This window comes from Saccostrea cucullata, unplaced genomic scaffold (assembly GCF_032062105.1).
Source record: "Saccostrea cucullata isolate Sc308-1 unplaced genomic scaffold, CSIRO_AGI_Scuc_v1 ctg1048, whole genome shotgun sequence".
In the NCBI taxonomy this organism is placed as follows: Eukaryota; Metazoa; Mollusca; class Bivalvia; order Ostreida; family Ostreidae; genus Saccostrea; species Saccostrea cuccullata.
Window position 1 is genome coordinate 1 of NW_026920292.1, and position 144179 is coordinate 144179.

At 32.6% G+C, this 144179-nt stretch overlaps 9 protein-coding genes and 3 long non-coding RNA genes across 15 annotated transcripts in view; 6 read left to right on the top strand and 6 right to left on the bottom strand.

The window, feature by feature from the left end:
* Positions 1-2399: 2399 nt before the first annotated feature.
* On the top strand, positions 2400-5591 carry LOC134246322 (potassium voltage-gated channel subfamily C member 3-like; the record flags this gene model as incomplete). The annotated part of the gene is made up of 2 exons (XM_062728643.1): positions 2400-2903; positions 4666-5591. Coding segments are annotated over 2 exons (1359 nt in total), but the record flags the coding sequence as incomplete, so codon positions are not given.
* A 3653-nt stretch (positions 5592-9244) lies between these two features.
* On the top strand, positions 9245-10654 carry LOC134246330 (potassium voltage-gated channel subfamily C member 3-like). Its single transcript, XM_062728657.1, has 2 exons — positions 9245-9703; positions 9845-10654. Exons 1-2 carry the CDS (start codon positions 9308-9310, stop codon positions 10652-10654), a joined length of 1206 nt encoding a protein of 401 aa, XP_062584641.1. The 5' UTR covers positions 9245-9307.
* A 250-nt stretch (positions 10655-10904) lies between these two features.
* LOC134246360 (low-density lipoprotein receptor-related protein 4-like) lies at positions 10905-29125 on the bottom strand. The gene is made up of 19 exons (XM_062728717.1): positions 28729-29125; positions 26470-26935; positions 22354-22609; positions 21968-22115; positions 21653-21763; positions 21188-21436; positions 20011-20155; positions 18626-18766; positions 17967-18072; positions 16932-17079; positions 16123-16242; positions 15773-16003; positions 15489-15672; positions 15282-15409; positions 14970-15126; positions 14092-14204; positions 13780-13902; positions 12235-12451; positions 10905-11497 (listed from the first exon to the last, which is right to left on the bottom strand). Exons 1-19 carry the CDS (start codon positions 28820-28822, stop codon positions 11380-11382), a joined length of 3255 nt encoding a protein of 1084 aa, XP_062584701.1. The 5' UTR covers positions 28823-29125; the 3' UTR covers positions 10905-11379.
* A 10288-nt stretch (positions 29126-39413) lies between these two features.
* LOC134246376 (sushi, von Willebrand factor type A, EGF and pentraxin domain-containing protein 1-like) lies at positions 39414-49663 on the bottom strand. 2 transcript variants are annotated; one of them, XM_062728750.1, is made up of 9 exons: positions 49642-49663; positions 48449-48546; positions 46056-46186; positions 45629-45881; positions 45257-45430; positions 44570-44683; positions 42908-43153; positions 40134-40331; positions 39414-39665 (listed from the first exon to the last, which is right to left on the bottom strand). In XM_062728750.1, exons 2-9 carry the CDS (start codon positions 48519-48521, stop codon positions 39487-39489), a joined length of 1368 nt encoding a protein of 455 aa, XP_062584734.1. In that variant the 5' UTR covers positions 48522-48546; positions 49642-49663; the 3' UTR covers positions 39414-39486. The 2 variants fall into 2 exon arrangements, with proteins under 2 accessions (XP_062584734.1, XP_062584726.1); XM_062728742.1 differs by having other exon boundaries at positions 45629-46186.
* Positions 49664-49803: 140 nt separating this feature from the next.
* On the top strand, positions 49804-81374 carry LOC134246408 (sushi, von Willebrand factor type A, EGF and pentraxin domain-containing protein 1-like). The gene is made up of 26 exons (XM_062728775.1): positions 49804-49870; positions 49961-49988; positions 50100-50229; positions 50555-50685; positions 50790-50966; positions 51400-51585; positions 52162-52416; positions 52527-52724; positions 73126-73341; positions 73666-73847; positions 73992-74262; positions 75035-75196; positions 75304-75465; positions 75784-75976; positions 76067-76197; positions 76309-76482; positions 76569-76799; positions 76901-77071; positions 77563-77701; positions 77790-77833; positions 78227-78508; positions 78619-78801; positions 79007-79162; positions 79901-79936; positions 80689-80791; positions 80899-81374. The coding sequence occupies exons 1-26, from the start codon at positions 49805-49807 to the stop codon at positions 81023-81025; spliced, it is 4134 nt and encodes a 1377-aa protein (XP_062584759.1). The 5' UTR covers position 49804; the 3' UTR covers positions 81026-81374.
* A 1713-nt stretch (positions 81375-83087) lies between these two features.
* LOC134246390 (matrilin-2-like) lies at positions 83088-91184 on the bottom strand. 2 transcript variants are annotated; one of them, XM_062728763.1, is made up of 9 exons: positions 90849-91184; positions 89977-90031; positions 87912-88059; positions 86149-86703; positions 85790-85963; positions 85339-85452; positions 84889-85134; positions 84415-84612; positions 83088-83704 (listed from the first exon to the last, which is right to left on the bottom strand). In XM_062728763.1, the coding sequence occupies exons 3-9, from the start codon at positions 87961-87963 to the stop codon at positions 83523-83525; spliced, it is 1521 nt and encodes a 506-aa protein (XP_062584747.1). In that variant the 5' UTR covers positions 87964-88059; positions 89977-90031; positions 90849-91184; the 3' UTR covers positions 83088-83522. The 2 variants fall into 2 exon arrangements, with proteins under 2 accessions (XP_062584747.1, XP_062584741.1); XM_062728757.1 differs by lacking the exon at positions 89977-90031 and having other exon boundaries at positions 90849-91183.
* A 1119-nt stretch (positions 91185-92303) lies between these two features.
* On the bottom strand, positions 92304-106135 carry LOC134246367 (sushi, von Willebrand factor type A, EGF and pentraxin domain-containing protein 1-like). Its single transcript, XM_062728729.1, has 8 exons — positions 106011-106135; positions 102306-102452; positions 101467-102021; positions 99636-99809; positions 98547-98660; positions 98086-98331; positions 94892-95086; positions 92304-93620 (listed from the first exon to the last, which is right to left on the bottom strand). The coding sequence occupies exons 2-8, from the start codon at positions 102370-102372 to the stop codon at positions 93415-93417; spliced, it is 1557 nt and encodes a 518-aa protein (XP_062584713.1). The 5' UTR covers positions 102373-102452; positions 106011-106135; the 3' UTR covers positions 92304-93414.
* On the top strand, positions 106119-106658 carry LOC134246418 (uncharacterized). The gene is made up of 3 exons (XR_009987628.1): positions 106119-106257; positions 106346-106376; positions 106528-106658. It is a non-coding gene; the product is annotated as an uncharacterized LOC134246418 (long non-coding RNA).
* Positions 106659-106862: 204 nt separating this feature from the next.
* LOC134246351 (sushi, von Willebrand factor type A, EGF and pentraxin domain-containing protein 1-like) lies at positions 106863-125091 on the top strand. Its single transcript, XM_062728705.1, has 22 exons — positions 106863-106981; positions 107081-107260; positions 114010-114192; positions 114371-114625; positions 115521-115718; positions 117436-117639; positions 118661-118842; positions 119018-119291; positions 119556-119717; positions 119793-119954; positions 120401-120596; positions 120688-120812; positions 121143-121307; positions 121550-121780; positions 122178-122348; positions 122502-122708; positions 123074-123349; positions 123522-123704; positions 123791-123946; positions 124064-124090; positions 124531-124630; positions 124742-125091. Exons 1-22 carry the CDS (start codon positions 106948-106950, stop codon positions 124875-124877), a joined length of 3807 nt encoding a protein of 1268 aa, XP_062584689.1. The 5' UTR covers positions 106863-106947; the 3' UTR covers positions 124878-125091.
* Positions 109587-111667, top strand: LOC134246423 (uncharacterized). Its single transcript, XR_009987629.1, has 3 exons — positions 109587-109666; positions 110650-110727; positions 111628-111667. It is a non-coding gene; the product is annotated as an uncharacterized LOC134246423 (long non-coding RNA).
* Positions 125092-126350: 1259 nt separating the features above from the next.
* Positions 126351-144179, bottom strand: part of LOC134246331 (sushi, von Willebrand factor type A, EGF and pentraxin domain-containing protein 1-like) — a 21199-nt gene continuing 3370 nt past the window's right edge. The window contains exons 5-6 of the mRNA XM_062728674.1: positions 127757-127954; positions 126351-127329 (exon numbers count right to left, since the gene is read on the bottom strand). Coding sequence (XP_062584658.1) covers positions 127124-127329; positions 127757-127954 — 404 coding nt within the window. The 3' untranslated portion in view covers positions 126351-127123. The remainder of the gene's footprint in view (positions 127330-127756; positions 127955-144179) is intronic.
* LOC134246430 (uncharacterized) lies at positions 134341-137044 on the bottom strand. 2 transcript variants are annotated; one of them, XR_009987631.1, is made up of 3 exons: positions 136957-137044; positions 135717-135887; positions 134341-134363 (listed from the first exon to the last, which is right to left on the bottom strand). It is a non-coding gene; the product is annotated as an uncharacterized LOC134246430 (long non-coding RNA). The 2 variants fall into 2 exon arrangements; XR_009987630.1 differs by lacking the exon at positions 136957-137044 and adding an exon at positions 136560-136593.

Below are 144179 nucleotides of genomic sequence, written 5' to 3' on the forward strand. Positions count from 1 at the left end.
TTTAAAGACATTTCCTTTACCGGTATATTTATGTGTAGGCATTTAGCTCCCTTTGTTGTCTGTGCCACCCATCGGGTCATGTTTTGAACAAACTCAAATATACCCGAGGATACTTCTATATTTTAAAATATGACTAATAACACGGATAATGGATTAGCTGTTCTTGAGTTGAATGTTTTAGATATAATTTCTTTATATTCCTATTGTAAAATTAGATACCCTGTACAAATAATTAATACCCTCTTTGTCATTCGTAAACGCATCGATTCTATCTCTCATGGCTGGTTTACAATTTATTGGAAAAAAGAAAAACCCTAAAGATTGATGTAGACCTCTAATCGTATCAATTTTTCATGCGTTTTCCAAAGACTTGTTAAAAACAATTCACGAACATAGCTATCAATGACACTGTGTCAATGGATAGAAGTGAAGCATTACCATTAAAATACTTTAGTAGTTTCTCTTTGCTGACCTAGCTACAATTGACCATTTTTATGTAATACAAACAAGAAAGCGTTATGTATAATTTGATTTTCCTACGTTGCCGTTTACATGCACATCAAATTTAACTGTCTACAGCCGTCTGCATTAATTTCTTTGACAAACCTTTTTCTGCCCCATATCAAAGAAATGTTCACAAACCTTTGTCAAGTCTTCACACAACGCACGTCAAATATTACTGCACTACATGATACTATATAGTATACGATACCTATTATCACTCTCTCTCTCTCTCTCTCTCTCTCTCTCTCTCTCTCTCTCTCTCTCTGTCCTGTCAATAAAAGATTCTCAGCTTAACAAAATAAAATAATAATTAAAAAAGCTTAGTCTTTCATACGGAAGCGTATTAGTGCCACTTGCACACTTTACTTTTTTTTAATTTCGACACTTTAATCTGTAAATTTTACACTTTAATCTGTAAATTTTACACTTTAATCTGTAAATTTTTCACTTTAAAGTGTAAATTTTACAGATTAAAGTGTAAAATTTACAGACTAAAGTGTAAAATTTACAGATTAAAGTGTAAATTTTACACATTAATTTGTAAAATTTACACTTTAATCTGTAAATTTTACACTTTAATCTGTAAATTTTACACTTTAATCTGTAAAATTTACACTTTAATCTGTAAATTTTACACTTTAAAGTGTAAATTTTACACATTAATCTGTAAAATTTACACTTTAATCTGTAAATTATACACTTTAATCTGTAAATTTTACACTTTAATCTGTAAAATTTACATTTTATTTGTTTATTCACATTTAGCATCTTCACACATCCTCAGTAACACATTTGTAAGCAATAAAATGTTAGTTTAAACAAATTTTCTGAATTTACAGGATTTATAGATTATATCACAATTGTGTCATCCATATATATTATTCATGTGAAAAAAGTCTAACAGGCCCTGGAATCTATATTGGGGGGAGGGGGGGGTCCTTAAGCACCTGTGATCGGGAATATGTGTATGTATGTTTGATATGCCCTTCACATTATATTCAAAGAAAAATTTTATTTTAATATAAAACATCAGGATTAAATTTTATCATACACGAAACATGGTCTGTTGGCCTAAAAATGTGTTACTGAGGATGTGTGAAGATGCTAAATTGATTTTGTGAATAAACAAATAAAGTGTAAATTTTACAGATTAAAGTGTAAATTTTACAGAGAAAGTGTAAATTTTACACATTAATCTGTAAAATTTACACTTTAAAGTGTAAAATTTACACTTTAAAGTGTAAAATTTACAGATTAAAGTGTAAAATATTACAGATTAAAGTGTAAAATTTACACTTTAAAGTGTTAATTTTAAGTCCTAAAATTTACAGTGTCAGAAGTGTAAAATTTACACTTTAAAGTGTTAATTTTACAGATTAATTGTAAAATTTACATGGTTAATGTGTAAAATTTACAGTGAAGTGTAAAATTTACACTTAAAGGATAAAATTTACAGATTAATGTGTAAAATTTACAGATTAAAGTGTAAATTTTACAGATTTATGTGTAAAATTTACAGATTAATGTGTAAAATTTACAGAATAAAGTGTAAAATTTACAGATTAAAGTGTAAAATTTACAGATTAAAGTGTAAATTTTACAGATTAATGTGTAAAATTTACATTTTAAAGTGTAAAATTTACACTTTAAAGTGCAGAAATTAAAAAAAAGTGAAGTGTCCAAGTGGCACTAATGCGCTTCCGTACTTTCAAGCTGATTAACCCCATATGTATTGTGCTGGCGTTACGTGGATTTGGAACTAGGGCAAAGTATTGTGGCATTTTACCCGTCAATATCAATCAAGTTAAACAATACAACACATGGTACATAGCGGAAACCACTAGGGTGTATCATCTATCATGTCTCCTTTCTGCGAGGATTCAGATTATTGACAGAGCGATTTGTTGTCATATCTAGGACTTGATATAGTGCACGGAGTATTTCTTCATTTAATCATGATTGAAATAAACTTAAGAGGTACAAAGTTTTCGACCTCTTCTTCTTCTGTGCAGAACATCCTGGAAAAATTGTCAATGTGTGGCCGAGCCGAGATTTTAGCGGACGGAAGTTACTATTTGGACCGAAATCCTTTGATATTCCATCACATCCTGGATTTCTATACGGAAGGCGAATTTCATCTTCCTAGGAATATTTGTCCTCTCCAGGCCCGGAAGGAAATGGAATTCTGGGTGATTCCGTTCAGTGAGATACCCGTATGTTGCTACGAGACACTGTATGACGATAAGGAAGCTGAATACAAAGCGATAGGTCTGCTGGAAAATGAAGTACGACACCAGATGGACGATTACAATGTGATAAAATCAAAATCCCCCAAGTCCAGTGTCAGAGACAAACTTCTTTATGCGCTCAATTTTCCATTACAATCATTGCTAGGAAAGGTAAACAACACTAAATCCTGAATTGGTGTCAATTTTAAAAATTGTTTACCTTTTCTTTCATTATTTGACAGTATTAAATCTCGAAATATAATGCTGACAAAAAGTATATGATCTATAATTTGAAAAATGTTTAACGTTTTTTATAACTAAATTTAGAGATTTAAAAACTATTCACTCAATTACATTTTTTGTAATACATATGTATACATATAACTTTTAACTTTGCATTCCTAGTATTGGCAATAGTGTGTATTTTACTAATTATTGAATTAGAAATTCAGATACTGAGTAAACGACAATTACAATAATTAGTAAACAACAATAGTATTGAATTGAGTTCTTAGTTACCTCTTTTTCACGTGACAAAAACTTAAACAAATCTCAAAATTGATTTCAAGCACAACTTCGTGAATATTATTTAAGTTTTTATATTGGATATCTGTACACTCTAATAAGTAGACGGTCTCGTCAAATGCAATGTTGATAAAGATTGATCGGGTGTGTTCTTATTTGGGTGCATATCATTACCGCTACATTTTCGAAATTTCCATTACCGCTACATTGTCATTACCGCTACAAAAAACGTTACATTACCGCTGCATTTAAAAGTATACTTTACCGCCACATTGCCTCTTTTGTAAGCCAGCCACTAATGATCTTACAGTGCAAAATATACATGTACATTCACTAGACCTGTTTCCCATACTCTCCATGGGGACGTGAAAGAAGGAGCAGGATGGATTTTTATTTAATTTAGAATTATTTTGTGCAAAAAACAACACTTTAGAAAATTTTAAAACCAAGCACTGTTCATAGATAAAACAGTCTTCAGACTGTCTTTACACAACTGGGAAAGAATGCCATTTGCCTGACGTATTGCTGTTTTTCTGCTAGTTGCGAATTGGCTTGAGACAGAACTGTAGCTCTCTGCAGTTGAATAAATTCGGATATCTGTCCGAATTTTCTTAGCAGAGAGCTACTATGTTCTGTCGCTAGATTGTAGCCTCACCTTGAATCAAAAATTAGCAGAGGGATCTAAGAGAAAATGAATTTCTTCTGCAAAAGGATTCTTGAATTCAACAAAATGTTTCCGCCCTTGTACATGTATTGGGGCAGACAATCCTTTATAACCTGTGTTGCTTCCCATAACACTTCATGGAACGATCCATTAAAAATTTGGGGAAATGTTGACAACACTAGTATAATACAATTTAGAGACTGGGAAAAACATTTTAACTTTTCTGTGTGAAACATTCTCCTGAAGTACATCATGTATAATGTTAAACTATTTTTTTCTATGAATAAATAGAGAAAAGGCCAATAGAAACTTTCAGAAACTGCTGTCGTTTTCTTGAATTGCCCGCGTGGCGCAGTGGTTAGAGCGGCTGCTCTTATGTCACGAAGTAGGGAGTTGTGTCCTTCCGCTGCGGATTCGAATCCCACCGCTGGACATGGAGACCGGCCCTTCGGATGAGACCGAGGTCCCGTGTCGCAGTAGGTGAAGACACGAAAAAGATCCCTCACTGATCGAGTGCCGAGTATAGGTCAAAATTTGTAGCTCTCCACCGGCAAGTGTTGGCCTCTCTATATGAGTGAATAATTATTGAGAGGGACGTTAAACAACATATACAATCAATCAATCAGTCAATCAATCGTTTTCTTGATTAACTTTATTCTTTATAAGTACAAATGCTAAATAAAATAGAGCATTTTTGCAAATTTAAATCAATTTAAAGATACAATCTGTACCGTGTCGTTGTAGATTTGGCTGTTTGTCGTTGCTATAGTTACTGCTGCTTCTATAGCGGTTTTCCTGTTGGAGAGTTCGGCTTACTTCCGGGTCCAGAGAATGGGTCAGCCGACCAACAAGACCATTCAACTAGCTGGCAACAACCAAAAGTTTTACAAGCTCCTAGTTACAAAGACCGCCAAAGAAATGGCTTTTGCAGAAATATTTTCCAATACTGTACTCACGTTTGATCTTATTCTGAGATTCATTATTAGTCCAATGAAAAAACAGTTCTGCAAAAGGCCTCAAAATATTTTGGAGCTATTGACTGAGCTAGTCATATTTACCTTCGTAGCTCTAGAATACCTGGTTGATTATGAAAAGTATATTAACAATTTTTCCTATGTATTCTCAACACTTATGCAAATCTTCTATTCTCTTCGTGTATTTCGCATTTTCCGAATCATCGAATCTTGTTCCGAGATGAAAATGCTTAAGTTATCTCTTCAAAAAAGTCTAAATGAATTTTGTCTGTTTGTCACAGTTCTGATAACATTCGCGTTTATTTTCGGGTCCTGGATGTTCTGGGCGGAGTTTTATAATCCAGAAACTTTCCCCAACATATTTTTTGGCATCTGGTGGGTAATCGTTACTATGACGACGGTTGGATATGGCGACTTCTTTCCGAAAACAACAGCCGGGTATTTTGTAGGCGTGTTAACGTCTATCTTTGGTTTGATACTGTTAGCCATGCCAATAGCAACGATTGCATCAAATTTTAGCAAGATTTACGATTGCTATAACTTTAGAAAGACTCATATAAAAACCAAGCAAGTAAAGCATTCCAAACAAATATCAAAAGAACCAACGGAAACGCGCGCCTTGTAGCATGAATTACGACTGAATGTTTATAGTTAATTGTACATGTACTTGTATTTTATAGTTACTGACGGTTTTCTTCTTGTCCATGTCAGTAATTGTTGAATTCAGGGAGGTACAGGGTATCTCAATTATTCAGAATCTAATTGTTTTTTCTGTTGATAGTATTAGTTAATTCGTCTTAAGTTAAAAAAGTTCGCATTTATTATTTATAATGTTTATATTTTAAAGATATCGATAAGAATGCTCTTTTTTAGACTTTTTTTTTTTTTTTTTTTTTTTATAACCAATCCTTTGAATTCTGGAACATTTACAGGAATAAACATAGGCGTCGGAAGCAAAATGAAAGTGGGGGGGGGGCTAATTGAAAGGGGGGCTAAACCAACAACAAAAGGTAAACCGAAATTTCCAGTGCCTATATTTTGTAAACATTCCGACGCCTATGATAAAACAAAAGGAAAAGGCTCAAAATATTACTTTTTCGACAATAAATTCATGGTCATCTAATTAGAAATGGATACAATCATGTTGAAATATTTGTCTCGAATTACGACAAAGTAACAAGTAATACTTGGAAGACATACTTAAAATTATTACTGTAAAAAAATGCAGGAAGGAAAAATTGAATTTAACTTAATTTTAATTGAATAAAATCAAATTCACAAAAGTCGATAATTTTGACTATTTCAGAGTTAATCGTCCGGTAAGGTTGGGAACAAAAATCCCCCCCCCTCCCCTTGCGCTCGGTGATTTAATGCTGAAGAGAAATACTTATTTTAGTCTCGGGGAAACTATTTGCAGCTTTCAATGCCAGAATTTCTATCCAGGCACATTCTGACATAGACACAGATATTCGATTTTTTTTTAATTAGGGGTAGCATTTGACGCCATGATAGATTGCTTGGAGTCAAAATTATTTAGAAATTTTGCAATTCAATATACTTATCGACCCAGTTATCAGCTTATTGTTTAGTCTGCATTTTTCTAGATATCAATCGATTGGCTAATTCTTTCGTGTATCCATCTATATTTTGAATTATAAATGTTCAGTCTGTGTAATTTAAATGTTACTATCCAGAAAAGATGGAATAATAATGTTAAAGGGTTGAATTATATTTATCGTTTCCTTTAATCTTCAGTTTATTATTAAAATCCTTTAACATCGCCTCTCCATCAACATTTTTACAAATCTTTCTCAAGCAGAATGATGAACCTGGATTTATCTGACATATTTATAAGGTCATTCCACAGGTGCCGTTAACATACTTTTTCTGATTTTACTTAATTACTGAATAAAAACAAAAACAAGGGAACCAAAATCGTCAAACTGCCAACGTCATCGAACTGAACTGGATACGAGGACAACACATGATTTGTTGGACCTGAAGATGAAAATGTTATCCGAGGAAACAGGTCAAGGGCAACAATCAGATCCAATAGATCATAATTATGTTGCCCACATCCCAGTTTTACCCTTTTTCTCAAGTTTTAATCAATACGTGCTTAATAATCAATAACTTTATTTGGACTTAATCAATATAAAAACGATAAGCAGAACAAGAAAAAAAAATATATAATCACATTACAAAAGCTCTTCATCACAAAATATACTTCTCCTGACTAGGTATTTCAAAATTCAAGTAGGTTCCAAAAGACTGTTGTGAAGGATGTCGAAATGAGACTTCTTTAAACCGAAATTCCAAAACCAAAAAGGACTGTTTCGAACTGTTTAGAGGGTAAAGTATCAGGAATAGAAGTAAATTATATGATTTATTATAGGATTCTAAAAAAAAAAGGGAAAGCATAAAATACCAGTGTATACAGGAAATGAGCGACAAAAAATTCGGCGGCGTAAATCGAACGTTTCAACATTGCTTGGATCTGTAGCTCTCATCTTTATCTGTCCAAATTTTCTCAAGCAGGGAGCTACAGTTCTGCAATACTTGACATCGCAATCAACTTAACTTAGCGGAAATCTTTTGCGATGGAGGTACATGTAGGAAACGTCAGTTTTACGAGGGGGGGTGCTATTGAAAAGAATGCAAGACCAATCGTTGTAGAATTAAGAAGGACAGATAGCTAAAAAAAATCCTGGTGGAATACCTTGCTAAACAATCGCTGAGGCAATCTAATCGATTTTCAAGAGAAGCTAATCCTAAGTTGTTACATTTTTAATGATATTTTTACTAAGCGGACTCTTCTCATTAAATTTTCATTGAAAATCGTCACATTTTAAAGCTGATAATTTTCTTAAAATTTCCTTACTTGACATCTACTTTTTGGAGTTTAATCCTTGGCAATATATTGTACTTTCGGCATACAATTTTTCGAATTATTCGATTGTCACTACTGGAGACAATGTCGTGTGCCCACAGGCACTTGTTTCGTATACGGGGTACCCCCTACCTATATTAACCACGTGGTAAATATAGGTAGGGGATACTCCGTATACGAAACAAGTGCCTGTGCGTGTGCCCCAGAAAAGTTGCGAGATTTAGAGCTTTCTCGACTCCTCCGCAAAAGAGCGGCAGTAAGTTACATGTAGAAAACTGCGAGGTACTCGCGATATTACGCAATTTTAGACCGATGTAAATAATAAACATCTCTTGTGTTAGACGTTTTATTTGTAATAAATTTATAACAAGACATAAATTCATTAGTTCATAATTTTAAGATTGTAAATATTTCCCCGACCCCCATATATTTCTGGCATGTGTGACCAAGGAAATTAAGTGTTTAAGAAAAATTATGTGTTAATCTCAAGTTGGACAATGATCAAAGCGCCTCCGACCAGAGTAAACTTAATAGGTGTCAATGACTTCCGAGTTAAAGACTTGAATAAACATGTATCTCCTGGACAATACAAATAATTGATAAATTGATTGATAAATAACTCTATTGTAAATTGTAATTTTCTGTTTTGTACATTTTATACAGTTATCGACTGGCTTTCGCTAAGACAACCACGTTGGACAGCGCTCTCGTCCGCTATATGGCGGAGCCTGTCCCTTTTGTTAATAAATCTGTTATAACATATTTGGAGTTCCGTCTTATACATCAGTATAATGGATGCAAAATTCAGACGGTATATACATGAATATTTAAAAGGGGTCGCTGAAAGATGAAATTTCACTACTTTGCGCTATCAGATGGCGGGTAAGGGGTACTAACTCCGAGCCAAAATACCGTACTAGTACGTCATATGAGCACCATCTATCAATAATTTCAGAAATTGTCCACCCAATATTGTCCACCAATTATGGACCATATCCCTGACCTAATTATAAAATCTCTGTGTCATGTTGACTGGTTTCATATCAGAATCTGACAATTATATCTATCTTTGGTCCAATGAAATAATACACTGGATCATTTAAAAATGATAGAAAAAATGAGAACGCACTTAAATATTGGCCATCTGCCACCCGCCAGTCAATATTTTTCTCTTTGAGTTTAATGATAGGTTAATTCTTTTATTTTATTCTCCGAGTGATAATGCCATTAACAAATCAAACAAAGAATAAATCCTATTTCAGTGAATCAACCCGTTATGACAATTCAGCTACAGTGTGCAATTTCTGTTGCTGCAGAAAAATCATTTCAATCCCCAGTGATAACGGTATTATTTATGTTCTCCAGTGTAATTTAACTAATTTTACAAGTTCACTGAAGCTAGTTTTTTGCACACACTTCTAAATTTATGAAGACCATATCACACATATTAAAGAGTGAATCATTCGAAATAAACTTGAGGGGGACTAAATTCCTCTCCACGTCCCCCTTTGTCAGGGACTTGATGCATGCTCTCGTTAAGGGTGACCAGGCAACTACTTACCCCAGTGGGGGATTTTATGTTGATAGAAACCCAATGATTTTTCATCACATTTTGGATTACCATTCTGGAGGCGAATTTCATCTTCCAAAGAATATATGTCCACTTCAAGCACGCAAAGAGATAGAGTTTTGGAGAATACCTTCCAAAGACATCCACAATTGCTGTTTTGAAGTTCTTTACAATGAAAACAATTATCAGTATACATGCATTGAGAATTTAGAGAGCGATCTGAAAGTACAGAAAAATCAATCTGTGTCGCCCTTGTTTGGGGAGAAAAAAGTCAGAAATTGTTTAGGAAGACTCCGATATAAACTGTTGGAAGCTTATTTGCATCCACTTACTACATGGACGGGAAGGGTAAGACTGTACTATTATGCCTTACTAGTAATGAAAATGTATGTGTAGGTAATTTGTCTGCCATAAGCTGATTTGTAATAGAATCAAATGCATTTATGATATGTATTACTCAGTAATATATAAGACTGTTCATTTTTTTAGGTGTGGCTTTTTATCTCGGCCTTGGTTACAATTACGTCTGTCGTTGTGTACTTGCTAAACAGTGATCCAAAATTCCGTATCCCACGAGAGGGACTTTCGCTTCTCCCATACAATTTAACTTACGACATGATCATAGAAAACGAAAAATTACTTTTCTTTATAACTACTACACGTGAGCATGTTAAGAGTGTTTTGGAATTTTTAACAAACACTTTCCTCCTGCTTGAGCTGTTGGTGCTATTCATTATAACTCATCATAAAAGAAGATTTTTACTCAGCCTTCAAAACCTTTTAAATTTTGTTACGGGATTGGCAGTATATGTGGCTATGTATATCGACATCTACTCAATATACGAATTGGGAAATGAACATTTCGATAACTTTATGATTGCACTTGGAGTATTTCAAAGTTTGAGAGTGATTCGTTTCCTGCGATTGGTAGAGTCCACACCGGAAATGAAGATACTAAAACTCTCTCTACACGAGAGTTGGCGAGAGTTCGTTCTGCTTTTAATGGTATTGACGGCCTTCTCTCTCATCTTCGGGTCGATCATGTTTTGGATGGAGCTAGATAATCCCGACACGTTTCCCTCCATCTTTATCAGTATCTGGTGGGCTATAATAACCATGACCACTGTTGGGTACGGCGATTTTTACCCCAAGACGCCCGAGGGATACTGTGTCGCCATAGTTGCCGCAATTTTTGGGCTGTTACTTTTGGCAATGCCTATTACGATATTAGCCTCAAACTTCAATTCCTTTTATAACTGCTACAAATACAGAAAAAGACACGTCGAACTTTCAAAATAGGAAAGAAAATAGGATCATATACTAGTATATACTTAGATGCGCATGGGTTCTATAGATTAAACAACACTATATACATTCCATTTTCCCTCAGTATTCTCACAACGTATAACATGATTTTTCAGTTAACATGCATTTGATTTTCTCCAGATAAAAAAAAATTAAAATCGAAAAAAGTTCAGATTCATTTTCACATCTTTCGTGGGGAGTATCCACTGATATTGAAGTAATGAATAATAATAATGCCAATGTCTTAAATAGGTTACAATTTCATTTTATTTTGTATATAGAAAAAGCTTGTTGATGATGAAAATGGGTGAACAATGATATATTAAATCATGGAACATATGTCTGAATTATTTTAGTGGTATTTAACATTTGTAATGTGTACATGGACAAATAAGAAACAAGTTTCTTCCTGAACGTAAATACAAGTTATATTAGCAACAAAGACATGCAACTTTGTAAAACTCTTCTGTACTCAACAATCAATCACTAGCTTACAGTCACGTGAGTTTACTAATTAGCAAAACATGTATTACTAAGCAGTGAAATATCTCTCATAATGTTCCGTATGAAGAAAAACATGATAAAATGATAACTGTACACAGTGCCTCTCAGTCGCTACAGCTTAAATGTGACTACTCATTCATCTGTAGTTCACTTGTAGAATCGTGACGTAACTTGCAGATAACGATTACGATCAGTTGATGACGATTTGACTACTTTCACGAATTGTTCTTTGAGCCATAGTTTTCTTCCACGAAACCGACATTGCCTACTCCTCTATCATTGGCAAATTTAACAGTAGGCGTGTCTATTTGTTCTTGGTATGACAGACTTTTCCTGAAGGTAAACATCTCATATTTTGGTCGTTTGTAAACATAATCATAATATACTCCTAATACAACAAAACATTTCAAGATCATTCTCCATATTTTTTTTTTTTTGAACATATAAACATTATTAATTGTATGCCTGTATATTCGTACTAAACAATTTCCTTTATCAAATACAAAATTTTAATTGCTTTTAAATTAAAATTATATACAATTATGAACTCTTGGTGTTGAATATGGTTTGTTATTCACCATAAAAAATATCAAAATTGATCAAAGCGAAACAACCCATATTCAACACTAAAAGAGTCCCTAACTGTGTAACGTTAAACCTGGGTTGTATCAAAGTTGACATCAAAGTTCAAATGATTGGCGATAATATAAGAATGGTTAGAGACAAAGGGGTCAGTCTTAGTTCTTGTTAACCTCAAACCCCCACAAAAAACATACAAAATTGCAGTATGTGTAATAATTTTCATAGAAGCTTTCTACATATGAGCTTGCATTTATTTAGCAAAACGAAAAAAATTCTACGAGTTCCCTTATTTTCCAAAAATTATTGATATACGAGGAATTGTCATGTGCTCATTTTATGAATTTCTTTATATTCAATGACTAATAAACATTATTTAGCAAGTTGTATAATATTGTAGGAACTGCATAAGCGAGCTATAATGTCATTATTTATATCAATGTCTTTTATTGGATTCTTTTTAAATGAGCATGCGCACTAGATTTACTTACCTTCGTTTAACAAATATGAATACAGCGACACCTAGTATGATACAGAGAAGGATAACTCCCCCTAGGACAGCCCCCGCAATGACGGGTGTGTTGTCAGCGCCACCCTCGCTTCTTACAGCCTCAGGGCTTTCAACAGTTGATCCTTGTTGATTTAAATCATTTTTAGCATCAAGAGAGCTTAATTTTCGTAGGTAAGATAGCGGTTTCCTTTTTGAACCTAAAAATACATGTATTGCATTTCTCAGTTACATGGAACAGCTGTTTAAACTGTACAAATTAAAAAGATATGAACTTATGATTAAGGACTTACAATTCTTATAAGGTATTTTCATTTTTTAGCTCTACTGGTCAGAGACCAGAAGAGCTTATGCGATAGTAATGCGTCCGGCGTCCGTCCGTCCGTCTGTCTGTCTGTCTGTCTGTCTGTCCGTCTGTCTGTAAACAATTTTTCAAAACGCTACTCCTCCTACAATTTTAGTCTGAATTGAATATTACTTGGCACACAAATAGACTACACTAAGATACATAGAATAGTGCATCGGTTTTTGATTTCGATGAACGGTGTTGTCATGGTTACTAAAAATAGAATTTTCTGTAAAATTCCTTTAAAACGCTACTCTTTCTACAGTTTTGGTCTGATTTAAATATAACTTGGCACACATGTAGACTACACTAAGATACATAAAATAGTGCATCGGTTTTTGATTTCAATGAACGGTGTTGCCATGGTTACTAAAAATAGAAATTTCTGTGAAATTCCTTTAAAACGCTACTCCTTCTACAGTTTTGGTCTGATTTCAATATAACTTGGCACACAAGTAGACTACACTAAGATACATAGAATAGTGCATCGGTTTTAGATTTTGATGAACGGTGTTGCCATGGTTACTAAAAATAGAATTTTCTGTAAAATTCCTTTAAAACGCTACTCTTTCTACAGTTTTGGTCTGATTTCAATATAACTTGGCACACAAGTAGACTACACTAAGATACATAGAATAGTGCATCGGTTTTTGATTTCGATGAACGGTGTTGCCATGGTTACTAAAAATAGAATTTTCTGTAAAATTCCTTTAAAACGCTACTCCTTCTACAGTTTTGGTCTGATTTCAATTTAACTTGGCACACAAGTAGACTACATTAAGATACATAGAATAGTGCATCGGTTTTAGATTTCGATGAACGATGTTGCCATGGTTACTAAAAATAGAATTTTCTGTGAAATTCCTTTAAAATGCTATTCCTTCTACAGTTTTGGTCTGATTTCAATATAACTTGGCACACAAGTAGACTACACTAAGATACATAGAATAGTGCATCGGTTTTAGATTTCGATGAACGGTGTCGCCATGGTTACTAAAAATAGAATTTTCTGTGAAATTCCTTTAAAACGCTACTCCTTCTACAGTTTTAGTTTGATTTCAAAATAAGTTGGCACACAAGTAGATTACACAAAGATACATAAAATAGTGCAATGGTTTTTGATAAGTACAAACCAGTAGAGCTACAGTCTTGACAGAGACTTCTGGTTTTATATTTACATACCGGTCGCACATGTGTGTTTGTCCGTCATTTCAATTCCATCTGCGCACGCACACACATAGCCAGTGGGTGTTGGAATGCACAAAGAACTACAGTTTCCGTTATTTTTTATGCAATTTTCGTTCACTATTGAAAAAAAAAATAATTTTAATTACTAGAAAGAGAGTGCATGCAAGTAAAGTGATTTAATAATACAGATTTATATTATTGATGTCATATTATCAATCTAACTACAAGTATATAACTTCTTCTTGGGGGGGGGGGGGGTTATTGGGAGTGGGTTAGGAATTAGGAGTTAGTGGTTCCACTTGTTACCTGGTTGCACGTCTCCCGGATGTATGTCCACGGACTCAAGTCTTCCGTACTCGTATGAGTCAGTCATCCAATGAACCTTATAACTCGAGTTCTTGTTTACTTTTGTCACCCTCCTGTATAGAAAGAGTTAAACTGATAATATCAATGAACATTATATAAATGGTGCCTGTTTTGGAGGGTAACAGTTGAAATTGACACCCCAAGGAAAACCATTGTCAACCATTGTCATTGTCGTTGACAATGGTTTTCCGAGTGGTGTCAATTCCAACTGTTATCCATCAAAACAGGCACCATTTATTTTATTATACTGAATGTCTTCTTGATTTAGGATTTCAGAAAAAAAAAATCGTCGATCGTCTTTACATTCATGTTTAGAAAGCTTTCAAACTCCACGCTACTTCGAAAAAGATTTACTGACCTTTTTACTGTTTATTTGATACTCTAAGAGTCCTTTATCATCTAAAGTTTCGTTATTTCTGCACTCGCAAACATGTTTCGTCTGTCGTTTGTTGTTTTCAAGTAAGCTACATCGGACGCAAGCTTTTATTGACATCAAGTTTACTCCCGTTCTTTCAAACGCACAACTGACGTTTTAAGAATTCTACGGTGAACCGTACGCGCATAACTTCCACGCATGTGACATTACCGTTGTGTTACCCGTTGTCACGTGTGTTGCTAAGGCTGAGGGTAATAGAACGGATTGTTAACTGCGTCTAAACCAATTAGATTTTAGTATTTAACATGAAAGTATAATAAATAATATTGCTCCAATGTTACATTATTAAATTTTTAATTTTCAAGCATATTATGTTTGTATTTGTTTTTTGTACATATACGAGTATTGAAGTATTGATTTGGTCTGATAACATGCCACTTACTGTCGGTTTATAGCCGTGTAGTATATATAATTCCCAGAAACAACCAGGTTAGCTAAATGTGCTTGCTCATCTGTTAATAGTACTTTTCTGTTTTCGCCATTGAAATCACAATATTCTATTTTATCTTTGACACCATCCGTCCAATACAGACGTTTTGCTGAAAAAAGTACAAGCACAAAGGATCAGAATTGTTTGAAACTTGTTTTTTTTTTCTAATCCCTTTCTGTTAAGATGAGGCAATGAGAGTGAAGTCTGAATAAAGACACTTTAATAACTTTGTATATAATCATCCTAGAAGTGGTTAAAACTTACACGTGTAGTCGATGGCTAACCCGTTCACCTGCCGGATTCCAGTAGCTACGATCGCCCTCTTGAAGGAACCGTCCATGGAGGCACGACCTATATATGGTACATCGCCAGTGTCGGTGTAGAATAAGTACCTAAAACACAAATCACTCATTGTGAAAAGACGTAATTATAAAGATGCTGCATGAATGAAATTGTTAGAACAGAACTGACCCCTCTGAAGGATAAAGAACGACTTCGTAGGCGGCTGCTAGGTCGGTGATGATTCGGCGGTCATGTCCGGTGTAAGGATCCACGATCCCAATAAAGGAGGCACTGGTCAGACCAGCCAGAACAGCCGCATAATATAAAAGGTCGGTGGAATAATCCAGGGCGATCCCAAAAGGAGTGAAGGAACCTACAATATGGAGGAAAGCATGCCTGTAACAGGTGCAAAGAACGGGAAAAGAAAATCCCAGATTATTTTTATCATCTCTGGTTTTTGTCTTAAATTTTACCTAAATTTAAAATAGTCGTGATGTTCTTGCCATCCAATGTCATCTTTTTAATCTGACGACTTCTGAAATCTGACCAATAGATGTCGGAAGTCACGTGATGAACAATGGCGCGCGCTGGTGAGTAATCTTCCTGGACATCTAAAGCGGACACCATGGCTGACTGGGTGGAAATCTGATAAATCTTCTTGTGAGTGAAGTCCACAGTAAGTATGAAATTTTTCTTCAAGGTAGCTGAAATGCAGTTTTAACATGGACTTACAAAGGCACTGATCCTAACAACACACACACAGATAGAGGAAGAAGGGGAGGGAGAGATAATGTGAGGGAGAGAGAGTTCTGAGAATAATTACCACTTGAGCAGTTGACCCCATTGAGTTCCAGTCGATAGCCAAAAGCACAAATACACTTCCTGAATGTTCCCTTTGGTACACAGATATGTTCACAACCTCCATTATTTAGTTCACATGGTCCTGGTGGGAGAACAAAGAAAATCATATCAAAATGCTTCTTTTTTATGTTTTATTTAGAGGACTTTTTAATTATTGTTCATATATATATATATCAAATATATTATTTTCTACTTTTTTTAAATTGTGATTTTTTTTATATACGTAAGTTCTACAGTTACATTTTTATTTACTTTTTTTAATGAAATTGAGTATAATGATTATTTAACTTTACATGCATAACTGCTTTTTCAATTTTTTTAATAATGTAAATTTGTATCAGACTTCAAGGTTATTTGATAAAATATTTTACACTTGGTGATCTTTTTTTTCACCTAGAGTACTATTACGTTTTAAAATATAACAAATAGAAAATATGTTTAAGTAAAGGTGTTGTTGTTTCTAATTAAAATTCATTCAAATATAAATCACCTTTTAAAAAACTGCTGTTAAACTGTCATGAATATTTTCACATCCGAATTTGGTCAGTATAAATGTGACACCAGTTATGATAAAACCAAACATAAGTGACATTAATTAAGAAATTTTATTCCTTACGCATTGTAAAGACAAATAGTTTAAATTTTAATGTATTTTAAAAGACCAACCAAGAAAATAAATAAAAACGCCATTCAAATGTCACCCCATATCCAATTAAATAATTGCGCACTGGCTAACATAACCATAACAGGTAAAGTTCTAGCTATCTTCACCTTTTTCTTTCTTCTGCAGTCCTGGATCATATAAAGCCATTCCTGTCAGTTTACCGAATCCGTCCAGCTCTACTGTTAGTTCTATTTGGCGAGATGCCAAAGAGGCAGAATGAAGTTCATTTTCACTGGTTGTGGACAAAATGTAATCCTGAATAGATCATTGAAAATTACACGTTATATCATGAAGATATATTAAAACAATTCTTTATTTCAAATACTTTGGATTGTTATAATTGGTTACTTATAATTTTAAGGTACTTCTTTCCGTGTGCTATGTACGTTGGGACAAATTTTCTCAATTTTTGTCTCAATATATGCAATATATTTAAACAGTATGGAGATACCCGAACAGTATACAATTTGTAAGGTTAAAAGGGCCATTATACAATACAGGTTTTAGAGCACAGCAAACACGGACTTCTAAAGCATTAGGGATGGGATCAGATGCCATTAAAGAGAAAAAATCCCCTGTCGACTGGTCACAACCGCTGTGTTCTCCTTGCAATGATCGGGAATTCATAACGAAAAAATCTGTCGTGCAAATAATGCCTTTACATATTAAAACAGTTTGAAAAACGTCAGTCAGCATCTGACATACATGTCATGATTAATTGCATTTACTGACAAAGTCATTGTATCGACCTTAGAACTTACAAAATGATGTCTTTTAACCACTCTCCTTTTTGTCCAAATGCTAAACAGATGTGTTAGACTCTTGAGATATATTTTTTATTTAAATCAGACCGGGATATACCGTATCGACATAAGAATTGTTCATTGACAATTACTGGTCGATATATCTACATGTCGAGTTGAAGATCACAGCAAGTGTTATCTTTTTTTCACGTATACGTTTGTGAGGTTTGGCGTTCTAAGAAATTCACGTAAATAAAACCAAAAATTGTAATTCCGCGGAATTAAATAATTGTATCTTTGAAAAAAGGAATGTTTGCAATATACTTATCATTATATTTTTAAAATTTACCATTTAAGGTTTCCTGGGTTTTTTTTATATTATTTTTTTTATGTGCTTACTTTATAGACCACCAGCTCTTTGTCGTACTTGACAGAGAAATATGTCTGCTCGTCTGATCCATCATATTTGACGCTCTTTAATTTTCCATTGTCGATCCAAAATAGTCTGTTTCAACAACAAAAATATTCAAAATATATCATTATTTGTGAAAAAATATTGTTACTGCATGCACCTGAATTGATAAATAAAAAAAAAACACTTGTCAGAACTTTATTTTTGAAATATCATTTAAATGATTCACAGGATCAGTTATGTTGAATTGCTTTGAAGAAATTGGAAGTCGTAAATCAAAATGTTTCCATTTATTCTAAATACATTCTGATGTTTGAATCGCATAATTAAAATTTCATGCATTGTGTTTGCTATAGCACACAATTCAGGTCATTAAATTTTGAAGCCAAAAATAGATACATGAAAAATTAGAGTAAGGATAACACTTAAAACATATTTTCTAATATCTCTAAATTTCTTACAATTTTTAGTGTTTCCTATTATTTAGAAATAAGTATCTTGGAGAGGTTTATTTTTTCTTTTTATTTAACAATTTACATAATGAACCTTTTAAGGAAGAAAAAATTGTATTTGTAAGTTAAAAAATGTTTCATTTTCTTTGTATAAAAATTGTACATAATATTTCGTTACTGTTCTCATAACATACCTACTAGAATCGACATTATAGAACAGCCCCGTTAGTTCGCTGTTTCCTTTACTGGTATATATAGTGGTCATATTGCTGCCGTCAAAGGAAGAGGACATGATTCTGTCTCCAACGGTCGACGAACTGATCCAAAACAGCATCCTGTAGAGAAGTACAATAATCAGTAGTAATACAAGGTTAACAAATAGTAGACAAACTCATCCAGAGCATTCCATAGAATAGAAGGGTACAATATAATAGTCTGTAGTAATAATTGTAAACAAACAGTAGACAGAACATCTTATAGAGATATACAAGTGTCTTTCGTAAAAAATAAAACAACAAAAAATCGACACAAAAGCTTAAGGAGGACAATATCTTATAGAGAAGTAAAACAATACTTTTATTGGAGTCAAATAATAGATAAACCTTTCCAGTAAATTTTACAAACAATGATCAGTAATACTTGGTAGACGAACTGATGTAGAACAACAACAACTTATGGAGAGAAACGATGAATAAGATTAACACACAGTAAACAAACTAACGCTGAACAGAATTCTATGGAGAAAAAACCATTCTGTCAAGATTTAACTGTTCAATTACGCTGAATAAACAAATCTTTTGGAGAAATACAGCATAAACTTTGAAACAAATCTTAGTTACATCGTACTAAACACTACTGTTAAGATTCCAAAATAAAAATCCCCTCTCCTTTCCTGACATATCACTGTCTCTCCATGAATTTCTCCAAGTCTTTTTCCCTGACTACCCTGTCCAATCCGTGAGGTCCCCTGACAATCTCTGTCTACCTCTTGATGCTCCTGACTTTGTCCCTGACCAACCTATCCAACCCATGACGTCCTCTGACTTTGTCCTCGACTACCAGGTGTATAATACTCCCTGATGCCCCCTGACTATCCTGTTTACTCCCCGACGTCCCCGGAGTTTGTCCCTGACGTTCCTGTTTACTCCCTGACATTCCCTGAAAATTCATGTGAACTCTCTGTTAAGTTCGCCCATACTGACTACTCTGTCTACGACTCTTAAGTCAAAAACTTAGCAAGCTTTATGTTACGAGCCCCAGGTGTATAATACTCCCTGATGGACTACCCTGTCCTCTGACATTCGGAGTTTGTCCCTGACTATCCCGGCCAATTCCTGGCGTCCTATCCTGACATTCCCTGACAATTCATGTTAACTCCCTGAAGTCCCATGACTAATCCCCTGACCACCCTGTCTTCCTCTTCCCCTGACATTTCTCTTGACCAGATATATTCAGTTTGCAGTCAACAAAGCAGGAATATTATAGCAAAGAAGTCCAGTACACATGACCGTATTAACAATATACATGTAGTGATAATAGGATTATTATAAGAATAGAGGAACATGTAAAAACTACTCACTGATGATAGGGACACACAGTGAGGTAGGACGGATTCTCGATTTCATCAATAACTTTGGTAGCAATGTCTCCTCCAATGGAATACATGCTGATTCCCTTAGGGTCACTCCAGTATATATTGTTCTCAATCCAATCAAATGCAAGACCTTAAATTAAAAAGTGTGTAAGTTATCAAACTCAATACCTGAAACATTGATTCATGAGTTTCATCTTTCCTGGCCCAGCGGTTCTGGAGAAGAAGATTTTTTAAAAATGCCATTAATTTTCAACAAATTCAACCAAACTTGAATTCCCATCACCCAAGGATACTTTGTGACAAGTTTGGTTAAAATTGGCCCAGTGGTTCTTGAGAAGAAGATGAAAATGTGAAAAGTTTACGACGACGACGACAACGCCAACGACAACAACGACAGACGACGGACAAATTTTGATCAGAAAAGCTCACTTGAGCCTTCGGCTCAGGTGAGCTAAAAAGTGTGTAAGTTATCAAACTCAATACCTGAAACATTATGTTGCTATTTGACATTAGAAATAGTTGTCTATATCTATCCAAGGTTTATAGTTGTACAAAAGCAAGATGTAGATTTTATTTACAAGACAATTAGTAGTGATATTATGCTGATTCTTATCTCCATATATGTCATTCGAGAAAAGAGGAAGAGAAATTTTGAGACATGTCTTCAAGATAATGAGACTTGTATTTAAAAATTAAAAGAAATTAACTACAAGAAACTTGTAGAAATTTATTTTGAACAAAAGATAAAGAAACTTTATTTTCAAAATGTAAACACTTGATAGACAGGTTTTGATTTTATTTTTGCAAAGTGTATAGATTTATTTCTGAACACAAAATGTTGAGACTTTATTCAAAAGAGAAACGTTAATTCAAAGAAAGATACAAACACTAGTACTCTATTCGAAAGTCCAGATAAAGAAACGGTATACATATATACTAAAACACATTTTTATTTCCTTATGAAATACTGTTTACTTTATATTCATACGTATTGAAAATGACCAATACCTCATTTCAGTGCTAATAACCAATGACATTTCATTCAGTGTTATATCTATGCACTAAGAAATACGACGAAGGGGGAAAAGTGGACAAACTGCACTACGTTATGCATTATTATGATTTAGTTTTCTGGTCTCTGTACATAATTCTTAAAATATACCTGAAATTTTTCCAACACGTGTCAGTGATGTTGTTAGATTTGTGGCAAAGTCAAAGAAGTATAAGAACCCGCTGTCTGTGAAATAAAGCCGGTCGTGTACAGCGGAAGCAGCAAGGAGTCTGACGGACTCTGTTCTGATTGGCAGACAGATCGGTTCATGTAACAGACTCGTGATCACTCGCACATCCAGCATACAGATGTCTGTTTTGTTTGCAATGAATAAGCCCTTAGAGAAGAGGTGATGGTCAACTGTAAAATGTTAAAAGTAACATGTGATGATCAACTTTTATCCAATAGTTTTTTTAATGTTAAATATATTGTAAGGCTTACGGTTACATGTACAATAATTACGACAATCTAACCATAGCTTAATAAAGATAAATTAAGTAACATATTGTACAGTGCCTCTTAAAATAGTCTAAATGTATTTTTAAAATATAAATTGTATCGCATTCGGTTCGTTACCTATACACATGGATTGGTCAGAAGCTAGTTGATATCCAGACTTGCACATACATTTCCCTCCGTTAGGTGTGTTAACACAGAAGTGTTGGCATTTCATGTTTTTACAGCTATCTAGAAACACACACAAAAGTGTATGGAGTTACATGTTTAAGAGAGAGATTTTGAATTATATATTGTATATGTAGAAAATGGAAAGTTCAAGGTCATCGAGGAATCGGTATTGCCGATTATTAAGTAGAGCAAAAAGTAACACTTTTTTTGCGTTTTTTTTTTTTAAATAGTAATTTGCAATTTGTAATACTTTCAGATACATACGGTCGATAATTTTCTGTGTTGTTTTGTCATATACACTGATGGCCCATGGCGTTCTGGACCGGAAGTAACGCATCCATTTATTATCTCCGGTTGTTTTATCCAGACACGTGACTAAGTATGAATGATACTCGGTCACACAGACCAGTTCCTGAAGAGTGACATATTTCAGTCATTGACTATTTATTGCGGTTGATTAAAACACATCAAAGTGAATTTTATGTAATTTATAGAAAATCAGAGCATTGACTCTTTGGAAAAATAAGATTTGAGGATTTTTTTTCTATTTTTTTTTTTAATGATGAAGTTTAATTTTTTTTTTATTATTGATTACTGGATTTATAAAGGACCATAAACGTCAAATATTATACAGCTTTTACAACATTTACCTTGTATACAGTAATGCCACTCATTGTGATGCTGGTGAACTTTGACCTCCGTACGACCTTCCGGTTTTTGCCGTCATAGTCGCACTTTTCTACCGTGTTCCTCTGAATGTCGATCCAGTATATTGTTTTACTGTCGGTGTCTACTGCCATATCTGGCACCCACACAGCTCCCGTTACTATAGTTTCACGTTCTTCTCCTGCTAAAGTTGCACGTTCAATTTTTCCTGTTTCATCATGTTCCGACCAAAACAAATACCTTGAATTACAAAAAAAAATATATCTTCAAGTATGTGCTATTGATATTTATCTTTCGCCCCTGACATTAACATACACTATATTTTCCTCTCTTTATTCAGCTTTACCAAAATAATTTTATGTATTTTACGGGAAAAAATTGCGGTTTTCTTAGTTTCCTTATTTATTCCAAGTTTCCAGTTTGCCATAGATGAGCTTGTTTGTTCTGTCAAAGAAGCTTAAGAAACTTGTGCTATTCCTATATTTAAGTAAAGCTACACTTTTCAGCGTGCTGATATGGTTGAATTTAGGAATAAAAATGCAGAATAAAATGAATTTTAAAACTCTTCTAAAGCTGAACACGACTCGTAAATAGGCATACACCATCTTCGATATCATTATCTACGGTACATCAACACCAGGGTATACTCTTTACATTCGTTACTCCTGACTGCTTTGTTGTCACGGATATCGACATGGAATGTCGACCCGAGTTCGTGCTGATTAACTTGCATTACCTCTGTTTACATTTAAGGATGGCGTTTACTCAGGTTTCAGAAAAGGCCAAGGAAATTTTATAAAGTATATTATGTTGAATCAAAAATTGTTCTAAATGGATAAAATAATCAAGTTTTAATATCTTGTTATTCGAAGAAAATAAACAGGAACAAAAATCAATGTATGGTAATGCAGAGAAAATTCGAACTAAACTTTTATTTTTAATTTTTGTCAAAATTTATGTATTCTTATAATTAATTGTAAAGGTTACATGTATTTTTAACATCACTTTGCAAAAAGTTATGTGTTAAAGCTCATAAATTACTTCAAATAATTGAATGCTATTGCATGAATAAAGAAATTCAAAAATATGAACAAAAACCATTCCAGACAATATATATCAATAATTTGATCATTGACCCCATATAATATTATTGTCATGAGAATAAAGGCAACAAAAGTAATCAGAGGCTATGAATAATTTTGAGTTCTTATAATTCAGATTTTTTAAATATTCGATTAAAAATGGGGGAAACATATAAAATGACAGAGGAAATTCAGACTGGAATAAATTACAGTATCAAGTTTATGACCCAAACTCTAATTGTTTCTTCATATGAAGCAACACTGTTCCATTGCTTTAATATTTCATTATTTAAAGAGTTGTGGTGCTTGCAATATTTTGTAAGTAAAGAAAAAATTGGTCATAGTTTGAAAAATTGAGGTATTTTCCAAGAAATACTCAGGGGCCATTAGCATGAAAAGTAGGTCATTGACCTAGTTATTTGAAATTGAAATTTAACACAAGAATCATAGGTGCATAGGTGTGGAATAGGCGGTTTTTTCGTTCTTATCAGTGGAATTTTTAGTCATCTGAGTAAAGGTATATCTTAATTGTAGTAACGCATATTTTTGTTTTTGTATACTGCACTGACCTGTGCAACTGTTGTAAGTGTCTTTGGTTTCTTACTTTCCTTATTAGAATAAGTACACAGTTATTTTTTTTTTTGTCGCTACTAAGTATTGTATAGCATACGTCCATTTACACTGGTGGCAATTCATTGGACTGAACAGTGACTAAGTGACAGTCTCTATTTATAGGGGCCTGCAGATGTAACTAGAGCTGGAACAAATATGGCGGACAAATTCTTATACGAATCGTGATCAGCTTTAATTAACCTAGCTTTGTTTAAGTGATGAAGTATTTTAATCCAATTAATTATTTACGTTTTCAGACTAAAACTATTTGTCTAATAATGTCACAAGTTTTAACATTGCTAACAATGCACGTCTTTCGTTTACGGCAACATTTATGAATTACAGAGAAGGGTAGGGATGTGACTGGATACAGATAGCAGTTGGGTCTTCTTTGAAATTCTTGCGTGCTTTCCCATTTAGGTTAGTTAAGTTTCGTTGAAGATGTGTCCTAGAGCTCAGAAGATGTTGCGCTGCAGTGATGCCATAAGAAAACTGTCTAATTAAAAAGATCTTGTTGTTGGTTTTTATTAGAGTAGGAACGATTGGCATATTATTTGGTGTACAAACATGATTATACAACCTAATTATATGCTAGATTAAATTTTATAACCATACCAAAATGTTGTATAAAGGAGAAAAATAATTTAAAACTTGAAAAATCGTTACTTCCCTTTGCATATATGGACTAAAACTGCACACATCGACGTAAGAATTCTTAATACATACAATATTGTTTTGCTCTCGATTTTCTGAAAATAATGTTTGACGAAGAAATGTCTACGTATTGTTTGAATGGTCCCCGTATGATTGGCTTATTGAGTCCTTTAGTTTATGCCTTAGGCGACACAGAATACAAAATAATATCTACATACAATGTATTACATTAGCGGAAAATTAGAAAAGGATACAAACAAATAAAATTGTAGCTATTTTGATCATTCATAAAAACTCAATTGCTAAAACTTTTCTCTTGTTAGTTTCTTTTTATTATGGCCGGAAAGACTGGAATCGATGCTAACACGTACTATCCCTGTTAAAAGTATAGTTATGTTGTTGGAGAGGTCCCTGAGGGCCGAAGGTGAAGGATGACCAGCGGTACATGGGTCAGTGTGGTACTAATCATGTCGGGATTGGCATTCGGAATTACAAGAACCAAAGGAGCGCTGATATGGCTAACAGCGTTGTTCATATTCAAGAATTATTAATTATTTTAAACATGTTTATGAAACACAAACAGTTCAATAGATAATTTCATAACGACAAATGCATTTTGGGGATTTTAAAATGGAAAAACCTGCATTGAAAATGAAAAAATGATCAATAGCGATAAATTTAACAAGATTGATAGCTACAGTCATATTTTCCGTTTACATTTAAATATGCGACTAAAATTGCAAAACGATCAGCACTTCTAGATTGACAAATTTACTCAAAGACACTTTTCAATCATTGTGATATGTATTTATGCATTTCGAAGTCTTCTTTTCTCCTCCTAAAATGTTAATGCACCACAGGGCGTGTTATCGAGTTGTCATCCAGTTAGTCGGCCAGCGAAAGGAAATAGGTTTATGTTTATTCTATTTAATGTTTATGTTTTTATTATTCATAATTATTTCTTTAATGTCCGCATTAATGGGATAAGACAAGGTGAACAGTTATTTGTGCGACTGTTACTATGTTGTTGTATGACCGCGCAACTTACATTATCATTAAAATGTCTGATCTTCTTATACTTCTCAATACTATTCTTTATTGCTTAATTCAATGACAGAAAAAGTTCTTTGATTTACTAATTAGGCAGTCGACCTGTTTGATTTTTTTTACACCTTGGCCGTTCATATTTCTATAGACATAAATTTAATACATTCAATTCACGTTGTGTATAAAATGTGTGGCTTATTTCAGGAAATGTCTGAATGTCTATTTTAAAATCGTAAATTCCTTCAAGTTATAAAGTGTTCAAACCTTTATGCTACAAAGAATATTCAAAGTGTATCAAAGTAGAACTAGCTTTGTGATAAAATGCATTTGAATCAAATGTGATGATGTTTTGAAATAACGAAAACCTTCTAAAATTAACTTTTTCTTAATTTTGAAGCAAGACAAAACAATTTTCTTTAAAAAAGGACCTAAGTCTAATATATTTCTTCATGTTTTGTCAAGGGGATAATGGAGGTTTTTATAAATTTAAACTACAGAAGGGACATATTTAAAACTAGCTGTTCATGTATTGGTACTGTCTCAGACACGCTAGTACAAAAGTTAATAGTGAATGATTCATTTATGATTTCAATGTTATATCAAAGACTGCCAGATCAATTAAACCTTTTGGCATTTTATACATATATATGGTAATATCTGGACTTTTAGATGCCTTTTCTTGACCTTTGTTTGACTTATACCTACCCTACCAAGGGGTCCACGGCGATGGCAAGGGGCTTAGAGAGTCCTCTCTCAACCAAGACCCTAAACATGGAGGGATCAGAATCGTTTGTAGACTGGACCGCGATCCAGTTGTAATATTCGTCTGTCCAGTAGATGTTCTTTGTCAGCCAATCATAGGCAAGTTTAGTGGAAGTTTTGGAGATGCCTTCATGTAAAAGTGTAATTGATTGGGAGGAATCGTTAAGCCAGACATTGAAGTTATTCATCTTGTACAAACTCCGAGTGTTGCCATCTAAGAGGTAGATTTTTCCATCGTTAGCATCCGTTGCTATGCTTACTATTTCTGTAGTTTGGTGAAAATTAAAGTTCCTGACTGGGAAAATGGATGAGGTTTTAAATGCGTCTATGCTGCCCGGTAAAGTAGTAAGTGACCCGGATGAAAACAGATTAGGAAGTTGTGATATGATCAACCCATTGTCTATTGCATCTAAGACAAAAGAGAAGAAATGAATTGAAAATACAATAATCATTTATAATATATAAAATGTATGAATTTAAATTATTGAATTGGATTGAATAGCAGACAAAAATACCTCTAGATGATCATTCTCTCCATAGGTCAAGGTACAATTACATGTACAATCGTATTTGAATTATAAAAAAAACTATTACAAAATTAAATGCTAAAATAAAACAAGAATCAAACAGACGAAAAAGGACAAAAACATAAGAATATCATAAGTTGAGGCAGAGAGAAGTCTTCATCAAGTTTCATTATACATGTGTGATCTATGCAATAGATTAGAATAAAGTTATTACTAGAAGACCAGGTACTCGTTTAATAAAATGGGTATCATTGAACAATTAGAATAATCAATATTTCAATTTTGTACACGCAATCCATCTCTCTTCGTTAACATTAAAATTTTACTGACAATACTCATTGATCTATATAAATCAGCTGATTTATTTTTAGTCAAATCAGCAGGTATGATAAAGTGTTATATTTTCCGTTTGTTACCTTATTAAACAAATAAATTTTATAACATTCAAAACAAAATTTTATAACATTCAAAACATATATTTGTTCATAATATTTTTATAAATGACCCCTAAATTAGCTCTCAGAATGCAGATTTTTGCTACGTTTATGTGAACATTTCCCGGGGAGTATGTTCTTGGACCCCATTGCATATTCACACCCAGTGCTGATATCGAAGATTTCTTCTTCTTTTCCTCCTTCACATGAAAGGTTAGTCAAATAAAATATATGAAGAAATCCCTAATTCTAACACGGAAAACGCCTCTAACTGATTCAGAATTATCTTGGCAAGTGAATATTTAAAAGTCGTGGCATTGCCCCCTCATTTAGAGTTTTGAGTTAATTATAAATGAAAACGTTCCCAAGGTCTCATATTTAAATTGGGTTTGTTTGCAGGCACTGCCAACATGCTTCTTGCAATGACGTTATTCGGTGGCAATAAGTTTGCACCTCTGAAATCTAATCTCATGCATGGGACCATCACTTAATCTTCTAGGGATATGATTTACTGGTTTGTTGCTAATGTCAATTTTATTTGTCTTTCATTTCCTCGTGGTTAGACTTAATTAGGAACTGAATTCATTTTTTTGACGTGTATATTTATTTCTATTCAAAACCTTGCATAAAGAGCCTTTGAAGATTTGAATAAATCGTAATTGATGAGAGGATATCGGAGACTTCATCGATCATTCTAACATCTCTCCCTTGAGAAAATTAAATTATTTGCAGATTCAAGAATTCTCAAAATTAGTGTATGAGATATGTTAGTTCTTTTATCATGTTTATTCTTACAGACATTTCTTTTTAATGATTATCTATACACTAAAAAGTTATAAATTTGAATTTAAAATCAGTTATAATTTAACTCTTATCTACCTAAATGAACAAACAATATTTAAACTGCAAAAGGGCACTAACATTTTACTTGTGCTCAATGATTTTTTTTTCTGTGTTCTGTCTTACTTAATGATTGTAAGAATATTAATAATTGTAATAGACATATCTTGGCACCGTACTTTCTATAATTCACTATATACTATCATATAGAATATGTAAATTAAGACACATTAGCATGAACTTTGGAAATGTAATGATAAATTCAAGATTTACAATAATTTATTTTTTTCTGAACTGAAATAGAAACAGTCTCTTTTAATACGTGTCAAATCCTTTATTAAATACAAATTGTAATCATCATGACCTGTTAGGATGAGGAAAAAATTTAATGTGCAACTTACCTTCGGATTTGGTAAAATGTACACAAGTATATATCCAAATTAAAAGAAATGTCACAAAACTATATTTTTCATTCAATATTAAAAGAAAAGTCATATTGATATCAACCAGCTGTTTACAAAGCACAGACTTATTTAATTACGGCGAAAAGAACAAATGTCATTCCATGTACCAATTAACGGCGGTAAAGATCGCGTTATAATTATTGTTAAACTTACATCGAAATCACATTTGTACGCTTGACTGAATACAAACGACACCGGAATATGACTGTCATAATTCTTATTTTCAGGTGAAAGTCGTAATCGCAGCCTGAAACACCGACGCAGACCTCTATTTATTTCGTAATTGTATATGAAAGAAATAATTATTTTATGTGCATATATATGCATTAATAGAAAGAATGTGTTTGCATATTATATCTACACATAGAATGACGTGTTTTATTTTCTATTCTTAGATGATAGATTTCAACAAAAAAATCTGATATTTGAACAAAAAATAAAATTAATATGATCAGATTCCTTTATCTAGAAAGTAAACAGGTGTGCATGGTCTATTTCAGATTCAGGAATATCTAATGTTCAATAAAATTCTGATTTGATAAAAAAATAGAATTTTATTTATTTCCTTTGCTTCACTTACATGTACATGTATTTTCGTTAGTTATTATGTATTTAGTAATCTATTATATTGTCTTCGTTTGAAAGCATGTAAATTGAACATAATCATTTTGCATTTGTGCGAAAGTTATAAACTGACTCTGAGACATACATATGAAATAAAAGAAATGAATGATGACTTTAGATAGTTACCCCATATTGTATAATCATGTCTCAAAGATCAAGGTCATTGAGTTCCGGAATTAAAAGAAATGACATTTTAGTTAAAACGGAAAAGAGGCAATAAGATTTCAGTCATTTTTTACATTTTCTTGAACGTTCCGGGAAAAAAATCATCGGTCTTTACATGACCTTCTCGTAACTACTCAAATACAATCATTTAAAAAGAGTGAAATACGGAATAAAGTAATTGTTTATTTTGATGTTAAATTCCCTGACAAAAATCAGTAAGCTTCCTCAGTTTTGCTTAATATCGGTCAAAGATTTTTTTTCCCAAAACTTGTTCGGATTAATTTTTGTCTTTCTAGCAAACTGTTGAAGAAATAGATAACAGAGAATATAACAAATTAAAACTGTTGCTTCAAATTAATATGATACATATATAAGAGAAATAAATAATTTTTTCCCAAATCGTTATTTTTTAGAACATTTGCCGTTGTATACATGTACATAATTGTAAATTTCGTTGTTGCATAAATGACATTTAGTACAACACATTTGGGAAAAACCCAAACAAAATACCAAATCGATATCAATCAAATGCTATCATATTCATCAAATGTACAGAAACTTTACCTTAAAATTACCATCACGGGTTATTTTGCAATTGCGGATGGTTCATTATTTAAGACTTAAAGTGTTTTAAAATAAATTAGGGAATAACTATCTTCTAATTTGGTATTTGCGACCGTTAATGCTGATTTAACGGTCGCATAGTTTTACCGGCGACGCGTAAGCGGAGCCGGTAAAACGGATGTTTGCGACCGTTAAATCAGCATCAATGGTCGCAAATACCAAATTAGAAGATTAGTTATTCCCATTCTAATGCAATCCACGCATTTTGTTTGTTGTTTACCTCTTATTTTGTTGAATTTTGTTATATGAAATACGTCATGGAGCATTGTATTTTTGCGTCGCTCTATTATGACGTCACAATAAAAAAGCTTTCACGCTCGTTAATGCTCATTTTACTGCTTCAAACATCAGTGCTTTAGCCAATCAGAACGTGTTTTACAAAAGAATAGCATTAGAATTTAGAGTATCCTGCATAAAATGCGTATATACATGTACATTTTACGCCAATCGTTGTCAAGAAACATTTTTACATTTTAAACAATTGTTTCATGTACTGCATGGTCTCCTTCCCTGAAGTTTTCCAATTTTCTCAGATTTGTTGTCTCTAATTCTCTACACTGCAGATACCGGAATAAGCAAAAAATTAAAAAAAAAAAACAAACTCATGTCCCTCATACTTCTGGATCCATTCAATGTTTTGGGCACAGCAGAGAAAAATAATTCTTCCTAAAGATCCCCGAAAACCCTGTGGAGTGGACATGGCAGACCACAGGAGAATGGCGTCAAACGTGAGTTCTGTATTTGAATGTCATCCTTTAACGCTTTGGATAGTAAAACTTACTCAAACTTACACAAAAAATTGCGAAGGTTACAAGTATTTTATTTCTATTCAGGTATTGATATCAGTGTGTATTTTTGGTCCTGTAGGATGTTAATGAATTAAAGATAAATTATTTTATACTCTTTAAGATTTTGCCAAAAATCAAGATGTTCAAAATTTATTTTTACACATTATGTGAGGTATTAAGTTAAAAAATTTACAGTGTAAACAATAAAATTGATTAACAGATAGAAAGTTTAATATCAATACAACGTTTTTAAATATATATACACACACACACATATATATATATATATATATATATATATATATACACACACACACACACATATATATATATATATATATATATATATAAAGCACATTTTTACAACAACTCTTAAACTAACATGACTGCCCTAAGTGAAGAAATATTAATATAGAAAGCACAAAGAAATTCACTTTTACATGGATACCCACTTCCGCCCCAGCCCGGGGTTGAACTCTCGACCTTCGGAATCTGTCTCCTAGCAGTGCAGGAACAGCGCGCTAGACCGCTCGGCTATCTAGGCAAGTCAAAAAACTTGCTTTCGATGCCGATGGAATTCTCGCGGCGCTGTCCTACACTACACGGTCATTGAGAATAGAAGTGGGATACAGTTATTTTGACATTAGTTTTAACAGAGGATTGTTACCAATACATGTTGTAATGAAATTAATTATTATTTATAAAGCACATTTTTACAACAACTCTTAAACTAACATAACTGCCCTAAGTGAAGAAATATTAATATAGAAAGCACAAAGAAATTCACTTTTACATGGATACCCACTTCCGCCCCAGCCCGGGGTTGAACTCTCGACCTTCGGAATCTGTCTCCTAGCAGTGCAGGAACAGCGCGCTAGACCGCTCGGCTATCTAAGCAAGTCAAAAAACTTGCTTTCGATGCCGATGTATATATATATATATATATATATATATATATATATATATATATAGAGAGAGAGAGAGAGAGAGAGAGAGAGAGAGAGAGAGAGAGAGAGAGAGAGAGAGAGAGAGAAAATATATATTGAAAACAAGATGTGTTTGTGACACGCTATGCGCCCGGCGGCAACAAAGTTAAAAAAACTATTTTTAACAGAAAATTCAAATTTAAGGTCACAAGGTCATTGACCTTGTAGTCATTCGAAAGAACTTCATTAGTGGAGTAGGCTTACCAAATATGAAATCTCTATCTCTCATGGTTCAATAGTTATGGTGAAAGTTCGAAAAAGATATTTTTAGCATATAGGTCACAGTCAAGATCAGAAGGTCATTGATCCTGATGTCATTTGCAAGAACTTCATTGGTAGTGTATGCATACCAAATATGAAGTCTCTATCTCTCATGGTTCAAAAGCTATGGTTCAGGTTAAAGTTGACAACACACAGACAGACAGACAGGACAAAAACAATATACGCCTCGGATCTATCGAGGCATATATTGCATACTGCAGAATGCATATCTCTCTTTAAAAATGCACAAGTTTAATGCTGTACTTATAGTAAAAATCATCATTGTAGAAATTATATATGTTCATCAATAAAAGCTTAGTTCGACGTGAATGGTCGTTATTGAAACTAGCATGATATGTATAAAGACAAGATCCCTATAAAATCCGCCATTTGCATACTTGTACTTTTGGTTTCTTTTATGGACAAAATAAACAAGGAAAACAACTTTCCCGAGGCTATCGAAGTCCAACTTGCCCTTCATTTATAAACATACTTTGTTTTTGCAATGATGACTTTGAATAAAAGTTCGGATGTACATAGGTGTATTTTGTAAAAGTATATGCATTTTTAAGGTAATTTTTCTCTATAAATATTCATTTTTTTAAGTATTCATTATGAAGTGATACTTTCTATAATATACTTATAAATACACTGTAAAAGTTTAAACTATATAAACCAAATAGTTTTTGGAGATAAAAATAATTTTGGGCATGCTGACCTTTGAAAAAACCTTAAACATCTCTTTTCTTCCTCTCTTGGTAAAACTAAAACGGTATATCAATTTAATACCCAAAGCTTCTTTTCTAAGTCAGGAATTCTTGAAAACCACATACAGAACATGTACATGCATCAGGTTAAAATATGTTTTTATATTCCAAACATTCAATACCGTATTGAATTATCATACATACGATATATAACGTATAAATATTCATATCTGCAAATTACGATACGCAGTGGGTTCCACTTAATGTTCTTACAATCCTCCTCCTTTACATTTCACTAAAATATTAACAATAGCGAATGGGAAACTTCAGAAGTACTGTGCGACAAATATACTCGAGAAGTGGTGTAAATCAGATGTATTTTACTTGAAAAGGACGTTAATGGTAATGTAACAACCAATCTCTATGATATACGTGATGACTCTAACTTTTCTATCGTCAACTTCCCTTATGCAGCAATATACCTTCATCACCTGCTTACGGAGTTTATATATCTCAATTGAATCGATACACAAGAGCATTCTCTACGTATGAACAATTTCTAAAACGGGATAAATTATTGACAAACAAGTTGATGAAATAATATCAACAGTCTCGTTTAAAATAATAATTTCGTAAGTTCTATGGTCAATACAATGACCTTGTCAGCAAATACAGTTTATTTAGTCAAATGCTGACTGACATTTTCCAAACTAATTTTTAGTCCATTATTTTCACACTGAATATTGAGAACGGGTTTTTTCCGTTATTACCCGATCATGACAAGGAGCACACGACAGGTGTGAGAGGTCGACAGGGGATGCTCACTACTCTATGGCACATGATTCCACCTCTAATATTTTCGAGGCCTGTATTTGCTCTGCTCCTATTTTGTATTGTTTTATGGACTTCGATATTGAATTCTACTCGTCACCTCCATATCCTTCATGTGGGTGCTTATAAACTCCAAGGAACGTTTAGAAAATTTAAGATCACAAAATTTTACTTTAATCATTTACATATCAACATATTCTTACATTGTCATTAGTCATATCCCAAATTTTGTTAAACTTTTTCCTGATTGACAATATCTGACTAGTAATGAGAAATCAGTTCTTCCAAAATCCTGTTGGAATTACATTGATACATATACCAATTGCGCTCCGTTGTTAGCAGACCTATTTCTTTATTCCTATGAAGCAAAATTTTTTTGAAAAAGACACGAGAATAAAAGAAAACTAGTGCTAATTGTAACGGGGACCGTTACAGATGTTCCCCAAACGCTCCCCAACTCCCTTTTGGTGCCATATTCCCTGTAAGCTTCATTAAATAAGACAAACTCTATGCACTTGAGACTTTACAACGTTTACCCAGAAGTGTACCAAGTTCATTCAAATTTTAGCGTTGCACACGTGCGCATGTGAATGCATGAGCGTACTGACCATATCATCATGTCTACACAATCTACATATTTCAATATACTGAATGTTAAAGTATTTAATCCAAAAGTATTAAAAAAATACGCTCATTCAAGTGTATTTTTGATTTTGCTCATTTCACGTGCACGCACAAGCATACATGTGCATGGTGACCATACCTTCTTGTAGAAGTCCATTACATCTATCTATGTTCTAAATCCCACCCCGTTTGGTTGAAAACCAAGGGAGTTATAGCTGTTTAAAGTTTTAGCCAATCAGATTGCAGCGCACGTACACCCGCGTGTATGCATGTGCATGATGACCATACTTCCTTGTAGTAGTCCATTATATCTATCTATGTTCCAAATCCCATCCTATTTGGTTGAAAACCAAGGGAGTTATAGCTATTTAAATTTTCAGCCAATCAGAAAGCAGCACACGTGCGTGCACGTGTTTTCATGATAATTGCTATATATCACGTTGTAGGCTATCCTAATGCATGGCGATGTTCAAAATTTCAAAGGATTTCGTCAAAAAACAAGAAAGATATTGAGACTTTAGTTTCAGCCAATCAGAGCGAAGTGCACGTGCATGCGCGTGAGATCTTGCTATTTTGACCATGTCATATTGTCTGTGCTACTAAAATATTCTTATATTATAAGTTTGAAAGCATTTCATCAAAAATTTAAAAAGTTACTCCTATATCAATTAAATCGGTCATTTCACGTGTTGCACGTGCACGCTCTTGCAAGCACGTGCGCGCAAAATGACCTTCGTTCCGCAAATCTACATAACATGCCTACTGACCCTAAAAAGGTTTTACCTAAGTCAGATGTGTAGTTTACAAGATCACTCCCGGACAAAAAAGTACCCAGGAAGAAGAAGAAAAATAATAATAACTAGAAAAGAAACTCGTTGCGAGCAACGAGAGGTCTTCCGTCTGATTCTAAAAAAAAAAAAACGCAAAATCGAGCTGAAAAAAGTGATCAAACTTTTTATGGAAACAAAGGGGATTATACCCGAATCGCCAGCGTGAAAATCAAATGCGCTTACTATTACGCTTTTGGGACCACAGCTCTGAATGTATTTGAATATATTTCTGCAACAGAACATCTGTCTTAGAATACTTAATGAAAGGCGAATCACTATTCGTAATTTTGCGTCAAATGCCACGAGTAAATCTTCGCCCCTGTTCTTTAGAATGTTCCATTAAATAGATGTGATAGCTTCAATGGAAAGAAAAAAAGAACGTTCTTATAGCTTAAATATCAAGGTGAAGAAAGTATATTTAACACATTTTACAAATTTCATATTGTATATAAGCAAGTAACACTAAAGCAATGAAACAGTTATTGAATTTAACTTTCTTAAAATTTCCTGTTTATCCCCTAAGTGAACTATCCCGAATAGTTAAGCTTTCATGAAAAGGTTGAAATGTTTTGCCGAAAAACATGTGTCGCCCGAAGACAGTCAAGGAATCGGATACCATTTATGCTCAATAACTTGAATCAGATCTTTGAGACAAGAATGTTAATATAAACTCCATTTAGCGATCTTTTAAAAAAAAGCTATCCTATTTTGTCCTTTCTATTATTTTAATGTGATACAAGTGTGCATTGGAAAAACAGATTGTAATTTCTATATTTACTATATTCATTGATATTGTTTCTAGAAAAACTATTACTTATAACTATGATTTAAGATCTGTTTTCACGTGTTGCAAATCAGAAGGTATTACAATCAGTCTTTTCTTTTCCTACTTTGAGAAACAGCCAAATCCAATTATAGATGACGTTTAAGAAGAACATATAGTTTGACACAGAATTGCAACGTAACTTCGACGTGACAATCCAAGTATTCCTTTACATTTTATTTTTCCTTGTGTTACTTTCGTTCAAGCAAACGCTCGGCTGACTCCGTAAACCCCTATTGCGAAATGTCGGAGTTGACAGGGACAGCCGCCATCTTGGATTCGCTTCAGATTTTTAAATGCTAATATCTAGTGTTTCGATTTATCAATATTCAAACAAATTATATAGTGAGCATTATAAGAAAGGTTTCTATTAACATACAAAAAATAAATGAAAAATATTGAAAAACGAAAAAAGTAGAAAATATGATTTTTTAAATTTGTTTCTCGTAACGACCGGAAGTATTGACGACGCACGAAAAGGTAATTCTGCAAACCAGAAAGTCACGAACTATCGTCTCCAATAAGTCTCCAGTTCATATCTTTAGTCATTTTCGATAAAAAGGGGCGACAAAATTGCATTTTAAAATCAGGAAATTGTCCATAACTTGGCACCGGACGCGAATTTTTCAAAAATCGGAATTTTATATAAAATTCATATAATGACGCATTATTCCTGAAAATTTCATTGAAAACGGCTGAATAGTTCTCGAGAAATCGCCTGCACAAAATTTTGGTAAAAAAAAAGAATAATAAGAAACAGTAGAATCACTATAAGGTCTTCCGTGAAGACGGAAGACCTTAATAATAAGAAACAGAGTAAAAACAATATGTTCCCCAACTTCGTTTGGGGAACATAACTACCGCTGTGACCTTCATTGATTCATTGATGGCGTATAAGCAACTATTATAGCATTAGCAATAAACAGTACAATAGTTACTCCCATTCATATGTCTACTCGATATATCCAGGGAAGCTTCAAATAAAAGATACCACAGAGTCTGATATATCTGTTTCATATTTGGATATTTTACTTGAAAAAGACGTTTATGGATATAACTACAAAGTTATATGAGAAGTGTGACGACTTTAACTTTTCAGTCGATAAATTCTCTTACTTACGTAGCAATATACCCAATCACGAAAAAAGAAAGCAAACACTGTGATGCATGTGTCGTGATGTAATCATGTTCAACTTTTGATAAAAAATTAATAAAAGATACAAGTATGTGTACCTGTATAAATGTATATTCAAACGATTGAATACGTTCCTTGATTGTTGAATGGAAGTTAACGTTGAAGCTATTGCCAAAATGAATTACCAACCCCCGTAGGCAGGTTATGCATTTTTTCTGCAATAGCTGGAACATTAGTCGCTTATTAACAAACAACGAAAGACATTATTTTTATATTCATATATATTCATGAAATATATGGAGATAACGAACAGTAATCAAGCTCAAAAGTCCACAAAACAATACAAAATAGGAACAGAGCAAACACTGACCTCCAAAACATCAGGTGCCATGGAGGAGTGAGCAAGTTTATAAGTGAAAAAAATAAAGTGAAAGTAGGAACGTAAGCCGTTTCTTTATTGATATGTGTAATCATTGTATGTTTTATTGATGGGAAAGCTGCTGCCTGAGAAATTTGTAGACACAAGTATTTTGCAACTAGAAGTTTACTCAGTAATTATTAGTCTCCTCGTTTTTCATATAAGATAATGGAGGAAATGGTTATTTTACGTAAATAGTGAATATTGATTATTTTACCTAAATCGTAAATTATGATTTGGAACAACTATAAAATTGAAATTAATATTGGAAATATATATTGGAACTTATATCCTTAGCTTTTTTTAGGTATGTGTGTGTGTGTTTTTTTTTAGATCAATTATTAATTGAAAACCGATAGTATACATGTATATGATTTCAAAAATATCTTTAATTTAATAAAGCTAAAATGCATATGCTATAAATTAATCATTATAATTCAGTTTATAATAATAATTTTTATTTGTCAAATATTTCCACGGCTGTTTTTGTAGAAAAATAAAATAATAAAAAAAATGTTAAGTTCATTTTCATGATTATGTTGTTGACAGATATGTTTTTTTTTTCAGTATTAAGGATGTATTCGCTTTAACAAAAGAATTGACCTATAGGAGAGAACAATTTCCCGGAAAAAACGACATTTAAAAATCAGTCTTTATTTGTTTTTTTCTACCGTATATATGTCTAAATTTTTCAAATTTGTATTTGATACATCAAATCTATTATTTACAACTTTACAATAAACCTCCAAAGTTGACCGAAACACCATTTTGTCCAATAAAGCATTGATTTTTGCATGAATTTTGGCCTTGAAGTCCTTCAGGGCAGGCCTGCCCCTAAATAAAATTGTGATATTTTGATAGGTTAAGATGTAAGGAATAAATTAAGATAAGATTTTTTTAGGGGCACCCCTGCCCTGGGGTCGAAATTCACAAAAAAACCTACAAAAAATAAGGAAACCTGATTTTCATCACCTGCTTGAAATTTATGCCACTTATAAATATAGTCAGACTAGCTCAGTTGATATAAGCGATGACTTTTGCACCATGAATATTTTCTTTTTAATGTCGGGGGTTCGAATCCACCTGGTACAACACTTTTAAACTTTTAAATTTCGCCTTTTCAAAGACTATTTAGATTTTTTATATAGATTTGTGTATTTTTCCTTCAATTATCTATCCTTTATGCATGCCCATTCTTGATATATAAGAAACACTAAAGAGATATCAAATCGTAACAATGAACAATCCAATGCACAGTTCTCAGTCAGGCGGAACGAACCTCAGTATAAGCTCACTTTCTTCGAGGACAAGAATAATTCACTCTGTGTTACTCAATACAGGTATTCTTGGTAGCATTGAGCTGCAATGAATTTCAATTGTATATATTCCTTATATAAATTAAATCACATTGATTTTGGCTACATATTTCAGTAAAAGCATTCCCTTGGATTTCATTTAGGCTTATATAATTTGTACACATTAATGACATGTTTCATTATATCCACGGATAAATAGCCTAGACATAAAGAACAGAATTTCAGAGACAGTAGACACTACCTTTATGAACCACGAGAAGTAAAGACAAATATCAGTTAGTACATATGGAGATAACAAACTCAGAAAATCAATGAAAAGGTTCCTCCTGCCTCTACTAACTGAAATAAAAATTCAGGAAAAACAAATTATTATATGTATTTAGCCTAATGTCATTAATCGGTACGGAAATCGACAAGCTTTGTGTAGAGAAAAAAACCAAGCCCGGTCCTATAGGTCAGATCCTTATTTATAATGAAGTGATCCTTTCAAATGACGAATCAAATTATACCGAAATTATAGAAATATTACATGATTTTTTCAAATGCAAATAATTAGAAATTCATCAGCACTGAACATCAACATTTTCCATTTTACAAAGGTCACCATAATTGTTGCAGAGAAATTTAAAATTTGAGTTCTTCAGAATCCAATGGTACCCTTTCTTCATTCTGACTTTGTCGTTTCGGTCACAATTTTTGAAGTAGTATGGTCTATCATTTGTTGATGGTAGTACTTGGGATACTGTAAAAATTAATTTAAAAACCTTGAATGACTAATTAAAATATATGTGGTTAAAACTATTATTTAACGTATTAACATATGATTTCTTCTAAAAAGTTTATTTTAAATATGTGATTTTCATAAGAATTTTTTTTGAAAATTTCTTGTTCCGCACATATTGATTTCTTTAAATCAATTTTTCAGAATCGAACTTTTATTTACCAGTATTATGATTGCTCACATAAAAATATCACAGTTTTTGCTACATTGTCGATGAACATAATTGATGTTCCTAAAAAACTTTTTTACACTTTTTTTCTTACTTTTCTACACTTTTTATTATTAATATTTATACAGATTTTATGCCATTTATTTTTAAGAAAAAATACATTCGATCATCTCAAAATTTATTCTTTATACGTGAATGTGCATATACACTATTTTCTTTAATAAATAATGAACACAAAACTTGTACAAATCTTTTCTTACATTCACAAGAAGGAAGGTTTCCTGTCGGCAGCCATTGTCCACTTCCGCCACAAATGTATCTCGTGCGGAAGTCATGACCAGAAGTGAGTATAGTACCAGTTTGACAGAAAATGACACAGAACTGAGTGAATTCTCTTTTCCATCCATTGCAAACGAGAGCACCATTTCTCGGAATAGTTACGTTTGGGCATGGGTTAGCTAAATTGTACAGTAAGAAAATACCTGATAGGGATTAAAATATCAAATTAACAAAAAAAATAATTTCAAACTGAGCAAAAACACGAGTCTCTTGAGAAATTAGAGGCGAAATAACCTGCCTAAAAATGTTAGCATCCTATGTCGACCGGTTACATTTGCCAAGATCCGTATGCATTGATTAGATCGACGAAGAAATCAATAGTTAATTTATGTGAAAAATGTACTGACCTTACAAATGGTATAAAGCGTGTCATACAAAATGCGAACCAAGTAAATGTTGAGTTTTGAAGGATAAATCAGCCCTGTTTTTAAAGTAAAACTCCAATGAAAGAAGATGGGGGAACAAGGCGGGCAGAATGCCTATAGCGTCAGATTTTAAGAAATCATATGCAATTTGTGAACTGAGTATTTAAATTAACTTCTAATTATTGAAATTTTTGAAAATATGAGAAAAAACTTTCTGAGAGAAAAAAAAATCTCGTATTTTTTTTTTTTTTGTCTTTTATAAAAATATTATATGGTATTCATGGGATTCGAACCCTAGCAATAAAAATCCGACATATCAGTATCATACTGCTTTGCGACTAACGCGTGAAACACTATCACCCCTACTAATGTTATTGTGATTTAAATTCAAGACACGTGGTTTAGGTTGATCTATTCAAAGGTTATAGGGTAGAACCGGTTTTATAAATAAAAGTGGCAGTAAACATGATATTGCTATAGCGTGTTTCTTTAGATAACATGTCCTGTAATAAATGTTTCCAGACCTTTCTGAAAGACTTTCACGATTTTCAACAGAAAAAAAGGTTGGCTAAAGGAGGGGGTGTTAAAATAACAATTTATCTTATACTTTTCGGCGAAAATTAGAGCTCTCTAGTGACCGATTCGCTGGTAAAAAGTGTGCATTATCATCCACACTGACAAACCTTTGTTTGCCTTATATGGCTATTGTTATAAATGCGCACAAGGGATCTTACTACGAGCAACTGACCAATCGTTGAATGGATATCGCAGCGTTTACGCCAAATACATGTTTACATTTTACTTCGAACACGTAGTTCAGGTCAATCTACGATCATGTTAATGGACTGCAAAATAAAGAAAATGTTCTTATGAACAAAATACAAAGATAGGAAACTATGAAAGATGTTGATGAATGGAAAAAAATGTTTTATAAAATGTAGTATATATATGGTTTGTGTCTAGGAAAAAGAGCAGCATCTCTTATGCATTTAAATGGACAAAACTTTATTTACTTTCGTGACCACGTGTTTGGCCAGGGAATTCACTGGCAATTGTATTCACCGATAGTACAACAAAGGAATTAATACAGACGCAAATTGCTTTTGCAGTATGACTTTCAGAAACCTAGACTTCCGCCGTTTACTTAACAAATGAATTGTTTGTCATTATGAGCATGAAAATACTATTTTTAAAAATGCCTTTCATTTACCATAAGATTTTCCTTTTTATCAAGCGTGAAATTCCTGTAGTATTCGTAGTAACCCATAATGCAATACTCATTCAGCTGATTGGTCAGTTAAAATCATACTGGTGCCACATTTGCTAATCTGACGCCAAAAAATATAGTCCCGGTTCCCATGCAAAATATTTGTCCAATAAGAAATTTTAATTCATGACTGCAGAAAATTGTATTATAGAGAATAATTATATATTTAAGTTTGAATGAATGTAAAAGAGATCGATTGATTGAAGTACATTTCTACAGACATTATCAGCTGATTCTAGGGTGGTGAAAACTGAAACGCAACATAACTTTTCTGTTTACCATGCCTCCACGTGCTAGTCACTTCCTAGCCACATTTCCGTGAATAATTTACCCTATCTCGCTGAAGTCTCGCTAACTCTCGCCAGAGCCACTACCAGAGCTACTCTGAACTCATCGGGTTTTATAATTTGCAGAACACCGAAAAATAAAGGGTTCCGAACACATTAGTAGGGGTGACTATAATGCTACATCACTCATGGTAATTTTGGGCATTTAAATCATGTTTGTGATATGACCGGCGACTTAATGGACTTCAAGTATTTCTCAGAAAGATGCGAATGTTGTGTCATAAAAGTATACTTTTAGGGTATAGTGAGTCTTCGCTCCATGTTTTTGTAAGCCAAAAAATGTATTTTATTGCAAACTTTTAGGATCATCTTTCAAAAAAATGGAGCGAAGACCCACCCATATTAAAAAAAATTGTTAAAGTATGAGAAAATGATCGTTTTTGTTCTTTTTTATTAGTGTGTATAATCTTTTTCAAAGGCAAATATTTTTAGTCTTTGTGAGATTTTACATAATGTATACTTTGATATTAGATGAAATATCAAATAAAATTTGGATTTAATTGAGATTAATTTTTTCACTTCTTATCTGTCGCACTATAGGTACTTCGCCCGCCTTATCCCCCCCCCCCCCATCTTCTTTTGCTTTGAAATATGGACTGTATTTGAATAAGATTTTCTGTTAAATTTCTTTGTTCAGTACATGCAAAGTTGACATAATTATGTGGAATTCTAGCAAGCAAATCATGACATTTTCTTGATTCAATATTCACACTTACGTCGAACTGTTATGTTGAAGGTACAATTTGCTCTGAGACCGTTGGAGGGTTTAAAGGCGTGATAGCGAGCAACATAGTCTCCCCAGAGAAAGGTTGATCCGTGATCCGGGTAGTTTGTGGTAACAATAACTGTGTTATTAAATGGATCGTAGAAGTGTGGCGCCTTCCAGAAAACATCTACATGTCGCGATGGGGACGTGTGTCGTATCTCCGCGGGACAGTTCTGGACTAATGGTGGCTGGATATCTGATATGACATAGAACAAAATTATAGTGGATTATCATTGCATTGTGATACTTAAATGAATGTGGAATTTCACTTTTTATAAAGTTGGAAGATGCATAGCAATTCGATATTCTATGAAATCGTTTGTTTAGTAATTTGTATGGTTTTACCTTATGTCAATTTGTAAAATGAGAATTTAATAATGATAAAATTCTAATAATATGTGGATCTTTGTTAAGCGATATATATTTTTTTAAAAATGCCGAGAAATGTCCTGAGAAATTCTTATCAATATTTACTAATATATCAAAACACTTGTATTAGACAACAAGAGGCCCATGGGCCACATCGCTCACCTGAGCACTAAGGGTAGGAAAAAGTAGAAAATGGCTTTTTATTGTAAAGTTTAAATCCAAAAGTAGTCCCATGACCAATCATGGATTTGCTATTTTTTAGAAAATGATTTTTAAAGAATTTTCCTATATATATCTTTAAAAACTTTGGTCGGCCATTTTGGCCACGCCCTACCCCTGGGGGTCATGATTTGAACAAATTTGAATCTACACTACTTGAGCATGCTTCCATATAAATATGATGAATTATGGCTTTGTCGTTCTTGAGAAGAAGATGTTTAAAGAATTTTCCTATATATTTCTATGTAAAACTTTGGTCGGTCATCTTGGCCCCGCCCTACCCCGGGGGGTCATGATTTGAACAAACTTGAAACTACACTACCTGAGCATGCTTCCATATATATATGATGAATCATGGCTTTGTCATTCTTGAGAAGAAGATTTTTAAAGAATGTTCCTATATATTTCTGTGTAAAACTTTGGTCGGCCATTTTGGCCCCGCCCTACCCCCGAGGGTCATGATTTGAAGAAACTTGAATCTACACTACCTGAGCATGCTTCCATATCAATATAATGAATTACGGCTTTGTCATTCTTGAGAAGAAGATTTTTAAAGAATTTTTTTAATATATTTCTATGTAAAACTTTGGTCTACAAACTTGAATCTACACTACCTGAGAATGTTTCCCCATAAGTTTCATCTTTCCTGGCACAGTGGTTCTTGAGAAGAAGATTTTTAAAATATGCCACCAAATTTTCATTAATTCCCAATTATCTCCCCTTGAATGAAGGCGTGGCCCTTCATTTGAACAAACTTGAATCCCCTTTACCCAAGGATACTTTGTGGCAAGTTTGGTTGAAACTGGCCCAGCGGTTCTTGAGAAGAAGTCGAAAATGTGAAAAGTTTACAGACAGACAGACGGACGCCGGACAAAATGTGATCAGAAAAGCTCACTTGAGCTTTCAGCTCAGGTGAGCTAAAAACGAGAAATTCACGTCATTTTTGCGTTTAAATCTTATTTGTATGCACTGTTTGACAAAAGTAACTCTTCCTCTAGCTTCATTTATCACAATCTGCACAAACCTTCTTCACAATGAACACCCGAGTAGCCACTGGGACAATCACAGGTGTACTTATTCTCTCCATTTGTACATGTAGCTCCATTCTGACAAGGATTACTCCCGCATGTGTTGAAAACTGTCAGGAAAATTAATTAGTGAAAAAATCTGTCATTTAGAAGATCGTTTAATCAATGAAAAATAAGACAATATATTGCGATCGATCTGATGTATCTTATCATTTTTTTTTATTAAGTGCCAAAATATAGACCCCTGAAAACAAGAGATGTGCTTAAGAGAAGTAAGCGACTGAAACAAATTCGAAGTAGTAATCAAGATCTAAATATCCCTTCGTTTCTCTGAGTACACATTGTAAAGACTTTGGCTACTTTACTTTGTTCTCTCCAGTTTTCAGTAGGATATTTAACCTGAAGGGTATTGATACCAAGCCAGAAGGAATTACTGCAAATCACCTTTTATTCGATAGAACTTTATGTTCGCGTATTAGTCGAGATAGTATGCTTGCGAAAATATCATTTTCGCTTATATAAGTATTCTCAAGGGTCATAAAAAGCAGCATCCTCAATTAGTAAAAATGTTGTCTCACTAAAGAAAGAGTAAATAACTTTCTCCAAAAAATAAGGTGTCGAGAGAATTTAGTTATCTACAGTAGTCAACTAACAATATACCAGTCTTTTTATTTAACACTTACATATACATGTTGGAAGGCTTCCAGACCAGGTTTTGTTACTTAAGCAGGTCCTCTGGCTATCGCCTATGAGTTTATATTCCTCATTGCAGCTATAGTTAACAGTTTTTCCTTGGAAAAATTCACTCCCATTCAGATATCCATTATATAGCGTTCCAGGATGTCCACAAGACATAACTTTTAAAACAATTTTAAAACACCATCATTTTTTCTCTAAATTTATTGCATAGTGAAGTACATGTTTTATATACCTTTTTATATTAGGAATAGTTATTGCGGAATAATAATTTAAAAGTGTTTTGAAAGAAAAGCTTTGAAAAAATAAATGATAAAAAAAAATATAACAAGCTTGCAGCTAAGTAGAACATCTTTTACCTTCACAAGCGGTTTCCGAAAGTTTTTCCCGCATACTGTCTAAAGCATCAAAAGTCGACACATCAAATACATAACTCTTGTTTGATGCCATTCCCTCGAGTTCGGATTTGTCCGTTCCACTTCCGACACCAACAGAGAAGATGAAAACGCTTTCATTACGTAAAAGTTCGGCTTCCGACAATGTTGCAAACTTGTCGTTTGACTGACCGTCAGTTATAATGACCGCGATTTTTGGAACATCTGGTCTGCTGTACTGTGAAGAAAAGCTGGTTATTCGAGCATACTTAATCGCTGCTGCTGTGTTTGTACCTCCTCCAGTGTAAACGATATTTGAAATTCTGGACTTCAGATTGGCTTCATCAATATAATCCGTTAGCTGAAATGTTTCTTGAACAGAAGAACTGTATGTTATGGATCCAATTCTGACCTTTTCATAACCTATTTGAAATCCATCAACCATTGCCTTGAAAAACTCTTTCATTTTCTCGAAATTTGCTCTTTGAACGCTTCCACTCGCATCCAAAATAAAGATAATATCGGCTGCAGTGTCTCCACAATCTATTATTAAAAATAATTACAAAACTTTCATGGGAAAAATATTAATATTCTCTGAATATTTCTTTTGTTTCTCAAGTAAACCATTGCCGTTTATCAGTCAGTAAACATCAATCAGCATTTCACCTTTACAAATTTATTAAACAGTGGCTTTCCATGAATAATCAATTGATTTAATAATCCAATAAATAATACAATATTTCATCTACAAAATCCTACTTTAAACGATTTCTGTACTAACAACCAAAAGAAAATTTCTAAACTTATAGTTATTCACATGATATCACACTTTCCTTTATATCTCTTTGGAAATAATGACTTAACATTTACCGAGTTAAAATACTGAAGCTTTCTTATTTTTCTGAGTACTCATTATCACAAAAAAAATCCATACAAACAAGGAAACAAAGTGGGTTCCATTTAATTAAGGAATAACTGTTTTATTTTTCAATTTCATGATGCGATCAATCGATTGGCTTGCGTGATAATTTGCATAAACGCCTTCAGCGTTTACGCATAAAATTATTGATGAACCAATACATTGATGGGAAAATAAAGTACATTTACTATTTGTAATTCTATCTCGGACAAAGACTTTGGAAATGTAAATATTGTTTAACCAATCCTCTTTCTTTACTCCTCACTAAGATATTAGCAGTAGTAAAGGAGAAACTTTAAGAGTACTTTACAGCAATATATTCAAGGTATGGTGTAAATCATATGTGTATACTTAAAAGAAATTTTTTGACAATTTAAAGAGTGTAACAAAATCAACAGCTTAAAAACCTATGACTTTTCAACATTATACACAATCACTCTCCACGAAAAATTAAAGTCCATTCTTTTTGATAGTCAGTATTTGACTCAATGATCAATTGTATTTGCTGACCAGGTCATTGTATCGAACATAAAACTTACGAATGATGACTTAAAACGAGATTGCTGATGTTTTGCGTTTCTGATTGACAATATCTAAGTGGTTTTAGAGACCAGGTCTTGCAACAATTTATTGGAATTCCCATGGGTGCCAGTTGCACATAAAGTAGAATTTGTCCAACATTGTACGTACGCGTAAAAGAAAAAAAACACTTTCTGTGGCCTTGAACTCGACATTGAGATATATTGACGACGTATTGTCAATTAAAAATGGTAATTTACATTCCTATGTCGTCAGGATATATGCTCGTGAGCTTGAAATAAAAGATACCACTGAGTCCAACACATTTGTTTCATATTTGGATATTTTACTAGAAAAAGACGTTAATGGTGATCTAACAACCAAGCCCTATTACAAACGTAATGACTTTAACTTTTCTATCGTCAACTTTCCTTACTTATGCAGCAATATACCTTCAACACCTGCATACGGACTTTATATATCTCAGTCGATTCGATACACAAGAGGTGTTTTTACGTATGTACAGTTTTCAAAAAAGGTAAATCATTGACAAATTGATGAAACAAGAATATCAGCAGTCTCGTTTAAAGTCATCATTTCGTAAGTTTTCTATGGTCGATCAATGATCTTGTCAGCAAAACTATTTTATCATTGAGTCAAATGCTATCTGACGTTTTTCATTGTACTTGTTAGTCCATTATTTACATACTGAACTGACGACGGTATTTTTTCCTCGTTACTTTCCGATCATGACAAGGAGCATACACGGCGGATGTAACCGGTCGGCTGGGGATGCTCTCTCCTCCTGGCACCTGCTCCCACCTCTAATGTTTAGAGATCCGTATTTGCTCTGTTCCTATTTTGTTTTGTTTTATGGACTTTTGATCTTGAATACTGTTCGATATCTCCATAAGTTTTATTACATCCAACCCTCACGATAATAAAAATACTTCTTCAATAAAACTGTACTCGGATTTTTCACAACACGCGATTGTTTATCACTTGTCTAAGAATCACTGTAACTATACTCATAAGTCCTCTGAAATTAATATTAAAAGGATGTTCGAGTTCTTTATCGTCAACATTTTTGTAGTTTTCGGAAACAACAATATAATAGATTTACTATTGAAATACAGTTTTGATTTTATAGCTATTAAAATTATTTTGATTGTGATGAGGTTGATGCCATTGGGAATGGTGATAATTTATTGAGAGTGATTTGGTTCCTGCCTGCATAATCTGATGCAAAATCTTCTCCTGCGTTTGTATTTAATTTTTAATTGATGACAGTTCTGGTTTTAAAAAAATAGAGATCACGACTTACATAAACAAAGACAAAAGAAGAAGACACAAAAATTATTACATACCAGCTTCAATTTCCGTTAAAGGACACAGGAAAAAGATGGCTAATAGTGGTAAAACTGCAGTTTGCATAGCCATACCTGTTTTCTGGAACTTTCAATTTCTATAAAAACACAAAAATATTTATCCACAGAAAATTTATTGGATTGTTAAATCTCATAGGGAACTGGTACAAAATATGTATGTGCTGATACATCTCCTTAACCACCAATATTTGAAAGGATAATCTCTACCTAGCAACTGTTTTTTCTATTTTTATTATATTCTTTTCTAACAATATAATCCAGCTAACATCCGAAACTGCTACTTGTGTATTAAGACGTGTTACATTAAAGATATCAAAAAAGAAGAGGCATTTGTGAAACACTGATGTCCTCGTATAGCAGCTCATGAGAAAGGTTTGATTTTTTCAAATCCGAGTCAAACTTTAAGGTCAAGCGATTAAAAAAACTAAGTTACGCAATTAAAGGTATTGTCACAAAAACGTAAAATATGAAAACCTTAGCTTCACCCTTAACTTCACCCAATCAAAGTATGGATAAAGTGATGGTTTTTGGCTAACAGTCAAGAGGGTAAACAGACAGAACGACCATTACAAAAATTACAAAAGCTGTATGCTCCAGAATCATCTTAAATTATGAGGGGTACAAACAAGTTCTGATGCAAAATATCATGCAGTTCAATGAGTTACAACAGTTGGTTTTTACTACTGATTTCACTGTATTAAAATAGAACATGTCGAGTCCTAAAATATAAATTAGGAGAATATACTTATCTGCTTATTTTTATTATAGAGCAGAGGTTGATCAAAATGTTTGCAAACTAATTCCAGCAAAAATTAATGTTCGTTATCTCTAGATGTTTCATTGAACAGTAACGTAGAAATCTATTACTCAACACACGAATTTGTTGAAATTGCTGTTTATTCAAGTTTGATTGGATTTCAGGTTAGTATGTAGAAAACCTAAATTTTGACTAGATCACGGGTGGAGACTAAGTAAAAATTACATGAATTAGTAAAATGTACCAGTTTAAACTTACAAATATGTTTCTTACAAGTTTGGTAATTATCACAATTGCAAAATTGCAATGAAATATGCATTTGTATTTAATTTTCTTATCTTAAAATCTTATTTACTTTTATATGGTTATAATATCGGTTTTACTCAATATTCTATTCCACTTAATACAGACTTACCTGTATTTGATGAGAGAATGTCGCCGGACAACAATGATATAATAAAACGTTCATATATATTGCCATTATATTGGCATTTTACCAAAAGCTGCGGCAAATATCTTCCGTTTTTTTCTCTATAAAAGTTATTTCTTCTTTAAAATGTGTTATTAAGACATCCATGATGGGTCTTCGATATTTATTCTTATGCGGATTCTACATTTCTCAATATCTTTATGCTCATGGAAAAGTGAGTAATCTATCAATTATTTTATGAAAGTGGATATTAAATCATAATAAACATCACATATTTTTTATATCAATTTTTTTTTATTTTTAGGATGACTGTTTGTTCTGTTCCCAATCAGGTTTGCTTTTTAAAAATTTTCGTGCAATTTTCATATTCATCACTTTATTTAAGTTTAATTATATTTAGGATATAAATATATCAATTTTGACCTATTTTTTTCTATTTGAAGTTGACACAACTCGTCCAAGATTCATCAATTGCCCTAACGATATACTTGTGACAGCTGACGGGGGAACGCGGACAAAGTCTGTTAACTGGACAGAGCCACAGGCAATAGATGCCAGAGGCGGATCTGTAATGTAAGTATTCTTTCTTCAAAAATTTTACCTTCTAAAATGTTGATAAATAAAACCTAAATAAGATTGAAAACATTTTCTTCGTAAACTCTGGAATTAGTTATTTTGGTGAGGATTCAATTTTTGTTGTTTACGTAATGAAAAATAACCCCTAGATTTTATGACCTAAACATATTGTAATATAATATCAATAATTTACCATATTCCTAAAATATCAAAATGCATTCCTCTAAACATGTAATGATAACACCATCAAAACAAGTACTTTTACAACATTATAATGTTCGAAACACATCAATATCTAACCCTTTGTCTTTCGGTTCATTAGTGTAAATAGAGTGAAGGAAATATCGACCCAGCAACCAGGGGACACCTTCCGGGGCAAGACTTTAATAAGTTACACAGCCCGGGACGATATAGGAAATATGGCAACGTGCTCCTTTACCATTACAGTAGCAGGTATTATAAAAAATGTCAACATCCCAAACAGTGAATACATGTAAGATAAAGATAAGTTGAGACCGATTTTCATCTAAATTTTATCTTCAGAACATCTTTTTTAGTGTCCCAATGCTCATTCCCTGAAATGCATGATGTGATTAGACACTGTGACCATTACGACACACGATACGGAACCAAATGCGAATTTGGTTGTCACCATGGTTACGTTCTTAATGGTTTAAAGCAAATCAAATGCCAGAGTAATGGGACATGGAATGGACATTTCCCAACCTGTGAAGGTTTTTTGTCTTAGGATACTGTATTCATTTCTTTGTACAGCCACGTAGCATAGTTTTTGAAAGTGGAGTTGGGAGGGGGCAGCCAGAGATAAAAATCCTTAACTGAAAAAGTTGACAAGCAAAAAAAAAATAGAAATAAAAAGAGGGAAAAAACAAAAGCAGAAGCAAACTTTTTCCAATACCAACTTCTCTCAATTTTTTATACAACATTTTCATATATCACAAAAACCTAGGGGGGGACTAGCTTTTCAATGAACATTTCCTATAGTATAAGTAATGTTGGAAAAAAAGTGAAGGGAGGGGGCAGCCCCTGCCCCCTGTTGCTACGTGCCTGTTATTATCTCTTAGTTATCGATTTTATTAAAGAAATAATGCAGTTTTCTGTTATAACAATAAAAAATTATGATTTTATTCTTTGCATGTCTTATTTCAGAGATACTATGTCCATCACTTCCTCAAAGGAAAAACGGGTCTTATTACACCTGTACTAAAGGGAATCGATACGGAAGTGAATGTTCAGTTATATGTCCCCCCGGGTTTGACATTCCTTCGGGACAAGAAAGGGTAAATCTTTGCAACAAAAGTGGAAGCTGGCAAGTGATAATTCCACCATGTGAAGGTGAGGGTCGACGCTAACACTTCATATTCTTAAAGAATCGTGTGACTGATATTCGAATTAAAGCTCGAGAAAAAAATAACTTTTTCCGCAAAAATAATCCTTCATATACTCAAATGTTGACTCGTATTTTCCGAACAAATGGATAGGCTATTTTTGCACACTAAACTATCTATTACCCAATGAGCACATACAGGACCAGGTTTGTCGGTAGACTGGAAAAGTTTACTCCTTCATGGCATCTAATCCCAAATGTTTTTAGGGATAGATGTTTGCTCTGCTTCTAAATTTTATAGTTCCAAGGGCCTTTTGAATATAATTACTGTTTGTTATATTCTTTTTCCAAAAGAAATGCATTTCCCCTTTAAATATTTTTTTTAAGTATACATATTCTAAATGTAATGTCAAGCGGATTTATATGTTTTGGCGTATGTTATTGTGACATAAGTAGACAACACAGACTTTTCGATATAAAATAAATAAATTCTTTTTCTTTTTTAAATCAAAAGAGTAAAACAACCTGATTTAAATAATAACCAAAACTATAAACAAGAATTATAAGACATTTCAATGCTTCAGATATTCTAAAGCCAGAAATTAAAAACTGCACCCCTTTGGCTTACGGAATAGCGGATGAAAATTCTACAATAGGAGAAATTTACTGGGATGAACCATACGTCTACGATAACGCCGATAAAAGCATTGTTTTAAAAAAGAATGGTACCATTTCACCCCGAGACAAAATTGAGGCTGGGACGCACTATGTAACATATACAGCTGAAGATAAGACAGGCAACACCGCTAGACCGTGTACCGTGGCACTGTCTATGAGAGGTATTAATTCTGCATTTAACAACTATTTTGCTGCATTAGTTCAAAGCATTAAATAAAATAATTTTATGAAATAAATAATAAAAAATGGTTTTCTTTCTATTATTTTTCAGTGTTAACTTGCAGACGACCTTACGGCAATAATTTCCTGTCTGTGAATTGTCCTTGGGGATATCGATATGGAGCGCAGTGTTATTTTTCATGTAGAATCGGATCTAAATTGGATGGACCAAACATCACAAACTGTGTCAGGAGCAAGGATGGAAAGTATGCCTACTGGGATTGGGGAGAAAGACAGCCCAAATGTTTAGGTAATAAAAGATGAAGATATTCCGTAGGCATTATAGCATACAAAAAGATAGGTACAGAATAAGTAAAAAAAATATCATGAAATTGAAAAACAAAATATCTACTAGAATATACGTTGAAAACATACAACATAAACAGAAAATTGTGATATAAAGATTAAACTATGGCACGCCAAATTCACAAAAATTAGCAAAACAGTTTCGCTGTCGATAAACTAGGTTTATCGGTTGTAAACTATAGTTTACGGACTGTAAACTATAGTTAACAACGTTAATCTATAGTTTACAACCGTAAACCATAGTTAATGCGATAATCTATGTTTCACAACCGTAAACTATACTTAGCACTGAAAACAATCATTTGCGATTGCAAAACATAGATTATCTGATAAATACAGTTTCACGATTTGTAAACTATAGTTTACAAACCGTTAACTATAGTTAACGATCTGATAAATATAGTTTCACTATGATTAACAACTCTTAACTATAGTTTACGATTGTAAACTATAGTTTACAAACGTGAATCTATGTTTATCAACAAAATCTATTGTTAACGCTTATTACAGAGAGATAAACTTAGATTATCATTCGTAAACTATAGTTAACAACCGTTAAATATAGTTTTACAGATGAAGACTATACTTAACGAATCGTTAACTATAGTTTACGGTTTGTAAACTATAGTTTACAGTGATAAACCTAGTTTATCAAATTTGAAGCTAGGTTTATAATTTTTGTGAATTTGGCGTGCCATATTAAACAATCATATATACAATTTACATGTGGGCACCTAGAATTAAACAAATAAAATGTAGAAAGGTTCAATCATTGTGTAAAATTCGAATCCTCCTCTTACTGAACAAATTGTATAATAATTCTATTCTTAACACAATTTACGATTGGGTCTATAAAGGATATTAGATATAAAAATAACCTTCAAAAGATACTGGATCCTTAACTTGAAACTTTTCTGTGTCAAGAGGTCCATGCATCCATGTATCTTTTCATTTGTCAGTGTTTTTTTGTTTTTTTGTTTTTTGAGATTCTTTAGTGGAAGATCTCTATTAATAGCCAAATGTTAATTATCTTAGCGAAAAAGAGGAAAAAATATAATAAAAATGTAATTTGAAAAAAAACATGAATTTGAAGGTTGATCAAAATGTTTGCAAACTATTTAAACTAACTTTCATAAGGCAATTCAGATTAGGTTTCAGTGGGGTTTTTTATCGTTTGAAGTAGTCCTCCCCTCCTCCGCTACTTAGAGGTTGCACTACAGTATTTAATTCTGCTGTATATTCTTACCAAAAATGTGTAAGTTTGAGTAGATGTAATTCATTTAAAACAAACTGCTGAGAAATTTCCTTTTCAGATCTTGTAAAACAATTCTTTATAAAGATTTTAGTACCAATTGGGCAAAAAATACATAGCCATCCAGCAAGGCACAAGTTTGTTTCGGTCGAAGTCGAGCAGGTGCTTGAAAATCTAATCCAGGGCCTAATCACTCTCCACTCAAGTACAGTACATAGAAAAATCAACACGCACTAAATTTCAATAAGTCTGGTTAATACAAGAAGGTAACATGATGTTTTTCATCTCATAAAAAAATTCAGTTACAGAATTTCTCAGAAATGGCCAACTCTTGGATATAGGATAGATGGATAATTATTAAAGAGCAAGGTGACCATCGCAACCCGAGTACTCTGTCTGCCAACTGTTTATTATCCTATATGGATATAGAATGGGTGTTTTCTCTTAATCATATCGGATACGTTTAAAGTCGACTATATCTTAGGGATTTGAAAAAAAAAATGTTATTGTTAAGACATTTACCTATTCTTTTACCTGTAACCTGGCAATCTTCCAGAGCAAATTACTGGGTTCATTGTGTAACAGAACGAATTACAAATGTTTTTTAAGGTCCTCCGATCCTCAGATTCTGAAAATCATGCATTGAACAAATTGAAAATGCTCACAAAAATATCCGTGAATTCTCAGAGTAACGTGTGTTTTTCCACATTAATTCATTCTTCAAACTACGTATACATCTTTAAAGAAATCATATCACATTGGGAAAATTAGGAAATCTTATTTTTCAGGAAATGCATATTTGAACATGTACTATGCATTTTCCCATTCGAATTTGATCAACAAATACATTTTAGAAAGAAAAAAAAATAAAAATCATAGGTTTCCAGCTTTTTGAAGATTTTGCACAATTTCTATACATATATGGTGCTTTTTTTTTAATGCGACAATTTTTTTTCCTCATCATTTATTTCCCAGACCTATAACAGTCAACAGCTGATAAGTTGGGCAGCTGCCAGGGATGGGACCCTGACTAAGCTCCCTCTATAACAATACATAATAATAATCCCTACAGCACCACGCAGGGTGCTTTATTATTTAAATACAAAGTCACACATAATTTTACATCTAATACATATTATAAATAAAATAATATAAGTATATATAAATATGGAATCAGTTTTGGTGAAAATGTGACAATAGAATGTAAATATATAATTATGAAAACATCATTATATTATTATTTAAATCTGTACTTAGGAAAACAGGTAACAGTTAATCAAAGTCTGTAAGCATATTAATTTTAAATTTCTGTTGAAGTTACTCTTATTATTTCTTAAGAGTTGAAAGATTGATTTCATTTTTTTCTTGAAATCACTCAAGAGTGCTGAATTTGTAATATTTTTATTTTCATACTTAATACTGTTTCTTGTTTTCCATATTGAACACTTGTATATATAAATCAAGGTTAATACATATTCGAACATGTTTGGGTTCTCCAGCGAATCCCAATAAAACAATACATACATCAACTTTGACTGGATTTACTACAGAGATTTTTAACATTATATTTTGTACCAATTATAAAAGTGGTTTGACATGTTTACATTCATAAAATAGATGTTTCTGGCTCTCAATATTTGATTTACAGAAAAATACAATTACCATTTGAAAAACCCATTTTGCTTAATTTTTCTTCAGTGTATAAGATGTTATGCAAGCATTTCCATTGAAATTCTTGAACCTTTTGTTTTAACCTAACTTCATAAATTGAGCCCCAAATCTTTTTCCATGTAATTTCAATTTGCATCAGTTTCTCCCATTTTTGTTGGGATTTTGGAGTGATATTTTTGTTTAATACTCTTTGTATTTCTTTGAGTTTGATATCTTCAAAATTTATGAACTTGTTTGTTTTTCTTACAAATAAAAAAATATCACACATTACAAAAAAATTATTTATTTCATTATCTATTCTATTTACAGTATTTCTCCCTTCTAGAATGTCAAGATAGGTTTTAGGTATAGCGGTTTTTATTTTACTGTATTCAAAAATCCAACTTCTTTTATCAAGTAGTTTTGAAAATATGTAAGCATTAGTCTTAAAAGTCTTAGTATCATTATCCCAAATATATCCAATAGTTTGTAGACCACATTTAATAAAAGTCTCTATATATAGGCTTTTGCCTCGAAATTGTATATCTTTATTTCCAAAAATCTGACATTTCAAAACTTCATCTTCGCTTTCTGGTGGATAGTGTGATCTAAATTCACTCTATGCCAATAATGCATTTTTATAAAATGTGGGCAGTTTATTAAGAGATATGTTCATAAGATCAGAGCAATTGCAAATAAAATATTCCTGTTTCGGATGAGTATCTTTACTTTTTAGCCAGAGCTTTCCTATAGCATTCCAGTTTTCAAGTTCAGAGTGCATTATTTTGTTTATTGTTTTAATTTGTTTACTTTTAATAAATGTAAATAAATTTATCATGTCTAATCCCCCCTCAGCTTTATTAAGGCAACAAACATTTCTATCTACTTTGTTTACTTCCTGATCCCATATATAAGACCAGATAATGTCATTAATTTTTTACTGTAAATATTAGGTATGCCTCTCATTTCAATTTCATAACCAATAATAGGAATTACAAGATTTTTAATTATTAATGTTTTTCCTTTAAATGTCAAATTTCTAGTTTTCCATACATGAAGGCAATTGATTATTTTTTCTATTTTTTCCATCCATATAGCTTCAATATCAATATCGTATCCGTGGTTCACACCTAAAGTTTTAACATGCATTGTGGTACACTGAATTTTATTGTATTTAGGTTTTTTACCCCTTAATTTTCCAATATATAAGCCCTTTGTTCTAGCAAAATTTATTTTTGCGCCTGATGCTTTTTCATATATTTCAAAGATTTTAAAGGATTCTTCTATATATTCTTCGTCTTTATTGAACAACTGGGTATCATCAGCAAACATATTGATTTTGCATTCAATGTGCTGATTATTATTAGGAACATGTATACCTTTAATGTTGGGATTTTGGCGTATGGCGCAAGCCAAAGTTTCTATTTGTAATACATATAGCAAGGGAGCTATAGGACACCCTTGTCTAGCTGATCTTGATATTGTAAAGTATTTGGAGAGGAACCCATTTGTTTTAATGCAGGTTTTTGCATTTATTAACAACATTTTTATCCAGATGCAGTATTTATTTCCAAAATTAAAGTTTTTACGGTAGAGTCTAACCATTCCCACTCTAATCTATCAAATGCTTTTTGTTGATCAAGAAAAATTATTGCTCCTTTTAAGTCTTCATTATCTGCGAAATCAATAATATCTTGTATAATTCTATTGGCATCGCTTATATTTCTTCCCTTTACAAAACCTTTTTGATCAGGATGTATAAGTTTTGGCAGGACAGATTTTGATCTTTCAGCAAGTATTTTTGCAATTATTTTATAGTCTGTATTTAACATTGTCAGAGATCTCCAATTCTTTATATTTTCGCGTTCTCCCCCTTTGTGAATTAGGGATAAAATACCTCTCGTTTGGGAGTCGCAAAGTAAATTGTGGTTAAAGATATGTTTAATTACTTTGGTAAATTCGTCTTCAATAACATCCCAATACATTTGGTAAAAATTTGATGTAATACCATCTTCCCCTGGTGATTTATTAATTTTTAATGACATTATTGCGTGGTGCTTTAATTTCTTCTATTTACTAAGATTATTGTGAAATACTTAGTGTATAATGATTTTCCTCTCATTGAAAAACACCATAAATCACTTCTAACTTCAGATCATATTAATGGTGCCAAAAGTTAATCAACATTAACATCTATTTCTTGAAAACTGTAATTGTAAAAGTTCTGTTTTGGGGGTAAAAATTTCGACTTTTTATAAGAGCTTTTTGAGAACTTCAAGCTTGAAGCACATTGAGATATAAAATAAAAACCATTGCATGAAAAGAATTGATTTATTATAATTCAAAGAGTTTTCCTTTTGGCTGAGGATCGGAGTACCTTAAACAAATGTTTGACTCCTTTCCTTCATACCACAATCAATCGAAGTCGGGTGACATATTGCGATTGTACGCATGTTTTTGTTGTCCAGGCTGTTTTTCGAAAATGGATGGGACAATATTCCTTAAACATTCCTCAAAGGATGACCACTGGTTGTAGTTGTGTTTTGTGGTCATTCAGTTTCAAAATAACTACCACTGCAATGGAAACCTGCAAAAAAGTGACAAATTTTGTCCGCGAGTGTTCTCTCTGGTCCCTTGAACATTTGTCATGAAACTTTTTTTATTTTAGTTATAAGTAATTTTAGTTGTGCGATTCGCATTTAAAATCTTTTAATAATCTATTATTACCATGGAAACTAAGGGAAAGTGAAAATTCTTAAAATTTTTAAATCAAAGTACTGAAAGGACTGATACGAGTTGATGGTTGTCCAAGCTTAGCTAATGGGTATTGTTTTACTGAAACAAAAATGAAAGTCTTGTCCAGTTCGAGGAGACATACTCTATTGCTTGTAAAAGCAGACTTTCCAGTTATTTTTCATCCTGGGAAATTTTTGTCCACAAGTGATCTTGTAAACGACACGTCTGATTAAGGTGAAAGAAGGATATGGAGATAACGGACAGTATTCAATCTCCAAGTCCATAAAACAATACAAAATAGAAGCAGAGCAAACAAGGACCCCCGAAACATCAGAGGTGGGATCAGGTGCCTTGGAAGAGTGAGTATCCCTTGCCGACCGGTCACACCCGCCGTGTGCTCCTTGTCATGATCAGGAAATAACGGAAAAATCCGTCGTCAATACAGTGTATAAATAATGGACTAACAATTGGTATGAAAAACGTCAGTCAGCATTTGACTCAATGATAAATTGTATTTGCTGACAAGGCCATTGTATCGACCATAGAACTCACCAAATGATGACTTTAAACGAGACTGCTGATATTCTTGTTTCATCAACTTGCTTTTCAATAATTTACCTCGTTTAAGAAATTGTAGAACAAGCTCTTTCGTATCGAATCATCTGATATATATAATTCCTGTATAATCCAGGTGATGAAGGTATATTGCTGCATAAGTAAGGGAAGTTGACGATAGAAAAGTTAAAGTCCTCACGTTTATCATATAGCTTGGTTGTTAGATTACCATTAGTGTCGTTTTCAAGAAAAATATCCAACTATGAAGCAGAAATGTCGGACTCTGTGGTATCTTTTATCTCAAGCTCACCGGGATATATCGTATCGACGTAGGAATGGGAATTACCATTAATAATTGACAATACGTCGTCGATATATCTAAATGTCGAGTTGAAGCAGCACGTGAAGTGTTTTCTTCTTTTCACGCATAAGATTTTGTATTAATTCTGCCTCATAAGTCTGCTAATAACGGAGCGCAATTTATACCCATGCGGATTCCAATAGATTGTTGGAATACCTGGTCTCCAAAAACCACATAGATATTGTCAATCAGAAACTCAAGCATCTTCTTGATGTCAACATCAGAGTACTTATGTGTGCAATCAGAATCTGTTTTAACAAAATATTTTTTCAAATGAACCAATGACGAGGTAAGTAATTTACGAGTTCCTTTTTTATTGAAGAAGCAGCTGTCAGTGATATCAAAAAGCCTGGATTTAAATTTGTCGTGGGGAATTGTTATGTATAAAGTTGAAAAGTCGTAAGTTTTTAAGCTGTTGATTTTTGTCAAGTCTTGTGATTTCAAATTGTCCAAAAGTTCTTTAGAATTTTTAGTATCCACATCTGATTCACACCACTTCTTGAATATATAGTTGCACAGTACTCTTGAAGTTTTTTATTCACTACAGTTACTGTCAATATCTTAGTGAGGAGACCTTTTTAGGGTCAGTAGGAATGTTATGTAGTTTTGTGGAACGAAGGTCATTTTGTGCGCACGTACTTGCAACACGAGAAATGGCCAATATAATTGATATAGATGTAACTGTTTAAATTTTTGATAAAATTCTTTGAAACTCATAATGTAAGGATATATTAGAAGTATAGACAAGACGACATAGTCCAAAAAGCAAGATTTCACGCGCATGCACGTGCAGGCCGTTGTGGTTGTCTGAAACTTAAATCTCATCTTTCTTGTGTTTTGACAAAATCCTTTAAAACTTTGAACATAATCATACATCATGAAGATCTATAGCATGATATAGAAGAATCATCAAGAAACCATACGTGTTGTTTTTTGTACTTTGATCTTGGATACTGTTTGGTATCTCTATATCCTTCACCATATAAGCTGAAGTCCTGTGTTGCAGTAGGTGCTGGCACGAAAAAGAATTCTCCCTACTCAATAGCCTTAAGTGCCGAGTTTAAGACAAAATATGCAGCTCTCCATCGGCAAGTGGTTGTGTGTCCAAATGAGTGAACATTTTCCTTTTGTGAGGTCATAATTATGAAGAAAAACATTAATTATCATGTGCTGTTTAAAAAACATGTGTTTGACTATGTGTGCGCCAAATATTTTCTGATCTGAATTGTGATTTTGTAAATATAGAGATACAATGTAGTTCTCAAATCACCCCTTTGTATTGATATACAAACGTGCTTGAGCATTTAGATTAAAGTTTGCTTAGGAATCTCAGGTTTCACTTTTACATGTTCATAAAACTACATCAAAAGAACTCTTTTTAAAATACAATGCCACATTAAATCTTACTTTTTTAAAATCGTGTCAAATTTATGTAGAATATATCTTTTATTGTGAGCCCGGGGGCTAAGGTACAAATATTACGTAAATCTGATTCTGGTCAAACCTTGTGTGGAAAGGAAAAATCTTTCCAAGAACAATAGTAAGAAAAGGTCCTTGGTCCACAAAGGTTAAATGAAATTAAAAAGGAAAAGTAAAAATAAGATCAGCTATTCAAGAGCACCAAAGTCAAATTAACAAATTTGATTTTACGAGCTACTGTCCTCGTGCTAAGTCTACTTTCTATATATAACTCTTCAACACGTGAAAAGAAGAATAATTAACTAGATTCTCTAGCCCAATATAACAACATGTTTCCATTTCAAAGCTCAAGATTTAAAACTGTGATCAAATGAAAACAGCACCTTCTGTCAATCCGACAACTATGTAAGGCATTCGTAAGTTTCCCCATACATTTCTCGATCATCTCTGGAATTTCCAAGCATATGTGTTTAATGCCTCTTCACATATTTGTGAAGCTTATAGAAATTTTGAGATCGATCACTGTTGTTATCTTTACCTTATACATTATTAAACACAAAACATTAGAATAGTGAATAATAGAGAGGTTTAGCAAAACAACGTGTATGTGTACGTGTAGCACCAGAAATCTGTGTATTACGTCATCACTTTTGCTAATGACGAATTTCTACACGTATCCGCGCACACAGATTACTTGTAGATTGCCAAGTACGCGTAATTTAAAACTTGTAGCTTATAATTTTTTAACTGCTGTTTATTTTTCAAACAGTGTGCGTTTTTCTAAAACTTGAATATTTAATGCAAATAACTGATAAAACAACTGAACGTCAGTAATTGAAAAGTATTAATTTATAGGGAGTTAAAATCACAAGAACTACATTTTCGAAACAGGCTTTGACCGCTTAAAAATATAAGAAATCTGTATAATCTTTTTTTCTCATAAGTACAAGTATATATTTATGTAAAACGGTGGTATTCGTATTAAAGTCATTGCTTTTTCGTGTTTTTTGGATGAATTTTTAATGTAAACCACTTTTACATTTAAAACTTACAAGTACAAGTACCGGTTATACTTTGCTAAACAAGAACAAAAAATGTTAACGTGTACGTGTAATTCTAACTTGTAGTTTACACGTACATGTACACGTACAAGTGAGCTTGCAAAACCTCTCTAATAACTGATCAGAGAAGAGTGTTTTGAACAGTTTCCTTGTTTAAATAGTAACCGTTTTTTTTTTGTTTGAAAATCACATTATCATGAAAGAGATCTGTTTTGACACGTAATGTTTCAAGTGTTGTAACTATTCAAATTCCAAATGTTTGAAGAAAAGTGGATTTTTTCTTATTTGTAAAAATTCTTGTTTAGTTATTATTTATCTGTCAAATTATTTTTTGCCTTTTTGAATTAAAATGTCTGTTCAATTTTATTTTATCTGATTGTTAATAATTGCTTTTTTTCTTCCTCCTACATCAAAACAGGAATATGTACATGAAATATGAAGATTACAAATTAAAATCTAGCTGGACGTCTATTGGAAGCAGAACAAACATAAATAAAATAATTTCTTTAATGATGCAAAGTATCTATATGCATGATCGATCTACGATAATTTTGATTTATTTAAACTTCGCAATTTGCTTATATGCACCGCACCCCTATCACGAAATATTTTCTCCTTCCCAATAAAAAACAAATAGGAAAATAAGAAGGAAACATTTAATCTCATCAAGGAAGTTTTCTCTTCATTGGTTTCACCTAATGCTATTTGTTATCCATGATTTACTATCTATGTCCTTATTTACATTTGGACAAAAGAAATCATATTGTCTTTATTAAGAGTATTTATATTTTCTTTTTACTTTTCCGTATATAATACTTGGAAGTATTATTGTTTACTTTTTTTTATTACAGAAAGAAATAAGATACCTTATATTTTTACAGAGAAAGTTCTTCCTTGTCTAAATTTTCCTTGTTTTTAAGCTTTATGAAATGGTGATGAGGTGGTTCAATTTACGTCAATACTTCAATCTTTCGGTCGTCGACTTTTTTAGCTCACCTGAGCCGAAGGCTCAAGTGAGCTTTTCTGATCACATTTTGTCCGTCGTCCGTCTGTCTGTCTGTCTGTCCGTCCGTGTTTACGAGAGTGCATTTATTGGGTATTTTTCATGCCAAGATTGTACTTATTGGGTACTTTTTGCTTATTGGGTATACCCAATAAGAAGTTTCGCTGAATATGCTTAAAACACCCTAATTGGGTATTTGCAGGTTAGTACCCAACAAAACTTGGACACGACGATTTGTCCAAAAAAGTGTCCAAAAAAGTTGCTTTCACGGACGCACCGTGTTTTGTTGTTTCAGTTTTACATTCGGAACTCTAAATTCTCGAGAGTTCCGAAAATCAACTTCCGTTGATCCTGATCATAACAACGTTTGTTTTCATGGAAAAAAAATATGGCGACTAAGAAACACTTAATGTCAACAAGATTTTCTTATTGACAAGAGAAAAGGTAAGTTTATTCGATTAATATTTATCCATTGCTGGGTTCTTGTTTCAGGAAAATAGATTTTAATGTAATTTTGAAAACAATTGTGCATAAAATTAAAATAGATATATCGGAACAATTAATCCTGAGATGCACTTGTTTGTATTTTGAATTTTCTCTGTCTTTTTAACTCTCTTGAGGGCGAGAAGTATTTAGTAAATGATCGTATATTGTTAGATAATCTTAAATAAATCGAAAGTGTTTATTTTTTGATTTTATATCATAACCAACTTAGTATGTTCTGACAATGTATATTGAAAAGGGAATTGAAAATTTTAACAATCGTGTGTTCATAAATCAGCTGTAAATTATCGGTTCATGTACACAGTATTACAATCGCAAAGTGAGCTGAGATGATGATAAATGGGATAATTGACAACAACTAAATAATTGTATGTAAGTTTATCTCATCTGATATGTAACTTAAGAGATTCATTGAATTACTGAAAAACTTTCAGTAAAAACAGTGCTTCTTTTTGTCTTGATTTAAAATTTGACTGAGTGTCTGCTTTAGTTTGAATTTTTTTTAGTTATTGTTTTTGTCATTTGTTTTAATTAATTTTAAACAATACTGAAATTGATATAGGGCTACTATAACTATTTCGCATGATAAATGTGTAATTAGCATCGCGCTACACCCGGGGCTTCCATTTTTGAGGATGGGGCTAGTGGTTTTTTTGCACTGAGGAATCCCCTTGGGCTATTAGGAATTTTAAAATACACATGTAATACATGAAAAGCACCACCGGTATTTTCACTCTTTTTTGCTATTAAATTCCCTAATATGGAAATATTCCAGGCAGCATGCTAATATTATGCATAAATCTTTACAACTGCATCCATTTTGCAGTACTACAAGACTGATTTACTTTAAAACGATCTTTTATTTCCTAATTTGAATTCCCCCTTTCCTTTGTTTAATATAGCAATATTTGCTTGTACATATATGCCTCGCAGATATCTCATTATTAAATTGTATACATTCACTCAATCAGCTCAATGATGAGTGTCATGCAATTATGTAGCGTTTTTTTAAAGTCATATTTGGCGTAACTGATCAAAAATATATTTTTGAAAAATACAAAATTAAGTAAAGAAATATAGTTAATACATTTAAATTAAAGCTTTTCATACAATTCGGAGCACGGAGAACACCTCGTTTCATCTAATAATACAATTTTATCTTCTCTTTTATGTGTTATTTAAATCTTTTGTTTTTTCTTCCGAGTCGGAGAAAATTCTGAGAATCCAAATTCAATTTTGATATCTTTATAACGCAATTGACTTAGATTTTGTAATTTATGGAAAATTTCTATCTTTATCCTGTTTATATAAAGTAATGATACACATAATAAGTTCTTATAATTTTAGTCTAGTAATTTTCATTGTACATACACCATATATGGCTTTAAATGATTCAAGATGAAAACAAAATTATTTTTGCTTCGTTTTAATTAGACGAACTAGTGAATGACCAGAAAAGGAATATTTAAAATCTTTTTTTCATTTTTTTTTAAATCACTAATTTATATATGATTAAATTTTACTAGCGAAAATTAAATTAAACTTCAATTTTAAAAAGAATCATCTGTAGTTAATACCCTGACTTTTTTCACGATGAACTTTTTTTCAATGTTACTTTTTAACTTTTGCCTCTATATTTGGGCTTGTCACTTTTTACTCGGGGATAGTAACTTTATTGCCACCAAGCTGTGGATTAGAACTTGATTTCCTTTATTGCACAGCGATGACTATGATTTGATAGCACAAAAAGCTAATGGGTTTACGTATGTGAATTTATATGATTAATGCTTACTTGTGATTTTAGGATAACTGGACATAATGATTCCTTTTTTCCATTGATATTACATAAATATTTTCCTAAGCATTATGTTACAATAAATTGGTTTAGATTTTTTTTATAAAAGTAATCAATAATTACAATGGAAATTAAAACCATAATTATGTTCATTGAGGATTTTCAATATGTAACAGGTCAAACAGAAACTTCAATAGTGAACATTGCAGAGAACACACCCATCAGAAGATGACCCTCAGAAATAGGACAATTGTAAGTAATCAGTAAAATGAACAGGAATACTTTATGCCAACCATAAGATTTTTAGAGACATTTTTGCTTCTTAATTTAGATGAGATAGAATGAAAAACTTGTACATACTACATAACTACTAGGCAACCAACCTTTAACAGCAGGAAAGCTTTTGGTATGTGCAATACAGCTACATAAAACCTCTTTAGTATTCATGTTAAGTTTGAGAAAGTACCTTAGTATTTTTTCTAGTGTTTGCCAACATTTTCATGCACACTAGCTGTTTGCTTGTTTGTACTATCATTTTATTTTAAATTCTTCAGATGCCCTTTACCATTGCCAGTTTAGAATCATTTGTTTAAAGGGCATCTGACGGTAGGTTCCAGAACCATATTAATTGTAAATTAAATACTGGGGTACTATACGGTCAAAGGTTATGTTAATACATGTATGACATTTTGTTCTGATAGAGGTGGCATACAGGAAAAGAAACAATACTAGATATCACTTCAAAGGAATAAAACAGCTACATCTTGTAGGTGTATTTTTTTTTAGGATCACTACTTCATGTCTGATGTGCTGAAAGTTATTCATAATCTGTTTGACTGTAATTTTTCATATTTTCAACTTCTATCCAGCTTAGTCAATTTTAATTAAATTTTGTGCAAAGCATACCCCAAGAAGGGGGGATGGAGTGTCAAGTGTGTCTCTGTCCCTGTCAATATAATTTCAAAGCAGTTAGTAAGGTTTTGGTCAATTTTAAATCCTCCTTAGCAGAACCATTGGGCTAAAAGCAATACTAATGTGAAAGCTTTATCATTAAGTGTAGAGATGTTTTTAAAGATTATGTACCCCTAACGTACTGATAGTGTTACATTAGAAGTCTAAAATTTGCAAGGAATAGGTGTAAAATCTTTTTAGAATCTCCTTCTTAACAATCAGAAACTAAAATACTGTCTAATTAATATGCAACATCGTTTTGTGTGTTGAGTGATGATTCCATTTTGATAAAATTATGGCGGATGGGGGTAGGATGAAGATGCAGTAAGACATAGAAGAAAAAAAAAGAGTTGATAGAATTTAGTTTTTCTTCCATTTTATTTATCAATACATATTTCTGAATAAGAAATATACTTCTACTTCTTCTTTGGGTTTGATCAACATAAAGGGTGATCTTGCTGTAGTCAAGAAAAACATGTTTTATACGGCAAAGAAATGCCTTTATCTAATTGCAGAATGAATAAAATGGACAGAGGCAGAACTGAAGGAGATGCATAAAATGAGGAATATTTCAAAGATTGCCTGAGACTAACCACTGCTACTGGATAAACATATGGCAATATAAAAGAGCAGGGTCAATGGAGGTATCATACAGTATAGGCCAAGAGAGACCCTGAAGAAGAAAGTATTGAACAGAAACAAAAATAAAACCATTTTGACATATATTGAAATATAGGATCAAAGCTTTACATGTAAAATTTGGGCATGTAATGACTTTTCTCTAGCTCTAAGACTTGTAACAGTGATGATTTGATTTAATATCTTTATCCCGATTTGTCGAAAAGATTTGGACATAGTGCATCAATTATTTTAAAGTTTTAATACAACGAATTCATTCATTGTACTTGTAACTGAGTTTTCTGGTTCGATACTGTTTTATCGGCTTCAAAACTAAGTTTGTGATTTCCAAACCAGATTAATGAGATCATGAAATATCTTTTAACATCGGTGACTATTTAATCCATTTTTTTACATCTCAGAAGTATTTTTATTATTGCAGGGAAAATGTGCATTGTACATGTATCTGTAATAAACAGGATTATGGAAATTTTCCATATAATTCAACACAATCTTAGCAACTGAAGGCAAATATTTTATCAAGGGTGTGATCTATTTATCAATATGGTTTTCAGCATCTTGCTCTAACTGTAATGACTTGCTCCAAGTTCCAATATTTAAATTTAAATTTTGCAAACATGGTTATAAAATTCTTTAAAAGCCAAATAGTTTAGGCACAAAATGGTTATATATTTCCTATCATTTGTAAAGTGTACACTGAATGAGATGTGGAATGTTAGAATTAAAGTATTAAATATGTTTTGGACTTATGTATGCCTATGCAGATAAATTTGAATTCAACTAGGGAAGGTAAATGTCATACTTATTGGGTTTGCAATCTAATGCAAGAGTATAAATATCCAAGACAAATTTGACAATTTTAATGAAGGGCATAAGGTAACCCAAGAAGAATTGGACAGGTAAACATCACCTGTTGGGTTTTATTCTAATGTTGGGATGTAATATCCAAGAAGAGTTGAACCAATGTTCAATACCTATTGGGTTTTCTTTCTTATGAAAAAAAAATTTGAGTAACCCAAGAAGAATGTCCAATACCTTTAAGCTTATATACTATTGAAGGGATGAAGATATCCAAGAGGAATCGGACAGGTGTCCATTACATGTTGGGTAGTATTCTGATGAGGGGATTCTCAAGAAACCCAAGAATTAGACAAGTGTCCATTGCCTGTTGGGTGGGATGTAAATATCCAAGAGGAGTTGGACGGATGTCCATTACCTGTTGGATGGTATTCTGATGAAACAATTCAAGAAACCCAAGAAGAATTGGACAAGTGTCCATTACCTGTTGGGTGAGATGTAGATATCCAAGAGGAGTTGGACAGGTGTCCATTATCTGTTGGGTGGTATTCTGATGAAACAATTCAAGAAACCATAGAAGAATTGGACAATTGTCTATTACCTGTTGGGTGGGATGTGGATATCCAAGAGGAGTTGGACAGGTGTCCATTACCTGTTGGGTTGTATTTTGATGATGCAATTCAAGAAACCCAAGAATTAGACAAGTGTCCATTGCCTGTTGGGTGGGATGTAGATATCCAAGAGGAGTTGGACAGATGTCCATTACCTGTTGGGTGGTATTCTGATGAAACAATTCAAGAAACCCAAGAAGAATTGGACAAGTGTCCATTACCTGTTGGGTGGGATGTAAATATCCAAGAGAAGTTGGACAGGTGTCCATTACCTCTTGGGTTGTATTTTATGAGGAGATTCAAGAAACCCAAGAATTAGACAAGTGTCATTTGCCTGTTGGGTGGGATGTAGATATCCAAGAAGAGTTGGACAGATGTCCATTACCTGATGGGTAGTATTCTGATGAAACATTTCAAGAAACCCAAGAAGAGAATTGGACAAGTGTCCTTTTCCTGTTGGGTGGGATGTAGATATCCAAGAGGAGTTGGACAGGTGTCCATTACCTGTTGGGTTTTATTTTGATGAGGAGATTCAAGAAACCCAAATAGAATTGGACAATGTACACATGTTCAATTGTTCTTGGGTAGTTTAATCTCTCGTCAAAATACAACCCAACAGGTATTGGACACCTGTCCAATGCCTGTTGGATACCTTCATTCTGTCCAACATGTAAAAGGGCATTTGCTTATTGGTCATGACTCAAAAAGGTTTCTCCTTAAATACTTAATTTTGTTATTCAAGAAAGGTTGAACAGAGTCTGAGATGTGTTGAGTTGTGTTTTCACAATTCAGTTTTTTTGCACTTAGGTATTCATATATTTTAATATTAGTTATTTTTAAATATGCAGGTGTATATCCTTATTGCTAAGAACGAATTAGTTAGGTGTTAAAATAAAAGAGCTATATCACAGAAATTGACAAAAATATGGGTTCAAAACCAAAGGTTTTCAGTCTTGTCTGAATTTTCCAGCAAATATTAAATATATAATAAATTTGAAATGAATAAAAAACAATAAGAAAAACCCAATAAAATACGGACACGAGGATTAATATCCAATAAGATTTGAACAGTAACTACCCAAATAATGCTCTCTCGTGTGTACACTTTTTTTGTATCCAATAAGCAGTATCCAATAGGACTTGGACTTGATGTACCCAATATATAACCAAATGTGTGTTCGTCCGTCTGTCTGTCCGTCTGTTTGTCTGTCCGTCTGTAAACTTTTCACATTTTCGACTTCTTCTCAAGAACCACTGGGCCAATTTTGACCAAACTTAGTACAAAGCATCCTTGGGTGAAGGGGAATTTAAATTGTTAAAATGAAGGGACATATCCCCTCGCAAGGGGAGATAATTAAGAAAAGACAAAAATAGGGTTGGGTCATTAAAAAATCTTCTTCTCAAGAACCACTGGGCCAGTAAAGCTGAAACTTATATGGAAGCATCCTGGGGTAGTGTAGATTCTAAATTGTTCAAATCATGACCCCCGGGAGAAGGGCGGGGCCACAATGGGGAATCAAAGTTTTATATAGAAATATATAGGAAAAAACTTTGAAAATCTTCTTCTCAAGAACCACTGGGCCAGAAAAGCTGAAACTTATGTGGAAGCATCCTGGTATAATGTAGATTCTAAATTGTTCAAATAATGACCCCCGGGGGAAGGGCGGGGCCACAATGGGGAATCAAAGTTTTATATAGAAATATATAGGAAAAATCTTTGAAAATCTTCTACTCAAGAACCACTGGGCCAGAAAAGCTGAAACTTATGTGGAAGCATCCTGATATAATGTAGATTCTAAATTGTTCAAATAATGACCCCCGGGGGAAGGGCGGGGCCACAATGGGGAATCAAAGTTTTATATAGAAATATATAGGAAAAATCTTTAAAAATCTTCTTCTCAAGAACCACTGGGCCAGAAAAGCTGAAACTTATGTGGAAGCATCCTGGTATAATGTAGATTCTAAATTGTTCAAATAATGACCCCCGGGGGAAGGGCGGGGCCACAATGGGGAATCAAAGTTTTATATAGAAATATATAGGAAAAATCTTTGAAAATCTTCTTCTCAGGAACCACTGGGCCAAAAAAGCTGAAACTTATGTGGAAGCATCCTGGCATAATGTAGATTCTAAATTGTTCAAATAATGACCCCCGGGGGAAGGGCGGGGCCACAATGGGGAATCAAAGTTTTATATAGAAATATATAGGAAAAATCTTTGAAAATCTTCTTCTCAAGAACCACTGGGCCAGAAAAAGTGAAGCTTAGGTGGAAGCATTCTGGGGTAGTGTAAATTCTAAATTGTAGGAATCATGACCCCCGGGGGAAGGGCGGGGGAATTATAGGGAATCAAAGTTTTACATAGAAATATATAGGAAAAATCTTTGAAAATCTTCTTCTCGGGAACCATTGGGCCAAAAAAGCTGAAATTTATGTGGAAGCATCCTGGTATAATGTAGATTCTAAATTGTTCAAATAATGACCCCCGGGGGAAGGGCGGGGCCACAATGGGGAATCAAAGTTTTATATTTTATATAGAAATATATAGGAAAAATCTTTGAAAATCTTCTTCTCAAGAACCACTGGGCCAGAAAAAGTGAAGCTTATGTGGAAGCATTCTGGGGTAGTGTAAATTCTAAATTGTAGGAATCAAGGGCGGGGCCATTATAGGAAATGAAAGTTTTACATAGAAATATATAGGAAAAATCTTTGAAAATCTTCTTCTCGGGAACCACTGGGCCAAAAAAGCTGAAACATATGTGCCCATGGAAGGATCATGGGGTAGTGTAGATTTCAAAATGTCTAAATTATGATCAGTGGGGTAGGGTGGGTATGCATTATGTATAACAAGGGGGAAATCTGGTAAAGAACAGAATGGTCAAAGCTTCTCAGGTGACCGATGTGGCCCATGGGCCTCTTGTTTTTTAAATATACCATTATTTACCTACATTTGGAGCTTTTGTCTCCTAGTTAAATCGATATGTAAAAGCATGCTCAGTTTTTAAAACGAGACAAGCTTTTTACAAACAAGTTGAAAAAAAACGAGAAACTTAATATTGCTGCTTGAAATTAACATTTCAAAATATCATGACGTCGCCAAATACAAATTATAATTGTTAAGTCAAATGTTTTTCATATCAATTGTTCTGCCATTATTTTCCACCAAACTGTCCAAGAATTTTCCCGTCCATCCGATCATGACAAGGGGCTCCGGGTGAGTATGCCTGGTCTGCAAGGAAGGCTATTCCTCCAAGACAGGTGATCCCAACTCTGATGATTTTAGAGATCTGTATTTGCTCTGCTCCTTATTTGTATAGTTACAATGGACTTTAAAACTTGTTAACTGTTCGTTACCTTCATGGAAGAATATGGAGATAAGTATTCAATATCAAAGTCCATAAAATAATACAAAATAAGAGCAGAGCAAACGCGGACCTCCGAAACATCAGTGGTTGGATCAGTTGCCAGGGAGGAGTGAGCATTCCCTGCCTACCTGTCACACCCACTGTGTGCTCCTTGTCATGATCAGGAATTACCGGTAAAAAATCGTCGTCAATTCAGTGTATAAATCATGGACTAAAAATTAGTTTGAAAAACGGCAGTCAGCATTTGACTCAATAATAAATTGTATTTGCTGACAAGGCCATTGTATCGACCATAGAACTTACGGAATGATGACTTTAAACGAGACTGCTGATATTCTTGTTTCATCAACTTGCTTGTCAATTGTCAATTGCTCGTATCGAATCAGCTGACATATATACACTCCGTATGCAGGTGGTGAAGGTATATTGCTGCATAAGTAAGGGAAGTTGACAAAAGAAAAGTTAAAGTCATCACGTTTATCATGTAGCTTGGTTGTTAGATTACCATTAACGTCTTTTTCAAGTAAAATATCCAAGTGTGAAACAGATGTGTCAGACTCTGTGATATCTTTTATCTCAAGCTCACCAGGATACATCGTATCGACGTAGGAATGGAAATTTTACCTTTGTTAATTGACAATACGTCGTCTATATGTCTAAATGTCGAGTTGAAGGTACATCGTTTGCTTTCTCCTTTTCACGCATAAAATTTTGCACAAATTCTGCTTCATGAATATAAAAATGGGTCTGCTAATAATGGAGCGCAGTTGGTACCCATCAGAATTCCAATAGAATGTTGGAATACCTGGTCTCTAAAAACCACATAGATATTGTCAATCAAAAATTCAAGCATCTTCTTGATGTCAACTTGAGAGTACTTGTGTGTGTAATAAGAATATGTTTTAAGAAAATAATTTTGCAAATGACCAATGACCAGGTTGTAAAATTTACAATTTCCATTTTTATTGGAAAAGCAGCTGTCAATGATTTCAAAAAGCCTAGAATTTAATTTATCGTGTGGAATGGTTGCATATAAAGTCGAAAAGTTTTTAAGCTGTTGATTTTCGCAAAATCTTGTGATTTCTTATTATCCAAAAGTTCTTTGGAATTCTTGAGTATCCACATCTGATTCACACCACTTCTCAAAAAATAAAATTGTCTAAGATGGTTAATTTTCCGAGATAATTTTTTCCTACCTTCAATTCTTTTAGCTAACTTGAACTGAAATTTAAAGGGGGCTTTTCTTATCATTTTTTGTCCGTCTTCCGCGTCTCCATTTGCATAAATTTTTCCCATTATTTATTTTTCCTACGAACCTTTTAGCAAATTTTATCCAACCTTTGTTCAAATTAAAGCAACTTTAGATAGAGAGGAATTTAATCAATCAATAAAATGAAGGGTCATTGGGAGGTAATGAAGAAAACTGAAAAATATAAGTAACCTATATGGAAGCATTCTGAGGTAGTGTAAATTTTAAAATTTTCAATTCATAACCCGCGTCGCTATAATAGGAATCATATGGGGTGGAAATATGTTTAAAACCAGCATGACCAAAGTTACTTAGGTGAGCGGTGTGACCTGTGGGTCTTATCCTTCTAAGAATCCATTGCAGTGGTGAATGATGCTCAAACATTTTGCCTTTTCTTAGTTCACAGAAGTTGTGCTGTTAGTCCTTCTCCACCAAAGAATGGAGCTGTTGTTTGTGATTCGTGGTTGAAAGGAAAGTTTTGCCAGGTTCAGTGTCAGAAGGGGTATGACTTTAAGCCTGGATATCCTTTTTATGAGATGTTGGTTTGCGGAGACAGTGGAAAGGACCGTGGACTATGGGTACCAAACAACGCCCTCCCTATTCCAGATTGTTCAAGTAAGTTTTTAATTATCAGAAACAAAACTTGAATTTCACTTTTTATTCAAAACAATAAACAAAGGCCTCTTTATGAGTGGAAAATTCTCAAGAATGACGTTAAACAACAACACATAAAAAGGGTGAATATATGTTAGTTACAAATGATTTACTAGATTATTTGGGTTTGTTAGCTGCATCTAAAGCTTAGTGTGAATTTAAAATCATTTACTATAATATTATATATATTACAATGTTCTATGATCTAGGCCTTTTGTTGGTTAGCTCTAGGATTTAAAATATTATTTTCATTCTGATAATTCTTTTTATATTTCAAATTTACAGAGACACTCAATGTAACATCTGCTAAATTTAAAATGTATGCATCATTTTATTACGACGGAAATTGCATGGATTCAGTAGTGCAGGATACTATTCGAAAAAATTACATCGATTCCTTGTCTTCTTCTAATTTCACTGACGTTTGCCTGCAATACAATAGTCTGTGTAATCTAGCAAGTGTCACGGTAATTATGATTTTATGTAATTTTTTATTGCCTAAGCATAAGCTTATTCTCACATGTTACTGTATAATTCTAAAATGTATAGTAATTTTACAGTTATGTCTTATGAACACTTAAACATAGTAACTAATTATCCCATTTTGACAGATCGAATGCGGTGCTACAAGCAGGAAAAGATCAGCAGATATGAAAATTATTGCTGACTTTATCATAGAATCTGATGAATCTGAATCAACACCAGATTTCATAAACATTCAGAGTAATATGATGGATACCTTAAAAAACAAGAGTGTAAACGGAAGTCTCGTGATAACCTTAGAGAATAACGTAACTTTAACATCCAACGATCTTTCAGTAGCAAAGGTTACATACGAGTGTCCAGAAAACACCTTCCCCTCGGACACAGCTATTTCATGTTGTGAGAATACACACTTTGTAATATTTTATTTCCTGAACTAAAGATATTATATATCAAAGAGAATTGTTTTATACTTTGGATCAAGATTTAAACAATTGTAGACTGATATTTTTATATTTATCTGTTTTAAGTTGATCGTTAATTTGGAATAAGTTTCTATGATCACTTGAAGTCATATTTTTTCTTGGTTTTTTCATGTTTCATAAACAAACATTAAGGTTTAAAATGAATACTGTATGAAAAAACATGACAACTTTAACTTTTTATTCATCAACTTCCCTTACTTATGCAGTAATGTACCTTCATCTCCTGCATACGGGGTTCAAATCTATCAGTTGATTCGATACCCAAGATCATGCTTTATGTATATACAGTTTTTAAAAGGAGGATAATTATTGACAAACAAATTGATGGAATATCAGCAGTCACGTTTAAAGTCATCATTTCATAAGTTCTATGTTCGAAACAATGACCTTGTCAGTAATTACAATGTATCATATGTCAAATGCTGATATGTTTTTCGTACTAATTGTTAGTACACTGAATTGACGTGGATTTTTCCGTTATTTCCCGATCATGATTAGCACACGGTGGGTGTGACCGATCAGCAGGGGATGCTCACTCCTCCATGGCGTCTGGTCCCACCTCTGTGATTTGGTGGTCTGTGTTTGCTCCGCTCCTATTGTGTATTGTCTATGGACTTTTGATCTCGAATACTGTTCGTTATCTCCATATGTTTCATACTTTAATCTGTAATTTGTATTCTCTCCAGTGGAATGTTCAGCAGGTACCCACTATAACGCATCCATCAAGACCTGTCTGCAGTGTAGTAAGGGTCACTACCAGTCATCACCGGGACAACCCTTGTGTGATCCGTGTCCGGAGGGAACCACCACCAAACAGGTTGGAGCCAAATCCAAAGACGAATGCTTAGGTAGAAAAAAAAAATAAACATGAATATTTATGATATACATACATATTCTTGTAATTGACCAATAGTTTAGTTAATATGAAGTTTCTGTCCTTTTTGATATTCTGCAGAGGCATGTCCCCCAGGATACTGGTCTGTGACTGGGGTGATGCCATGCTCCCCTTGTCCACTGGGGTCCTATGCAGAAGAATATGGTACCTCTGTTTGTACCTCCTGTCCCCGATCACAAACAACACTGGTCCAAGGTAGCAGTGAAGCTACTGATTGTACCTGTAAGTCTGACGGAATTATATATGTTTTCTTGTTTTCCTGTTCAAAATAAAGAATGTTGTTCTAAGTGTATAGTCCTATTTTTGCTTCTAAATGCAGTAAATATCAGATATTATTTTACATATTTAAAAGATAGTAAATTGCAACAAAAATATTATGAAAGATGGGTTTGCTTCGGACATTAAAATAAAATAAATAATCAGGAAATAATTTTATTGTAATTAATTTTAAAAGTAACGTTTATTATCAATTAATTTTAGTTTTGAAGATGGATATCCACCGCACAACAAAAACTTAAAATAATTTGCCTTCTACTGTAGATTTCGATATTCTCCTCAGCTCCTCCGAATCAAAAGCTATTGTCGATATAAAACTGACTCGTGTAGAAGAAGCAGTCATTCTCAGTGCCTGGCTCCGATTTCCTGTTGGCTTTAACAAGATATCAACTCCGTCACTGTTCTTTCAGAATGGAGATCTCTGGTCTGAAGAAATATTGATAGAGCCTAAAACAAAGTGAGTAAAATATAAACATTGGAAACTTGAACTGGAAAAAAAAACTGAATGATTCAGTTTAATTCAGATAAATTCATCTTATTTTTACAGTGAGCTAGTTGACAATTCATCCATTACAATTGATGCCGGAAAATGGAACTTCATTGTGTTCCCAATACAGATAGAGATGTTCAATGACTCCTCCATTTATGAAAATTCTTCATTTACTTTAAAGTTAACAGGTAGATTGATTTTTGTGTTAACTTTCGTTTGAAATACGATATAACGTAAACAACATATAGTCAAACAAAACTAAATCTTCATCAATAAAAAAGTCCAAATATATATTATAGGTCCACTTACTGTATCTCAGCTAAACATTTGGTCCTCAAACCACACTAAAGAAGAGGTAGATAACCAACTCAATCGTTGTATCATAAGTGACGAAGGAGACGTGTTGTCCTGGAAGGATTGGAAACTTGCCTACCTAGAGGAGAGTACAATACAGATACCAAGCCTATGTGACGGTTAGTGAAGCCGAAATGTCATAATTGATTAGTAAAAGTTGAACAAAGATTATAACATAAGCTTAACTGTCGTAGTTTATCCATAGATATAAATGAGTGTGATGATCATCCATGTGGTAACAACACGTGCATTAACGAACTTGGTGGGTTTACCTGTGAGTGTAGCCCGGGATTCAGAGGGGAGCGGTGTGAGGAGAATATAGACGAGTGTCTGACCAACATCTGTCAGAATAACAGCACCTGCGTAGACGGCATCAATGGATACACGTGCACGTGTCCACCGAACTATAAAGGAAGATTTTGTGAATCACTTTTTTGTGAGTTTTATCTTTTAAATTATCGTAGCAATTTTAAGAAAAGATAAATTCTGTATTTTTTGTTGCTATAAGAGTTCGACATTTGGGATTTCTTTTTATAGTAAATGGTAACTGGAGTATCTGGGGTGAGTGGTCGCAGTGTTCTGAAACGTGTGGTAGTGGAACAAAAAGTCGCCAGAGGTACTGTACTAACCCAGCCCCATATAACGGAGGAAAACTGTGTGCAGGCAACGATACTGAAGTTACAGAATGTTTTGTTCAAACGTGTCCAGGTGATTTATAACTACATGATTTATAGTTATCTTTATATTGGCTTATGAAAGATTTTTTTTAAATCAATTGAACATCATTTTGGAGAGTATGAACTGATTTCGTTATGACGAAAGGTTGTATATTACTTCTTTTGTTTTTGTTTTAATTTAAAAGTGGATAATTTTTTAATAATGTTATTTTGATATAACAAATTCATTATGACGTCATGGTTTCTGACCTTAATATTATTCGTTTCGTTTTTGTTTAAGATTAAAAGTTTACACATACTAAAATTTTTAGTCGGATGTTTTTTGCCTCATGTACCGCAGTTTCGCTAAAAAATCAAAAGTTGTCCTTTAAAACAAGAAGAATGGATTTCGGAAGACGAAAGTGATTTGAAATGTTTGTTTTTAACATAATACAAAACAAAACTCTTGGTCTAAAAGATTCAAAATGCACTTGAAGAAGCATATTATATGAGTTATGAGAGCTGATGAACGTTTCTTTTCAGTATGCACAATTCTGGAAGCACCTGTGAACGGTTCCTTGAACTGTAGTGGAACACCCGACACAGGATTTAACTGTACCATCAGCTGTAATCGGGGATACGCTTTTGATGAGGGTGTTAAGCCGTTTTATCCTTGGGTAGTGTGGACCGAGCAGGGGTAGGGCGGGGCCACAACTGGGGAATCAATTTTTTGAAATATATGGGAAAACTTTCAAGAACCACTGAGCCAGAGAAGAAACTTATAATCCGAACGGTTATCTTCCAACATGTAACCGTAAGTGTAAAGAGGATGAAATGATGAAGATTGTGAGGCAATATATATTATCTGATTTAAAGATTTTTAGTATATTTTTAAATTTTACCTACAATTTATTTTTTTATGAATCTTTAAATCCTTTTATCACTTAATTATATATATGAATTTTTAAGGCAGCTTTTGCTAATAGTTTGTAAAAAAAAAAAAACAACATTGATTGTAGTTTAATTGTTTTTTCCCCATAAAGTCTGACAATGAATTTTTAAAAAGATGAAACTCCATAAAATATTTAATAAATTATTAATCAAATGAAAAATTAAAGACAATCACAAATAATTATGAATTATATATACTTTTTGGAATTTTTATAAGGATGCTAGATAAATATATAAAGCATGTTATATTTTACAGCGACGAAGGAAAGTAAAGAATTAACAGCTAATTTTATCGCATATTATGAAAACCTTATATGTGACAACAATAACCATCTGCATATCAGCACTGAAATTAGAAAGGTTGTCAGTGTCTTTCTAAGAGACCTTTCCTGCGGAGAGAATAAGATATGCAAGCTTATAATTAGTGACGTCATAGTCTTAAACTGCGAAAGGGGTGTTAAAAGGAAGAAAAGAGAAGTGGCAGAGAACCCAATGACCGCTGGGTTTAAAATCCAGTTCACCTGCTCCTCAATAGACCGTATGTCAAAATTTGTCAATGAAAACTCATATTAAATATGTTTGGAAAATTAAATATCGATAAAAATACACAAAAATTACATAAATCTGCTTTTACTCTTCTTTTATCAGATAGCTCAGAATTGTGTGCCAGAGAAATTGTTAATGCGATTGCAAGTTTCAAAGAATTGTCATCAATAGAAAGACTTGCTCTTAACATAAGCGCCGAAATTTACATGATAAATCTAAATCAGACATCTGCAAGGGGGGAAATTAAGTGTGATGTGGGATACATCAGCTCTGGAGTAAACTGCGGTAAGTTAACTGTAACACAGGTAAAATGTACAAAAATACTGCAGAAGTTTAAACGTACATTAAACACAGCAGTTTGTGCCTATTATGTACAAAAACACTACGTTAAATATACTGTCCAACAAACCTTAATGATTTTGAACAGTGCAATTGGAAAAAAAGCTAAATATTGAGTGATCTTTCTATATTTCATATTCCCCAACTGTAGTACCATGTGGAGTGGGAAGTTTTTACAGCAATGGAGAGTGTAGAAAATGCGACTATGGTTTTTATCAAGATGAACTTGGACAGATTGATTGTAAGAAATGCCCACTTGGAACTACAACTCCAGGGAGAGCATCAAGGGAAATAGGCAGCTGTTCAGGTGGGATAATATTTTGTAAATCAAAATTATTTTATTCGCAAAAGGAAAGTTCTTTGATTTCTGTACCTTTATTCCCAAACTCATATTTATTCATTATAAGCAGAACATCATTTTGAGGATATGATTTAAAATGTCCTGTTGATGTGAAATAAGATTTCAAATTTTCCAATATTTTTAGAGCTCAAATTAGCGCAAAATTTTAAAGCTTTATTTAAAAAAACAAAATAGATAGTTTTATATGAAAATTTGGATGAATAAATTACTGTTTATAGTTGGTTAAACGAAGTTATTTTAAAAAGCAATTGATAAGAACCAATAATATAAAAATAAACATCATTGGAACCAGTTTGTTATTTTATACATTTATAATTAAAAAAAATTAAAACCATAGTTAATTTTCATTAAATTTTAAATTCAAATTTAAAATGAATTTATGAAATACAAAAAAAAGTTCGTTGGCCATATGGGATGTTGCCAAATTTGGTAAAATATCTTCACTAATGTTTCTGTGAGTTATTCGCTCACTTAAATCCACCACTGCCTCCCAAATGGTTATAAATGCGAGGTCCATGTTTTGGCTATATCCCATAAGTGTAACAGATCAAGAGGTAAAATAAGAGGTTATAAAAGTAAAAAATATTCTGTGAAAGTTTCTAATTATTGTGATTTTTCATCACTTATGTTAGTCCAAGTCCAGTTAGTTTTTCTTTTCTAAATTCTATAATTTTAAACTTATAGTTCTGACTGAAGTGCATGTTGAGAAGACCGTTGACGGTAAGTAATATTTATTATTTTTATTCTAAAGGTACAATTAAATAGTGTGAACACGTTAAGTACTTTAATTCAATTAAGCATTTCTTATTCTTGGATGTCATCTGTCGTATAATAGCACCTTACTGTGTTAAGATATTGAAACCCATGCTTTACTGACAAAATCCAAAAACTAGAGTTACTATGAGCACTGAACTCAATTAACGATACCCCGCCCCGTTCGAGGCGGGTCCACGATAGACAATTAAATTTGTTTTAGGAATATATAGGAAAACCCTCTTCTATGGAACCAAAAAAGCCGTGTTAAGTCATATTAATATACTAATTGTTAGTCCATTATTTAAACACTGGACTGACGACGGATTTTCCATTATTTCCCGATTGTGGCAAGGAGCGCTGCACACGGCGGGTGTGACCTGTGGGCAAGGTATTCTTCACTCCTCCATTGCATCTGATCCCACCTCTGATGTTTTGGAGGTCCGTCTTTGCTCTGCTTTTATTTTTATTATTTTAAGGAATTTGATATTAAATATTGTTCGTTATCTCCATATCCTTCATTGATATGGAAGCATTGTTAGATTGTGTAGATTTTCATTTTTTCAAATTATGATTCCAAAGGGTAGGGAGGGGAATTTTTTACAATGGAATATTTAGAGAAAAAAAATCTGGCCCATGGGCTTCTTGTAATTAATGGAGCAGGAACAATACACATTTCTGAGTTCCTGGTGTATTAACAGTGTTTACTTATGTTTCAGACTCGGATGCCGGAATCATACTGGGTGTTACCCTTGGAATCCTGATACCCATTGTTCTTGTTGTCATTTTCCTTTTCTTCAAGTTCAAGAGAGTGGAGTTAAAGTGAGTAAATAGCTATCTGCACAGTTATTTTAAATCTGTTTGAGTATTGTTTAGTTCGAGAGATCAGAAACATTGTAAATATGTAATTTATTATGTCTTTGAATCAGATTCGACAAAGTTGCTGACCGCTTGAAGAAGACAGACAATCCGCTATATGACTTTAATCTTGGTGAGGAAAAGGTAGAGGTTGTGGCGTTCTGTAAAATGGACGAAAATGATGCCCCAATGAGTTAAAAGATCAATATTTTGTTAAAAGTTCACTCTCTCCTCATCTCGTTAAAACAAACAGTGTTGATTGATAATTTTTTTCTCTTAGTGTACATTAATTTCTTTCAAAGATGCGCAAAATAAATTTTTAAAAAATATCATTTCAATAACTAATGAAACAAGTGTATTCTGCTCCTTTGAAACTTTCATGAAAATGATACTGTTTTCTTTTTATAAAATAAAACAACTTGTATTATAAAAAGTAAACATAACAGTCAATCTATACACATTATTACTCAATTTAAATATTGTAAACATGAATTTTTGTATATATTTGCATTTTACTAAAAGAGAATGAAATAAAGGAAAACACACAGTTAATTTTTTATATAATTTTTCAATATTTTAGGCAAACGTTAATGTCTCTACACAAGTTGTGTTATAACTTGTATATTGTCTTGTATATTGTTGATATATTTTATCGTCTTATCAGCATAATTTGTGTAATAACATCCTATTTTTACACATACATGTTTGAATTGTTGCAGTAAATGTTCAACCAAGCCTCTTTCGTTACTCCTCACTAAGATATTGACAGTAGTGGAGGAAAAACTTCAAGAGTACTTTGCATCTATATATTCGAGAAGTAGTAAGAATCAGATATGGATACCAAAAAATTCTTAAGAACTTTTAGACAATTTGAAATTACAAGATTTTACAAAAATCAACAGCTTAAAAACGTATGACTTTTCAACTTTATACACAACAACTCCCAATGACAAATTAAAATCCAAGCTTTTTGATATCATTGATAGATGCTTCTTCAATAAAAATGGAACTCGTAAATTTACTTACCTGGTCATTGGTCATTTGCAAAATTATTTTGTTAAAACATATTTTGATTGCACAAACAAGTACTCTGAAGTTGACATCTAGAAGATGCTTGAGTTTCTGATTGACAATATCTATGTGGATTTTGGAGACCAGGTCGTCCAATCCATTGGAATTCCCATGGGTACAAATGGCGCTCCGTTATTAGCAGACCTATTTTTGTATTCATATGAAGCAGAATTTATGCAAAATCCCATGCGTGAAAAGAAGAAAAGACTTGCTGTACCTTTAAACTCGACGTTCAGATATATCGATGACGTTTTGTCAATTGTCAATGGTAATTTCCATTCCTACGTCGATACGACATATCCAGGAGAGCTTGAGATTAAAGTCATGACAAAGTCTGACACATCTGTTTCATACTTGGATATTTTACTTGAAAAAGACATTAATGGTCATCTAACAACCAAGTTATATGATAAACGTGATGACTTTAACTTTTCTATGTCAACGTCCCTTACTTATGCAGCAATATACCTTCATCACCTGCATACGGAGTGTATATATCTCAGTTGATTCGATACTCAAGAGCATGCTCTACTATGAACAATTTCTAAAACGAGATAAATTAATAACAAGCAAGTTGATGAAACAAAAATATCATCAGTCTCGTTTAAAGCCATCATTTCATAAGTTCTATGGTCCATACAATGACCTTGTCAGCAAATACAAATTATCATTGAGTCTAATGCTGACTGACTTTTTTCATACCAATTGTTAGTCCATTACTTATACACTGAATTGACGACAAATTTTCCCGTTATTTCCTAATCATGACAAGTAGCACACAGCGGGTGTGACCGGTCAGCAGGGAATGCTCACTCCTCCATGGCACCTGATCCCACTTCTGATGTTTTGGAGGTCCGTGTTTGATCTGCTCTTATTTTGTTTTGTTTTATTGACTTCGAGATTGAATACTGTTCGTTATTTCAATATCCTTCCTTACATAGTTTTCAGTATCTTTATTATTTGATTTTAATGCTGTGAGTATCATCGATTTAAGAAATATGATTATAGATACAAATTAAAGCAAGTCATTAACAATCAATTACATAAAATGAAATAGAAATGTTACCTTAATATGAAAAAATAAATACGTAGTTATATTGATATATATACTAGTACATGAATTTTTTTCCGAGAAAGAAATTTAAAAAAAAATTATTGAATTTACTTATCAGGCGGGATTTATCACGAATCTTCGGTTCATTTTGGACTTAAAAACTTCTTTATCATGTATTTGTTGTTATATACAATTATGGGCAAATACAAATTCAAAACTAATGCCTCATGCAAGCTATAACATTCAGTAGAAGAAATGCAAATTTAATTCTAATTTTTTCTTGTTTGAAAAAAAATGTTTGAATGTTCTAAAGATATGTTATGGAACCCATATCACAATTTTTTCCAGGTTTCTTGATTCTGTGACTAAATTCAGAAATAATATCATTTTTGCCAATGAAAATTTCAATGGATAACTGAAAGCTTAAATTTAAAAAAAAATCTCAAGTTTCATATCTTAAGAAATAAGACCTTAACGGAAAGAAAGGCAATGATACTAACGGATCTTACAAATGAGTCAAGTATTCGAGGATGTGTTTTCTGCGAAAATGTCCAGCTTCGCATAATCTCTTCATCCGCATTGAACATCAACATTTTCTGGTATGCAGAGGTCCTTAAACTTAAAGCAAAGACTCCTAAACATAGACTTCTGGAGAATCTTGATATACTCATTCTTCATCTGATTTTCGTGTTTTCTGTCACAAGTCTTGAAATAATATAAATCATCATCTCTAGATGGTTCCATCGTTGATCCTAAAAAATATGGCAGTAAAATTATTTAACTGCGTATAAATATAAAATGTTACAATGTTATACTTTTTAAACAGAATCAGGTGCAGAAAACAAACAGTGATAGATCTATTTAAAAATCTACAAAGAATGTGTAAACTTTTAACAGGGCATATTCAGGAAATTCTAGGGGTTAGATAGGTAACAAAAAGCAGTAAGCATTCCCTAGTGAACAGATTAACACGCTGCAAGTCAAATATATACAATTTTGTCAGTGAGCAGAAAAGTAAGTAGTCAAATTAATTATACAACAATAGCATTGCATTTTATGTAAAACAAGTCTGTCAAAATACAACTTGCATGGTTACTATAACAACCAGTGATTTTACAAAATGCTGACTTTAAAAGAGGCTGTTGATGTCTCTAAATTATCTAGTTATATTTTATTTATCTTACAAGAAACAAGAGGCCAATGGGCCACATTGAATTGTTATTGTATGTTATTTCAAATTTCCAAAAGTTCCTTGAAATTTTGAAGTATGCAACATATGGATATAATAAATACAATTTCTCAAATGTACTCTTGACGTTTTTTCTTATCATTAAAGATAGATAATGTGTTTTTTTTTTAAATAATACTTTTTGATCATCCCAAAATGCTGGAATTTCAAAACTGACCAATATACATATTAAAGATGCGACTGAAAAAATTCTACTTAGGTAAAGATACATACTCTCGCAGGACGGGAGTTTTCTATTGGGAAGCCAATTTCCACTTCCACCACAGAAATATTTTGACCGTATGTCATGTCCATGACTTAGTCGTGTTCCCTGTTGACAGAATACGACACACAGACGAGCGAATTCTATAATCCATCCATTACAGACCAGAGCACCGTTCAGCGGAACTTCCAGCTTCGGACAGGATAGAGCTGTGATTAATGAACCAATGATATTTTTTATATTCTTTATTATCTACATTTATTTATCCGATGTAGCACTTATATGGATTTTGCAAATTAAGTTCCAATAAATTTGCAATGCTTTTATAAAAAGATATTAGACACTGTATTTGTTGTATCTGAATTATACAAAAGATAATTCTTATTTACCGGGTATCAAAAAATATCGAATAAAGTATTTCTTTAATTATATAGTATGCCATATACCACTTAGTATACCATTCTAAAAAAAAAATCAAAACTTACGCCCAACAAAAATGTTGAAGGTGCAGTTGGCCCTGAGGCCGTTGAATGGTTTCAGAGCTGTATATCGAGCAGTATAGTATCCCCAGCGAAAGATAGACCCGTGATACGGGTAGTTAGTGGTAACTTCGACATCGTGACCAAATGGGTCGTAGAAGTCAGGTGGCCGCCACGTAACGTTGACGAATCGTGATGAAGAAAGTTGTCGAATATTAGACGGGCAAAACCTGATGACCGGTGGCTGGATATCTAAAACAAGAGTAAATATATAAATGGTACTAGTTACTAGAACATTATTTTCATTTTTCAAATACACATTGTTAATTAAACAATCTCCACACATACTCTTGGAGGATTCATAAACTGTTTAGCAACATAGAAAGGGCAACTTCTTACAAAAGCTTTTCTTCTATTATTGATACATGAAATGCCATGAATGAGAGAGAAACAAACCTTTTTCACAGTGAACCCCTGTATAACCTTGAATACAATTACAGGTGTATCTATTCTCGCCGTCAATACAACTTCCGCCATTTTGACAGGGATCACTATTGCACGTGTTCACAACTGAAAAGATGAAGGTTGATGGTGCAAATGGAGTAATAATAATTGAAAGCAAAATGTTGATTAAAATTTGAATCATTCTGTAGAATTGGGATGTTTATGAAATATATAATGAACATTTCGTGATGTCCTCTGATTGTTACAGCATCGCTTGTGGGTATATGATGTTCTCTTATTTAATTAAGCAAGTACAAAAAATTCAACTTTGCGAGGGGAATTAAAATAAATGTTAAATACTGAAACAAATACTAAATTAAAACTACAAGATGAACAAAATAACAAAATAAATTCCGTGACTAAAAATGTTTTTTTTTTAATACGTTTGAGTAAGAATTCTTACAGATGCACGCTGGCAGTCCTCCGGACCAACTTTTATCCCTTTGACACGTCCTCTGTTGATAGCCAACGAGTTTATACCCCGTCTTACAGCTGTAGGTCACAGATTTACCCTGGGAAAAGTCACTCCCATGAAGCTGACCATTGACAGGAATACCGGGGTGACCACAGGAAATGACTGTCAAAAAAGTATACAGTACTGAATGGAGTATATCGGATTTGAAATAGTATGATTAGCATTTCTCAAAATATTTCTTTATTTTCTTACATTACACTTTTGAAGTATTTTTTGACACCGTTGAAAGGCAAGATGAAAAACAAAATTAAAGTTTATAGGAAAGAAATGATAAATATGATGATTACCGTCACAAGTTGTTCTTGCGAGTTTATCTCGAATTGAGTTCAAAGCACTAAACGTAGACACATCAAACACATAACTCGCTTTTGTAGCCATTCCCTGAAGTTCAGACTCATCAACACCATCACCGACACCGACAGAGAAGATGATGACGCCATTGTTACGTAATAGTTGTGCTTCTGACAAAGTGCTAGATTTGTCGTCAGATTGTCCGTCGGTTATGATAACTGCTAGTTTGGGAACATTGTTCCTGCCATATGCCCCAAAGCTCGTCGTTCTCGCATACCGGATGGCAATGGCAGTATTTGTAGAACCACTGTCATAGGGGATGCTAGAGATACGAGATTTTAAAGTAGGTTTAGAATAGAATGATGTAAGATGAAATGAGTTGTGAACAGACGTACTGAAGGGCACAGCGCCTATTCTCACAGCTTTAGATCCAATTTGAAATCCATCTACCATTGCCTTGAAAAATTCCTTAGTCTTTTCGAAATTGCCTAACCCAACACTCCCACTGGAGTCCAGAATGAAAACAATATCAGCAGCAGTGTCGCCACAATCTATGGGTAAATGATAAAAAAAATGAAGAACATGAAATTTAAGAGGCTGCAAAAATTAAGATAAACATGTACATAAACATCATACCTTTAAATCGTTTAAATATGGAGTAACAAACAGGAAATTTAAAAAAAAAAACTTTTCGTTAAATATAAAAAAACTCATTATAATAATCACTATTCGTTTGTATTAAATTTTGATACTACGTTTGACACTACTTGTTTGAAACTGCGAATGAATTATTAGGAGAATATTTTGAATCATCAACCAATAAAGGAAATCTTTATTCATTATTTACGAGGGTTGTTCGAAAAGTTCGTGGACAACTGTCATATCTTTTTTATTTGACGTCATATGTTAACCAAATTTGGTAGAAATATTTTTACAAAAAATCCAAATGATTTGTATAAATTTTTTTTCAAAATATTACGATTTATTCAAAACTTATTCAGATTTTAGACATGCAAAAATCGCACCGCGGAGCAGGTCAAAATTTAGTAAGTTATAGACAATTCACTAAATAATGTCTGTAGTCATATTTTCTGTAAAATGGAGCAAAAACGAAAAACAACCTAGAAATTCAAATTAATAATAAATACATCGATTCGTATTCAAAATTATGGCTTAATAAATTGCCTTGTTGAAAAGAAATTTAATTTTAATTTAATTTGCAATTTCAGGAAAATAATATTTGTTTAATGGCACAAGCTAGTTGTGCATGTGTGTACACGTAGTACAGGCAGTATTTGACTGACAGAGATTCTGTATCGGATGAGGATATTCTGTGAAGATACGGTTTAACTGCAAAAATCTGAACAAAATCTTTAAAATGTTGGAACGTCAAGGAAAGACATAGGCGCTCCAGAGTTGCTTATCCTGTGAAAGCAGAGTTAAGTAACAAAAGAAATTAAAACCTTAACAAAGGAAATTAAACAACGAGAGCAATTCTTAAAAAATAAATGTCAAGTATTAGAAAAAGAATTTAAGGAAGAGAAATTGGAAATTAATTGTGTATTTTTTTTGTAATGTTTTAGCTTCTTTAGTGTGTTAACATGTTGATATTAAATGAGAAAAATTTCTGCTAAAATTAAAACTTCACACATAAAAAACAAATATTTTTACATATTATAATGTGCTTATTTTAAATTTCGTATAAAATTGCGTCGTCCAAAATTTCCACCCTCGTACATGTATGTTCATACATACTTACCAGATACCACTTTTCTAATGGAAATAAACAAGAAGAAAGTTTTGAAGAACATTGTGGAGAGCACTTTTTGAGTACCATTTAGATATATCCTCCGATACTTTCACTGAACACAATCAGTTGTTTTGAAATGATGGTTATCTTTAAAACTCTGTAATGTTGCAGAAATTAATGATTAATGAAATAACTTGAACTTCAGTAAATTTTATATATATCATTTGGTATAAAAGATACATAATGTCATTAAAAATGCATATTCCACCATATTTCAAGTTAAAAACTACGCCTAGTATTTCCTACAAATATACATCGACCATTGTTTCCAAACTTTTCTATTACAAAAAAACTTTACATGGCCTGAATACCGAGTATCTGAAACATAATTCTCCATCGTGTTCATGTTCTTTGCCCTTTAACAACTATTGTCCTGCTGGACACGTTATTACAGGTGACGTTAATATAGTTAACAATGAAGTCCTTAGATCACTTATTTTAAAAGGTCCTAAATATAGGGAACCCCCATCCTTCAACTGGCGTCGGAATTTCATAAATATTATGGATTCCGTTGAAAATTACGCCAGACGATGGGCCAGATATGAAAAAGAAGACATTGACACCTTGGATTCCGAAACTTCATAAAAATCCTAACAAACATACATTACGGGTTTAGTAAATGTTCAACCAAGCCTCTTTCGTGACGCCTCACCAAGATATTAACAGTAGTGAAGGAAAAATTTCCGGAGTACTGTTCAACAATATATTCAAGAAATGGTGTGATTTGGATGTGGATACTCAAAAATTCCAAAGAACTTTTGAACAATTTGAAATCACAAGATTTTACCAAAATCAACAGCTTAAAAACTTGCGACTTTTCAACTTTATATACAATCATTCCCCACGATAAGTTAAAGTATCATTGACAGCTGCTTTTTAATAAAAATGGAACTCGTAAATTTACTTACCTGGTCATTGGTCATTTGCAAAATTATTTTGTTAAAACACATTCTGATTGCACACACATGTACTATGAAGTTGACCGATGCTTAAGTTTCTGGTTGACAATATATATGTGGTTTTTGGAGACCAGGTATTCAAACAATCTATCGGAATTCCAATGGAGCTCCGTAATTAGCAGACCTATTTTTATATTCATCTGAAGCAGAATTTGTGCAAAATCTTATGCGTGAAAAGAAGAAAACACTCAATCTGGCCTTCAACTCGACATTTCGATATATCGACGACGTACATGTATTGTCATTTAACAACGGTAATTTTCAATACCTACGTTGATACGATATATCCTGGTGAGCTTGAGATAAAAGATACCACAGAGTCTGACACATCTGTTTCATACTTGGATATTTTATTTGAAAAAGACGTTAATAGTTATCTAACAACCAAGTTATATGATAAAGGGGATGACTTTAACTTTCCTATCGTCAACTTCCCTTATGCAGCAATATACCTTCATCACCTGCATACGGAGTGTATATATCTCAGTTGATTCAATACGCAGGAGCTTGCTCTACATATGAACAATTTCTAAAACGAGGTTAATTATTGATAAGCAAGTTGATATCAAAGATATCAGAAGTGTCGTTTAAAGTAATCATTTCGTAAGTTCTTTGGTAGATACAATGACCTTGTCAGCACATACAATGTATCAATGAGTCAAATGCGGTTGTTATTCTTAGACCATTATTTATACACTGAATTAATGATGGAATTTGCCGTTATTTCCCGATCATGACAAGGAGCAAACGGTGGGTGTGACCGGTTGGTAGGGGATGCTCACTCACCTATGGAACCTGATCCCCTTCTGACGTTTTGGAGGTCCGTGTTTGCTCTGCTCCTATATTGTAATGTTTTGTGGACTTTGATATTGAATACTGTTTGCTATCTCCATATCCTTCTTGTAAAGTTTCTTTTTACAAAACCTTTTGTTGTAAGCTTTAGATTACAGTTTACAATAATTATCTAACAAAGAACATAGGGCGGACGGCAGATGGGATGCTTACTTCTCCTAGAAAACTGATCACATAAAAATGGAACTCTTTAATTTACTAACCTTGTCATTGGTCTTTTGCAAAATTACTCTGTTATAAAAATCAGATCGTCAAACTCTGAAATTGATATCATGCTCTAATTTGTATTGTTTTATGGACTTTTGAGCTTGAATACTGTTGGTTATCTACACACATTTCATCAAAAAGATGCTTGAATTTATGACTTTAACTTTCCAATCACCACCTCCTTTAGTTTTGCAGAAATTAATCATTATCATCTGCAAATGGCGTTTATACCTCTCTTAGTTAATCGGATACGTAAGAGCAAAGTTTACCTTCTGAACAATTTCACAATCGAAGTCAGTTATTGATAAATAAGTTGATAAAACAAGAATATCAGCAATCTCTTCCATTTGTAAGTTATATGATCGATACAATGACTCATTATTAATCACAATGAATGAATCATTAACTCAAATGCTGACTGATGTTTTTCATACAAATTGTTATCCATTACTTACACACTGATTTTCAAGTTATTTCCCATTCATGACAAGGAGCACATGGCGGGTGTAACCGAACGGCAGGAGATGCTCACTTTTACATTCCATCTGCATGTTTGCTCAGCGCCTGATTTGTATCATTTAATTGACTTTTTGAAGTTTTGGAATTGAGTTTGAATACTTTTTGTTATTCTTATATTTTTAACTTTCACATTTACTCTACAAAATATGCAGGATTCCTGATTTCTTTTTTTAAATAAAATTATTTCTTTTTTCATATCTAATTAAACAAAGCATAAATGAATAACAATTTTTATTCTTAGAAAACTTTTTTCCTTATCTACAATTTATTAATTCCTTCGAGTACGTGAGATGAGAGATGTATCATCTGTTAATTATGATACGAGAGAAAAAGTTTAAAAATGTTTTACCTTCATAAAAAGTGTGCACCATTTTCACACATAACACGTGAAGTTTTCTCTTCATATCGATATTATATTTGCACTCAAGAAGCACTTCAACATTTTAGCAAAACATCACGTGACGATGCTCTTTTAGTCCTCACTTCATCAGCATTAAAAGATTCCAAGACGCTGGATTCTTCTCAATAAACATCTTTGCTATCTCTTTATTTTGTGGTTTAACCCTTGCAGATGGCATAGGTTTGGTAATTTTTTATATAGTTAATCAGTAATGTAGCTTTTTAGCAACATGTTCTTCCCTGTTCTCATTTTTCCTCAAACCTCAGACGGTCTATGGCCGTCTGAGGATATTGAATTAAAAAAAAAACATGTTTTCTTGAAATTTCAATGTTGTTTGTTTTTCTTCAAATTCTTAGGATTTTGAAGAAAAAAAAACATTAGCAAGACTTTTCTATCAAGGATAGAAACAAAAAATACTATTACGTCATTTTAATAAAATGAAACATTAAAAAGTATATCTGTTTTCTTTTTAAACTATTTGGTGTTGCAATCTTGTTCGCAGTCATGGCGTAATTAATAAGAGTATGTACATATTACGCTCGAACATATGGTGGCAGGTGTGAATTTCATTATCATAATAGATATCCCCTGCAATCATAAAAGAAGATGAGAGGTGTTTTGGAGTAGTTCATTTTCAAACACTAAGAAATAGTATTTTGACCAGTCTGACACAGATACATCTCAAGATGTATTAAAAAAGCATTCTTACTTATACAGAAATATAACCTTATCATCTACAGTGTATATGTTTTTCCTCCCTGTTAATTAAGAGCAATTCTCTGTAATCAGAAAAAAAGTTTTCTTTGTACCAACATCTTTTTTTAAGGCAAATAATTTACAAATAAATTGATAAATAAGTTATTTAGACTGTGAATTTTCTACGTCAATTTTGAAAAAACAGGGTACTTTGAACAATGAGCTCACGGTGTGTCCCATAATGTCCATGGGTTGCTATATATTGTTTTATGGCAATGTGATTCTACATATCGTCCTATCAAATGTTTCCAGATATTGCTTCTATGTGTGACGTCATAGGTAAACATATTGGCAAGTCCATGTTTTGCTATGGGAAACTTCTCTCACCTACAAAAAGTAATATGTATTGAGCAGATAATATTAAACAGTACTCATGCCATTTATAACACTATCAAACCATTATATTAAGAAGCAAACAACAAGCACATAGTTTGCAAAATTTATGCTGATTTTAAACGCCAAAAACGAAAAAAAAATGATGCATCAGCATATTGCTAGTGGCCTACATTTGCATCATTTATTTCTAGGATATAGTCAAATATACGATAAAGATCCCGCACTATGTGTTGACGTCTCTAAACATGTAATAATATGAGTGAAAATTCCTCGAATGGAACGTAAAACAATGCTCACAAACAAACAAAACATACAAATAATCAGATAAGGTAAGTACGGCAATATTTATTAAAAGTCTAGTTATGACATAGAAAGCGCTATCAAGCTATTTTGACTTTAATATACAACACAGCAACAAAATATGTACAAGAAATATATCACTTTTGAAATGTCGATCACTACATTGCTAAGATGTATATAAAATATACTTAGTCTTTGAATTTTTGTGGCCATTAAGGTTTTCAGCACATATTAGGACATAATTTTCTAATAATAAATATCCATCCTGTATTATATACTCTGAAACTAATTCAAAGCTGTTTAGAAAAGGCTTTTTAGGAAATTTTTTTAAACATATAAATACTTAAGCAGTTATTAATTAATGAAGAATACATTGTTGTATATTGGAACAAGTAAAGTTTTAAAAAAAAAAATTAAACTTAAGAATATCAAAACATGCTATGGTGAATAGTTTTATGCAATCATTAAGTATTTTAAAAAAAATTGATTTTTATTTATTAAAAGCAAAGGGGAATAACTCTTCTCTTGCATGGGGGAGGACTATCTGAGTTTTTTGAACTTGTGTCCAATCCCTTTGACATGTTGCCAATAAAATATGTTCAAAACGACTCTTCAAGGACAGGTCAAAGTTTAAAAATTAGTACAATCTGCTCTTACATATTGATATTAAATATGCAGATTTTGTCTACATAATACTAAGTGTTCAGCCATTGTATATCTGGTATGCATTAATAAAAGGGTTGTTATTGCTCGGATACCATAAATTATTCATATTTATTATATTAAAGGTATTTATGATATTTAAGGAATTACTCTAATTCTTGGCCAAATTATTCGAGTATAACCTGGTCTTGGTCAGTTTACGCTTTATAATTCGCAAACCAAACCAGGTTATACAGAAATAATTTGTGCTCCTCTTGGATATTAATCAAATATAGGCTGGAATACAAAAAAAAAATAAAATATTTTGTATTCATATGTATATAATGTAATATTTTCCTTAGAAAATTTTTCTTTACACCTACATAGTGCAAAAGCAATGTCTTTCATCTAGTTTTAAAATTTGTAGGTTTTTTCACATTGCAAAAGTGAAAAAGGTTATAAATTCTTTGGAACTGATACACTAAGAAGGAAACCCTTTCTTTGATGCTTTACACTGAACATCAACATTTTCTGCTTTGCAAAGATCCTTAAACTTTAAGCAAACATTCTTAGCCGACGTCTTCCTGAGGAAAGATATGTATCCTTTCTTCATCCGATTTATATGTTTTTCATCACAAGATTGGAAAAATGAAAAGGCTGCTATCCCAGATGGTTTATAGGTTGATTCTATATCAGTATAAAATATAACAGTTACTAAATTATTCATTCGTAAATGCATGTCATTTAGTTCTTTTTTTGTATACTGTAAATTGAGAATGTGTAGCGTTCTGTCTGTATATGTCTGAAAGCTTTGCTTCACAAACAATATATATATTATTAGTTACACAGTCAGTAAGTGACCTAATACGGATTCATACAGGGTGTGAAATGGAAATCCGTATTGGGCTTTGCAAAGGTCCTTAAACGGATTTCCATTTCACACCCTGTATGAATCCGTAAGGATATGTATCCTGACTGTGTAACGAATTTATCCCGCTGAAGACCTTTTTTGATATAAAGAAATATTTGTGCATTATGAAAATATCAAGTTTTAATCCAATAACAATCAACATAAAATATCGTAACACGAAATTACTTTTAAAAATTTTATTTACAATAACAACGCTTCGAACGGAATCGCGTGCTCGATTTTCATATTACGCCTCGACGGAACGTAATATGGAAAAACGTAATGAAAATTTCAGGGCGTCATGTGATTAGCTTTTATCCAATCAGTAATCGACAAATTTGTCTGAAGCGGGATAATCACGTTTTCAAGGTCTTTATAGAGGTCTTTAAAACATTTACAAAGGTCTTTCAAATGTGTAAATGGTGAAGAGAACGAACAGTAATAGATATCATTAAATCTATAAATAAGATAAATATGTATAGAGCACATAAAGCACGAATCCCTGGGTATTCAGGGAGGCGGGATCAGGTGCCTAGGAGGAGGTATCAGACCTATATTTTGACTAGCTAGACGAAATTTTTCTTGGTTAATTCAGTATAAAAACATAAGCCTTACACTTGATATGAAACAAATAAGTCAAAATAAGACCCTATGATAGGTTGTCTTTGCTAATAAGTTCACACGCACAGCTACTAAAGAAACCACGAAATGCCGACTTTAAACGAAGCTGTTGAAATCTCAGTAACAGATTCTGCTAGTGAATAGAATGCTTCAGTTTAAAAATTGTTCGCATTCAGAAGAGGCTCTCCAGTAAGAAATATACTGGAGACACCACAGGCAGGTAATAGTAGAGTTTACTATTAATATAATTAAGAAAAGTTACGATAGAATAGCGTAAGGAATTATCTTCACCAAGTTTGACATCTTCAGTTTATTCTAGATAGCTATATGTTCCAGACATTTATTTTTATACACAGAAAATAGTTGATAACACAAATTCAATTTATATCATTTGTGAAAAAAAACTTGATATTAGCATAAAGCTTACTTTCACATGAAGGTAGTTCTTTAGGCATCCAATGACCACTTCCACCACAGAAATACTTTGACCGGAGGTCATGACCTGGACTAGGTCGGGTTCCTGTTTGACAGAATACAATACATACGCGTACAAATTCTCTCTTCCATCCATTACAGACCAGAGCACCGTTCAAAGGAGCAGATATATTTGGACAAGGATTAGCTGTGACAAGTGTATGAAAAGTATTTCAGTTTTATTCGTATGTTTTACATTATAAGTTTCGACACCAATTAATTTCTCGAATTATTATTCCTATGAAAAATAAAACATTTCATACGTTAATAGTCATAATCAGGCAAATATAAAATATGAATGAGTGACAAATATAAATATAAGTAATAAGGTATAATTTTAAACACATATCGAAATATTCATTCTGGTTCGTCACGAGATCAAATTTCATTTTAATCCGAAGGCTTACAATTGTATATAAATGCTTAAAATAAAGAAGAAAAACAAAAAAAAAAACTTCAGTTAAGATTAAGGCCTTTTCATCTCTCATGAAGCTTTTCAAAATAAACAACTGTAGTAAAAGTAACGTTTAGGCATTGAATTAATATTTTGAATGTCGTCGGTCCTATACCTCACCTGACCGTGCCGACAAATCAAAAACCGTGCGTCAGCGCTGTATGATAATTTGTCGGCAAACGTATGGCCAGGTGTGATATAGGACCGATGACATCCAAAAATATGACGTCAATACTTATACGATGGTTGATTCAAAAGTAATGTCACAGTGTCCATTGTTACAACGCACTTTGAAAAATTACGCACTTTGAAAAAATTTTTCAAAGTGCGTTAATTTTTGGGACCAGGTTAACGCACTTTGAAAAATTTTTTCAAAGTGCGTTGAATTTGGGACCATATCAACGCACTTTGAAAAATTTTTTCAAAGTGCCTGTACATCATAATTTTACACCATGTAAACATTTAACGCACTTTGAAAAAATTTTCATGAAACAAAAGGAATTAGACTTATATTTTAGAAATAGACAACAGTATTATCCCCTCGCAACGTATGATGGGATATAGTGATGAACTTTCAAGAATCGCCATATTTTGAAATAATCATATATATGATAACATGTATCTAATATCTTTTCTCATGTTTTACGCAAATAAATAAAGCATATATAAATTAATAAAATACAATTATTTAGTTTTAAACAGCTTTAAAATTGGTGAAAAATAAGCATTTTTTTCGTGTTTTGTCTATAAACATATGCCCCCCCCCCCCTGAAATACACAAAAAGACGAAAAGCTTTGGCATAAATTTGTAAAATGACAGTCCATATAACCTGTAAATAAGGAATTTTTGTTTCGGGGGGGGGGGGGTAGATGTTTTAAAAATATTTTCAGTTTTCCGTTGATTTCTATAGTGAAAAACACAGGTTTTGCCAAAATTATAGAGTTATCTCTCTTTGGTATCCCAAATAAGTAAAGTTTTGTGAAAATTCATATGAATATCTATAAAAATTTTGAGAATCATTCCAATATGTTAACTTTTGAGAATTGACTTAGAGATAGGCGGAAGACTAATACTATCCTTCGTAGTTCTTTACGCCCTTGAATACCTTTTGACCCCAAATTCAAAAGGGGTCTTCCTAAGGCCACAAGGATTCTGTTATGTTAAATTTCATTGCAAAAGCTCAAAGGGTTGTCGAGATATCGTGTGGAAACGAAAGCGTTGCAGAGAGACGGATGGACGGACAGCTAGACGGAAGGACGGACAGATAGACCCAAATTAATATCCCCCACTTTTCAAGCGGGGGACAAAAAGTATCAAATCAGGTTCAAATGATAATTTATCATACCTGAGATTTGTAGGAATATTGACTAAGCCATGCAGAATTTTTTTTCAAAGTGCGTTAATATGGTCGATATTAACGCACTTTGAAAAAAAATTTTTTTTTTCAAAGTGCGTTAGCCTGGTCCCAAAAATTAACGCACTTTGAAAAATTTTTTCAAAGTGCGTAATTTTTTCAAAGTGCGTTGCCACAGTCCATATATGTTGCATTGGGTGTCAAATTATCAAATAAAATATACCATCATATTGACTTTTATCAATCTAATTAACATCGAGAAATTTGTTTTAAAATGTTAAATTACATTAATTTTATAGATGTTTAAAACATCAAGCATATGGAGGGTCGCCGCGTCACTTATAAAAGTCACATTTTAAAGATTTTTTTTTAGGATTAGAAAGACAAACACAATAAAAAATATTTAAAGCGTGTCTGATCGCCCAAAAAATTTAATACACAAAATAAACTTACATATATGTTTTTCTAATGATCAGTTAAGATTAAATGACGCCATTGTAATTTTTTATTTAAAAGAAATGTGTTTGACTCTGATGCATTGAACAAAGGAAGTGTAAAAATAGGGGTTAGGGGCCGTAACGAGATGTTATGCATTTTGCATTTTTACTTCAAGATGAGGAAAATACTCGTATGGACAGTTACACTGACTGATAAGACTAACCATATAAAAAAAATAATAAAGAAGAGTCTTGTTTATAAATAGATGATTTCAGCGATTTTAGGAAGTGTACTACGTCATTGAATTATCACAGAAGACAGGAAGACTGAAAGAGAGGGGTCGGAATTTAACATGGTGTCTGATGTTGTCAAAAGACATTCGTGTATCTGTTATGTAAATAGATATGGACACTGTCTTATTATAGTGTTCAAGGAATTTTGACAAAGGACTTTGTTATGAAGAGTAAAAGCACAATGGCTACCAAGAATTCATTTAAGATTAGAAATTTGTGAACATATTCGGAAATCTCAAATAAATTTATTTGGAAACGTTTTAAGTATGACAGCACGTATCCATAACATGACATTATTTAGATGCAGCGACTACCAAATTCACAATGTATATGATTATTATATTATTTACTTTGAATTAAAATTTCCAGGTCTGATTTGAAATAAATAAAGCTTCCATATTTCTACTTTTGTTGGTGTACGTCGACTAGTAGCAATTTTCTTGAAGTTGTGACATTACTTTTGGATCAACCCTCGTATTCACACTCTCAAATTTTCCCTCTTTATGATTCTTTATATCGTTGATCTCTTATGTTGATTTCGAGCCCTGCAAAACTAGTGTGCTTAATAGACGTAAGAGCCGTTTGTGATTTCAATTAACAAACTCACGTCTTGTTGTAATATTAAAGACACAATAGCTACTAAGTCCGTTGAAAGGTTTTAGAGCTGTATATTGAGCCGTGTAGTCTCCCCAGAAAAAGTTGGATCCGTGGTTCGGGTAATTAGTCTTAACAGTTACATTGTGACCAAATGGGTCGTAAAAGGTAGGTGCTGGCCACGAGATGTTGATGAACCGTGAGGATGATGTATTTCGTATATTAGACGGGCAGCTCTTAACAATCGGTGGCTGGATATCTTAAATTATAGTGAAATATGATAAAAATGATAAGGAAAAATAATATCATATATTGTACAAGTATGTTTTCTTTGGAAAAATTACCATTTTGAGATTCGTAATCTAATTAATAATGCTCATAGTACATGATATAAAATGGAATGAACCATTTTTAACCTATCATTTTACAAAAAATTCTAATCTTGAAGTACTGTTGTTGTTATAAACTACCAACCTTTTTCACAGTGAACACCTGTGTAACCTTGGATACAGTTACAGGTGTATTTATTCTCACCGTCAATACAACTTCCGCCATTTTGACATGGATTACTATTGCACGTATTTACGTCTGTTAATGCAAAGATTGATACATTTTTATCTTAATCCTTTATTATTTAATAAAATTTGACGTTTTGTAAAAGGTATCATGTACATCAGTTTTGGGTTTGTTTTTTTTTTTTTTGTTTTAATTCTCATTGATACAGCGGCGTATATTTCAGGTTCTTTGAAGGATGTTATACATCTCCTTTTGAATTTAAAGCTACAGTGAAAAGGTTAGCTTTGTAGCGGGAATTAAATCAAACAAGCATTCTGAGAATATCACATAAGCAATACATGTCCCCTTCCGGGTTCTCCTTTGTTCTTTGTCATTTTATAAGACCCTGCATATGAAAAAGTGTCCCCAATATGTCTACGTTTCGATAATGACTCGTATATGAATGAAATTTCTTCGAAATCTTACAAAGACGTGTTTGAGTATCATTAGACATACATGCTTTGATCTGAACAGCTCATTTTATTTGGTAAAAGAACAAATTTATGTTACAAAATCAAACTTGATCAAAAACAAGGACACAGAAAGAAAAAAATTAATGCAAACTTGATCTGTAACTCATCAAGATACACGCTCATACCAAAAGTTAGCTCAATATTTGCAAGCGTTTAGGAATCAAGTGTGGATAACCAAAAGTGGGACAGACTGAGAAGCATACAAAGGGACAGACACACAGACGAATGAATAGAATCAGAGGAAACCTATGGTTTCCTCCGCTTTCACCTTAAATTAGGGGACTAATAATATATTATTGCATCACATTTTGTTAATAACTATTATACATGTATGCTCCGTTTAATAATAATGTATGTAATATGCCCACAAGGGCCCTGATCTGAAATAATAAATATATTCTATTCTATTCTATAGTTAAAGTAATACTGCTTATTTGACAAATTAAATCACTAAAAAATTTGAAATAATTTGCAATTTTCAATACAAGGACTTAATTTTCATTCGTTTTCTTCTATTCAAAATTGTTACACTCACAGATGCATGATGGTAGACTTCCAGACCAAATTTTATTGCTTTGGCACGTCCTCTGCTGATTGCCCACAAGTTTATAGCCAGACTTACAGCTGTAGGTCACATTTTTACCCTGAGAAAAGTCATTCCCATGAAGTAAACCATTTATCATAACACCGGGATGACCACAGGAAATTACTAACAAAGAAATATAAAGGCAAATTAATAAATTAGAACGGTTTTAGTGATATCATGGATTAATCAAGCTGGGTAGAAATTGACTACTTATAAAATAATTTTATTTCAGAAATATACAAGTTCAAGATGAAAACAAACTACTTAAGAAAGAAACTTATCAGAGAAGTGTAGAGGATATGTTTAAAATGCAGATATAGTAAGGTAAAACAATGCTGATACAGAATGATAAACACAATGTTTTATTCCCAACTCTTGGTTGATTATATGGACTTTGCAAAAGTATTTTTTGAATTACGTTTAATATTCTAAGCCATCATTGGGTCGTATTTAGGATGACTTTCATGACAATTGTTAGGTCTTTGATTTCTACTGAATTGACTAGTTCCATCTACCCGATCAATGCATAGGTCTCAAGGCAGGTGTTACTGGTTGTAACAAACTGAAATTCTTCATTATATTGTAAATAAATCCCCTTGGTTCACTCTTCTGGTATTTTGTTTAATAATCCTGTGGGGAGCCCCTAAATTCCTTTAGTTACCGTAGTAACATAGCAGCCCTGTGGGGAGCCCCTCGTTTTACTTTAAATAGTATTGTTAAAGCGTGCTTTGGGTAGTACCCAGGAAAAACATCAGCCGATAGGCGTGTTCGTCTAGTGCTACCAGGGGGCCTGTCCATAGAAAACCACATAGGTCTTGTGCCTTATTTTCATGCCTTAAAGTCTCTCTACAGAATGTTACAGAGTATGTCAACTGTCGGGTACTGAAATTCTTTGTTAGAGAGTAGCCATTTTCCATGTTATGGTGTGTGACAGAGAACGTAGCGTGTGAGCGAACTGTTGCGGCCCATACGAAACATCTCTAAAACCAGTTCTGTGAGTTATATCATCGGGCGGTGACCCACGTTAAACATTTCATTATCTGCTTTAAAGTCATTATATGAACGACACATTGTGAAAGTTTGTGAATTATTCATAATGTGAATTTGGAAATAATTCTGAATATTTAGTTTCAATTGAAATACATTTCAAAGTGTTGAGCCTGGCGTCGGACCATTGTCTCCGGAACCCGAGAGGAACCCAGTGTGCCACGCAGCCCTTTTTCAATAAACATTGTTCCGTGCAGCCATACTAAAAGGAAACTGGAAAAATCGGTTCTCAAAGGATTTCCGCACTTTCGGAAGCACCAGGTCAAACGGGACCAATTCATACCAAGGGGCATGCGCACTGACTGACATGGACCAGGACCAATTAACAAAGACATTTTCAGTTTATTTTATTTTTGTACATTTTTCGGTTAATTTTCTTTGTTAAAATTTCTGTTTATTTTGTTCGTTAATTTTGTTATTAAATTTTGTTAAGATTTTGAAGTTCTTCTTTTGATATTTGTAAGTTCATCAGGGTGTATAACCCACACCCTCACACTGGTCAACAGGGGATGCTTACTCCTCCTAGACACCTGGCCTGATCTCAACTCTGGAATTGCAGGGGTCCTTGTTTTGTGTCCTCGTCACATATTTGTATTGTTCATAATTTTTTTTAGTTTGATCACTGTTCATTATCTTCACCTTTTACAAGTTGTAAAAAATTAAAATTATCATAAGCATTATAATTCAAAATTACATATATAAAGATCAATTGAATATATGTGAAAAAAGTTACCTTCACATGTTGTTCGTGCTAGTTTATCTCTAATTGAGTTCAAAGCACTGAAAGTAGACACATCAAACACATAACTAGCTTTCGTAGCCATTCCCTGAAGTTCAGACGCATCCACACCGTCACCGACACCGACAGAGAAGATTATGACGCCATCGTTGCGTAAAAGTTGGGCTTCCGACAATGTCAGAGCCTTGTTATTCGACTTACCGTCAGTAATGATAACCGCTATTTTAGGACTTTCGTTTCTGCCAAACGACCCAAAGCTTGTAGTTCGAGCGTACTCGATAGCATCAGCAGTGTTTGTACCACCACTCACATAAGGGATGTTAGAAATACGAGACTTGAGAGCAGATTTCGAATAAAATGACGTAAGTTGAAATGTATTGTGCACAAGAGTACTGAATGGCACAGCACCTATTCTAACAGTTTTGGGACCAATTTGAAATCCATCTACCATCGCCTTGAAAAATTCCTTAGTCTTTTCGAAATTGCCTAAGCCAACACTCCCACTGGAATCCAGAATAAAAACAATATCAGCAGCAGTGTCTCCACAATCTGTTAAAGAGTAGTGAAGAAGAAGTAAACTAGAGATGCACGCCACAAATAATTTCAATTATATTTAAATTTTAACTTGATGGATTAAGATTGACAAATTTAAATACATTTTTTTAATAATATTTCTGAACGAGATTTCAATGTAATAATTTCAATTTATGTAGATTTTAAATTATAATTCGAGACTATTTAGGAAATATAATTGTATAAATTAGAATTGAAAATCCTTTAATGATTATAAAAGTCAGAATTAAAAATCATCCTATAAATTCATATGTACTTACCAAGTGCTACTTTGTCAACGTAAATGAGGAATAATAGTACTGTTGATTTCCACATGGTGTAAATCATTATCTATATTTACCCAACATTAAGTTCTTTAAACTTTCCAAATTACAATCTTTTGTTTTCAGATCTTTATATTCAATATTCTGAAATTTCACATAAAATCATAATTGAATCAATTTTAATAGGACAAATTTATCAACAAACTTAACAAAACTTATTTTGGCGAAGTCAACCATAACGATTGCATTATATTTCTTAATTTAATTCCTTAAAAAGACAATTTATTATTTTCATTAAAATTTCCAAATGTACTTGAAAAAATCAATTATCTGAATTGCCACAGGTAAATATAACAGTGTATTGAGTTTCAATGTTTTAAACTTGTAAAATGATATTAGATGTTTAACATTTTAATGGCATAATCCACTGATAAACAGATATGTTTTACGTTACATATAACTTTTGACGCGCGAGATTCGCAAACGTTTAAGTTTATGATTAAGGTCTTCCGTTTCCAACGGAAGACCTTCTACTGATTCTGATGATTAAGATTATTAAGGTCTTCCGTTTCCAACGGAAGACCTTCTACTGATTCTGTTGGTAAAGATTATTATTCTTTTTTTTTCTTCTACTTCCTAGACCGCAACTTTGAGGCCTCATATCTCACTCATTTCCCAACGGATTTTGCTCAAATTTTTAGAGGTTATAGACGTTAATAAATTCTATCAGAATGCTGTCTAAAATTTCAAAAAGTCACTTCCAGTTTTGAGTTATTTCCCTTTAAACGAAAATTTATAGGCTTTCGTTTCCCAGACAAAGACTCAGTTACGGCTAAAGCTGGAGCAAAAATTCTACTGATTTTAGATAGAAGAGGGATTGAAGTTGTGCACATCGGTTTTTGTTTTTCGATTTCTCTATTCAAAATGGCGCTATATAGGAATCAAAAATTAGAACGCTTTCAAGAATCAAAAATTACTCATATTTTGCTTTTTATCTTTTAAACTAAAAATATTTTGTTAAAGTATATAGAACATAATTTTTGCAAAGTTAGAAGATCTTTCAAATGATATGTCGGAAAAAGGGCTGGCCCCTAAAATCAGGGGTCTAGAGGGGCCGAAAGTTTTTCCTTTATATCTCAAAAAGTAGTGAGAATTTGTAATACATTAAAGAAGCAAAGTTGTTCAAAATGTCAAGCTTAATCTATTCAAAATGTCAAAATACGCCCGGCGTCGTCACTTCCGGCCAAACCGGAAGTAGTCAGGAAACCCGTATTTTTGCCGTTCTTGACAAGTTTTTGGGTAACATCCGTCATTGGGAGCATAAAATTCAACTTTACGTCCTTCGTCGTCACTTCCGGTCAAGTGGGAAAAATGGCTTATTTTTGCATTAGTTAACATAGATTTGGAGGATTTAAACAGTTTTTGGTTGTATTTAGTCATTTTTTTTAAAAATGAAAGTTACTTCCGGTCAAACAGGACGGAAGACCTACTCGTTGCTTTGCAACGAGCTTTGCTCTAGTTCTTATTCTTTTTTTTTTTTCCTTTTCCTAGACACCAACTTTGAGGCCTCATATTTCACTCATTTCTCAATGGATTTTGCTCAAATTTTCAGAGTTTATAGACGTTGCCAACCTCTATCAGAATTTTGTCAAGCATTCCAAAATTTCACTTCCGGTTTTGAGTTATTTTCCTTTAAATCAAAATTAATAGGCTTTCATTTCCAGACAAAGGCTCGGAGATGGCAAAAGCTGGAGCAGAAATTTTACTGATTTTACACAATAGAAGAATTGAAGTTGTGCATAGCGGTTTTTGTTTTTCGATTTCTCTATTCAAAATGGTGCTATATAGGGGTCAAAAATTAGAACACCTAAAAGAGCGAAAATTTACACATATTTTGCTTTTTATCTTCTAAACTAAAAATATTTTGTTAAAACATATAGAACAAAATTTGTGCAGAATAACAAGATCTTTTGAATGATATTTCGAAAAAAGGACTGACCCCTAAATTAAGGGATCTAGAGGGGCCAAAAGTTTTTTTCCAGATATCTAAAAAAGTATTGAGATTTTGTCATACGCTCAAGAAGCAAAGTGGATCAAAATGTCAAGCTTAATCTATTGAAGTCGTCAAAATGCGTCCGGCGACATCACTTCCAGACAAATCGGAAGTCGTCAGAAAATACATATTATTGCTGTTCTTGACAAGTTTTGGGGTAACATATGTCACTGGAAGCATAAAACTTAATTTTCCAACCGTCGACATCACTTCCGGTCAAACCGAAAGTAGCCAAAAATAACTTATTTTTTAAGGTTTTGATGCAAAATTGAAATTATAAAGTGACTGGAGACGACTTAGCTCATTGCTTCCTTTTGTTGACGTCACTTCTGGTCAACGAGCTTTGCTCTAGTTTCATTAATATTTTTGAAGAGATTTTCATATGACGGAGTTCATTATTTTAATGAACTCATGAAACTTCGTAAAAAATGTCAGTGCATCACAAAAATATAAGTGAAATGCTTTTTCTTAAGAACAAGACAAGTTTTCAATATTCACAAGAAATTAGTGTTCAGTTTCATAAATACCTTGGGGTTAAGGGACTTCTATCCTCAGCCAGTAAGGATAACTCTTTAATTTATAATTTAATTCAGAAAGTCTCAAAATTAAGCTTGAAAGTTAAATCTTTTCATACAACAATTTTCATTTTATGTCTCTCAATATGCTTCAACGTTCTTTGAAGTTTCCAAAAAGGTCTTATAAAAAGTAAAAAAAAAAAATTACCCCATATTAGCATTTAAAAATTGCATGTCTAAAAAAAAAATTAGGTTCTTTTAATCTAACCAAAAATACCGATGTTTATTATCATATTATGAAATTAGCAGTGGTTAATGGTCTTTTGTAATGATAGGAAAATATTTATACACTATCCATTGTAAAAAGTAAATAGAAGAAACTAAAGTACTTAAGTTAAATTGTATAAAATTTGTACAATTTCTTCAAAAGCCTGGATACCTATGGATTTTATTTCTAAAATATGTTTGTTAATCAAATTTGAATTGGAAAATGCATATTAAATGTTTTAAATCGCGTTTGCTGAAAATTTATTTCAGAATTTCGTATTTTCCCTTTATAATATGATGCTCCTCAAAGATGAAATTTGAAGAATTATCGTGGGTAAAAGTAAGTTACTTTGAGAATTCTGAGACAATTAGTCAATGCCTGATTTTTAGAACCTGAGGATCGGAGTACCTTAAGTACTATTTGCCTTTTTCCAGTTATTTTAAAGTAACAGTTGCCTGTAATTGTCCACTAATTTAATTAAAATTCATGTAAGCTTTTTGTTGTTAACAATGAGTAAACAATGCTTACTTAAATCCGATGGATGACGATCAATTTTATGAGAGGGCATTCTGAGTACAATATAGAAGTAATGTATTAAGTATGTTTTACATAAAATATGCTTTGGTGAAACTTTTTTAACCTTTTTAAAAGGATCATTTTGTTTCTATAAAACAGCATTTTTCTTCAATATTATATTTTTATGATAATATAATTTCTTGAATTTTGACAATTTTTTAAAATATAATTTGCAGCTTTAAAATATATAAACATATTTTCATATTTACAGTTTGTGTATTTCTGTGAATTAGTATGGTGGTAGGTTTTTTGTCACATATGAATTCTGCGAAAAAGATGAACTGACTTACCTTCAAAATAAGAGCGAGCCCTTTTAGAATGACACGTGAAATGTTTCCCTTATATCGACATCATATTGACACTTAACAAACACTCAGACATTTCAACAGAAAAAAACATGAAAAGCTGCACTCAGCCCTCGCTGCATCAGTGTAAAAGGTAAACAAGCCGCTGATGTCGGAATTTACTTCCACAATGGACATTCTGCGTTACCTCTTCATTTATGGTGTATACCTTACAAACGGCGTATTAGGGTTTGTAAGTAATTTGGCATTTTTAATTATCTAAAAAACTGTACGTTAGAAAAAGTAATGTATTAATTGAAAGATGTTTTTTCTTCTTCTAGACGAAGCAATCGCTCTTTAAACGTCCTAAAAGTATGTATTTATAATACTTATATTTGTTTTTCATACTTGCACAATCTAAAATCTATAAATAAATATATATTTTAAAAAACTGCCCAAAATGCAGATTACAGTTGATTAAACAAATTAAGTCGGATTCTAACTATCAATAATATTGTTCCAGTTGACAATACCGGCCCCACAATCTGGAATTGTCCAGAAAATATAAAAGTAAAGGCAGATGAGGGGAGGTTAACAACAGTTGTTTTCTGGAAAGAGCCGTATGCAAATGATACTAAGGATGGAAATGTCAAGTAAGACTTTAAAGATATAAAATTCATACTCTGTACATTAATATTGCTTAGAAACGAAAAATGGGAAGGTAGTTTTAAAGGAATATGTTGTAATGACTTTCATTCCTGCATTTTATGCCATTACTTTTTTTAAAACATGCTCAATTTTCTGGAAAATTAGTTAACGTTAGATTTTCTTTTCTTTTTTTTCAAAAACAAGGGTTCATAAAGAAGAAGGAAACAAGAATTCAGGAGATACCTTCCTAGGTCACACAGAAATAGGTTACTACGCACGTGATTTTGATGGAAACATGGATACGTGCTCCTTTACCATAGATGTTACAGGTCCTATATCTATCTCTCCCTATCTCCCTCTCTCCTTCTCATATCTAATTTATATGCATCAATGAGTTAGGTTAATACGCTTTCTGATATGTTTTGCAGCCACGCGGTGCCCCGAACTTGTTCTGGGTGATGGTGTAATTAGGGTTTGTACAGATTACGATGGAAGATATGGTAGCAGGTGTGAATTTGAATGTTATTATGGATATAATCTCGATGGTAAACGTAAGACAGTGTGCCAGAACAATGGAAGGTGGGATTCCAAACCTCCAATATGTAAAGGTGACCTGTATTTTTCAATCATATTTTGAAATCTTCTAGTAAATCTGATTAAAACCTGATGTTTTACTTTAAATTCATTTGAAATCAATAAAAAATATGATTTAATTTTTTTTATTTGTAGATTTTTGAATTTGTTTTTGTTCTGAAACACCGAAAGTTATATCAAATTACATTTTCTTATACTTAAATAATTATTTTACAAACATCCGATGATAACCTATATGTTCAGATGCATAATCACGGCTAGTGTTCACGAAAGGCAATTTTTTTCTGTAGAAAACAATGACTAAAATGTTCCGAGCTGCTGCTATAATAAGAGAGTTATTTATATCTGTTATTTAATTTTATGTTAAATGTGATGACTTCAACTTTTCAATCGTCAACTTAACTTAATTATGAATTTATTATAAAGATCAATTCCTGAAAACTGGCAGTATTCTCAGGAAAAAGTTGATAAAACAAGGATACATTAATTTATAAAAAATTCGTTGAATGGCCAAATTTGAAAAACAGTGCTTTCTTTATTATTGATGGCTTAAAATCCTAAATGGACAACGAAAATACATTTAAAAATATTTTCTAAAGATTACAAGTACGGTGATGGTTTTCTAAAGTAGGGAAATTTCACAGGAAGAAGCAACTAACCAAAAATGGATTTCGCATTTAACCTATTTTTTTTTTACTTGAAGTACTCTCTAAAAGATTTGAGCACTTTGTTCTTCCTCACTTACCGTTTTGTCAAATGAAATTAAGCATTGCATAATCAAGATTTCTCTTCAATCACATGAACACTTTTGTTTTCAAGTGGATCTAAAAACATTTTAATCAAATGAAATATTGGTCAATCATCATTTAAGACAATTCTTTCAAAACATATTTGTGTTATATTGTTAAAAAGAATAAAAGCCTTACAAAGACATCAAACGAATCTCACTATCGTTTTCACTTGCAAGTATATTAATATCTTAATACAATTTTTTAACAAAATTTATTGTTTGGAAAAGAAATGATTTTTAAAAAAAACATCATTCAAAAATTAGAATTATTATTAAATTCTGTTCTGGAATAAAGTTCAGTAACTTAAATGTAAAAAAAAAAGTATATTTTACTGTGGGACCGGTCGACAGGGGATGCTCACTCCTCTATGGCAACAGATCCCATCCCTTATGTTTTGTAGGTGCGTGTTTGCTCTGCTCCTATTTTGTATTGGTTTATGAACTTAACAGCCTGTCTCTGAGAAAAACATGCAAAATCTGAAAAAATGTCCGAAAGGGTGTATAGAGCTTTTCATCTTGTAATATATTTTTAAGATCTAGGTTGTATTAGGATATAAAAAATAAATTGTAAAAGTGTGTCACATGCATCTATTTTTAGTAACAACCCAATTTCTATATTTAGCAATAATTGGCATTATATAGAAGGTAAAAATAGGAAAGTTTGAGGCCTGATAAAGTCACTGCATAATTATTTTAAATACAGTATTTTATTATTTCATAAATACATATATGTCAAAAATTACAAATACCTATTTTCCATAATGATTACAACTATCTGCAGTCTATACTGAAGCCATATCTTAGGCGAAATTTGGAAATTCAGAATTATTATGGATATTTAGTACAGTGGTACAGCGGTGGGGGATAAAATAATTTGATCAAATAAAGTTTTTTATAATAATTGATTTATGTTCTATCAAATATAAAAAATTCACCCTTGGCTATTTAGTGCAGATATATTTTATAAATTGTTGAAATGATGACCTAAGCATGTTAGCAAAGCTCTCATTTTGTACCACAGAATTAATCAAATACTATTAATATGGATTCATTTGATGACCAATAAACATATTTTAGTCTGAATTTATATTTAGAAAGGCTGTAAAAATTTATAAGTTGATAAAACTTAAAATTACTCCAAAAATGATCAAAGAAAATAAGATGACAAGAATGAGTAAGTGTGCATAAGAGTTATCTCCCGTTGTGGAAGTCTTCAAGTGAAAAAGGCGGAAATGACATTCCAATGTGTCAGGGTCGCCAAGAGGACAATACAACTTCAGAGATTTTTTATACATTTCGTGCCGTGTATGTCAAGTATTTTATTTGTATGACTGTATTAAGGATCCATCACACTGTTTGCACTTCTTTAAGGCTCCGACCGAGATGCTATAGTATCAGGTTGTATGGGAAAAAGTTATGGACCGACTGGATGATTGATTGTGAAATGTGGATTTTTTCTCATGACCATGTTGACTATGTATACAGTGGTATATTTTAAGTTATGAATCTACCCAAGACATACGGATAACGTGGGGGGGGGGGGGTTAATGGTTAAAATGGCGAAGAAGAATAACAAACTTCTGCTACCTTGAAGTTGACGAGAAACTGAAGGATCTGACCATGCTGACAGGTAGGCCAAATATCTTATCTCTACTTCAAGTAATATGAGCTGCATTTTTAAGAAATTTATTTTGCCATAAAAATTATATAATGTGTTATAATGTTAGATTTGTATTTAAATTAAAACCTGTATGCTCAGCAAGACTAAAATGAAGTATTAAAGTGTTTTAGAAGAAAGACTTCTGTACAAGCAAATTAAAATTATTTAGAAATCAATATTGTACAGGACAACGATAATGCAATCTTGCTTCAATCATAGGTTATGAAAAAGTTTTTTCATCGCCATGCGGCAAATATGAACAACAGAAGATTATAAATATTTTTTCTCTGGTCTTGAAATAATTCTGCAATAAAAAAAAATTGGACATCCAAGTTGCAGCTCCTATTTATTTCAATATCTACAGTGACCTATAAAGAATTTGTAATAGAAATTTATATATTGAATGAAAATGTTCTAACTAGGAACAGTCATGTTTATTGTTTGATATGTCATACATGTAAACTTTTGTAAAGAAATTAAGAAAGTTCAAACAGTTGTTAAGAGATGGAGTAAAAATTATAACTTCTCTAATTAAGAAATATTCAACATTCAACTGCACATATGCTTTGATTCGCATACATGTAATTTATGCTTTTGAATTGTGGTATTGTGCAAGTAGTGAAATAGTTTGCTACTCAAAATAAGTCTAAACTAAAGAGTATATGTAAAAGTACCAGGTATTCAAAGAAGGAAAGGTTTTTTTATCCAAATATTATCACACATATTTTTCTATCATATTTACTTTAACAATTTTTGCAAAATTGATATTTTAGAAAGGTAATGGGTCATGATAATATGAACTCATAACAGAAAGTTTATACAGAACATTTAAGCATGCACAATATGATATTTAATTAGTATACCATATGTTGGAGAGGTCCAAATTATTCAAATTGTATAACAAACCTGGGTAAAGTTATAAATAATTTACTATTAACTTTCACTTCTTGTAGCAACATTTGTCAACATGCAGAGGATTTTTTTGGACCCCAATACATTAAAAGACAAGTGTCCTGATCCAGATGTAAATGGTAAGAATTGTTATCTGAAAAAAATATTTTAGAAGTCTTATATGAAAAAAACAATTATTATAATAGTCAAATGCTCTTTAATAGAGCTATTCAGCATGTTCAATGACTCAGTTTTGTCACAATGATAAAGCCAGTGATTTCTTACTTTGTTTGGTACATATTTGCTATTCTCTTGATCACACTAATTTAATTATCTACAGATCAAGTCTAAGTGTAAATGTGAATGATTTACCGTAAAACGGGGCCACAATGAAAAAGTTTTACATAGAAATGTATAGGAAAATTCGTTTAAAATTCTTCTTCTCAAGAATAACAAAGCCATGAATGGTCCTATTTATATGGAAGCATCCTCAGGTAGTGTAGATTCAAATTGTTCAAATCATGACCCCCGAGGATAGGACAGGGCCACAATGGCCGACCAAAGTTTTACATAGAAATATATAGGAAAAATCTTTAAGAATCCTTTTAAGAATAGCAAAGCCATGATTGGTCATACATGTTTTTATATGGAAGCATTCTCGGGTAGTGTTGATTCAAGTTTGTGCAATTACCTCTCGCCTTTAAGGAATGATTGGGATTACTTTTAGGTTTAAACTTTTCAATAATAAATTAATTTCTGCTTTTATGCTAGCCACGGTGTTCAGATGAGCGATGTGGCCCATGGGCCTCTTGTTTTAATTATAAACGTAATATTCTTAAAATCAGTGTTGATGACAGCAATAATTTTGTCATTATTTTCTTACTTAGTCCTTTCCAATGATCCAACTTCACTTTTCCTCCATTTAGCAGTTACTTATGCATGTACAAAAAATTATTCTTTATGTCGTCATATTTTACTGATATATACTCAAAGAAGGAGGACATATTTCTTTTCATTTTATGGTGCATTTTGTTTCATAGGTTATGCAGTTTTTCCAAGAAAGCAGGAACAATGAAGCAGAACTGAAAACTCATTTCAATAAAACCATGATCTGACTGATCAAGTGAAAGATGATACCAGTTGTGAAAGTTGTCAAAACACTACAGCAAGCAAAGAGAGTAGTAATCATCAATTCATGTAACTCCTGTTAATATTCATCACATCAAAAAGAATGTTCAATTTTGAAATTTGAAAAATATTTGGCAGTTGGAAATCTCACTTATTTTACAAATTCAAGATCAAGTAAGAACATCACAGCAAATTTGTATGCTACTAAAATGTTCAAAGCATTAGAGAGTTTCACAATTTACTGATACAAACTGCAAAGTGTCCTATCAGGAACAGGCATTGGTGGAGTTCAGTAAGAGCCAACAGGAAAATGAATTGGTTTGGCTTCAAAATCCAGAAAATGATTCTCCCAGAAAGTGAACAATTACTTGTCTATGATACGTGAAGATTGTTAGAGAGCAGTAAATGTCCAGATTGTGTTTTATGGCAGAAGAAGAAAGTAATGAGTGCAAATTATGAAATTTTATTAACAAAATAAATGGCTAAGTAGCTCCAAAAAAGGAGGATGTATTGTGTCACATTCATCAAAAAAAAATTTTCAAGTCATTTCACCTTCCCCCAGTAAAAAGAACTTGTCTGAAATATCTCAATGTTTGTATCGATGATGTTGAAAAATTGCAGAAATTGTTTTTACTTTAACACTCAAATGAATATGTTGATCAAATGACTAGTATGATGAATAATGTGTTCACTTGGTTCACTTGTGTAAATATTGACCAAGTATGTATACATGCATTAAATGTAATTATTATTTTCTTTATTGTTCCAACTATCTGATTGGCTCAAACTGGATCATATGATCAAGTATAAAAAGTGTTATTATTTTTCTTTACTATTCCAACTATCTGATTGGCTCAAACTGGATCACATGATCAAGTATAAAAAGTGTTACAGACTGGATGTTTCTATTTTAAAAATTTATAAACCTGCTGTTTCTAAAATTGGAAACGTTCTTCTGTGAAGCAACAATAGTGCTGACGTCACAATAGTCTTTATAGACTGGATGTTTCTAAAAACAGGTACTGCAGCTGGTTTTCATTACTGTGACATCATAATGCAATGACATAACAATGCCTTGTATGAGAAGGCTCTGAATATTATAAAGAAGGATTTTAAGACTTTTCTTATTAACTGAAAAAAATAATAAAACAATTGTAGCCTTTTGATTCGGTACAATCCCTCGATATATAGACCTTAGAGAAAGCATATCGACCTCGCACTTCGTGCTCGGTCGATATACTTTCTCTAAGGTTTATATATCGAGGGATTGACCTCATCAAAAGGCTATAATTTTATAATAAAGGTTTATACTTAATTTTATCCATTTTGTGGTTTATAAATAATTCATACCAGTCCCTCCCCCCCCCCCCCCCCGGCCTCTTTTTCCATGTATTTTTTAAAATTTAAAGTCATTAAGTATTAAATTGAGAGCTATGTTTGTTTAAATTCTGTAATACAGATAGGAAGAACTCTAGAAAATAATTTTTTTTAGTCGTGGACATGTTTTGAGCTATTTTTTGAGTAGCGCTAACTGTATCCTTGAAATTTTTTTATGTGAAAATTTCACAAACTTTGACTTTCAATATTTTCTAAAGTGTACATTGGCCAAGGGTAATTTTTTCATATTTTGTTAACATAGGTATTATTAACAATAAGCAATAAAATTTACTGGATTAAAACATCCCCCCTTTCAACTAGAATAGTTTCAATTCCACTAAAAATTGTCACTTTTTTCAAATTTTGGAATATTGCCAATTTCATGACCTATTTGCACTAAAACAAAATGAATGTCAATCATTCTGACTATGCATTTAAAAAGAACTAATCTTTATTATTTTACAACAAAACTAAATATTTGAATAATTTTTAAAGTTGCAATTATTTTTCTTCTCAAAATATATCTAAAATGTTAAAAAAATTACCTCAATTTTTGTTGCATAAGAGCTATTTTTAGTAACAGTCCATAAAACATATGTGGGTTGGAGTAGCTAAATAGAAATTTGTCTGATTTCATTTTATGCATAGTAGATTTGGCACTTAAAATTTGAAGGCAATCGGAGAAACCTGCTTTCGGACTATTTTGCATGCTTTTCTCGGAGACAGGCTGTTATATATTAAATACTGTTTGTTATCTCTATATCTTTTACTTTAAACCTTATTTGCACAAATTTTTTTTTCTCATTTTTGGTGAAATCTATTTAAACTTTTTTATAAAGTGTTTTAATAGAAATTATAAATCTGATATGATATTGCATTAATACATAAAGTAATGAAAAATGTTGTTGACTCTCTAGAAAAACGATGTCCTCCACTTCCAAAAGGAAAAGGTCTTTCCTATTCGTGCACCAAGGAGAATAAGTTCCAAAGTGAGTGCTCACTGGAGTGTCCAGCTGGATTCGACATTCCTCCAGGGAAAGGCAGAGTGAAACTTTGCAGGAATGATGGACAATGGAAGGGATCATTTCCACAATGCATTGGTCAGAACATTTCGGTTTTGTTTCGTCACTGTTTTTTTTTTCATTTGTTTAGTTAATGTTTATTTTGAAAATAATTGTTTGCAATCATTGCAATTCATTAATGATGCAGTTGATTGTTCACTCATGTTATTGATTGTAAAATTATTCTGTTGATTTTTTACTAATGTTTGTAATTCAGATATATTAAAACCAAGGATAGAGAATTGCAAACCTTTTGTCGATGGGACGGCAGATATCAATTCTACTAGAGGAAGAATATATTGGGATGAACCAGGGGTGTACGATAATGAAGACAAGGACATTATCTTACACAAGTCTGTAGAGATTTCTCCCGGGGATGTCATAGAGGCCGGAACACGTCAAGTCCAGTATACTGCTAAAGACAGGACAGGCAACAAGGCAACACCATGCAATGTTACACTTTCTATGAAAAGTAAAGATACATTAAGTTATTTTTTATGGGACCTTTATTTTCGTATAATTAGGCGAGATTGTATGCTCGAAAATATTTATTCTTCGGTATTTTTGTAGTATCAAGAATAATTTACATCTAGGAAATGCAGTTTGTAAAGGTTCAACCGATTAAACAGTCAAAGCGATTATCAGTCGGTCAAATATTCTGTGTTGCTAGTTTAATGTCAAAATAACGTAAATTCTATGGACGTAATAATGACATTGTTAGCAAATACAAGCTATCAATTTGTCGCATTTGGACTGACATGATACATACCTACTTTTTAAGCTGGTCCTTCGGATGAGACTCTAAAACCAAGGTTCCGTGTCGCAGTATTCGCTGACACTAAAAAGATCACTCACTGATCAATGGCCTTTAGTGCCTAGCATAAGCTCTACATCCTGAAGTGGTAGCGTATCCTTATGCATAAAACATTCTTGAAAGGGATCTTAAACAACAAGCAAGCAAACTTATTTTTAGGCCCCTTTTGATAATGAAATCGAATACAGAACAATAATACAATAGGACTAACAACAGGCATGGCCCTCAAAAGGAAATGCCTCTTAGCTCTTGATCTCACCTTTGAAAAAAGAGGTACATATTTCATGTCCTGTTAAGGTACTTGTATTGTTAATGGATCTTTTTGTATCTTTAACTGATCCTTATCTTTACTGTTTGCATATGAAAAACATGAAATATTTGCGAATTGTAAAAGCAACTTTCTTGATATTCATTTTTAATTTTTCGATTCCCTGACGTAAAAATCCGGGTTTATTATTCGAAGATTTAGGAGAGGCAACAGATATTTGAAGTCATATTTGATTTGAAAAGCGAATGATATGAAAGTTTATATAAAATTGGATTTTATTTTCAGCGTTAACATGTCAACGTTTGTTTGACGATACTTTCTTGTCTGTGACGTGTCCTTGGGGGTATAAATACGGTGGACAGTGTCATTTCTCGTGCAGAATTGGGTCAGTATTGGTTGGACCCAACGTTACCAACTGTGTCAAGAGTAAGGATGGAAAGTATGTCTACTGGGATTTTGGAAAAACACAACCCTACTGCGAGGGTAAGGGAGTTGGCATCAATTTGACAATATCTTTATTTCATTCATTAAAGAATTCAAAATTAAATAATAAATCAAAATTCTTATGTTTATCTACTTCTTGGTTTCTCAATAATTTCTTTTTATTTCTGTATAATTTAATTCTGGTTGTAACACGTCATTTGATTGGGTAAAAGATTTTATCCATTTTGTATAACATAGCTTGCCTACGTCACAATGAGTTACGTCAAAAAACGTATTACTCAGATTAACGTTACTTTAAAAATATGCTTTATTTGAAGCCTTTTTTCGGAGGAAAAATTGTTTTATTGTCTACACTTAAATTAAATTATAAGGAATGAAGCTTATTTCAATGCGGTTTATAAAAAAAAAGCGTAAACTGCCCCAAGTTATGTTATATCGTATAACAAAAGTCGAAATAAGCTTCATGCTTTAATTAGATATCATTTTGTGTTTCCTGTAATATCATATTTGTACATGTCATCTTTATAACTTTAAGGGTTTATTAAATTGTGCGAAAGTAGATTTCATGTTTATGTAAATTTGTCTTTTGAAATAAGACTTTTTGTAAAATAGTCTAAAACTAGAGCAAAGCTCGTTGCAAAGCAACGAGTAGGTCTTCCGTCCTGTTTGACCGGAAGTAACTTTTATTTTTTAAAAAAAGAGAAATGACGTCTCTTGACTTAAATCTTCCAATATATATGTTGAAAATTGCAAAACTAAGCCATTTTTTGCTACTTCCTGTTTGACCTTTTAAAAGTGACCTGTGCGGAAAAAAGTTTTATGCTTCCGCTATTTCCCCAAAACATGTCAAAAACGTCAAAAATATGCAGTTTCGGACTACATCCGCTTTGGCCGGAAGTGACGTCACAGGACGTATTTTGATGACATCAGAAGATTTTACCAGAGATTTTCAACAACTTTGCTCCTTTGAAGTATAACAAATTCTCAATACTTTTTGAGATATCTGGAAAAATCTTTTGGCCCCTCTAGATCCCTTAATTTAGGGGTCAGCCCTTTTCCGAGATATCATTTGAAAGATCTTCTAATCTGCACAAATTATGTTCTATATGATTTAACAAAATATATTTAGTTTAGAAGATAAAAAGCAAAATATCAGTTATTTTTGGCTCTTTTAAGCGTTCTAATTTTTGATTTCTATATAGCGCCATTTTGAATAGAGATTGAGAAAACAAAAACGATGTGCACAATTTCAATCCAATCTATTATCTAAAATCAGTAGAATTTCCGCTCCAGCTTTATGCCGTCTCTGAGCCTTTGTCTGGATAAGAAAGCCTATAAATTTTTGTTTAAAGGGAAATAAATTAAAACGGAAGTGACATTTAGAAATTTTAGACCATTCAAACTTTAGTAACTTCATACCTCTAAAAATTTGAGCGAAATCATTTTGAGAAATGAGTGAGATATGAGTCATCTTTATAACTTTAAGGGTTTATTAGAAGAAAAAAAACGAATAATAATCTTTATGTAAAATTTGTCTTTTGAAATAAGACTTTTTGTAAAATAGTCTAAAATAAATTGCTGGTATATACTGGTAATATTCTGCAAAGCTTTTGCATATATTTCTTCTTTGCCTCACTCGGTTTAAATCTTCTCAGTTTTTAAAAAATATTTTGATGTGTAACACAACAGAAGCTGGTTCTGAGGCTCTTTAATATATTTTTTTTTTTATTTTCGCAAATTAAATGTTTCCTTGCAGTTTTTCGGGCCTGTGCAAACGACCCTATCCCACCAAAGAATGGCGCCGTTGCCTGTGATTCGTGGTTGGATGGAAAGTTTTGTCAGGTTCAGTGTCAGGAGGGGTATTATTTCAAACCAGATTATCCCTTCCATGAGATGTTAGTTTGTGGAGACAGCGGAATATGGGAACCTAAGGAAGCTCTTCCTATTCCAGATTGCTCAAGTAGATTTTTCTTTAATACCTTCAATTAATGTTTATTTTAACATAAAAGGTGTTAAGAAAAGTAAAAAAATAATCATTGCTAATATTTCAATAAGATCTTTTAGTTCATGAATTTTTGATACGTGTTTGTGTCTAATCTAATGGAGGAGGGAGAGGACTACACCGTCCATTCATGAGATACCTGTGAATATGATTTGTTAAATATTGTCGTATTCCTCTTGATTTCCTTCAATCTATTTTCATAAATCATTTGCCGGTCACGGTAGCCTAGTGGTAGAGCGTTCGCTTCTTGACCGGGAGACACGGGTTCGATTCTCGTTTGCGGCGCCGCGTCAAACCTAAACTTAGGTAGAGACTGTTCCCTTGCCAAGCGCTCGGCAATAGAAGTGAAAGTCACAGGTCTTTCAGATATGACCTTAAAAACGTAGGTCCCGTGTCACGCTAGGCGTTGGCACGATGTAGAAACCTTACTGCTCAATGGCCCTGAGTGTATACGTCTTAATCTGAAGCCCTTCACTGGCATATGTTGACGTTTCTATATAAGCGAAAAATTTGCGAATGGGACGTTTAACAAAATACAATGAATCAATCATAAACTATTTTTAGTAATTTTATACTTCTTTGTACTCGTTATATTCTTGTGACCTTGAAAGCTACCGGGTTTACAAATATGCATGTGTCCTGCAGAGAAGGAAGCTTTTAATATCTTCTTCCATGAGTAAAATATATCAAATGGTCGAACAACATTAAAACGAATATTATCAAGTAGAAAATGACACTTATAAACTGGCATTTCCTTATTGTTGGCAAACGTTTTATAAATCGTTTAATAAGTCGAGTAGGAATTCCGTAGCAATATTTCAATTACAATTTCTATTCCTATATGATATCAGTATAAAAAGACAAATATAGCCTGTTATTTGATTGTTTTAGCAGGCGTTTAAGAAAAAATGAAATTTGCAAAAAAAATTACATTGTTGCAATACCTTAGGTACTCATGTTATAACTTTGATCTTTCCAGAAACGTACGAAGTAAAAGTTGCAAAATTTCAAATGCACTCATCATTTTACTACGATGGTGATTGTACCGATCCCATCGTACAGGAACACATTCGACAAAACTATATCAGTTCCTTGTCAAAGTCTGCGTTCAAAGAAGCCTGTATAAAATATAAGAGCCAGTGCAAAATTGAAAATGTCGAGGTATGTCTTTTAAAATAATTAGTAGACTTTTCATTTAATTGATATTAAGAATTCTTGTTGAGTGAATGCTTTAAACAATAATAAAACAACAAAAGTATTCATCATTTAAAAATGTTCTTTTTAGTAATCAAAGTAAATGAGGAATGCAACGTTGTGTTGTTAACCTTATCTACAGGTGCTATGCGGAGCTACTTCGAGAAGGAAGAGATCACCAAAATTAGAAATTGTTGTAGACTTTGTCATAGACTCAGAGAATGTCCAGACAGAACAGGGTTTCGTGGGCATTCAGAGTAGTATGATGAACGTCTTAATAAATGAAAGTTCGAACGGAAGTCTCTCAATAACTCTAGACGACAATGTGACTTTGAGCGCTAATGACCTCTCTGCAGCGAATGTGGCTTTTGAGTGTCCTAACAACACGTTCCCATCATACACAACTTCCTCGTGTGGTAAAAAATATTCTTTTTGTAGGTTAAGTAGAAACTTAAAAGTAGATTGAAAGTGATATTTTTTGGTTGTTGTAAGTACTGTTTTGATCAATGTTCATGTACTTGCAAGTCTATTTCCCTTTTTGATACAGACATGAAGCAATTTAGGTAATCGTTTTTTTTTTTTTTTTGCACTGGGTTTTCTTGTACTTTTTTGCAATGGTCATTAGAAAATTTTTTTACAAATACATAAACCTGTATCCTTGATGCAGTTTACTTTTGTAGTGGAGTGTCCAGCGGGGACATATTACAACCCCTCTCTTCAGACATGTCCCCAATGCTCTAAAGGTCACTATCAGCCATTGGAGGGACAACCTGCTTGTCTTCAGTGTCCCACGGGGACAACAACAGCACAAGTCGGATCTAAATCGGCACGGGAGTGTTTAGGTAAACAAAAGAGAAATTACTTTTGATTTAATTACCCATCAATTTTTGGTTTGTTACACCATTGAATTCTTTCAGAGGCTTGTCTGCCGGGATATTGGTCAGTGACAGGGGTGGGGCCTTGTTCTCCCTGTCCCAGAGGCTTCTATGCAGACGATTATGGCACCTCCGTGTGTACTGCTTGTCCACCATCACAAACAACTCTAATCGAAGGCAGTAATAATTCTACTGAATGTACATGTAAGGTGCTTTTACCGCTTTCTTAGTTCATCTGAGCCAAATGCTCATGAGAGCTTCTCAGATCAAAGTGTATCTGGCGTCCGTCGTCTGTCGCACTGTTTAAAGTCATCATATCACAAGTTTTCTTGTCCATACAATGACCTCGTCAGCATATGTAATCTAACTTGCTGACTGAAGTTTATCATACTATATCTTAGGCCATTATTTTCATTTTAAATTGTCCCGGGATTTTTCCGTTTTCTTCGAAAATGACAAGGAGCACATGGCGTATGTGAACGGCCAACAGGGGATGCTCAATCCTCCATGGATTCTGATCCCATATCTTAAATACTGTTTTTATATGCTTATTTTTACGTTTCAAAATGAATATATTTTCGAATTAAAATATTTTTTACACATTAAAAATTTTTGCTTCATTTTTACATGCCCCTATGCTTTTTGCGTAGACTTTGACATTTTTCTGGGTTCCACTGAATCAAAGGCCAGTGTTGACATCGATTTGACTAATGAGGAAAGGAAAATTACTCTCAGTGCATGGCTGCGTCTCCCACCGAGCTTCAACAAGACAATTCCGTCACTTCTTATTCAAAACAATGGAAGATCACTAAAAACAATATCAATTGAGCAAAGAAACGAATCCAAGTAAGTAGAATTGAATCATTCAAATCCTCTGAAATAAGGAAAACGTTAATTTAAGTACGCACATATTAATATCGTTGTATTTATATAATAGCAAAAATAATTTAACCATCTTGATTGACGATAAGGAATGGACATTTATTGTACACACTGTGAATCTAACAGAGATTGAAATGTCCAGAGTAAATGAGAATACAACCACCAGCCTTACACTAACAGGTACAGTGAGTGTCTCTCATATTAAACCTAGGACCTTTAAGACATTTTTCTATTAATCATCTAACAAAGCTTTGTATCAGTTGGTTGTATAAAATATTAATTAAAATTTGTAAAATGTTCGAGTTCGGTAATTTTTCAAACGATTGACATGGAATATACCTACCACAAATATTACATTGAAAATAATCTATGATTAAAAAAATCGGCAAAGTTATATCTTCTATATTGGTGGGAAGTGTTATCCTGTACTGAAGCGCATTGTTTTTTTTTGTGAAAAAACATTAAAATTCCAAGTAATACAAGACTCTATAACGCAGATTTAATTCATAGGCCCACTTATTGTATCTCAACTGAATATATGGGCCTCAAATCGCACCGAAGAGGAAATAAGCAGCCAATCCAATCGCTGTATTATAAGCGAGGAAGGGGATGTTCTTTCTTGGGAAACAGCCCTTTTGATGGAAAGTTTCATACAGATTCCTAGCAGTTGTGATGGTAGGACACAACATAAATATCAATATAAATATGAAAATTTAATCAGTGAGGTGTTTTGAAGGAAGAGGTTGTTCAATAGAGGTGCATAAAATTGACGGAAACAAGCTTAAAAATGAGAAAAATCAACATTTTTTACATACTTGATTGTATATACACTCTATTAATTAGTTTTAACGCCCTCTCTTTAACTAACAATCAGTTTAATTAAAACAATCATTAATTTATTGTTTTATTTTATGCAGATATAAATGAGTGTGATGAGCATCCATGTGGTAACAACACGTGTATTAACGAGCTTGGTGGGTTTACTTGTGAGTGTAGCCCGGGATACAGAGGGAAGCTCTGTGAGGAGAATATAGACGAGTGTCTGACCAATATCTGTCAGAATAACAGCACGTGCGTGGACGGCGTCAATGGATACACGTCCACGTGTCCACCAAACTACAAAGGAAAATTCTGTGAATCACTTTTTTGTGAGTTAATATGTTAGTTTAGCGTGATTTACGGTTGTAAAATTGATTTGTTTGTTTTTAGCCGCATCTTAAAAAATCATTCATATTGAGATGCCACCAGTTGGTGGTGGAGGGATGCAAATTTAGAGCTTTAATTATCATGGGGCATTGATGGACTTTTTTGCCAGAAATTTCTGTGAACGAGATTTCTTATATACGGTTTCATCCAAAGGACGAGTTTCAAAGTCCTGCAGTGGATTTGAACCCGCGAAAGTAGGATCAACGTCTTACTCCACAACTCAATAGCAAACGCTCTTAACACACAGGCGACTACAAAATTGATAAATATAAATAATAAGGCCTTATAAAACCCGAATTTTTTTATCTACTTAACAACAACATGTTCTCTCGTTTGAAGTGAATGGTAACTGGAGTGAATGGGACGAATGGTCACCATGTTCAGAAAACTGTGGTAATGGAACAAAAACTCGTCAACGGTATTGCACCAACCCAGCCCCGTATAACGGAGGGAAACTCTGCACTGGTAGTGACAAAGAAATTGCTGAATGTATTGTCAAAGATTGTCCAGGTAATCTGAGGTTTTAGATCCATTGATCATATACTTAAACTTGCAGAGGATCAATTGCTTATATTTCAATATACACTAGCTGCAGAGTCTTGCTTCTGTTTTGGTATGAAGTTTTATTTACTCGTGTTAAGTTGAGGAACCATTTCTTTTCAGTATGTTCACCTCTAAGCGCGCCTTCAAACGGTTCATTGAACTGCAGCGGGTCTCCTGACACTGGATTCAATTGTACCATAAGCTGTAACCGAGGATTTGATTTTGACAAAGGCATCAAACCGTTTTACGAGTGTGGTCCAAACACGTTCTTTTTGTGGGATTTTAAATCAGATGATAATCCAAATGGAGACCTACCAACGTGTAATCGTGAGTTGAAAAAGATGAGTTGTGAATAGATCAAATGGAACAAAAATAATGAAAAACTATAATGTTTACAAAGCTAAGTCATCCTAAGTGATCAAATCTTTTCAGTTAAACATCTTTCCCTTAGCTTTCAGTTAGAAAAAAAGATGCAATTTGTAAAAAAAAAAATAAACATTTGCACTTTTGAATTTCAAATAGAGAAATATATGAAAAATACTTGTTTTAAAACCTTTAGATAAGTTAACTTACTATATTGATTGATTTTAGCAAGATATTTATTATCATAACATCGTACTATTAAATCGTGTTCCTGCAAAGACGACTCATGAAGAGCTCATTTATTTACTCAGATAATTTTATCTTATTAGCAACTAAGGAAAGCAAAGAACTAGCAGCAAACTTTATGGCATTTTATGAAGATCTGTTCTGCGACGACGGAAACAATAAAATCATTAAAAACAAAATGGAAGAAGTGGTTGATGTCTTTTTGGAAGAAATTTCTTGCATACAAAAAAGGATATGCAATTCTAGCGATGTTGTCATCTTGAATTGTGGTCAAGATTCGCAGCGCAAGAAAAGAGCTGTGGAGGAAAGACGAAACACTGCTGGATTTAAAATCAAATTTTCATGCAAACCAATAGAATGTATGTACATTTATATAGAATCTTCTTTTAAAGAAGTAGATTGCATCATGACCAAACTCTTTTAAATAATTTTGCTTTAAAATCCAAAGCTACATTTAAATCAAACAGCAAAATATCAATTGTCTAGTTCAACGACTAACTTTATTTCAATTTGAATGTTTTATTTTTAAAGTTGGATCCGAAGTTTGTGCAGAAGAAATTGTAGGTGCGATAAATAGTTTTCAACAACCCTTTTCAAGAGACAAACTTGCAGTCAACATTAGCGAGATTACTTACCAGATTGACTTAAACCAAACGTCTGCCAGAGGAGAAATTCAGTGTGAGATTGGATTCGTCAGTACTGGGATACATTGTGGTCAGTAATAAGCTCAGTGTCTTTTGCTATTGATTCACAATGCTGTTTCAAAGATGATACCTATTTATATGTTTTTTTTATTGTAGTGCCATGTGGTGTGGGTAATTTTTTCATCGATGGAGAATGTAAAAAGTGTGACTTTGGGTTTTATCAGGATGAGCTTGGTCAGACTGATTGTAAGGTATGCCCTTCTAGCATGACAACACAAGGACGAGCATCCAGGGATCTGGGAAGCTGTTCTGGTACGCTGAATCAAATTGTTAAATGCAACATAAGATTCTTTAAAAGATTTTAAACGTTAGCGATTTGAGTTATGTTCACTTCATTGTATTTTTAAATTAAAATTTTATATGTTACAGTGATGCTGATTCTTCAGGAAAATTATAGTGAGTAATTCAAATGTATTTTATAATGTTTTCCAAAAGAAACACTTTCTGCAAACATTAAAATGAATTTAAAGCATTTAAAACAAAAAATGATGGGGAGATATTTAATATTTAAAAAAAAATCTCGATTATGTGTGGAAATATTGTCTTCGAGGAAATTCAAACAAGTATGAAATAAGTTTTCAAAAAAGATTAGAGCACTATTTGACAAACTTAAGTTTGTATTTTGCTTAAGTATGATTTGTCAAAATTTATTGTAATCAATTGTAGGGGAAAAAATGTAATTTATTCATAAATTATCACCAAAACGGCCTATTAAGCAATTTAAAAAGTGTTGCATCCAGAAGTAAAAATTTGTCACTTAATTACTCATTATTATTAAAGGATATATTTTAAATAGTTAACAATATTGATTCTTTTGGTGGGTTTTTTGTCGACAGCTGAGTTGTACACTGGTGTTGGAGTAAGCGTCGGTACACTCATGCTTATTGGTGCCCTGGTAACTGTTTTCGTGTTTAAATTTAGAAAACTGGAGCTAAAGTAAGTACAGCAAATTATGGTCAATCATTCTATATACTGAATAATTTTCTTATTTACATAATACCTGTTAAATGTGCCAATTTAAATGGATATTATATACTTTATCAATAGATTAGGGAAGGGAAGCGTCAAGGTTCAGAAGAAGGATTGTCAGACGGACGCCTTTAACTTTGATGAACAGGAAGAACAAGTTGTGGCTCTGTGTACAATCAGGAAACTGGACGATAATGGAGTTCCTATCAACTGAAATCTTGTTTTCTAACATCTCAATAAGATACTATTCCTTTTGTGTATACTGAAAATTGTGATTGTAAAGTTTAGATGAAATTAAAATAAGATTACTGAAATTGTAAATTACTATTACACTCTTCCTTGAAATTCACTTTTGTATAAAACATATTGTTTACGCTTTGTATTCTGGATTTACATGTATCTAGGATTTTGTATGATTTTTTCCCCTGTATTTTGATGTTATTGTATAGTTTATTGATTAATTACCTAAGACTGTTGTGTACTATTAAAAATGGATTTTCTAGATATTTTAATTATTTTTTACTTTTTAATTGTCTTAAACATATTTTTAAGGAAATATTATAGTAGATATATAGAAATGAATAATATATAGTTGTTAATGATAACTCTGTCCTGTTGTGATTCCATTATTCCATAAGAAAATAACAAAGTTAACAATTTTTGGTAAGAAGTCCTTTGAAAATATGTTTCGCAGAACAACATAAATAATGAAAATATATTCCAAGAACACATTTGGTATAATCAAAAAATCATCATAGGTGGGTCTTCTGTCTTAAAGTTATTGCCTTGCCTAAACAGAATAAGAAGAATGTCCATAAAGTGCAAACTTTGACTATATTGATAGTTACATGTAAAAATATTTTTTGAACACACTTATAAAAAAAAAATACTTAAAGTTATTCTTCTAAGTGGAATAATAAGAATGTCCATAAAGTGCAAACTTTGTATATTAGTTACTTCAAAAACAATTTAATTATAATGTAAAGAAATTTTTAGAGTATTTTTTGCTATTGAAACAATGTAAATATACAGAGTTTGAGAATAACTGGAAGAGCATTTGTGATATGTTATAATGAATCAATTTGAAAATGCGTACATGTATGTAATTTTTCAAACAACGAATATTGCTCATTACACCCTATTGAAAAGAAAAGAAAAACCAAAACACTGTGCCTCTATATTTTTTTGCTTTCATTTTCCTTCTTTTCTTTTTCTATCATTGTATCTCTCTATTTCTTTTCTCCTCTTTAAAAAGAACTTTCAAATATGTTTAAATGTGCATGTCTATGAGGGTCTTTACGTAGGTACGAAACTTTTATACGGTATTTACAATAGGTACTCGGGTAAAGATACATATATGAATATACTTTGTGTTCTTTTTTTATATAAATGTAATTGTTGGAAAAAATATTTTCAATTTTTTTTTCAAGTGGACTAAGGCACATAAAAAAATTGAATCATGTCAAGGTGCATGATCTCGTGCCATGTAATGATCAAGTCATACATAAAGTCTGCAAAACCACATATCAATTACTGTTTTGATGCATAACAAGTAGCAAAGGGTGAGTCAAATTTGTGTTATTGTTTTAATAATAATTTCAAATTTATTTTTTTAGTAAGAATTAAACAATTAAGAAAATATTAAACTGCTTTCTTTGATTTTATAACACCTCACAAATGTTTTCAGTTTATAAATTCAAGGCTCAATGGCGCAAGATGGTAGAAGATATTGTGGAGAGTCCTTATCTTCTTCGGGATCTTCCAAAATTGTCACCCGTTATCAAACATATGAACGTGAAGATTTTCACTTTGTACTGATTCATTTTGCATTCGAGAGTATGAACTTCTTTTACTTGTCAATGCATGCAAGGTTTTTACATGTAGCTATTCTTTTTTATATTACCTGTATAGTTTTAAACATGTCAATAAACCATAGAAAATTATTGCCTGTGTATTGCTACATTTCATTACAATGAAAACAAGAAAGGTTGAACAACAGTGGAGTCTGTCCTACAGAGGGAAAGAAAGGACAATAATGTTTAGTTAAACCTCGCACAGTGTCTGCAAATTTTGGTAAGTAATAGAAGTGCCTATGAATTGCTAGTATTGAATCAACGCATACATTTATATGCACTGAATCTACGATGAAATATTCAAAAATCAATTACCGCCGGTAGTTGTTCTCCTCCCAAGATCCTCTTTTTTATTTTCTCTTGATTCTACAGAATATATCTTAAAAAATTGCTGCAAAAGAAATTTGTTAGAGGACTACACTATCATTCCTTCTATTTGCTTTTGTGTTTTGTCAAAATGCAGATGAACTAGGTCAACTGCTGCATGAGGACTTTGACAAAAACAAACTTATCAATAGAAGGTCATCTAGATAAAAAAAAAGATAAATTTTGATGGAATTTCCTAGTTTAAATTGGGTTGCATTCAATAAAAGATACATAAGTGGAATTATATCACTTCATTTACTTGGATATCTGAGCATTGGACATCAACATTTTCTGGTTTGCAGAGATCCTTAAACTTTAAGCAAACACTCCTAAACATAGTCTTTCTAAGAATGTTTATATAGTTTTTCGTCATTTGATCTATGTGTTTTTTGTCACAGCTCATGAAGTAATGAAAAGCATCTCTCTCAGGTGGTTGCAGAGATGATCCTATAACGAAAAATTAAACAAAAACATTTAATTGCAAAAGACATACAAATTTTTAACCGGTAAATATATCATGAAGAAAGCTAAATGAACAAAATATACTTGAGAACAGAATATTTTTTAAAGAAGGGGTAATATAAAACAATAACTCTGAATAAGATTTGCATTTTTGATAACATAAAAGGAATCAATTATCCAATTACAAAAGTAATTTTGAGAACTGCATATATTTTAAAAGGCTATTCTCATCCAGATATCTAATCAGTGTGAAAATGGGGTGGGGACGGGTCGTTATAGGTTTTCCAAAATTCCATGGAGACGGATATCTGGAACTAAAAAGGAATATCGTTCTTTAATCCATTATTGTAAGTAAATGTTCCATCTGCAAAAATTGTGAAAAAAAAAACTTAATTTTCAAAAAGGTACTTGCTTTGACAGGAAGGCAGGAGTACCGAAGGAAACCAGCGTCCAGCTCCACCACAGAAATACATTGTGCTGAGGTCATGATCTGGGCTAGGTCGGGTTCCTATTTGACAGAACACAACACATGCACGAAAAAAATCTGTCAACCATCCATTACAGACCAGAGCACCGTTCAAAGGAGTAGAAATATTTGGACAAGGCAAAGCTATAAAAATTGTATGAAAAGATTTTTAAAAACTTCTTTCATTAAAGTTATAATTGTTGTCCTCAACTTTTTTTCATCTGCGCCGGTACGTTTCAATTTTAACAATAATTTTAATACAATTTTAAAATTGTATCTTTTTTTCGATTTCATATAGTATATATCATTGATTTTCAATCAAATTATTGAGAAAACAAATAATCTTTTACATTAAACATGATTTGGAAATAATATGAAGATAATGAAAATTATTCAAGCTCAAAGTTAACAATACAGATCAGGAACAAAGCAAACAGAGGCTTCCAAAATCAATAAATGTTTTTAATTTAATTGTTACATTGTAAACATTGCATAAAAAAGAAAAATAGTTACAAACTAAAAGATATAAAACAGATCACCAACACTTCGTGAGAATGCAGCAGTAAATTCATTTGGTGACAGTCATCAGAACAAATATACATGAAGTAATTCTACATGAAGTGTTGGTGATCCGTCAAACCTTAATCACCCATTATGGCCCCACCCTTGCCCCAGGGGTCATGATTTGAACAAACTAACATATACACTACAAGAGGGTGCTTTCATATAACTATGACCCTCATGGTTTTCCTGTTCTTGAGAAGATTTTTAAAAGATTTTTCCTATATACCTGGTATGTATTTCTAGGTTAAACTTTGATACCCTATCATGGCCCCATCCTACCCCTGGGGGTCATGATTTGAAAAAAATAGAATACACACTACCAGAGGATGCTTCCATATAACCATGACCAATTATGGCTTTGCTATTCTTGAGAATATCATTTTTAAAGATTTTCCCCATATACTCCTAAGTTAAACTTTGATACCCCACTGTGGCTCCACCCTAACCCAATGGGTCATGGTTTGAACAAATTGAGTCTACACTACCTGAGGATGTTTCCACCTGAATTTCATTTTTACTGGTCCAGTGGTTATTGAGAAGTAATTTTTAAATTTTTTTCCTATGTATTCCTATGTTAAACTTTGACCCCCAATCAACCCTGGTGGTCATAATTTAAACAACTTAAATCTACTCTACCTTAGAATGCTTTCACATGAGTTTCATCTTTCCTTGCCCAGTGGTTCTTGGTAAGATGATCTTTTAAAGATTTTCACTATGTATTCTTTTGTTAAACTTTGACCCTCAATCTTGGCCCCAACCTACCCTGGAGGTCATGATTTGAAAAAAACTTGAATCTACACTACCTGAGGATGCTTCCGCACGAGTTTCATCTTTCGTGGCCCAGTGGTTCTTGAGAAGACGATTTTTAAAAGATGCCATTCATTTTCCGTAATCATAATTATCTCCCCTTGGAAGAGAGTGTGACTCTTGATTTGATCAAACTTGAGTCCTCTTTACCCTAGGAAAGTATTTGGCAAGTTTGGTTGAAATTGGTCCAGTGGTTCTTTAGAAGAAGATGTAAATGTGAAAAGAAGTTTACGATGACAGACAACGGACAAATTGTCCAATCATTATTTTTCCAATCATCATTTTTTAATCTTTTTTTAAAAAGGGTTTATCATTCATAATTATTTTAAATAACAAAAATAACAAAAATTAAATAACAATACCCACGGCTGTCATAATCATTTGTTGAAAAAAAACACCTACACGTTACTGCCTTTAGAGAAATCTATAAATTTGACTTGAAAAACTTACGTCGAACATTAATGCTGAACGTACAGTTGGCTATAAGACCATTGGACGGTTTTAGAGCCGTGTATCGGACAGTATAGTATCCCCATCGGAAAATTGATCCGTGCTCCGGGTAGTTAGTGGTAACTTCGACATCATGACCAAATGGGTCGTAAAAGTCGGGTGGCGGCCACGTTACCTTGACGAATCATGAATCTGTACTTCGTCGTATTATTGAAGGACAGTTCTTTGTAATGGGCGGCTGGATATCTTACATCAATGATAAATAGAAAGTTTTAAAGCTTAATTTTGAGCCAACAGCTCAAAGTAAAGATTCCTTACAAAGCCCAAAATCTTTGGTAAACAGTGTACGTAAATGATGGACTTTGCATGGGGTAGTGCAAAACACGAGTAAATCAGTGTTAACTGATCTTTTTTTAAGTCTATAAAAAGGGATAGTGTTGAAATCGTTATACTAGTAATTCTAATCCTCCTTAAATTTCGAACTTTGATATTTACGTGATATTTGGACTTATGTATAATTATGTACAAAAAACCTTCCCTTTTTGTACAATAAGCATTCAGGTCTTCATTTGGGTCAAAGATCAACTCTTATCCTCTTAACTTATGTTCTGATTTTTATTTTAATATTCATTACTTTTTATTAAAATTTGTGAAATCTAAAAATAAATATCTTAAACTTCTTGGTAATTTATACATTGACAATTTCTAATCTTTGATCTGTTGAACTTTTGCCAAATTAGATTCGTACACATAAGAGGTATTAAAGTGTTTAACTATGAATTTGCACTTTTTGAGCAAAGTTTGTTCTATTCTACATAACAGTCAGCTAAAATATATCCGTATCAATAAATCTCACTTAATTCTAGAAAGTTTTATACACATCATCACACACAATTTAAATGTATCAAATGGTTATTTCATGCAAAGAACATTCTCATGTCGTATATTTGATCTAATCGTCTTGTTCAGGTGTTTGATAAGCTCTATTTCAACCAATGTGTGCTAGAATTTTTTGCATAGTAAAATAAGGAGACACATTTGTCTTAGAAGAAAAAGTAAATTTAAGATATATGAATTTGAGGGGGAAAGTTGAACAACTTCTTCAGCAATTTCTTTAATGAAGTGATATTCTTATTGCAGTATTTCATGTTTCCTGTCTTTCGTGATTGAAGATGTATCATAGAGTATAATACAAACCTTTTTCACAGTGAAACCTGTGGAACCATAATTCAGTCCTCATGATGGAATATTTGTAAAGATATATCAAACGTTAATTTTCAAACTATATTCCACATTTAATTTGAAAGAAATTGTGCACGCATAAATTTTAAACAGAACTGTAACAATCTGAATTCAAAGTAAAAATACTTTGACATACGGCATTGAGAACTATGAATTAAAGATACTATAAAACATTTTGCTGCAGGATTGCTGGTAACCCTTGTGTTTGATATTACCTTTTTCACATACTCACGTTTAATAGTAATATCAAAAATGCAATGAACTGTAAGGCCGTTGAAAGGTTTAAGAGCTGTGTATTGAGTTGTATAATTTCCCCAGATAAATATTGATCCATGATTCGGGTAGTTAGTGGTCACTTCGACATTGTGTCCAAAAGGGTCGTAGAAGTCAGGTGCTGTCCATGTGATGTTGACGAGTGGTGATGATGAATCTCGTTGAATTTCTGAAGGACAGTACCTCTTAATCGGTGGATGGATATCTTACATTACCGGACAGAATTTTAAAAAAAGAGTTATGCTTATACACAGGCACAAGAGACTCAAATAGATTTTAGATGAAATTCACATGAATTTCATGCAAGTTCATAGCATGAACAATAGACAAAAACAAAGCATTCGTAAATTATATGAAAACTTCAAATGCTTTTTACATAATTTTAATATGAATTTTACATAAAAAGCATATTGCATAAATATCTAACAAAGAAAACTTCATACAAAAATTCGTTTTAAAAATTATATGAATATCATAAGAATTCATTCATATGAAATTCGCATGAATATTTATACAATTTTGCATGAAAATCATATCTATTTAAATTAGAATAGTATACCATGAATATTATTTGAACCACTTTTCCCTGTGTATTCAAAATAACATATTTACATTTACAAATATTTTTACTTAATATTCTTTGCAAATTAGAGTGTTGTATATTTTCTCATGAACTACATGTACAATGGATGAGCATGAATATCTCCATTGTTACGTCATAATACCGTATTTGCCGTCAAACAATACAGTGCAATCTGTTTTGCTTTAAAAATGACAGTTGAATGGTGTAATTTGTGGTAACTTGTCAGAAAAATATTAACTTAAGAAATGAATTTAATTTTTGAAGATTTATGAGGTATATGAACTATGACGCTTCACGCCAGCATTTTAATCATGAAGCGCTAGCGCAAAAATTGGTAAAGAGTCAACCAATTGCTAAAAATGCATATATTAGTTAATATTTACATTCGGTGTAATTTTCCTTATGAAATCCATTAGAAATCCACGACGTTCAAACTTTAACCCTGAAAAATTAACGTAAAAATTAACGTAATGTGCGTTAAGAATTCATTTGTCACTTTTTTCCTCGCAATGTTTGTTTGAGACATTTAACTTTGTTAGCTCTTACATCTATTAACCACGACAATTTTGAAGGGCGCTAAATTCACACTTGAGATTAACGAAATAAGCGATTATGAAGAAGGAAAATTAGGGAATGTAAATATAAGCATATAAGCTAACGCGCGGTATTCAATTTGTAGGCACGGCCAGGTGTGTTATAGGACCGAAGACATCCAAAAATACGAATTCAATGCTTAAATGAAATCTATGTACATAACACAGTAAAATTTTCAGTTTCAATTATCAACGAGTTAACGCAGTGGCATTACTGTTTCGTCAATTATCCCTTTCATATTTGCAGTTTGGTGTCTGCCTCTATTCAATGCCTTCTTTTCCTGTTTATCATTTTTACTGTCTTGTGTTTGTTCTTTTTGTGTGTAAGCTTCTTCAGCCGTATTAACAAACTTGTTAGGCTTACTTGATTTTGAAGCCCTCAAAATGGGATCAGGAAGTGACAGAATATTTTCCTCCTAGTCCAGTTTCATTATCCAGTATTCCTTTTGTTGTCTACAGAATGGATTTTTTAAGTCAGATAATATATATTCCTACCAAAATTCAAACCTTAATCAAAGAAAATCGATATCCCAATTCGCATTTGTTGATAAAAAAAAATATATCACTTTGCAACGGACAATAGTATCGAATTCAGACCTACATTTACAGATTTCTAGTTAAGGATTGAAGCTTATTTCAACTTATATTATTCGATATAGCATAACTTGGGGCAGTTTACGCTTTATAAAGCAGTTTATAAAAAAGCGTAAACTGCCCCAAGTTTTGTTATATCGTATAATATAAGTTGAAATAAGCTTCATCCCTTATAATTTAATTTCAGTGCAAACAATGAGACAATGTTCCCCCCAGAATAAGGCTTCACATTGATTAAGTTTTTCAAAGTAACGTCAAGGGGAGTAATACGTTTTTTGACGTAACTCATTGTGACGTATGCAAGTTATGTTATACAAAATGGATAAAATCTTTTATCCAATCAAATGACGTGTTACAAGTAAAATTAAATTATTATCAATTAAATTATAAAAACGAAGCTTTTTAATATCAACGGCAACATTTTTTTTTCAGTAACTTCATGTGGTCACCCTGGCACTCAAAATAATGGTTACCTCCATGGGAGTGACTTTTCCCAGGGAAAATCTGTGATCTACAGCTGTAAGACGGGGTATAAACTTGTAGGCAATCAACGGGGGACCTGTCCAAGGGATAACATTTGGTCTGGAAATCTCCCATCATGCATTTGTGAGTTAAGAATGTTCTCTAATATTACACTTTTTAAGTCTTTTTGGCACCGTTGAAACGCAAGAAAAAAGACGATATAAAGTTTATAGGAAAGAAATGAGTGTGGATTTGTAAATTATTTCGAATAACATTTGTTTAGGAACCATTGTCTATCTTGGATTTATATAACTGTTCTTGCTTGAGTATGCTTTTGATATCATACTTATACCTGAATCTACTTATGTACTGCAGAAATTATTACTTTATTATTATCATTTAACTTAAACGATGAAGTAGATGAATTTTATTTATCAATTTGATGTAACAAATTACAACTCTTATGTTAATGAGGTCCGTTTTTGCTCTGCTCCTGATTTTATTTGTTTTAATCCACTTACGAGCTTAAATAGTGTTCGTTATTTTGATATTATATTTATCAAATTACCGACAGAAAAAAATTTCAAAATTAATCAAAATACTTTTAAGAATTCGAATTCATATATATTATGGTTACCTTCACATGTTATTTGTGCTAGTTTATCCCGAATTGAATTTAAAGCACTAAAGGTGGACACATCAAACACATAACTAGTTTTGTGGTCATTCCCTGAAGTTCAGACTCATCAACACCGTCACCGACAGAGAAGATTATGACGCCATTGTTACGTAATAGTTGGGCTTCAGACGAAGTTCTAGATTCGTCGTCGGATTTTCCATCGGTAATGATAACTGCTAGTTATTCCAATTTGAAATCCATCTACCATTACCTTGAAAAATTCCTTAGTCTTTTCGAAATTACCATCCCCAATACTCCCACTGGAGTCAAGAATAAAAACAATATCAGCAGCAGTGTCTCCACAATCTATCAGGTAAACCATAAAAAAAATAGATAACTTAAAATCTAAAATGCTGCAAAAATTAAGATATACAGGGTGTCCTAAAACATGTGTTACACTTTTAATTATCTATAACTTTATCAAACCAAAAGATATCATAAAGATATTTTGTTAACATTTAGTGTATTAGCATACATTTTATCTGACAGACTTTCGGGAAATTCTGTTAGGAAGTCGGGCAATTATAATGTCCTAATGACGTCATATCTTTTTTAAATATGGAACCCTCATGTGAACAGCTTGTAGACATTGGAAAACTTTATGTTAGGTCTAAATCTGCTACTTTAGTCATTAAAACCAGGAGAAAAAACATCCTGTAATAAAATTGCTCAACAGAATGCTAATTAAATAACAGTTTTGTGAGGGAGTTTGAAGGTAAAAGCACCTTAAACGACATTTAACTTAATTTGGGTACTAGAAAACGAAGGAGTGCCCGTACCAAAAAGAACATTAGCACCGTTGATAGAGTTATTACTGAAACTTTACAAAAAACCCTTAGTCGGGCCCTGCATGAACAAGATAGCATCTTTGGTAAATTCAGTATTCACAAAATACTCAAATTTGATTTAAAATTGATTCCTTACAAGATAAGTGTAATGCAGCATTTAAAAGAGACAGAAATTAGAAGTTGTTTAGAGTTTACAGTCATTGGATTGAATTAGACCCGACTCTGAAAATTTAACAGACGCATGGTTTTCCGATGAAGTCCACTTTCATTTAAACATTTTTGTTGAAGTGAATCTTAAATTCTGTTGTTTGGTAAAACCCAATTTTAATGTGGAAAACCTCTCAACTGTTATATTTAAAGTTTGGTAAAAAAAAAAAAAAAAAAAAAAAAAAAAAAAAACAACTTCAGAGATCGTATTCAAACAATGTTTATTCAAAGGGACGTCATTTGAAAAAATGTTGTAAAATGACATATGTAATTCTAAAGAAAAAATGTCATTGATTAAATAAGGAAACTGTGACAAATGTATGCTTGACAAAAAAATTATAACAATTTTGTTGAATATTTTAAATTTCATTAATGTAACTTGAGTCATAAAATTTTTATAACGGTTTAAAAATGTAACCTATGTTTTGGAACACCCTGTACATGTACGTAAAATTAATTTAGATATGGAATTTCAAACAGGAAATAAAAAACTTTTCATTAAATATGAAAAAAATGCACTATAATGATTTCCATTTGTGTACATGTAATATTGATTATGATTGAAATATACGACTGAATTATGGCATATTTTGGAGATTTAGAATCATCAACCGATAAAGGAAATCATTTCTCATAATTTATTCATATAATCATACATACTTACCAGATATCACTTTCCTAATTAAAATAAACAATAAGAGTGTCGTGAAGATCATTGCAGAGCGCATTCTCGAATAAATATTCTCCTGAATACCATTAAAATATATGCTACGATAATTTCTCCGAACACAGTCAGTTGTTTTGGGATACTAATCTTTTAAATTCTGATATATCACTGAAATTAATGAAATTATTCTCGGTAAGACGAATTTTCAAAGTAATTTAGTAATTTTTTACGAGGTAATATTGTACTTGAAAAATTCATATTCTAAATGCACACATTACATAATATATAAGGATTGATCTGTTCCTTTTTACAAAACTTTTTGTAAAAATGGTAGATAACTGTTTTGCAGTGATTGATCTAAAAAGAACATAGGTTGCACGGCAGGTGTGATCGGTCCATAGGGGATGCTTACTCCTGCTAGGCACCTGATCCCACCTCTGGAATTTCCATCAGTTAAAGTTTAATGCTCTCGTTATATGTCCGTATTGTTTATATTTTTTAGATCAATCACGCTTCGTTATTTTTACAAAAAATGTTACGACTTTTCAATTTAATATACAACCATTCTCCACGATAAATTAAAGTTCGGGATTTTTTACATCATTGAAAGCTGCTTTTACAATTACAATGGAACTCGTAAATTTACTTACCTTGTCATTGGTAATGCACAAAAGTTAATGATAAATAATTTGATAAAATAAGAATATCAGCAATTTCGTTACAAGTTTTCAATTCGTAAGTTCTATGGCCGACATGATGACCTTGTTATCAAACACTAATCAATTATTAACTCAAATGCTGACTGAAGATTTTCAAACAAACTGTTTGGCTATTATTTACACACTGAATTATCGACGGATTATCGAGCTATTCCGTGATTATGAGAAGAAACCATGTTACCTGTCAGCAGGGTATGCTCCCTCCTCCATGGCAACTGACCCCACCTCTGATGTCTAAGAGGTCCCTGTTTGCTCTGCGCCTGATTTGTATTATTTCATGGACTTTTAAGTTTGAATACTGTTCGTTATTTCTATATTTTACATTTAAATGTTCACTACAAAATATACAGCATTCCTGTTTTTTTTCAAGTTAAATTAAACAAAACTCAAACAATTTGCATTTTCATTTATAGCAACTTTTTTTCTAACTTACAATTCATTAATTCCTCTGATTATGTGAGAGGAGAGATGAACCTTTTGTTAAATATGATTTGAAGAGATTTTTAAGAATACTTTACCTTAATAAGAAGGGTGAACCATTTTTACACATGACATGTGAAGTTCTTTCCTCATATTGATATAATATTTGCACTCATGAAGAAATACTTCAACACTTTAACAAAATATCATGTGAAGCTGCCATCATCCCCCACTTTATCAGCATTAAAGGTAAACAAGACTCTCGAGTTGGATTCTTCACAATAAATATCTTTTTGATATCTTTAATTTGTGGTTTAAACCTTGCAGACGGCTTAGTTTTTGGTATCTTTTTTATATAGTTAATCAGTAAATTTCCAACGGCATATTTTTTGTCTGTTCTATTTTTTTCTCAGACCTCAGAGGGTGTATGGAGAGCAATCGATTATCAACAGTTGTCGTAGTGTGTTAATATAATACTAATAATTTTTTAATATTCTTGTTTCCTATTAAATTTCTATTTAAATCAATTATACTGAGGATAAACACAAGAAATATATTTATCCTGTTGTAAATTTAAAGTTCCTTAGGAGAGATCAATAAAAAATGGAAATTATTTTCCCTACGGAATTTTACGTTATGAAACAATTCAATACTTACTCAATTTCAATGAACAGATGTTATCTTTTAATTTCAGCGTTTTCTTCTTTTTTTCAAATCTTCAGGCTTGGGAAAACATTAGCCAAGATTTCTCTGTCGAGGTCAAAAACAAATTTAAACAAATATTACTTACGTTATTTTAATCAGTGGAAACATTAAAAATCATGTTTTGAAAGCATTCGGTGCTCCAATCATATTTGCGGTCACTTCGTAATTAGTAAGAGTTTGTACAGATTACAATCATTATGGAAGATGTGCTGCAGGTGTGAATTTAATTGTTATAATCAATCAGCATTACCTCGGTGGAAGTTGAGAGATATTCTGGAGCAGGTTCATTTTGAAACACCGAGAAAAAGTAAATTGACCTGTCTAACACAAAAATACATCTCAAGATCTATTTTAAAAAACATTCCTTACTTGAACAGAAATATACCCTTATCACCTTCATCACTAGCTGCAGATCTGTAGCGTCATGGTTTTATATATTTGTCTTTGACCATAACGCTACAGATCCCGTAATGCAGAAAAGGTGCAATTTACGGCGCAATATTTTTTGCACGCTTTTGGTTAGAATTTCTCCACTTTCTAGCTTTTGTCAATCAACTGCTTTTCACTCCCTAATTCTAGACAGATTATGTAGCCAATATGTATACTTTATCCACCTCCCAACCATTTATTTTTGTCTCTTCAAGCAATAAACTCGCTTGAAGTGAATTATCAGCAATTTAACAAATAATTTTAATCAAGCGAGTTTATCACTTGTAGAGACGACTTTAAAGGGTTGGGAGATGGATAAAATATACAGATTAGTTAAAAAATGTGCCTTGGATTAGGGAATGGAAGGTTGTTAATTGACCAATGCTGGAAAGTGGAGAAATTCTCCCAAAATAGATTGCGCCGTGAAATGGACCTTTTTTTGCATTACGGGATCTGTAGCGTTATGGTCAAAGACAAATATATATATAAAACCATAACGCTACAGATCTGCAGCTACTTCATCACCTGTGTATGGGGTTTTTGTCTTCCAGTTAATTGATAAGAAAGAAAATTCTATCTGCACCAATATTTTTTTTAAAAAGAGGCAAGCTATTTACAAACAATTTGATAAATCAAACATTATTCAAATAGTGAATTTCCTACGAATTTTACCTTTTTAAGATCATGAAAAGGAGCAAACGGCCTGTTTGACCGGTCAGCTTACTCCTTCATTGCACTTTATTCTACATATCCCCATATATTTAAGATATGGAATCAAGTGCATATGAGAATTTACCATGCCCTTATGACCGGTCTCACGTATTATGAGTTCTATGTACTAGTATTGAGCAGAAATCCATGGGCAAAATTAATATAAAACAATCGTCTCGTAATGAAACATATAGAGATAACGAATAGTATTCAAGATCAAAATTCCATAAAACAATAAAAAAGGAGCCGAACAAACACGGACCTTAAAACAATCGGAGGTGGGATCAGATGCCATGGAGAAATGAGCATGCACTGCCGACCGTTCACACCCGCCATGTGATCCTTGTCATAATGGATATATGACGTACAAAATCCATCGTCAATTCAGTGTCTATATAATTGACTTACAATTTGTATGAAAAACCTCATTCAACAATTGACTCATCGATATATGTATTTGCTGACAAGGTCATTGTATCGACCATAGAGCTAACTAAATGAATACTTTAAACAAAATCACTGATATTCTTGCTTCATCAACTTGGTTTGTCAACAATTAACCTCGTTTTAGAAATTGTTCATACGTAGAGCATGCTTTTGCAAATCAGCTGAGATACATTCATTCCGTATGCAGGTTATGAAGGTATACTGCTGCATAAGTAAGTCAAGTTGGTTGTCAATAACTAATTATTATAATATGTATGGGGGTGGACTTCAGAATATTGCATAATTACTCACAGGCTCTTGGAGTGTTTTTTAGTGATGTGAAGTAGAATCCAATTGTAAATTTATTAGAAATGTTTTATTGTTCATGTTATTTTATTGTTTACTTTATTATTGATGCAATACACATTACACTTCGACATTGTTATGTAAACAAATGTTGTTCTTTGTATTACTAAACGATCTAGGGAAATATTGTTGAAGAGACAGTAAGGGACAGTGATACTAAGATGTTAAATGTCAGTTTTTCATCATTATCTACCATATTACGACTGTAATTTACTAACTTTTTCCAGCATTATCACATGTGTTAAAAAATGGGCGCCTGTCATCTTTCTTACGAAGAAAATAGTCGTGTGACATAGACATTGTCGTTTTACAATTGATAAGATCAAAATAACACTGTCCGTGTCCATATTTATAATTGATACTTAAATGTTATTTTATTGCTGTTTTGTCATTTAATTCAGTTTCATTTGATGAAATGTTTTGGAACTGGACTGTTTAGCGTAATACTTATGTGTGTACATTATTGTCCGGTATTACTACGCCGTGGATTGTGTGTGTCCGTTTTATCACAGATTGTTTGTTGAAGTTAGAAGAATTGCACGCTTAGTTTGGACTTTCAGTAAGTCGTGACATTCTCGACGTTACCTAATTAGCATCTGAAATTTACACAGCTTCCCTTCACTGCTGAAATATACATGTGATAGAAATGCAGCCGAATGTCAACTGGTGTAGTAAATAGCCAATTAAAAGTTCTCTCACGACACAGAGGTGGGTCATAAGTCGTCTGATCGTTATCATGAACAATTTTAAGTTCCTATGTTATTAATTTCGTAACCAATGAGAAAGTCTACTAGTATTCTCCATTGCATAGCACCGAGAAAGTCACGACCTACTGAAAGTCCAAAGTTAGGGTAAAATAGAATTTATTGCTCCTACCTTACATGTAGAAGGGACATTTTACTGACATTATTTTCTTTGTATTACACAAAATATATGTACATGTAAAGTAGTTCTGAGGGGCTCCAGAAAGGAAATTATTATTAGGCAATTAGTAAAAGTATAACGATATAGGGCAGCCAGCATTTTAAATATCGAGTATATTTTTTGGTGCTCCCAAACATGTAAAATGTAAATATACGGATTTTTTTAAAGTTAAGCGTGAATTCGTTATTGATGTGTAAATCACACAAACTTGCACATAGGCATATTTTTCATGATGCGCTAAGGCGCATCATGAAATATTCCTACGGGACAATCATGTGGCAAGCATATTTGATTGACATACCAATAACTCACACAAAACTTGAAAATATTCCTTAATTGACTCATGCCAGTAACAACACTCCTTTAACACTAATTAATCTGCAAACAACGAGCATTTTATTTGTAAAATTTATGATGAAACGTCACAATTATTGAAACGTCAAAATTGATAAATGATACATCAATATTTTGCGAGTGGCCTGCATTTGCATCAATTAAAACGTGAATAAAATTTTGAAAAGATGGCCATTTTCCTTTGAAATCACAAACGCATTTTAGATGTTATAGTAATAGTGAAGAAAAATTAGCAAAGTAAAACTGTGATGAATACTTCAATAATATATAAATCAAATGTACGATAAAATTCCACCTATGCTCAACTGCACTGAGTGCCGAGTTGAGTTAAAAAAAATGAAGCTCTTCTCCGGTATATGGTGATGTCTCTAATTTATATGAGTAAAAAGTTCTCGAATGAAGAGTTAAACAATATAAAATGAATCAATCAAAAACATACAAATTTTTAGATAAGGTAAGTAAGACAATATTTATTTAAAGTCAGGATTGCAACACAGTAAAACAGCAACAAAATATGTACAAGAAACTGTATTCAGGTTTTCAGGTTTTGTGACATCAGTTTTATTATATTTCATAATATACAACCTTTACACTTAAAACGTTTTTCTCAAAAGAATTTTATAACACCTGTGTAGTACAAAAGCGAATAATTTCATTTTTTTTTTTTAAATTAATAAAAAGAAAATAACATGTATGGTGTTTCTATTTTTTCCTAGGAAAAGTGTAAAGATTATAAATCATTAGAAAATGACATTCTAACTAGAAGCATCTTCCTCTTAGTCTTTACACTCAACATCAACATTCTCCGCTTTACAGAGATTCTTAAACCTGAAGCAAATACTCCTAAGCGTCGAATTCCGGAGAATGTCAATGTATCCTTTCTTCATTCGATTAATGTGGTTTTCCTCACAAGATTTGAAGTAATGAAATGTTTCCCTTCCAGATGGTTGATGACTTGATTCTATATTAAAAAAATTAAATTAAGGAAAATGATATTTTTTGTTGAGATTAGAGAGGAAAATATATATTATTAACACCAGCTATTGCAGATACGATATCATAGATAACATTTCTGACACCTTTTAATCAAAGATATTAAGATTAATTGATAGGACTCAAGCTACCAAAACATGACATGACAATGATATCAGTGAGTTCTTATTTCAGTCTTTTATTCCTCATTTTCTGAATGATCTGTTTTCAATCACCTTTGTTCTATATGTCCGAAATAATAATGAGGCAGCATGACCCACAAAATAACTGTAACAGAACTGTGTATCTTCAACAATGTAGCCCTTTCCGATTTTTTTTTTTATCTAATGTTTTTTTCTGGAGATGGCTACAATTCCACAGGACGCAAATATATCTTTAAAATACAGGTGACTGCAGGCAAATTAAATTATTTTTACATTCAACGTACGTCTAATAAGACGAAATTTTTATTCGCTGTCAACAACATACCCCGTAAAATGCGAAAAACCATGTTAAATAAATCCGCTTGTTTACCAGTCTCTCTACTCACATTCGTTTCACATAGAATAACTAAATAAAGCAAATGTTTGTATTTATAAATAATTGTGCTGAATGGTATCAAGAAAATATCGATAAATTTATTTTTATTTTATTCCGTTATTTTTACGGAAACAGATATATTTATGCTTAAAATTTTGGAAATTGCTTAAAATAAGGGAATTCCCAAAAGATCCGCTCCTAAAAATCCTAAATTGTCATTGGCTATCCCAAAATAAAATCTATCCAGGTCAGTAAACATGGTGGGTAAATTCAATTCGTGGTGTTGAAATACAGGAAAAATAACCGATATATGGATCGAACTATGAATATTTTGGATTAATTTATGTCTTGCATAGGTACATTTTTGGAGTTCAGGTCAGAATTGTTAGTAAATTAGCCATTTACTGATAATTTGAGCCGACTGATTCACTCCCGGAGTTGCATCATTACGGAGATCCTTAAGGGGATGTAGACCTCCACCCTCCCCAAAAGGAGAAGGCTACATCATTGCAGCCAGAACTGACGTAATCGAGAACTAGCAGGATTTCTTCAATTAAAAAAAATTTCGAGTTGTTTTCCTTTTCCTTATTTCAATTTCTTTTCAAAGTAGCCCCTTCATTTCAAATGCACGTCCGTCACCGTTCTGTCCATGCGTGGTCACCAACACAACCCGACTCCTCTGTCTTGGTGGATCGTTTATCCAATGAGGATAACAATGTATTTAATGAGCGCATATGCTTAAAGTCTAAAGTAAATAATATTTCAGGGATTTATTTCTTATTATACGGAGGGGTTATACGAAGGCTGTTGGACAGGCTAAAATTCAAATAAAATTGGTGTCTTTGATACTTATTATTAACATATTTCTAATCCTCTACTAAATGTGATTATAAAATGTAAAATTAAAATTTAAAACTGCAAAAATTCAATTTTAAAAATATTATTACAAATTAGACTTTGGATGGTGACCCGGAGCACCGCAAAATTAAAAAGTCCTTTATTATTTTTATTAATTTCATTTGTATTTTGTAAAATTCCGCGGAAATTCGGATTGTTTTTACAATATGAGGTTGAGAAAAGTTAGAACTTCAAACTAGCAAACTTAGACTGTTAAGAGGTTAGAAATGGTTGAGAAATCGGGGTTAGAATATATTAAGACAGGATCGGCATTGTTCGAAAAACGGACGTTTTCGGAAAAGGTGGAGCAGAGAACAGTGGTAAAATTCTGCGTACTTCAGACATCAGGAAAAACACCAACAGAGACCAATAAATGTTGTTAACAGTCGGGAAAATATAGTAAAAGAGGTCCTTCTTAAGTATTTAAGTGGAATATTCAATTTTCGGACGTAAAGAACAATTTACAGGATGATATGCGTGAAGGAGGACCATCATTCCGAGATTGCAGTGCTGTGAAAAATGAATTTGGTAACGTGACTTTACCGTATTTCCTTTAATAAAGTCGTTTTTACGCGGTTTTTACGCGGACGAAGGTTGGATGACTTGCAGGGTCTGAGACAGGACGTATTAAATATTTTTCTACGTATGAAACCTAAACAGTTTGTACACATTTTTAATGACTGCTTAAAACAACATAAGAAATGTATTGAGTTGACTGTGTTGAGAAAAGTTACATGAAGTAAGCTTTTGACGTCGGGAAGCGTCAAGGATTTTCATTTTAGTGCTCCGGGTATGAATGTGTGTCTTTATTTAACAAATAAAAATATAACTATTTGTGGTTTGGTTCGACATCTGCAATTTATTCTAGACAGATGTATCTTCCTGGCAACCATTCTGTATAAAAAGGAAAAAAGCTGACGACGAAAATTCAATATATCTAACATGAGACAAATTTTACCAAAGCACAAAAGTTTAGAATGAAGTCGCTAACCTTTAC

Excerpts from the sequence above, each read along its gene's own strand:
- LOC134246330 (XM_062728657.1), top strand. The coding sequence starts at position 9,308 with ATGCATGCTCTCGTTAAGGGTGACCAGGCAACTACTTACCCCAGTGGG. Across the intron at positions 9,704-9,844 it reads TTACTACATGGACGGGAAGG|GTGTGGCTTTTTATCTCGGC; the intron begins GTAAGACTGTAC and ends TCATTTTTTTAG.
- LOC134246360 (XM_062728717.1), bottom strand. The coding sequence starts at position 28,822 with ATGACTTTTCTTTTAATATTGAATGAAAAATATAGTTTTGTGACATTT. Across the intron at positions 21,764-21,967 it reads AACACAGAAAATTATCGACC|ATAGCTGTAAAAACATGAAA; the intron begins GTATGTATCTGA and ends GTGTGTTTCTAG. Across the intron at positions 16,243-16,931 it reads ACTGCAGAAGAAAGAAAAAG|GACCATGTGAACTAAATAAT; the intron begins GTGAAGATAGCT and ends TTCTCCCACCAG.
- LOC134246376 (XM_062728742.1), bottom strand. The coding sequence starts at position 48,521 with ATGGCTATGCAAACTGCAGTTTTACCACTATTAGCCATCTTTTTCCTG. Across the intron at positions 46,187-48,448 it reads TTTAACGGAAATTGAAGCTG|ATTGTGGAGACACTGCAGCC; the intron begins GTATGTAATAAT and ends TTTTAATAATAG. Across the intron at positions 45,431-45,628 it reads TTCGGAAACCGCTTGTGAAG|TTATGTCTTGTGGACATCCT; the intron begins GTAAAAGATGTT and ends TTGTTTTAAAAG.
- LOC134246408 (XM_062728775.1), top strand. The coding sequence starts at position 49,805 with ATGGGTCTTCGATATTTATTCTTATGCGGATTCTACATTTCTCAATAT. Across the intron at positions 73,342-73,665 it reads CCCTATTCCAGATTGTTCAA|AGACACTCAATGTAACATCT; the intron begins GTAAGTTTTTAA and ends TCAAATTTACAG. Across the intron at positions 75,977-76,066 it reads TTGATAGAGCCTAAAACAAA|TGAGCTAGTTGACAATTCAT; the intron begins GTGAGTAAAATA and ends TTATTTTTACAG.
- LOC134246390 (XM_062728763.1), bottom strand. The coding sequence starts at position 87,963 with ATGTTCTTCAAAACTTTCTTCTTGTTTATTTCCATTAGAAAAGTGGTA. Across the intron at positions 85,964-86,148 it reads CGCAAGAACAACTTGTGACG|TCATTTCCTGTGGTCACCCC; the intron begins GTAATCATCATA and ends CTTTTTTGACAG. Across the intron at positions 83,705-84,414 it reads AAAACTCCCGTCCTGCGAGA|GATCAACGATGGAACCATCT; the intron begins GTATGTATCTTT and ends CATATTTTTTAG.
- LOC134246367 (XM_062728729.1), bottom strand. The coding sequence starts at position 102,372 with ATGATTTACACCATGTGGAAATCAACAGTACTATTATTCCTCATTTAC. Across the intron at positions 98,332-98,546 it reads AGGTGTTCACTGTGAAAAAG|ATATCCAGCCACCGATTGTT; the intron begins GTTGGTAGTTTA and ends CTATAATTTAAG. Across the intron at positions 95,087-98,085 it reads CTTTAATATTACAACAAGAC|CTAATCCTTGTCCAAATATA; the intron begins GTGAGTTTGTTA and ends CACTTGTCACAG.
- LOC134246351 (XM_062728705.1), top strand. The coding sequence starts at position 106,948 with ATGGATACGTGCTCCTTTACCATAGATGTTACAG. Across the intron at positions 120,813-121,142 it reads CACCAGCCTTACACTAACAG|GCCCACTTATTGTATCTCAA; the intron begins GTACAGTGAGTG and ends TTTAATTCATAG. Across the intron at positions 121,781-122,177 it reads ATTCTGTGAATCACTTTTTT|TGAATGGTAACTGGAGTGAA; the intron begins GTGAGTTAATAT and ends TCTCGTTTGAAG.